Below are 109,897 nucleotides of genomic sequence, written 5' to 3' on the forward strand. Positions count from 1 at the left end.
TAGTACTTATTTTTATAGCTCTAAGTGTAGATCTATAAACACAAGGAAATATTTTAATTGTAACATAACATTTAACTATTAAGGTGAGTTCTTGTATTGAGATGTAAATTGACGAAATTATATAACAACCATATAAGTAGGCTCAATTGACCTAAATCTATTGCATTAAAATAATAATGTCAAGTCCATAATTGTCATCTGTCACGTGTCAGATTACATTTGAAACTTGAAATGTCTTTGATTACAAGAGGCTTACGTGTTTGCTATGGTTCCAGTTTGCCGGCGATTGCACTGACATCGAGTGCTACTAAATTCCGCCCCTTTTGTCGTGTATATTCAGTCACACAGAAACAAGTGCCTAAGAAAATGGCAGCAGAGAAAACGTTGCCTCAAATATTTAAGTTCGTTGATAAGAATGCGGAATGTTATAAAGCTCTTTTAAAAGAAGCAGTTGCAATTCCTTCTGTGTCATGTGATCCTAAATACCGCGATGATTGCGTACGTATGGTACATTGGATGCAGGATAAATTAAAGGAAGTCGGAGCATCAACAGAACTAAGAGACATTGGTTACCAAACAATAGACGGCAAACAAATAAAACTGCCCCCTGTTCTTATTGGCAGCTTGGGAAACGTATGTTTATAATTTATAGTATCAAATAATCAATGCGTTTATTCTATTCATTGTATTATAACTATCCTGAATATTTCAAGGATCCCGCAAAAAACACTATTTGTGTCTATGGACATTTGGATGTCCAACCAGCCCTTAAATCCGATGGTTGGGAATCTGACCCATTTGACCTGCAAGAAAGAAATGGTAAACTTTATGGGCGAGGATCTACTGATGACAAGGGGCCAGTTTTGGGCTGGCTACATGCTATCAATGCATACAAAGGCATTGGTGATGAGGTATGTATATATATTACTAGATATAAATGATGATAAAATCAATTAACAATATATTTATCAACAGCTGCCAGTTAATCTAAAATTCATATTTGAATGTATGGAAGAATCTGGATCTGAAGGCCTTGATGAATTGCTAATGGAAAAATTAAAACCAGAAGGTTTCTTTGATACTGTTGATTATGTGTGCATATCTGATAATTACTGGTTGGGCACTACAAAACCTTGTATTACATATGGCTTGAGAGGAATTAGTTATTATTTCCTCGAGGTTGAATGTGCCAAAATGGATCTACATAGTGGTGTTTACGGGGGCACGGTACATGAAGGTATTTTTAAAATTTTCTTACTTGATATTCTCTTATCGTCATCATTAATAATAAAATCTTATTTAAGCTTAGACAATTTTATTCTGATTACATATCAGAATAAGGCTAAGGAGTATTATTTTCAAGGGACTAAAATCAATTACAGTTTTTAATATTCACTTCATCGTTATATATCTCAATTTACATAGATTACAGCAATCATTATGTGATAAGTAATACATTACAGTTGGAAACAAACTCAAATATAGAATGTAATGCATCAGTCTTTCCTTTATTAGGTGATATGTTTATTCATTGATAACAATAATTATTTTTATATAAGTTACTCATTGAATTATATACATACATATAGTCATACAAGTCATATTTGTATGAACAGTTGTTAAACTAATAAAATGTAACAAAGAAACATGAAAGTACAATTCTGTTAATCATTATTTCAAGTACTAAATATATAATAGCTGTTACACCAAGTTTAACGTACATTGAACATTAATGATGAATGATTTTATTGAGTCTATATATAATATTTCTCAACATAGGGGCTATATTGTTTTTAATCTAACTGCTAGACCTGAAGATAAATGCATTCAAACAAACAAACTTATCAGCTTTATATGTATATTAGTATAAGCTGTTTGGCTTGTGCCTTTGTTTCTTTAAATATAATAGATAGATATATACTTGACTATCACCAAGAACTATTTAATTTGTTGGAATGAAAAGTATAAGAAGGTGCAAGGAATTTAGCCTTTGGGTAAAATATCACTGCAAAGCTGCATCCAAATATGTTCATGGTTTTTGTGCACATTATCAATGCTTTATTTTATATGTTTTGAATAGACCTTATGAGAGATTTTATAAATGGTGACTCCCTGTCTCTGAATATATTGTTTTAAATTGATTTGATTATTCTACTATACATAATAATATTAAATTTTTAGCAATGTCGGATTTAATTTATTTAATGAACACATTAGTTGACAAAGATGGCAAGATCCTCATTACTGATATCTATAAGTCTGTTGCTCCATTGGTTGAAAGTGAAAAGAAGTTATACAACTCAATTGACTTTGATCCTGAGGCATACAGGTTTGTGTAATTAATAGTTTTAATTCAATTAAGATTAGATTAAAAAAGAGGTATAATGGAACTGCGTCTGATTTGATGTTCAATGATAATGGAAAATATATTTAAATATAGTCTTGATTGAGTTTCAATCACTGCGGCTCAAAGACTAGCCAACAGCATAGGATATATTATTGTAGTGCACAAGTGTGTGCACAAACACAGGTACAGTTATATTTGATGGGATGGCAATTCGCAACGGAAGAGAGATGCAATGGATTTACTTTAAACTTCTTCATAACTCTGGACTGGTATGGAAAGCTTAACAGATCAGAGACCTGTCAGGACAATTAATAGGGCAAGGTCTGTAGCTGTACAGCTAACCATTCAAATATCATGATAAAAATAGCGATTTTTTTCCGTGTGGATTATAAATTTCAATATTTTTCTAAGTGGAGATTAATTAAATAAAATATATAATGAAAAACATTCCATTTCATTGACCCCGTAGGAATGTGTTAGCAACAAAATAAGATAAGCTATCTATAAGTTACACAAAATTACTTAATCACCTGATATTATATCATAATGCACCAAGATTTAGTGATAGTTATATCTAAAAATTCAAGCAAGTGGAACTCTGTACACGTGACTGAAGTAAAACTATTTTACGCGAGAAGCGTTTCATACAATTGTTACATATTTTACGTTGCACACATAATCGATCATGAAATTTTTCGCGCCCAAAAATATTATGATGTATTTTGCAACATACGTTAAAAAATACAAGAATTTTGTATGTCTTTCAGAAAGTCAATTGAGGCTTATAAACTAGCACATAACGGTGTTAAGGAACAGCTTTTGATGCATCGCTGGAGATATCCCAGTTTATCACTCCATGGAATTGAAGGTATGAATGGATAAGAAGATGTATTGTTATTTTATATTATTATTAATATATCAATCGTAATATATTTAAGACTATTCCAGTAAAATATACATATTTGGGTGCCGGAAAACCATTCCTGGGTACATCATAGAGTTTAGGCCATTTCAAAATGCTAACAAATACTACCGAACGCATTTCGGGCCATTACAGATTTCTTTTTCAGCTTGCGTCAGAAAATGCATAAAATATATTTATATTCTTAATGAAAACATATTTATTACTTAAGAATTTTACAATATCGAATTTTAAAAATTATTATCTATAGAATTTATAGGCGATAAAAAAGTTATGTTACTGGTTCTACACAACGATAAGGATAAAAAACAATAAAATTGGCAGCTTGTGATGAGTTTGAAATTCGAATACAAGGTCAATTTAATTGAACTCAATGATGAAATATGAATTAAGTTATTGAATTCGGTTTCTTTTTAAATAACGAATATATGAAAACCTATTTTCTATTCATTGCAGAAATATGTACTCGGGTATGTACTTTTTTTTCAGGAATCGTAAGTTGTTTTTTTTTCGTACCATTTTGAATATAACGAAGTAAATGTGAGTGCTTCTACATAAATTTGGTTCATGTAACCTTAAATGTAAATTCAGTTCATCGTTATTAATTCACAATATACTAAATAAAATTAAGCGTATATTCTGGGCAATCCTAGTAAGAGCAAGCTGTTTTTTTTTTCAAAATGACTGTTTGCTATTGGCCCAAACGGCCTTGACAGCGTCAACGGCGGTGGGCGAATCTTAAAAGTACTTAGCTGAATGTTGGAAGCCTACTTAAGGGTTGATAATATGCTCGTCCTATTGGCCTTCTATGAGGCCGAACCTCGGCTTAAGACACTGTCGACGTCAGGAGGGAAAGAAAATCTCTCGCACTAATGATGACATTATATGAAATATGTTGAGCCGATTCTAACCGCAGGACGAGACAATTGACAATATTTACTATTTTAAATTTTCATTCCCAACAATGACCAAATTAAATACATTTATCAGATAATTATTTATAAAAAATAGCTTTTTCATATTTGTTTTATAATGTAATCATCGTAAAAATGTTGCTTACGCATTATAAATCCCCGTGAAAACATAATGCGGTTGTCATACGGAGTACTGTTAGCATAAAACGGAACACATGAAGATTTATCATCTAGTCTCAAAGTCTTGATACTACTATTACTAAATTAATTCATGTATTTTATTGTTTCTCATTAATGTTATATATCACTCTAATTGTAGTTTTTATAACACATTTAAACAATTTAATTTGGAAACAATTACTTATTTCCTGCGCTATTTTTTTTTCAGGAGCTGCATTCCAGCCCGGAGCAAAGACAGTTATTCCAGGAAAAGTAATTGGCAAATTCTCTATTCGTATTGTACCGAACCAGGAACCGGAAGAGGTTGAGCAGCTTGTATTTGACTATATCAACAAAAAGGTAAAAGTTAATAATAATAAGTTTTATTCTTGATTAATACATTTATTTTAGCCAAATCGTCTGACTGATAAAGTTTTTTTTTTAAGATAAGACACGAGAGAAATTGCAGCGTTCAAAATAACTACGCCAATAAAACTTATGTCATCTTATAGCTTAACCCTTTAACCGCCCGACTTCATATCTGTTGGCGTGCCCCCAGCGCCCGGCACAGTGAATCGAAACACACAATACAATTTTCTAAAAATAATGTTAGTAATTCTTCTAACTTTGGACATTATTTTTAAGACTTCTAATTAAGAGGCTAAAGTGTATTAAACTGTAAACGATTACTTAGTTAACTATTTACCTAATGTAAACATATTTTTGATAGAATACAGCGTAATTAAATAAAAAAGCTGATAAAACGATCAGTGTTATTTTGGTCGTAAATATACGACTCAGGCGAAATGGGCCCGAAAATATTTGTCGGATTAATTCGACCTAGGCGGTTAAAGGGTTAAAACAATACCCCACATTTCAATAAGCAATATTCAACTTACAATTAATAAAACAATATAGTAAATTGTTATAATAACTATATATACAAATACAAACAATGATTGAATAAAAGCAACAGTAAATATTAAATATTAATACGACGGTTTTAATAGAATATTATAACCTTATTGATATAATAATGATTCGAGTAAACTCATATCTGATTAATAACTCTTGTTATGTTATGTCACGTTATGTATTTTATCACCTCGCGTTCGTAGCAATCCCCAGACAGGGCCAAATTTAATCTATAGGAGGCCCTGGGCAAATAAGGGTCCCGGGGCCCCTGTATAGATAAGAGTCGGTAGCAAGCAACATTCTAAAAAATATTTCATTTTTGTCCCGAAATACAAATGTTAGTATTTAGTTTACCCTTGATATGTTTTTCAGCTTCGTATGATAATGAGATAATTATTCAACGTCATTGCTGCATTTCATCCCATTTTATGTGTTTTAATAGTTGGAAAATTCAATTTCTTTTAATCAAGAAATTTAGAAACATGATACGTACTAATATTGCATAAGTTTGGAGCTTGAAATATTATTGTAAATCGTACTGCAAATCAATTATTTTGTCATTGAATGAAATATTTTGAATTGAATTGAGTACTAATAATGCGTAGCATGAAACGGCGGCTACAAATAATGATTATATTGAAAGGAGACCGGGGCCACCTTCGATCGTGGGGCACTGGGCACTTGCCCATTGTGCCCAAACGAGAAGACGTTTTTTTCTTATTTATTTTTATATAATAATCCTTGTTTATTATTAAACAAATGAAAATAAAGGTGAACCTTAAAACAAAAACTTACAATACCGTTACATGTCTTTTTAATTATTTAATATGGTTTAAATCCTAAAGATGATAATATAAGATGATTTAATGAATGAAACAAACCCCATGGTTCGATTCCTTTCTGTACCAAACATGATAATTAAACTGTTCGGTGTCATCAGTGGGCAGAGCGCGGGTCTCCCAACAAGATGCGCATCACGGCGCAGAGTGGTCGTGCGTGGACCGAGAACCCCGACCACCCTCACTACCAGGCTGCCGCACGCGCCACCAAGCTCATCTACCAGGTCAGTGCTATGACTTCCTCTGTGTCATTTAAAGCTTTGTGCTATAAGTCTTTCCCGCCTTAATAACTTTAGATAAATCACAATGATATGAAATGTCGCTTCTCTCTGAAACATTTACAATTAGTATTCATGTTAAATTGTATTGAATAAATAATTGTTGAATATACAAAGCAAAAAGATATGCGTTGAAAATGATTATAGTTTTTTTTATGCCGGTGTTTCGTTATCATTGCAAAATTTTATTTAAAAAATAGGGTTTTTGAAGTTGAAGACAACCTTCCATTTTATCTGTATTTCGAAATACGTTAATATGAAAAAATTAAGACACGAAAATGAAGTAAAAACATTAAAGACATTTAAACAGACTTCTACTCATAACTTGGCAACTATTGTATCAAGTTATACTGATTGATACACTGGGTCACTACATAAATAGTTAACGTATTGGTTCTTATTCATTTCTTAAATAAATTATAAAAAGCATTATTATTATAATTTAGACGGATCCCGACATGTCGCGTGAGGGCGGCTCCATCCCGGTGACGATCACGCTGCAGGAGGCCAGCTCGCGCAACGTGCTGCTGCTGCCCATGGGCGCTGGAGACGACATGGCGCACTCGCAGAACGAGAAACTCAATGTGCGGAACTACATCGAGGGCGTGAGTACAAAATTAATATCTTAAAATCTAAATCTACTGAAAATATATTGTATTGTTTATAATAATCTTTGTCACGAGAAGATAGTCTGTAATATGATTATTTAACAGTTTGCGTTCTGTACCAATTTGTTTTATCCAGATAAAATGATTGCATATCTGTGTGTAAGGCAGATTCACAGATATCGTATCCTCCAAAACTAGTTACGATTGGAATTTTCGGTAATGGCACTTTTTTCTGTTTGATTAAATGCTGTTAACCTTACTAGCGTCATCGGCGAGAGGCGAGTACTGGACTCGTGTATTCAAATTGAACGCAATGGCCCCTATTATCATTTTTATATTTACATACAGTTAAATTCCTTATTTTTTGTTAATAATGAGTAATCTAATGGACTCTGGCCAAATATATCAGTTTATGTATATATTTTGGTCTTTGTATTATCGAGAATTAATTAAAACTTTACCTTATTATTGTAATGAATATGAATGCATACACTAACATTTGTCATTTCTACCTTCACTGAATACATACAATGTATTTACATTCAAATTTGAATGTAATTACATAAATACTGTTTTTATATACCTACTATTTTTATTCACTGCCTCGTTGGTCTAGTGGCTTGATATAAGGCTACAGACCTGGAAGTCCTGGGTTCAATTCCCAGGTCGGGCCAATAAAAAGTTATTGGGTTTTTCTGTCAGAAAATTCTCAGTAGCAGCCCGGAGTCTGGAAGTTGGAAGTGTGTATACTCCCGTGCCTCGGAAAGCACGTAAAGCCGTTGGTCCTGCGCCTGAACTCTTTCCGGTCGTGTCGGATTGCCGTCCCATCGGATTATGAGAGTTAGGGAATAGAGAGTGCACTTGTGTTTGCGCACACACTTGTGCACTATAATATCTCCTGCGTAGTTGGCTAATCTCTCTTGAGATTGGCCGCCGTGGCCGAAATCGGTCTGGAGGACATTATTATTATTATTATTCATATAAATGTTTTTAATTCCAGATCAAACTTTTTGCTGCTTACTTGTACGAAGTCGGAAATCTTCCAAAGTAATTTAAGAGATGAAAATGTTCGTCTTACATTGTACTGAAGTCGGTGAACACTTAAATGTAAACAACGTGTTTTCGTCTTTAATATTTTTATGATTATTGTTGTATTAATTTAGTATCAGATTACATATACAATGGCGGTTTTAACTGTTTACAGCGAAATGTTTTTAACATTCCTTACAAAGTACAATAAATTCTATTCGTATTTTTCAAACGGAATGCGGAGTGCCTTATTTATCAGCATAATATAAGGATATAAGGAACGTATGCTGCTTTCAATTTACATATGATTGAATTACAGTTGATATTTGAAAGTTGACATAAATATTTCATAATGAAAGCGAGCATTTCAGCTTCGTTTTCAAGAGGCTTTATGAATAATTCGGTCAAGTGACCATTGGTATGTGTTTTTATATTATTTGCATAATATTTTTATGATTTTCGCTTTACATAGTTAAGAACCTCGTATTTTTTATATTATTTTATTCTGCATAATAAAGTTTATTAATTTTGATATGGTATTTTATTTCTTTATATTATATATGAACTCTTATGAGAACATATTATTGAATGTTATATAAATTTAATAATATTTGTTTATTAGGATTTTTTTTTTATATTCGCCGGGAGGGCAAATGACTACTCCACCTGATGGTAATTGGTAGTAGAGTCCAAATGCGACGACGGCCAGTACAGACGGGAAAAACGTTCTGCACTAGCCGCCTTCGCCTTGCCGGCCCGCAAGATGCCTCTTCACGCCTCGTTTGAAGGAACCCGGGTTGTAAAAGGAGGGGAACACGTAAGCTGGTAAGGAATTCCATTTTTTAGGAGTGCGACAAAGAAAGGAGTTGCCAAATTTCTTTGTTCGCGATGGAATTGATGTCACAGTTAGGCGGTGACGTCGAGAACCAGCTCGCGTGGACTTTAGAAGGAAGGGGGAAGCAGGAATTAGAGAGAATAATTCCTCAGAGCACTCGTCGTGATACAGTCGATAGAAATTATCAGAAATTGGTCAATACACAAGTGTTTCTTAGTATAACCTTATTTAACATACTACAATGGAGTACTCATATTATCAGGAAAAAAGACTAACAATAAGTCGCCTCATAATCATATTATAAATAAGGCTTGAAAAGTTTTAAATGCCTATTTTAATTTTTGATATACGACATTTTTCTGAGTAAAGTTATTGCAATAATCACATGTTTTTTATAAAGTTACCTCTATAAGCCTTTTTATATTGAACCAATATTATCCATGAACATGAAACAAAATATATTTCAAGACTTAGATCGTTGTTAAAAAAAAAAGATTTTATCGGCGTCTCAGCACGACACTATCGTATATCGATATTTCGCTTAACTTGATAAAATTATCGATATTGCAAATATCTTGCCTCCTTATTCACGACATAGCTCTTCAACTCCGCTTGGAGTAATAATGTTCTGTACTCGTTAACACACTGCTTAAAGGATTATATTAGCTACGACTGGAAACTCCGTCACCATACTCAATCAATAAAATCTTGGTCCAATGATTTCCATTTTTTTTTAACTTTGATAATTTTTTGCACCTGAAAAATTTCAAATTTAATGAGACATTAAATAATGCCTTAGTATCGATTCCCATCCCTGGGATTTTTATAGCAGAGGCATCAATGAAGTTTCATTAAAATGACATAAGTGCAATAATGGCCAACACTTCGGCTGAATATAGACTTTTCATGAAAATATTTTATTTTTCTTTATAACACACGGATCCTAATATAACATTTCTTATGATAAATAGCTAACATTAATTACTACATACATTGTTCACGATTACGCGACGTTGATATATGGCAAGTTTTCAGGGAAATACCGAATAAGTAGAACAACTTTTATCTATAAGTTTAGTAAATTGCATATCTACATTCTACGTTGTTATTTCTAAAACATTTTGCTGTTCTCAGAAACAATATAAATAATTCATTATGTAAGTACGCTAATAAAATAAGGATACAGGATGTTTTATGTTTATTTTTATAACTGGGAACAGTAATTTTCCATTAACAAAACAATTGAATTGTTATTACATTATTTAATTGTTTTTATTAATTATGAAATAAATAATGAAATTGTAAATAATCGAAATTAATTAAAATATAGTTCTAATGACCGTACCGTAACCGTAACAGCCTGTGAATGTCCCACTGCTGGGCTAAAGGCCTCCGCACCTCTTTTTGAGGAGAATGTTCTAAAGAATCGATAGTCAAAAGAAATGTAATTTTTGACGTTTCTAATTTTTTTATGTTTTAAAACTTCTACTTATACTCATTTAAAGTATCTATATACCAAATTATAATATTAATGATAGATCAAGAATAGCTTGCTAAATATACATGATAATTAGAATAAAAAAGATGTCATTCTAGATTCCGCGTTGCCGTTGGAGTTTTTTGTCTTATTTTAACGTCGTCTATGAACATTTATCTGAATTAAAACATACAGGAAAATGAGCTCATATTTAATATACATTCTTCAATAATAACGTAAAACATTTTTAACTTTGTTTATATTACTTGTTTCATTTCAGAGTTAGGTATATATGTTGTCTTAAACTTAAGTTCGTTTATTGACGTATATATGTTGTTATCAAACCGGTCGCACCAACAGTGGCATCGTTAGTCGTTTCCCTAAAACACAAAGCACTTTTAAATACGTATATAGATAATAGGATGTTATTGTTATTGTTTCCTTCGGTATATATATAATAATAACTACAAGTCTTTAGTCTTGTTTGTTTATTAATTAATGTAGTGTAGTGGGTAGGGTCTACCTCATAAAAAGCTTCTGTCAATTTCATCTCTAATCAAAGATATTAAGATGAACATATAGATAATTTAATACTTTTTACTGATAATCAATATGGTAGTAGCTTGCTAATAAATCACAAGGTCATGGATTCAAGCTCCAAGTTTAGACAGTAAAAGTTATTAGTTTTTTTTCAACAATTTTCAGTAGCAGTCCGGAATAAAGAAGTTGACAGTGGCACTCTTGTGCTTTGAAAAGCTAGGAAGCTAAGAAGTCCTTTCCGATCTCGATTCGGTGTTGTTATATTTCCTGTGAATACTATTTACTCGTATTCGTACTATTGTGCCTGTGAATACATTTGCACTATAATATCTCATGCCCAGTTGGCTAGTCTCTAAAAATAGTTGCCATATTCATGGCAACATTTTTCTTAGACTCGGCTTATACTCGTACCTGCATTTTAAAAAGCTGGTTGCTTTAATGTTATAATTGAATAAAAATCGCTATAAGGGTTAAAACAAAAAACTACGATATGGCACGATTTTAATTCGAAACAAAGCGGCGACGCGCGAATTGCCACTACCATAGTTCGGGTAAACATATTTACATCACCTACAAATTAATTTGCGTCGTGCGTACTTGTGCAGTTCTATAATGTATTGTATTTCGGGTATAATCACAGATGTGGTTGAAGAACGAAAATTAAAATTAATGATAAATAAATAAATAGATAAATTACATGATTTCACATTATTTTAATCATAAACTCCATTATTGCTAATAACTCAAAAATTGTGCATCGTACGGATAAAAAAATACGAATATTTTTGTAGAAAAGTATATTTTTACTAGCTTTAATTTTAACCTTTTTTCTTTAGAAACATTTTTATATATATTGTTGTTGTTCTTAAAATTTTCACATAGATGTTTATCAAGATGGCGGCAAACACTCGTTCTTATTCTATTTTGGATTTACGGTATAAATATATATACACTTAGGAAACGTTTTAATCCTCCACATCCTTCGCCCATAATGTGATAGTTAAAATAAATAACATTAGCTTAATAGGTATCATTTTATTGCGTTAAAAATCGTCAATATTATTTAGCAGTAACAGTTTAATAGCATCTCTAGTAATTACAATGAGGTCGCTGTTAATCTAAAGTCTGTGATAAGAGAGCTAACAATAGATCAATCACGCGAATATCGCGGACTTTCTAACTTTTCTAAGTGAATGTCAGCGTTCCACTAACACTAAGGTCAGAAATATAAGACGATCTGCACTTCAATCTTATGGTATGCGAAATTAATATTACCGAACATAGTTTTAAACTTATATTATTTAAATAAACTAAAGTTTACGGTTAGTTAAATTCAATTTAAAATTTATTTATTAAACTAGTCGCTTAATATAAACTAACTAACCTTTTAACCGTTTAAAAAAAAAACCTGAGATAAAAAGTTTGACCAAGAAAGTACTAAACAAAAACAGATTGACAAAATATAATCATTTTGGACTTACCTATTAACTTAATCTATTTTACTGTTAGATACTAAGTATTGTTTACATTATAACTACCGTACTTTCACGTCTAGTTAATTCAATCGTTTTTTGCTTAGATTGAGTCGCGATGACCTACTAGTTTGAATATGTAGAGCATCAGGGGTTCGAAATTCGTTCTCGATTATTTTTCAAGCTATTCATTTATTAAGACAACAAGGCAATACGATTAAAGAAAACCTGCTGTTAAGCACATACAAAACTGTCTACCCACTTACCTACTTATATTTTGCTACTAACAACCACTTCTAATACTTATGTATTGCACATGAGACATATGTATATAAAGACAAAGTGGTGTTAAGCTGTACACTTTTTGAACTTTTGCTATTAAATTTTAAACACAAATCTTAGTTTTTACCATATTCAAATCTATATGCCACTTGTAAAAACATGAGTCACGTATTTAAAGAAAAACGTTAATCGCTCGTATTTTTTTATCTATAGTACTTACCTAATATATGATAACTGCAGTTAAGTTTAAGTTTTACTGATTTTCTATATATTTGGAGCTTGTCCTTTTTTATATCTTTAATGTTTGTATGATAAATTATAATACTTATTCTTTTCTGGCTTAGTATTGGAAGCATCCGAGAGACTTAATATGAAATATAGATACTTAAATATTTTAAAGATACGTTTCCGTTATATGGTTTTTCCTCAAATAACAATGAAACCGGGTCAAAAGGTTTTGTTCAGTTTAAATTATATAAAGTAAACAAGATGATTTTAATAAAGCGATATATTGTGCGTATGCGAGAATTTTAAATATGCATACTTGTTCTTTCTTCGTTATTATCTTTTTCTTGCAATGTCTGATAATATAAATAATTTGTTTCAGCTGTTCAGTTCTGTTGTCATTGGAACCAGCGCAGCGCAGTTGACTCAAACATGAGCAATACCAGTTTACCAACACTAATAAAAGAGAATAGCGGCTGGCCCTCATTTAGTCTGCCTCAGAGTCCCAGTCAAACGAGACGTTAATTTTGCGCGAGGATAATTTATATCATAAAATCTAATCCCAGATCGAATAAGAAACTAACAGCCCTGTGGATTAACATTTCAGAAGATAATTTAGTTACTTCTTTTATGGAATTATTAATTTATACTTAATACAATTCAAACGACGTACACAGAACGGTGAGTCCAGTTTTTTTTAATTTTATGCAAATGTTTATTGAGTTTCTTCATACTAAGTGTCTTGAATATGAGATTATAAAAATAATTTAAATTAATCCGGTAAATAGTTGTCAATCGAAATATATAAGGAAAAAACATTCATACATACAGTAATTTTGTCTGCGTTTTCGCTATCAGAATGTGTCACTTGAGCCTTATTGAAGTAATGATTAATTTAAGATAACCTACCATACAATAACACTGATAGTTCTTATATTATTATTTACTTACAATATTATTTATTTCTGTTTTTTTTTTTGCTGGTAACCGTGTAAACCGCTTTCTAATTCACTTTGACGAATTATACCGTGGTTAAGTATTTCAACATATTACCTATTAGAGATATTGTACATTACATTTTGGTTGTAAATTTAATACAACCAAAATGTAATCTTTAAAACACAAATGTTTTAGTTTGATAATAGATACCAGATTTAGTTACGGGCGTAATAACGTAATAGAGTTACGTTACAGTAAATAACAGTATTTTTCTACGAAATATGTATGTTAAATGTAGGAGTGGAGACTGTGCCGTAACAATATCCCCGCTTGATATTTTACACCTTCAATCTTGTAGGTATTAGCTGCACTAACAATAGTTGATTGATGTTTACTATAGATAACTTCATCTTAACTATTACGCATACGATGGGTTACTAGTTTTAGAGATAATACAATTACGAAGTACATTTTTATTTATACAAGTTATAAATAAATCAATCTGATATCATCTTTAATCGACAAACAAATGATTTGTTTTGAATCATCTATAATGTTTGAAATTTGTTGTTGTGGTTAGTCTACCAAACAAGTCTTAAGATTATTTCTTAAAAAATCCATAATAACCAAGTTGTATGGAATTGAGTATGTTGACCATTATTTGATCTTGGCTTAGTTAAAAAGTTATAAATTATACCATGTAATCATTCAATGGACGGGAAAAAAAGTGGATATTTAGTACGTTTTCGGAATTCACGATTTTTCTTTTTTTATTATGTAATTAATAACAGACATCTTTGCCTATTTACGTTTTTTTTGTATACTGCCTTGGTCTTTATATAATTAGATAGATTTACGAGTTATTCCCCTTTCTATGACGCGATATGCACAAATTCCTGTTATACCTCTTTGTTCGGCTATTTTATGGGATGTACTCTCCCGTTCTCTTTTAGCTTGGATTCTTGGATTTTCCAAATACAGATGCTCTTGAGGGGCTCATTGCGGCAGTTTTTATGCGTTTTAGTATTAATAATAAAATCTTGTACTTTCTTCTTCCATTAATCCAAAGTCATTGTCATCATCATCCACGTTAATGACTCTAGATGCCAGTGTCTCATCTACATTAACCTTCCCCATGTTTATTCGATGAGTACTCGACATGCTTTGGCAAATTGTGTCAGCTTTTTCGGTTGAAAAGTGTGATTACTTTATATCTTAACTGCACTACTTTACTGAATTGATGAGTGAACTTAATTTCCCCAAGCTTCTCTTAGGTCTTCACTCATTTCATGGTCTGGAGCTGCTTTGTTTATGAGTATTAAGCTGATAGACCAGGTAAGCTTGTTACACTTCTATAATTACTGACGACGCTAAAGTTAATACCGAGTTTCTTATGTGTTATAATGATAAGGATTAAAGTCCATATTACTTAATAAAGTTAATGTAAGTTCAACAAGTTTTTCAGGCGATTGGTCTTTGTAAATATTTCATAAACGCTGTGTTATTAATACACGAAACGTCTTGAAATACGTTAATCTTATTATGTTAAGCTTTCTATAAATATAATTTTAAAAATTGATATTTCGAAATAACGTTAATCAATTCGGGCTCCTGAAATAAAGGTAAATCTAGTTTAGGAGTCAGTCTCTAATTGTATTGTTACCATGAAAGATTATTTATTATTATTATTAATTCATTTACAAGTCCTATCCTCCTCAACTACTCAACACTTTTCTTAGTACGAGTACTACGAGCAAGCCTTATTAACATTGGTTCTGATTGGCACAGAATTGTTTGATATATTATTATATTTTTTTATGGCTGTACTTGGCCATTATAATTATGATTACCTACATATATTTCCATAGGTTGTTATTATACACAATTTTTATGATAACGAATAAAGATAATGATAATGAGAGAAAATACAGATAAAATAATTGTAGTTATTATTTCTACATTAGTATACTTACAACTAAATTTTTTTAAATCGACATTTTAAAAATATATATTTGGTAATGTATTTTTTTAATTTATTTTCGATAGAAATATTATTTTTTATTGCATTATTTGGTGACATTGGAATATTATTATATAATTCACAATGGTTAAAGCCAAAGCTTAGTAAAGTAATGTTAAGTCAAATAATCATATTTTAGGAGCAAATATTCAAATTATTGTGCCGTTGTCTGTGAACAATTGTCAAATAGGTCTGAATACAATAAACCGATTTGTTTTTTGCTATATAATGTGATAAACTATATATTTTTTATTGCTATTAATACTTGTTTTAAATAAAAAAAATTACGAAACAAAGATTGCCATTGATGCGGTGTCAATAACATAGACCGAACCTAATTGTGAATCTGTCGGCGTATTGTCCATGGCATCGCTCTTATGCAAGTATTACAAAAACGCCCGGACTCAATAGCGTGCGTAAGCTGAACAAGAGTCTTGTATGTTTCTACCAAATTTAAAGTAAAAGCTTATGGCGTCAGTATAGTGCCTAGTGTAGTAAATAAAATATTAACCTAATCAGGTTAAAATTGACATTATGTTATTTTTTTATTATTTAAAAAAGTATCGTTTCTTTTACACAGGAAATTAGTCAAGTGCAAGTTATTATTGTACCATCAGTGTTTCATATAGAAAACATACCTATAAATTTTCAGTAGCCAATCGTATTATCTCTCTCTATACTCGTTTTTTTATATTTATCTAGTATCATATGTGTACCTTCACAATATAAAATATTTTCCTATGTTCTTGCCAGTTTTATATTTACTAAATCACAATACCTACATATAAACAACAGTTAATTTGTAACGCAGCAGCCATAATATGATTTTTTTGAAAGTGTTACCGCAATCAATGATTTACAACCCGTCATCAGCGTTTCGGGGTAAGTAGGTGAAGTATTTTAAAGAAATAATTTTATTAGTAAGGAAAATAAAAACTACCAAAGGAAGCAATTATCAAATATCGTTTTAGGCACTTTGGCTTTTAAGATAAATCTTCTTAGTGCCATTATTATACTAAAGTCTAATTCGCGTGGAAAGAAGCCGGATGATAACAGTTGAAGTCATAATTATAACTAATAATAAATATTTGTAGTACATATTGTAACTATTAATAAATGAGCAACAACATAATACCTATATCTACGTTAGTTTATTATGAATTGAAAAACAAAGTTTATTTTATGAGTTTTGTGAAGAATAAATTTTACTTAAAAAAGAAAACCACAAAGCTTTATTTTTCTTCGATGCGAAATAGCTAATACAGAATATAGGTAATCTTTTTTTTAGTTATGATAGAATATTATTAGTATTGACACGCTTTGTGGTCCGGTTGTTGAGTAACAAATGTGCCGATGACGTGTTGACTTTCTCCGCGCGCTGATCTGCAACACGAAGGGAAATACGTGCATTATGAAGCTATTGTCCAAAGATAATTGGGATTCCCTGTTTATATTAAAGACTAATTGTAACACTTAAAATGTCCTCCTTTTAATTCTTCTATATCCGTTGGAAGATATATGAATATTCAAAATAATGAAACATCCTTTTACTATTATAGTCTACCGGACTTATATACATGTTATCTATATAAAGGTATGCGAAGGTGAAAATAATTTGCAATATATAAAAGATTTTTTAAGTGATTTGATCTAGAACAATAAATATTTTTATAACAATAATTCAACTCTAACAATTTTGCGATTTAATTTTATTCAGTTTAATACTTTTTATATTATTTATCATCAATGACATCTTTCCGGAAAAAATACTAGTATTTATCTAATAAAATAAAATCACAGCGTGTTCGTTTGAACAATAATCAATTTTGTACGCTTAATGACGCAACGATACACAGTGGTGGGACCTAGTAGTATGAAAGTAGCAGGATCATTCTCGACTCTCTTGGGCTTGTATCATCCATTCGTAACTCAAACTAAACGCTTATTTAGAGAGAAAATAGTTATATTAGTAATTTCTTTTAAAAAGGCATCAACAGTATTATCGTCTTTTTATTTTTGTAAATAAAATATTATAATAACCATTGTTTTCATGGTCTGTGTGTCATTATCGCACGTAAATTTCCAATATAAATATAAATCGACATAGCAATTCATTAATTAAAATCTCATACGTAAAATGTACACGACTCAGATGGGATTTCCCATATAATGCTCAGGGTTAACGCGACCGTGGCGTTGCCAATCGTATCGTGACAAATTCTTCTACAAATGCACCGTAAAGGTTAATTGTGACGTTTTGTAATGTTATTGTTATTTATTTCGTAAAAAGATTAGGGTTTTTCATATTTAATCTTGATTAGAAGTCCAAATTATACCTTATGCAAGGAGTGGGAACGTCAATAGTTAAAAGGGTCACACTCGAATCAGCGACGTTAAAACTTAAAGCGACAGTAGCGAAACGTTTTAATATATACATAATTTAATTATAGGATTCAGTTATCTTTACTCCGCTCCCCTCTCGCATTGTGACACGACATCACGAGAAAGTGACTACGAAATGTTAAAGACAATGAATGAAGTCTGTTATTCGAATTCAACACCGAAAAAATATTTTAACATTATCAAATTTTTTATTATTATTGTAGAATATAACTAGGTAGGTGCTATTTTGTCAAACATTTAAAGAAATTGCTGTTAATAAAATTTAATATTTTATTGATGTATATTATTAATATTATAAAATATCCTTTATTTATTTAAAAAAAAACAATACGTATTTTATTATAGAGAGCGTGTGCGGCGTACTTAAGATTATAAAAACGAAATATAGATATAATAAATGATTATTTATAGAAAACATATTGTGGTATTAACTCTTTGGAGTTACTTAGCTAGAATATCAATATTTTCATACGAGCGAATGTACATAAAGATAAAGAAAAACAAGATTTCTATATATTCTCAAACTTACGAGTATCTTGTAGTTTACATCATTATAAAAAATGCTGTTTTCAATAACACAATTCTTAGGAGATTTTGTTTATTAATGGTTTTATATGTAATTTGATTTCATATATAATTCGTAAAAATATAGTAAGTAATTGTATACATATAACCTATATAGGTACCTATATAGGTAGTAATTGTATACATATAACCTATATAGGTCAGGTTCGCCCTCTACGATTCATGAAATCGGTTTATAAAAGTGAGGGAATAGAGAGCACACCTACATTTGCGAACACTATTGCTGTGTGCATTATGCAATTTGTCCCACGCATTAGTCTCGAGAATGGCCGTGAGAGTGGCCGAAATTGGTCAGGGGGACATATTATATTTTATTTTATTTACACTACACACTGCACTAAATATTCAATATAAAATCTATTGTTTCAGAACCAAGATGATGAAATTAGGCGTATTGCTTTTCGCTCTATCAACATCTGTAAACAGTCAATGTTTTTACAAAGATGATTCTGCTAAGAAACCTGACCCAGCCGCTCGTTCAAGCTTATACAAAAATCAATTGGAATTCACATTGAATCTTTTCAATACGATAAACAATGCTGTTCCTGATGACAATATTTTCTTTTCACCATTTTCGGTGTATCACGCATTACTTCTGGGTTACTTCGCCGCCGGTGGACAAACAGAGAAATCCTTAAAAGAGTCTTTGCGGATATCAGATACACTGGTAAATTATTGTATTTTTATTTTATACGAACATATTTTTTAGGCTTAGTTACAATTTTTTCTTGATAAAGTACCAAAAATATTGTTTTTTTTATGTGTTAAATTAATTTTATAATTGAACAAAAAGAAATGTAAGTGTATAAATGTTTGCTTATGCTTTAATTTACAGGACAAGGTGAACTTGCTGATGGCATACAAAGTTGACAAGCGGGCGCGCGCGTTTAACAACAACAGCGACAGCTACGAGTTCACGAACGCTAACAAGATGTTTGTCGACAAAGAACTTCACTTACGTCAGTGCTTGCTTGACCTACTTGGCGAAGAACTCGAGGCTCTGGTAATAAAAACTTAAACAAATTTCTTTTTTTTTCAATTAAATTCTTATATGTAATTACTAGATGTTTTTTAAATTTATACTTCGTCTACACTAACTATGCAACTCGGTTTTACTAGTTACACGACTGCCCAAAAAAGTGTGAAATATTTTCAGGGTCAATGTTTGTATGTATGTGAGTTATATGAGTTTGAACATATTTAAATGTATAGGGTATCAATAGAATCCTTACATATTTCCGTGTAACACTGGCTATAAATTTATTCACTCAGTTGAAATTGATAGATAGTTGAAAACGATATCATTTTAAATTAGGGATTATATATTATAACTGTTTTAAATATTAGTTGACATTTATTTATTAACAAGTTCGTATTTCCGTACGGGATATATGTACAAAATTAATTGTGTATACATAGTTATTATTTACTATGTAGTAGACTATGGTTCTTAGCTGTAGAAATCCGAATCGGAATGAGATAAAAAATCATTTATAATCTGAAGTGCTTGTATAAGTCCACTTGAATTACGTGTATTTCTATTTTCTTAATTAATATATAAGTATCTACGCAAGTAACTACGCAAGTTATTCTTACAACATAGCTCAAGGTATTAGCTGAGTTAACAAAGCTGTGTTCTAGTTCATTATGTGACAAAATTCTTTAAATAGTGATAATTTTACCTCATAGGCTACAGTAAGTCGACTGCAGATAAATTAACAATTTACATAATTTTTTAATTCAAATCAAATTTCTTCATCATACGATACCTTTTGTGATTTCGAATTGAACACGTATCCGTAGCTTGTCTAGCGATCTAAAAGTTTCAATTCTTGGCCTATTGACATTCCCACTTCTAGCTTTGCTAGCTAAGTGTTATGTTAGTACTAAATAATGTTCTTATTTAAAAAGCACTGGGATTTACAACAAGTAAGTCACTCGATGGTAAAAGGAAGAATTATAATATATTAATATATTATAGGCAAGATATTAGCTCTTTAAGAAACATAAACTTATTACTTAAGTATTTAACATGTCACTTCATCAAAGACAAGATGGAAAACAACAGAAATTTGTTCTACTAGAATAGAATCTATCTAAACGAATTCTAAGTGCGCTTATAAATAATATATACTTAACAAAACGAAAAGTTAAAAATGTATTTAGTCTCATTATTCTAGTTCGCACCTTAAATTATGTTCGTATACATATATACTATATAATGTCCTTATTAAATAAATAAACAAAGTTACCACAAAATGTATACCACATTAAAATACTATAAAATGTAACAAATAAACAAACGTGTGTTGCATTGATGAATATTTTATTCGTGCATTTTCAACCGCAATGTAATCACATGACTGAGTATGGGCTGTTGAAGGATAAACGCGTCTTTTTTATAAGTCCAGCATTTGTCCTTTAAGTTAAATTTATTCCAACAAATGCCAAATTTAAGTCGTATTCTACACTTGTATGTATTTAGTAGAGTAGAATTATTTAACATATTCACGTTGTATTATTTACAGAACTTCCGCAAAAACCCTGAACAGTCCCGCCAGCATATAAACAATTGGGTGTCTCAAATTACCAAGAACAACATCAAGGACTTGATTCCTGTAGATGGCATCACGGACACCACGAAACTTGTTCTAGCTAACGCTGCCTATTTCAAAGGCGTTTGGGCATATAAATTCCCAGCAGAGAGGACGAAGAAACAAGTGTTTTTCGTGTCTGAAACTCGTCAGACCCTAGTACCTTTTATGAGGCAGAAAGGGATATTCCATTACAGTAATCATTTTTTTTAATAATCATGAGTAATTAGACAAAACTTTACCCTTTTTTACTATTTCGTTATTTTTTGCATACAATTAAAAGTGAATGATAACTGCCTTTTTATTGCCTATAAAATATAAACATTCTAGTTTTTTTTTTAGTTTTTTCATATTAAAGATATTAAATTGCTATACTGATTATAAGTGCGGAAAATAAGCTATTTTTGTGGTGGTATTAAGAAAGGAAGTTAAATCTTTCCGACATAAACATAAATTAAATGAGGAATTTTTGGGCCATTTTATTAATGATTATTTTTATTTGCAGCGGTTAGCGATGACCTCGGTGCGCAGATTCTGGAGCTGCCGTACAAAGGCAACGATATCAGCATGTACATCCTACTCCCTCCATACTCAATGAAGGAAGGTTAGTAAAAAAATCACATAATATAAATAGACGTTATAGTTTTTTAAGAATTTTAGTATAATCTAACTTCTTATCTAGTTAAAGTTTCACATGATATATTTATTATATAGTGCTTGTTAAAGATTTATTTTTTATTCAGAAGACCGAATATCCGTTAAATATTCGATATTCGGCAAGTTTGTCAAATATTGGTAGTCGATTAAAATGCCGTACATTCTTTCGAATAAACAATATAAAAGTTGAATATATGTTCGTTTGACGTGTGACAGTATTGTATTTCTATTAACTTTCGCCTCGTCTCTTTCGTGATTTTTTAACCTATATATGTTTTTATTAAATTACTACAATACGTCTATAGTTACATATAGATCAAGTTAGTATAAAGCATGTATAAAAATGTAATCATGTTTCCGGTTCGGTTTTTACCAGATACTCGATCATATTTTCGTCTTCGGTAAAACCCGTATTTCACCCATTATAATTTTTTTATTATATTGGCTAGGCAGACTGGTAAGTCTGTCGTCTGATGATAAGTGGTTACTACTGCCTATAGACTATTGGGAACTAAAATGTTACGTCCCTTGTGCTTGTATACTGGTTCACTCACTCTTCAAAAAGTCCTTTCACTAAGTAAAGCATTATTGGTTTATATCAAAATTAAATTGAATTTTCAGCTATGAGTAAAAAAGTACTATAAAGTTTATTATAAAGTTGAAATTCGACAAAAATGCAAAGTGAACATAATTTGTTTGTTCGTAGGAGTGACGAATATAATCGCTAACTTGACCCCGGAGCGTCTCTCGGCCGTGGTGGAGGAAAGTTACATGGGCCGAGAGGTGGTCGTCGAAATACCTAAATTCACCATCGAGAGGAATCTGCCCCTGAGACCGGTAAGTGCCCGTATTTTATATATAATTATTTTATTTGTATTTTTTAAATTAACGATTGCAGTGAGCGATGACTTTTTTTTAATTGATGATTACTAGAATGAGGTTATTGATTAACCTAATAATTGTTTATTGTCTGATTATTACGTTGTCTTACACCGAAGACTAGTTCGTGCAATCGTGTTTGTGTGGGTAAATAATGTCTCATTTCACGGTCATGGTTTCGATCGCTTGACAAATATTTGTATGGGTTCTCGTGTTTGTCGTGATCTGATTTAAGTGTTCGATTTGTGTACTTCGTCAGACCTTCAAAATATAATTTTGTAATAGTAATTGGAGTAAGTTTAAGTAAAATAATCTATGCTATAAAGATAATTTAAATAATATACTTTAAAAACAACATTATGATTATTTAAATTAAAATGATAAATATTATAAGCAGGCATTAGGAATATATTAAAATAGACGCGGGTTTATATAAGACATTTTAATTATATCAGTTAATTTTTTTTTCTGTTTTATACATTCTCAATTATTATTATATATTACTAAACGTGACTTGCTAATTTGTAAATCGATACAATGATTAATTACTATACATATGTGGAATATAAAAGTAAAATGATTGATATAATCGTTATTCATATATCATACGATTATTTTATTGTATTAATTAGTGTTTAGTATAAATTATATTTATTGCAATAAATTCTCGTATAAAATATTATTATACTAACAGGTTAGGTTATTATATATATATATATATATATATATATATATATATATATATATATATATATATATAATACCAAATCCTACAAAGCGCGATTGTGTAACCAATATTCGAAGTTCAGCGACTAATTAACTTTTATGAATATTATAATTAATATGCATAGAATTTAATTAGTCGCTGAATTGAAACATAGCTTTATTTATATTAAAAAAACTTATTAAAATATAAAACGAAAAAAATTAAACCGATAAGGAGTTAGTACAAGATAAAAATCTTTAAATATATTCTGCTCTGAATGATTTCACTCATAATTTTATGTTCAAATCGAGCTCATCGGTGAATTACACTGGTGGTAGAGCTTTGTGCAAGTTCGTCTGGGTAGGTACCATCCACTCATCAGATATTCTACCGCAAAACAGCAGTACTTGTTATTTTTGTGTTCCGGTTTGAAGGGTGAGTGAGCCAGTGAAATTACAGGCGAAAGAGACATAACATCTTAGTTCCCAAGGTTGGTGGCGTATTGGTGATGGCCAATGTCTTTCTGCGTTGGTGACCTCTTACCATCGGGTGGCCTTTATGCTCGTCCGCCTTCCTATTTTATATAAAAAAAAATTAAAACATCGTGAGGAGATCTCGAAATCGAAATGTTGTCGATGTTGTGTGTTGTCGATTATACATCGCAATAAGCCTATATTTTTATCGTTCTTTAAATTTACAACATAGAATGAGACAAATATCTTGCAAAAGCAAATACTGTTTTATCTATTCATGATTACATATTATTTCTCAATATTAAATAAGTATATTATAAATATATTTATAAAATAACTACTTACTTTGAAAGATAAAATCAATACGTTTAAATAACAATTGAAAATATTTAATTTATAAATCATGATCGCGTGGAATCGTGGTAAGAACGCTTATTAAAAATCTTTATGAAGTATCAACAACTCTACAAATTATTAAATCAATGTTAGTTTAACAATTGATTTCTTAATATAACGTTTATTTGTTGGATACCTATAATTTCATTTATTATCATATTTGTAAAATCTATACTATTAAAAGAGAAGAACTTTTCATTAAAAAAAATTTCAATAATTTAATTCAAATAACTGTACATAAAACCTATCCCAAAAATGCAGCGTGTTTCTGAGCAGGTTTTAATATATAATATAATTATATAAGTAGCTACGTTTCACAGTTTCAATCGTTTAGACTATTGACGTGACAGGAGTGAATTTCATGTTGATAAGGGAGAGTAGTCAGTTAGGAGCAATATAAAAATTACTCATTAATTAGTAAGTTGTGAGTCAACATCGTACGTACATCGTTTACTGGTGGTAGAGCTTTGTGCAAGCTCGTCTGAGTAGGTACCACCCACTCATCTGATATTCTACCGCAAAACAGCAGTACTTGGTATTGTTGTGTTCCAGTTTGAAGGGTGAGTGAGCCAGTGTAATTACAGGCACAAGGGACATAACATCTTAGTTGATAATCTTAGGTGATGTAAGCGATGGTTAACATTTCTTACAATGCCAATGTCTAAGGGCGTTTGGTGACCACTTACCATCAGGTGGCCCATATGCTCGTCCGCCTTCCTATTCTATAAAAATAAAGTAAACGCATGTGCACTCTCTATTTCTATACTATCATATCAATCCGAAGTACAGAGAGAACTGTTACATTACGTATGCTTAGGTTAGGGTTTATTTCATTACTAAATTCTAATTATTTAACTTACAGATCCTAAGCACGATGGGCGTTGGTGAACTGTTTAACTCATCGGCCGACTTCAGCACGCTGTCTGAAGATCAAGGCATTGTTTTCGACGACGCCGTTCACAAAGCCAAAATTCAGGTCGATGAGGAAGGTGAGTTCGGATTTTGTTTATATAATATGTTATAAACTTAATAAAAGTCTTTTTAAAAATATGATTTTATTGAATTTACATATTTAAATAATGTGTGTGCAAAACTTCAGCTCAATCGTTTGTAAGAATTAATCCACACATAAAGTTTATGTTAAGTAAAAACTTTCTAGAATGTATGTGTTCTTGAATATAAATCAAAATATACAAATTATTATTTTCGCTGTATAATTTTCAAAAATGTATCGATTTAATAACAACAAACACACTTACCAGGTATTTTCATAAACGTTAAACAAGTATTTTTGTACATTACTAATTTTTGTTATGTGATTAATAATAATAATTACAAAACAATATTAATTGCGAAAATTCGTTTAATTTTACGTGAACGTAATTAATACATATATATTTTCACCATTGTTTCTACTACTTCTTTTGTAATGTATATTTATACAAATATTAATTATAGAAATTAATAGATATAGCTCTAAAAACTTGGGTATTAATAAAACATGGCTGGCGTTTTCAGTTTAAGCGATATACCGTTTTAAAGGAAATTTTTATCAAACGTTCCTTACATCGCCACTGTGCCGCCAACCTTGGGAAGTAAGATGTTATGTCCCTTGTGTCTGTAGTTGAACTGGCTCACTCACCCTTCAATTTGGAACACATAACATTGAGTATAGCTGTTCGGCGGTAGAATATATGATGAGTGGGTGAAGTAAAGTGCTTATTAGCCGTGTTAAGTGGTTCGTGCAAATAAACTCCTGCTTTATTCTAGAATAATATTTACAGGTACGGTAGCGGCGGCTGCAACCGCCATCTTCGGGTTCCGATCGTCGCGGCCAGCCGAGCCGAGCGTTTTCATCGCCAACTTCCCCTTTGTGTACATCATCTATGAGCGACCCACCAACTCCGTGCTCTTCATGGGTGTCTATCGGGACCCTAAGAAGTAAACTTAACATAGCTGGGTGATGGTGACACATAAGTTCTATCTTAGTCCCAATTTGATACTAAATTCGATGTCGCTAGATATATTTGTACTTCTTAACAAAAAAAAGTTTAAAAACAACTATTTTTTGCTAGTTCTTTTGATGTCTGAGTCATTTTATCTCGAGCTAATGTCTTTAGCCTTATTTTTATCTCCATTTTCAAGGTTTTAAGTTTTCCGCATTTAAGAATTCACAATTTCGACTTTAATGATAATTTATATATAGCTGAGATGTACTTTATGAAGCTGAATTTTGGAGAAATGTTTAGAAGTTTTTAGCAGTGACGTTACCTGTTCCCGAGTTTAATAAATATTCGTTACTTGTAAGAGTAATATCGATAATAATTTATTTATTTTGTATGAAATTGGATTTATTGGCGATCGAAATTCTGTTGTTTTTGTTAATAACGTAAAATTATGTTTTATTTGTCTACTTTTAAATATATTATAGTAAAGGTAGTTTTTAGTGTAATAAATTATTATAACGCGATGATTATAAACTAGACAATACGTTAAAAACTAAAATAAATGACATTTTATTTTTTTACGCACGCTATTTTTTTTTCTTTCAAATCCCCATTGAAACCGTAAACTTCAATGCAAATACTATTTATATGTATATCACATACCATACATTATACTTTAATTCGTAATTTAATTGTATATAACCGGAATACTTAAAAGAAAAGTCTGTATGACTATAATTCGAAAGCTATTGAAAAAAATTATCTAATTTTGTTGCTATATTTATTACATTTTAAAATAAATATTCGAAATTTAAATATCCGCCTACCGGTACCAGAACAGGTTTAGTCGGATTAGAATTATAATTGCATCAATGAGATTAAACGAATTCTATGTCCGCTCTGACTGTCTTATTTTTAAATATATAAAATAAAATAACATATTCGCTTTTTAATCTATTTATAAATCTTTATAATTTATACAATATATATATAGTCTATACTTCTGACAATAACTTTTAACTTTTATTTCTGACAATAACTTCTAAAAAGAGTCTTCTAAAGAGAGTATATATATATATATATATATATATATATATATATATATATATATATATATATATATATATGGACTCTTTTTAGAAGTTATTGTCAGAAATTTGACAACGACGATTTTAGATTAATGTGCTGTACCGACTCAAGGGAGATTAATGGGCGGGACATATAACAGTGGACAAGTGTGTGCACATGTGCACTCTCTATTCACTCACTTATGTTCATAATGGATGGGACATCAAACCGACAAGACCGGAAACAGTTCAGGCGCAGGTCTAACGGCTTTACGTGCTTTTCGAGGCACGGGAGTATACACGCTTCTAACCTTCAGACTCCGGGTTGCTACTGAGAATCTTCTACAGAAAAACTCACTAACTTTTCATCAGCCTTACGAGGGATTTGAACCTAGGACCTCGGGCTCTGTAGCCTTATATTTAACCACTAGACTAAAGAGGCAGTCGTCTGGTCTAACGGTTGGCATGTATAATAAGTCTTTTGTTAAAATAATTTAAAATTATATGTACTTAATTTTGTGAACACTTTGTAGTAATCTATCGTAAAGGATAGAGGCGTACTATGTACATCAATCTACTAAATGTAGATAAGTATTAATATACATACAAGTTAAATACTCATTAAAATAAAATAAAAAAACCCAAGTCAATGAATGAGAAACTAAATAGCCTTTCGTAAAAATTTACAAGGTAATTAACTTAACAAGTCTTTAGTTAGTTACTAAGTCAGAGCAATCAGTTTCCTAAAACACCATTAGCTGCGTTGTATGCGAAAAGCGATAATCATTCATCATTTGCATGCTTTTAAAAATATGTACATTTAACCGGAGCTGACCTTACTAATAATACTGATTACATAGTGGAAAATCTCTTGCTATAAAATTGACGACCCATCACATTTAGAAAGTTTGCGTGCTTCATAATAATCACAAACGTCTTTAGATATTTTAACAAGCATTCGTAAGTTTATATATCTTATGGATGCAGTGTGCGTGGCTCGATTCATTTGTCCAGTGTATTTGTTATTTACATTTACTGCCTTCGTAAGGAGATAAATACAAATGAAGGTTCCGTTTCCGTTAGCTTTCCTGCATTACGCGCTGTGCATTTAAGTTACAAATATTTTTTGATGCCTTTATAAATCTCAAATCTGAATCAGTATTAACAAGCAACGCTGTCTCCATTTATTATAAACATCTAAGTTCTAATATTACGTGATATAAAGAAGTTGTTACCAATTAAAGAGCTTACACCTGACCTTAACACCTATAATTAATTGATTGAACTAATGTGTTGCGTTAGCTCTTAGAGAATAAAGCAACATTTGAATTATGATTTTTTGCGCCAAGTTGGCATAGCTATACATCTTTAAAAGAATGTGTGATTTATATCTACATCCATGTATAAATATTTAAAGTGAAAGATATTATTTGCTAATATCTGGATAGACAGATCCTGACATTAGCGTTCCGATAATTCGATTAGTTCGGTTTAAAACACACACAAACCTTCTTTGAAACACACAAACGTTTTTCCTAACCTTAATATTGTAAAATTTTTAACTCTTTATGTGATCCTGTTGTAAACGCGTATACATTGTCCCAACCAAAGAATATCTGTCGACGAAAATTACTAACCAATCTATTTAAATTAGTTGGTATATACATAAACACAATAAATTAAATTAAATAGTTAACTTATATAAATTGAAATTAAGTTAAATTAACTAAAATTAAATAGTATCTATCTAATTATGTAGTATTACATGCAAATTAGTATGTAACTTTAACTCACTAGCAGAATAGAATAACATAGAACAACTTCGTTGCAAATCAGAAGGAAAATAAAACAGGTAGAAATCAAACACGTTTTTTGAGTTTTCATTCATTTATCTTTCTTATTATAAAGACACACTCCTTATAATCATTAATAAATTCAGACCAGGAAATGTAAAATGTGATAATAACGTAACAGTATATATACCCAACCTAATGATTATCCCTTTCTGTCAGCAAATGAATTACTGATAATTTTTCCAATTAGTCTAGGGAAATTAAACTGATACTACCAGCTATCTGATTAAGATGACTCTTGAAAATGTCACCTTAAGTGTCTAATAACTTGATTATTTACATAAATCAGTGTTGACACATTAAATTAACATGATGCTTCTTCAGTGACTTTAGGTAACATAATAATTTAATTTTAATTGAACAAAAGTAAGAGAACCGGTTGTGAAACTTTAGTCTAGTCGTACAATTTGAATGAAAGTTAATTTACATTTTATTACATTTAACAAATTAAATACTTGTTAAAAGTTTACGTTTTTGTATTTACTCACTTATGGCGAAGATATGGAATAAGCTTGAGGCTTGAAACAATGAGTGGAAAGCGGTTACTTACATAGGTAAATCCATCGGAAGCGTTGTCGATAGCATCGCTCTGCCCACAATGGAGCTAATTACGACGTGTGGACGCCGCGGCCGGAACACCACCGAAACAATGCCCGCCCGCACCGGAGACCTGCTATCTGTCTTTATATGCGCCTTTTGTTCACTTGTCTTACTTTTATCACAATAGGATTAAGCGAATTATTTATACCATCCACATACTAGTGTGTTATAGCGATACATAGCTGTATAATTTAGCGTTATTATATCTATATACATTTTGCTTAATACATATCTAACTACAATAAAGAGATTATTTTATTCCGCTAATGGTAAGAAAATTACTTTCATATACATATATATATATATATATTTTGCAGCTTACTAAAGCGTTTTATCTCAATACTATACGATATATATTCTTATACATGACAATACTAGTCTCAAATAGCCACTAGCTAATTAACAAAATGTAATAAATGCATTAATAAATTTCATGCAAAATCAGTTTTGCTAAAATATATTTCGTATGCTGATCACGCATTTATTATTAAATAGTTCTAACTTTCACTCTATTTTTAAATTATAAAGTCTATTAATACTGCTAACAAATTATGTAACACGATAAAAAATATATATTTAAAATCTTAGAGACCAAATGACTTAAGTATTTAAAATCGTTTTGATGTTAACAAATTGTGGTGGTCTTTAATTCATTTTTCAAAGTGCAAAGTAAAAATGAACTAGTCTCTACTTTTAAAATAAGTCAGACCTCGAGTCTTTGTTATTCTAGTATTTATAAAATAATTAAGAATTATGAAGTGGCCTGAGAACGTGTGTTGTATTTAGTTATTCATCTTTATGTGGTTTATGGTAGAGGTCTCTAGATAAATATCGTAGTATACGGAACTACGCTGCGAGCTTAAATGTCAAGATAAAGCGACAATTATTCTTGGTTATTTTACATACATATATCGTTTTAATGATTCATTTAATTTATTTTATTTACATTAAAAGTAATAAGTTACACTTGACAGTGATATGTACTACGTATCTTTTTTATTATATGATAGTTCTCCTAGGTGGTAGAGTTTGTGCAGACCTATCAGAATAGTTAACCTCTCACAATTTTTGTTTTTTTTTTTTTTTAAAGAGAAAGTTAGCCAATGTATTTACAGGCATAAGGTTTGTATATACTTTTTGGAGTATCAGAGTCACCATGGGTGAAGGTGACCATATACTGATGACCAATTTGGTCTTTCAACCAATTTGTGCCTTCCAAAAATAAATAAAAAAAAAGTTTTTAAGAATAAAAGGAAAATAAAACATGTTTTATTATATTATAAAAACATTTTATTAGCAAACTTAAGTAGGAAAGTAAAAAATATAAGAAATTTAATACAAAACTGTAAATGTGTAAAAATTATGGTAGCTACAAATTTCTTTACGTTACATATAGAGCTTATATTGATACTGATATGGATGACCAGATTTAAGCGAACAATCAAATAGACAAATACTTTAATTTAATGTGAACCTTTTGCACTCTTTATTATTTTAAAATATGTCATGAATCGATTATATATTTGTAATAATTCTGTAATAAACTGATAATTCTTATAAATAAATCAATACATGAACAATCAAATCCTATATGTATGAGATAGATACTGAATGCAAAAGATAGACACGTACAAATTAAATAAGCATTGGAAGACCATAATAAATTTTTTCAGCTTCAACTTTAAAGCCGTATCACATCCGCTGTTGGTGGCAGCCAACCCAATGATCTCTCGTTGTTTATGGAAGTACCCTAAACTGTATCTTAAGCCAACTGTGATACGCCCAAGAGCCTTAACTTCGCGAAAGTACAATTTTCACTGCATTACCTTGCAACTGACACTGTATCAATAGATATACATTAGTAAAAATCACAGCTCGGGTTAATCGAAATATAATTAACTTTTGTATTCCCATTTTCGTCTTAACCGTAATTCTATAAATAAATAATAAAATTATTGTACAGGACGGCTTCAGTTTAACGATGAAGTGAAACGTCATAATTTAGCAATCCACGTATTGAGCAACAATGAAAATTCCAAATAAATAATAATATATTTACAAGGTGTCGGCAACTTCCTAAACAATCACTCCATTACACTTCCACGACGTCCTCGAATTAAAATTTCTATATTAAAATTAAATTACTCTTATTTCGATCAATAATAATAGAAATCTTATAAACAAAGAATTATTAATAAAATATAATAATCAACTCAGGAACAAATGCAATAATAATCGATTAAATTGAAAAAAAATCCTTTTCGAATAAGTATTCAAAAACCAACATAAATTAATATATTACACGAATATATTAACAACCATTTATGCAATCGCATATTATATTAAGGTAGCCATAGTTTCTTATATCTAATTGGTAAATCTCTCAAATATTTCTTAATGCTTATAATATAATATCTATAAATTCGCTAACATTTCAAATATCGTCTAATGAGATACAAGAGAATAATTTTAACGTCACAAATTAGTTCCCCTACTTTTTAACCTGTAGTTTAAACATACATATATACAAATAATGAGTATTGTTAAAGGAATTCTCTAAAGTTCTTAAAACTATTTTATAATATAAAACAGACAATATATATTTATCATGCACTAATTCCTTTTAAATTAAAACATATCCAGAGCAATATGAAATTAAATATTTAAAGTAGTAAGTAAAGATTAAGTCGTAAGAGTATATTGTTTTACATAAATGTTTTCGAAAACTTCCAGTATCTTATTGTTATATAGATCAGCCAGTCCCATCAAACATGTTTATAAAGCCTACATTTTAGTCATCAAAAACGTTTCCATTAAAATCACTCTTCAATACAAGTCCTGCAAACGACTTATAAATAATTATAATGTTTGTCGTAAAATAGTCTTTAAGTTACATAGAAACATTAAAGGCAGTGTTCCGTTACTTATAAAATAAGACGAGCTTTATCGGAATTTACTTGGCAAGAAAATAGACTCGTACACCGAAGTAATTAAGTCTACTATAAGTAATCTATTATTTCAAAATAACGTATTCTATTATTTTAATGTACAAAACGAAAAACGAGTTGAGAATTTAATGAGTATTTAAAGGTTTATTTTTGTGATACAATTTTAATTAAACGTTACTTCTGTGGTGATCACTTAATATAATACTGAAATTGTGACTCTGTATCGATACAATAGTATAAAAAAATATTTATAAGTTTATAAGCTGCACAATTTGACCACCCGGACGTCGAGTTTCTTCCGCGTCGCCACATAAAGTCTGATTATCTTAAATGTAGCCCGTGACTGGTAGTAAGACTAATATCAGTTTATGTTACAAAAAACAGTAGGAAAAATCGACTTACGAGTATTATTATTTTTTGTATTTTATTGAATTATATTCAAGGATTAGAAATTAATTTTATATATAAATATGAATATCGGACACACTGAGTTATAATTATATATTTATTTTTATACAGTACAAATATTTAGAACAATAATAATTGAATAACAAATCTAGGTAATATGATAAGGCTAGAGCAGTTTGACGCCGCTGCGATACACAATTACTGCAATGTCACGACACGATAGATACCTATTATAAAAGACCCACGTTTCCTGTTAAAGAGGTCGTTCAGATTTTTATTAAATTTTTCTGCATAATATGCATCTAATCTCTTAATAAACGATTCATTTTATAATGATTTTGAGGTGGTTTATTAATTATTATTTATAAAATATTCATATGTGTGATTGAGAAAGTTGCATTCTATTAAAAACTGTTAATTAAAAAGTATTTAACAGTTATTATTATAAACGGTTTATGAATTAAAAATTGTTTTAAAGAAATAAAAACATAAACTGAATTTCTTGTTATTTATAATAGGTACTCTTATAAATAGTAGGGCGCGGTGCTGCACGAAAGGAACAAAGAAAGACCAATTTGTTAGACGAGAAAGGGAGCACCATTTTAAAGACAGCGATTGAATCACTTGTATTTGAAATTTATAGCAATCTGGGTGCGATCAGGCCTCTCTCAATATCGGGCGAGAGATTTAATTTCAGGAATGAGTTACCCTTCACTGTACTTTCCGAGCCATGTAATCGATATTTAATTTACAACAAAAGAAGATTACCAAATTGATAAATGTCGCGAGTAACGCTTTATAAAATCATATAATTCATTGTAAATAAACTATAATATAAATAGGTATAAAAAATAATGTCTAAAGATAAAGCGTTGCAATTCACGATTCAGTATGAGGAAAAAATGACTAAACTGAGAGCAAGGTAGTATAGAGATACGATAGTCGAGCGGTGAAAGATAGTTGGTACTGAATGTTCGTTCTTTTACTTTGTTTTTTTTATTATTATTTTTTAGAAAGTTTGGTCGGTCGCGCCGTCGGAGAAATTATAGTGCGGGCAGTCTATTGGTAATCCTAAATTTGCTCATCATTGTTGGTTATTTATTTGATTACTTTAAAGTATTATCTATCAAAAAAATACATTACAAATATATATAATTATAAACAGTTCATGGACAGTTTTATGATATCAGGAACCGAACGAGTATTGAGTGCATATAGAAAGCCTATGTGATGATTTGCAATCTATATAATATGACTTATTTAAATGGAATGTATAGTGTAAACAATATTGTATTTAAAAACACTTACTTGTACATGTATAATAGCTAAAACTAGCTAAAGCTAAGAGTAATCGGTAACGGGCGGAATTACATACAAATTAACAAGCATGATATCGGCTGAGAATCTTTACGTAATATTCTTGCCTTAAATGTTTAAATTATTAATTTATTTAGCACCTTACCAAATTCATCTGTGATATTTCAGCCTTTAAGTGTCTGATTTAAAAATACACTCGCTATCAGTCATTTAGTTCAATTGACTATAAATGTGAACGGAAACATTAAAATGGGATGAGCGGTTACCGCTGTTTGGTGGGTTTGGAGGCGCCATTAGCAGCGGCGTTTTTCTGTGCGATATGAGTCTGATAGTGTTTTGCGAGATGCGCCTTTTGTCGAAAGCTTTTTCCACAGAGAGAACATGTGAAAGGTTTTTCGCCTGTATGTGTCCTTACGTGTACATTGACAGAGTACTTATCCTTAAATCCTTTCGAACATATGGAACAGTAATGTAAAGATCTCTCCTTTCTAACTCCGTTCGACGTTGATGTTGCAGGTTGCACAGCTGTACCTGACTGCACTTGAGTTGATGGTGGCGAAGTCTTGTTTGGAGGTCTTTTACTGTATTTTTTGCCAACAGGTTTTGTGCTCGAGACGGTTGGCGAAGTTGTAACTATTTGTAAGCGTTGAGGTAACTGGACTTCTCCCGCCGGAATCATAGTTACTAATTCGCCGTTTACGTGGTGAATATTGTACACGTTGCGCGTCGGGTCAATTGGTTCAACGGTACAGAATGGTTGAACTGACTCACCCAATTCTGTGGCTATTCGTTTTAACTTCTCGTAATCATCTGGATAACTAGTATCAAGCTGTGAAAGAATAATGTCGTCGACACTTTGTGTTGAAGTAGGATTCTCTCCGTTAGCAACAACAGTTGCAGAAGGTTCTTCTAGCAGTATAGATATATTGACATTGCCGTTTGGTGGACCTATTGCCATTAATAATTCAGCTTCCGTGTCTTTATTATCTTGATACATTGATGGTACATCGGCTTTATTGTTATTGTTTATAATGACCCTTTTTAGTTCTGTTTCTGCGTCAAGTTTGGTAACAGTATTTTTTTGTATTGTACTATATCTTATAAAAGCTTTTCCTTGTAAAGCGCTTCGCAGTAAAGATTCATTTGATTCCGTGTTCTGATCAGTCAATTTCCAATCATTATTATTGTTATTATATTCAACTTCTAGCAAAGTTGGCGCTCCAATTATAGTACTGTGCGTTGAATCATCTTTTTTATCATTACTTCGAAATTCATTTTCATCATAACTGAAAGGTTCCACTTTTACTAAATTCCTTGTACTTAATTCTACGTTTGGATGCTCAGAGTCACCATCTTCATAGTTAAAACTTTCTACTTTTGGTAGAATATTTGAGTTAAGTGCGTCTTGACTGAAATCGTTAGGAAATCCATTCATATTTAATATCGTTTCAAGATCTAATGAAGAGTTTTGTTCCAAATCAGTGGGACTTGACATTGAAACATCTTCTTCTTTTCCCCAATTATATGTACGATTCGTACTTGTTTCGTTAATATCTTGATTAAGGACAGTTAGTGTATATATTTGCCCGTCAGTATTATTACTAATTAATTTATTTGAAATAGCTGTATCGGTACATGTGTGTGCCCCATTCATTTCGTTATCTTGATTCCAATAAAATTTGTTGAGATCTTCCAACATAGCAGTCTCTAACCGATCTCTGTCCCTGTCGACATTCCATATAGAATCAAAACTTTGAAGCGGATTAGAGCTAGTTGCAGTTGTCATGCTGTTGCTTGGCGATGATTGCACGTTCGTTACACTTAACAGATTATTGTTATTTTGTTCCTTAGGCTCTTCCGACAACAGAGGGTTTGATCTTGAATCAGGTGATTCCATGAATACATTAACTGATCGCATTTGTTGCTTATATTGCGCGTCAGTTATTTCATTCGAAGTCACAAAATCAAAAAAATCTGATTTTGACAATTCTGGTGCAGTGGCCGTCATGACTACCGTTTCAAAAATTAAACCGAGAACGATGACTCGGTATGGGTTTTTATCCAATACAATTACATTAAGCAATCACTTGCTGTGTTTCGTTTATTTTTGTACTAAAGTAAGTAAATCTAAGTTTAAGTAAGTGAGTTATATTTAACCCGATATGACTTGTACTTTTATTGGCAGCGCTAGCGCGTCGGTAACTAACAGGGTTTATAGACTCGGCTTGGGGTGCTACTCAAAAGTGCCCAGTGGACCCAAATAAACAGGCGGACCAATGGAATGTGCAAACTTAATCCGAACGTTCCTTTTTCCCATTATTCACCCCAAACCCGTGCACTGCTCGTGAAAGATTTAATTCATCACATTCACAGAACGGGTAGTAACATATTTAACAATATCCATTATCATGGTGAAATCCGGTGAAGTCCAAGATGTTTATATATCTGAAAAGAAAGAAAAGAAAAAATTAATTTTTTGGCCAATACCAGAATTCGAACATGATTAAAATATTACACGAGTTCATATTGACAATATTAAAATAATAATAAATCGTATCTCAATGTTTAATTAATAAGCTAGTCGGTTCTTGTGTTTAGATCCTGTATGAAACCAGGGCGAGCGAGTCACGCGCGGTGCCTACTAGGCATCACGTAACGCCTTCGCCCGCGCCGCGGCTCTTGGCGAGCACTATTATGAATAAAAGAAACAAAAATATTGACCATGTGTACATCTTTATAAAGTTTTGAAGTAAGAAATTTTGCGGTTTATTATTCTAATTGTTAGCTAAGCGATTGCTACATTCTGTATTTTACTTGACTTTTCCTTATTTTGAGTCAATTTTTCGAGTAATATTGTAGCTTCAAAAGACAAAGTTTTTATCTTCTATTTACGATACGTGAGTTAATTTATCTAAATACAGATATTTTCCCGTTATTTATATTTTTTTTTTTAAATAGAAGTTATATTTATTATTTTTAATTTATTCAAAAAATCACGTATTGAAATTATAAGCGCATACATGATTACACGTAAAATGAGAAAGGTCTGTCAAACGACACGATGAATTGGAGCAAGCCCGCGAACCGAAACAAGTCGTATAATATTACATCTGTTAACTGATCCAATTATACTTCATAATTTATATATATGCGAATATTGTAAACTTATTATTAAATCTTTATGGAACGAAATATTTACGGCTTCACTTACTGAGTTATTTAAACAATATAAATAATTAATTTTGAATAAAGAAAAAAACAAATCAAGAGGAGCAGACGTTTGTCCAGCGATGGGATATTTACATGTTGTTACTTTATATACTTTAACGTATAAATAATTACAAAGATATGTTAAAAATTTATTAGCTGTTCTTTTAAAATAAATTAAACATAAGTATTATTGTATGTACTGTTTGAATAGCCAATAAAATTTAAAGACATTTTAACAAGGAAGAGAGAAATAGATGTTTTCAGCCAATATAATATCGTAAGATGCCTCAACAGTCAACATCATACAGCGATGTCGGGTCCATGTTCCTATGTTATTATTTATCATTTGACCCCATGCTCTTTACTAGATGAAATTACTATCCACGGTTAATTATCGCTCGTTGTCGCAACTTCAATTTACTACAAATAGTGCTTAATATATTTTTGTTATCCGCTAAGCTTGCTACATAGTAAGAGAAGTGAGTAAATTTATATAATGAGGATCGTAAATTAATCTATATACTCGTTTACATTACATTGGGTTAAAGCTCGTAAAATTCTGAATTCAATCAGTAGTTTACGTCATTGCTTCACAAAGCTATTTAAAACTAAATAGTGTACTGCGTTACGACTTAGAAGCTAAGATATTTGCTCATACGAGAAATGCCATATAAAATTTATTAAGTATAAATATCATTGTCTTCAATACATAAATAACAATCCTTGGTATTAAAATATTACAATACTATGAGAAAATAAGATTCATAGTTTAGATTGTTTTTTTGTCGAAAGCTTAAAAGAGATACACGTACATTAACTGATCGCATTTGTTGCTTATATTGCGAGTCAGTTATTTCATTCGAAGTCACAAAATAAAATAAAAAAACTGATTTTGACAATTCTGGTGCAGTGGCCGTCATGACTACCGTTTTAAAAATTAAACCGAGAACGATTACCCGGTATGGGTTTTTATCCAATACAATTACATTAAGCAATCACTTATTTATACAGTTAATTGTCTCGTAACCTTTGTCTTACATTAAACTAACAAGCAGATAAAAATATTTTATACATATTAAGTTTAATCTCGTAATCATTACAGGTTGGTACTTATGCTAACAGTTATAGTTTTATGAAGTTTAAAATTAAATTACATACTAACTTTAATAGTATTGTAGAAATTAATTCGTTACTAAAACTTATATACATTTTGTTAAAGTTATAAATAAAACTATAAATACAGTCGTATATATATAATTAAATTACAAACCATGTATTAGATGGAAAAGCCATAAATCTTTGCAATGAACATTAAGCTACTTGTAAGTTCATTGTACATACAGGAGTAATTTTCCTAACTCTGCTATTAAATCAAGCTATAAATAGATTAGTATGTTCAATTTCATGATTATTATATTTTATTTTTCGTTCTGCATTCTTCCTATTGCCAACTAATCTCTGCTAAACGTGACTCTAGTGCTTGACACAGTAGAGGCATTTGTTCAGCAGAGCAGCATAAACGGACTATAACTGTTATCTTATTGTATATACTTTAATTTTTTTTTCTAATTATTATGTTAAAAAAATATCTCGTTATGGTATTTTTTTAAACGCAAGGGATGACAGTTTGATGCCTACTTCTGCGCATGTGGGTTAACGAGCATTTCGCCACCGCTCCACCGTCGCCACGCTGCACCTCAAACACAAGAAATTGGATCACGACACAATCGTTTTGTTATGCCATAATCGATATGAAAATATCACCATAATGACAATGCTTCTCGTTTCCATTTTACGATTTTCGTCGATGATGATGATAATTATTGTACGTTACGAAACGAATTAAAAAAAACGGTTTGGTTATGTGTCAACGCACAACAAAATATTTTTATTTTTTTAAAGTGAAACTTCGCTATATGTTTTAAAATAACAAAATCAAGGTCTATTTTGAATGCAACGGTTATGTGTAACAGAAATGAAACGATTCTGATGCAAACTGGTTTTACTTCGGTCACGTGTAATGTTGAAAATAAAATATTTTTTGGAAAAAATAAAAGACTACCGGAATGAGTTCGATACAGATTTTTAAAACCTATTTGCTAAAAATATAATTTATCAAATGTCAATCAGTCTGCGTGCGTTTTACTTTTAATTCATTGGTTAAAAAAATGCTGATAGGTAATAAAACACAATGCAAGGTATAATGCTATCGGTCAAAATAATATTTATTTTTTTGACCGATAGCATTTATTAGCCAAGGAAAGATAAAGGTTAACAGAGGATAATCGAACAGTTTTATATCCAACGTTCACGCAACGATCCACGACCCTTCTGATCGTTTATATTTAAATTAAATTACCAATTATATTTTAATAATCTCGATTTAATTATATAAGTCTATGCTTTGAAAAGTTTTTACAATGACAAATATTTTACCTACTTATTAGACACCAATGAATGTATAAAAACAATAGAACTTAGGTGCCCACAAATTCCTCTCTGTTTGACCTTTTAGCCATCACAAAAACTCAAATATATCGATACTAACATTAAAAGAAATCAGGAACAAAAAAATATATTTTATAATGTTCAACTTATTTATGTATCTTAATTTTAATAGCAAGGTAAATAATATTTACGACATTTTGTAGATTATATAAGTTTTATATATTCTTAATTATTATGTAATTTTAAAACTATTTACAATTAAAATATATTATTATTTAAGACCGTTAAATTAATGATACCGTATCATGTTATCAAACATAACTTCTCAAGTGTAATCAAAGCCGTAAACGAGTAACATGACTCCAATGAGCTTGTACGTAAATTTAACTATAACTTTAACAACCTAGTTTGTTATAAATTATCTCACAATCTCACTATAAACAAAATACTTGGCAAACTATTGGTAAATTAGGAACGCGGGGTATATCTTATCTTAATTAACATTGAGCCGTAACCTCAATCTTAACTACAATACTCCAATTTATCTTCAAAAGTGATCGAATGATGTCTACAAATTGTATTGTATTTATTTACTGCAAAAATAAGCAACAATTAATGGTATAATCTCGATGGAAGCGATAGTGTCGCCTGCGCGCGGTTGTGGGCTCACTGCGGACGGTGATTTCCAGCCACGATACGCTCTCGACGACAATGCGACGGTTTTAATTGGCGCTCTTACATAGACATGTCTTGCATCGAATTGAGAAGCTGTTCGTTTTCGAAAACGGGACATCGAAGTACACGCGCAGGTGCGCCACGAAGAGCGTGATTGGCAAGTAAATTTTCAGTTGTCACTGTGATTTATGTAAGAGTCACAGTTTACCAGTATTTATTTGAGTTATTAAGCACCTATTGCGCTATAACAAATGCAATATCGTATTGAATATTTAAATACGCGTTCTGGAATAATTTAAAACTATATGTTTATTTCAGAAAGAACATTAAAGTTGGTTATTTATAAACTAAAAAATGTAATTGATAACATAAATAGTTCCAGTGATCCATGAATAACAAGCGAATAGTGTACTCGTACTAAAATGGAACGCTGGCGCATACCAGAACGTCATCACGTCAGTCGAGATCGGCCACACTTGGGCGTGCTGCTCACCTCTGACATTTCAATGAAGATGACCGTTTGCTTGCTAAACTTTGATCTTTCTTTTACACGTGTTTCTTACGATTTTATGTCAATTGTTATGTTTTAAAGTTCAATAGCAGTAAAAGTGAAACGATGAAGAAGATTTCATTATGCGTCATTTCGATAAATATATGACGACGAAGTATTTCGAAAGAATTGAATTTTATTTGTCATTATCTTAAATTGGTGCGAACCTAAATAAAACAGTCGCAAGAACCTGTGAAAGTCTCAGAAATAAAAATATAGTTTTTTAAATCGTGCTGATAACTTAACAATGAGACTAACTTGTCTTTATAAATTACAATTAACGCCCTATTTGAAATGAAAAATTATTTTTGCATTCAAAATAGGATTTAGATGATAATCTAGAACCAATATTAATATCGTAATATAGCTTAAATACTATTTAGTAATTTGTATCAGTTTGTTTATCAAATTACGAGTCACTTTAAGAAGCAAGATAGCATTTAGGTTTCGTACATACGGTATAATTAGCGTAGCTAACACAGTAAGTTTCATTGCTTCTACCAATGTAAGAACAGGGTAGTTTGGTGCGACAGCGCAAGGATGTACAATCAATTCCAGTCCTTAATGTCTTTTGCGGATTACTTACGCGATCGTTCGGTAACTGGAGTGCGTCGAATTCTGACGTAAAATATGGTTGAGTACATTTAACAGTATCGCTGCTCGAGTTTCCCACGCGGCTAGCGGCTTGTCTGCTACTGGCATTCAATGACTACACTTCTATGTATGTATGTATCTACATAAATGAATATCATACTATGCCTCGTTATACGTACTTCCTTTGATATTTACGACATTACATTATTACAAGTTATAACTTAATTTACTGAACTGTTTATTTTATAGCACTTCAAAGAAAATATTTTATATTGCTTCTAAGTATCGGAAACATATATTTACATACATATATTACTTATCAAAAGGTTCACACTAAAACTTCAACATCTATAATTTCAAATTGTGGTAGGTCGCTTGTTGATACAGGTCAGAAACGGTAAATTTGCAGCTTCTTATGAAATATCTATATAGTACGATTAGACCGATAAGGATCAATCACGATGCTGTGTCGAAAAGTCAAGATTGTCCTACATTGCAGGTGCACTTACAAAAAAGAGAAACTACGCCGTTGCGGTGTTGGAAAGAAAATCTTATTATCGACATAAGGGGCGATATTCGAGACGGCTGCCTGCTCCAGTTACAGAAAACGCTCCCCCGATTTGGATCCGGTTTGCTCTTGTTTCGTGCGAACCTGCCTTCACTCTCTTAGTGTTTAATCACTGTTATTTGGTATACCCTTATTACACTTATACAATATCGATATGTAATTCGAAATTCGATATTGTAGGGATATTTTCGAATTTCACCAGTTACTTTATTTTTGGTTAAAGGACAGTTTGTTCCCTTCCCTATCTTATAACAATGACGATTAAAATATATAGAATTATGGATTATATTTTATGACGAAGTCAATCGAGAAAAACATCGTTAGAGCTTTTTAGAAATAAATTATATTATAATATGAATATTTATTTTTTAATGAATATTTGATAGAGGACCTCCCATTTTGATCAATTAAAGCAAATCAAGCTACTTTTTGATAGATGTTTGATATGTTCCTTACGCCAATAGTAACAATAACCCGTTGATCCTTTAAAACGAATCACAACTATTGAAAGTATTGTCTGGAACTTATCTTATAACCCAACTACCAAACAATATAAAAACTATCAATCACTAAAATGATTAGAATGTTACTTTAAATAAAGATCAATTGTTTTTAATTAAATACTTATTTGTTTCTTTATCTCTGAGAATGTTTTTTAAGGGTCATTTTCATTTGTATTAGGGTCAGTACGAAATAAAAAAGTTGCACATTTTATTACAGTTTTACATGAAACATTACCTGTTGCATCAAGGACATTAGTACTTTCAACAAAAACACTTGACTCGTTTACAGCTACGGCTTCTCAAAACTTCCGCGTTAATGTAACATTAATTTAAAGTGCACATACGGTTCCAAAGAATTTTTTAATGTCTGTACACCATCAAAAGCGTATTAAGTTTAGGAATCAATTATATAAATGAATTTACGAAAGTGTGTACATTTCTGACGATTTTCTAAATCAATTTTTTCCTTAAATATTTAGCGCTATAATACAAACATACTATTCATTTTTAAATTATCAAAATACAGATAATAAGCATTTCAACGCCGAAAATGTTGGCAAGTATTGTTCAATCAAACATTCAAAAGTATTCACTATAGAAATTCACTTAACTGGTCAATTACAATCAAATGGACAAAGCGATGTAAAGACCGCTCAACACCAAAAAAAATATTATTTACAAAACATAATTTATGACTCGGCATAAATGAGCTAGGAATACGAGGCTATGACACGAATGTCAATTTATTATGAAGATAAAAGTATTTCTAATTGCTAGTTAGCTTGTAATTGTGATGAGTTGTTTAGCAAATTATAAATACAGAAGCAAATTGGCATCAAGCATTGACAGGTGAGAAGATCAATGCATAATTATGATGCGGTTAAAGATAAAACAAAAGTGAAAGTGTTAACGTGCAAATGTTTACAACTAGCTGACAAATTTTTAATTGCTTTGGTAATCTTAAAGATGATTACGTTACTTAAAAATTTCATAGCTGGTAACCGTTTCTTGTTTTAATGAGACGACAACGATTTCAATATAATTATTGAATTTTAAAACGGAATTACCATTTTGGGATTAATTTGAATTTAACAGTCCATTTTGTTATTTTAAAACACTTAACATGCTTCTACATAAAAACCAATTAAAGTGTAATCCAACTAAAATCATAAAGAGGTACGTTTTGTTTGTTGTTGTTTCATCCGAATTCAAATACTAAGAATGCGATTTACGGACATAATGCTAAGTATGGCCATATTAAACATATATATTTTTTTTTTTTTATAGAATAGGAAGGTGGACGAGCATATGGGCCACCTGATGGTAAGTGGTCACCAAACGCTCTTAGACATTGGCATTGTAAGAAATGTCAACCATCGCTTATAGCCAATGCGCCACCAACCTTGGGAACTAAGATTTTATGTCCCTTGTGCCTGTAATTACACTGGCTCACTCACCCTTCAAACCGGAACGCAACAATATCAAGTATTGCTGTTTTGCGGTAGAATATCTGATGAGTGGGTGGTACCTACCCAGACGAGCTTGCACAAAGCCCTACCACCAGTAAAGCCCTACCACCAGTAAATAGATATAGAGTTTGAATAATAATTATAGATACATTAATGAGTAATAGTAAGAGATTTAACTTTTCAGACAAAATATTTAATATGGGATATTACAAGTATTCATTTTATACGGTGTATTTTAGAATAATAATAAAACAATATATCTCCTAACACCTTAAACATTTATATGAAGGCATTCCTTTAAAATGTACGTTTTCTCACCACCCTGTTAAATTATAGGATAAAAAATTGAAAGCAGTTATTGAATTTTCAAAACTTTATAGTTTTACAATAAATAGGTTTGTTATATAAATTTATTGCTATCTGATATCTTTAAAGCGACTGATTTAAGCTCGATTAATGTAAATAAGCAAAGTGTAGAGAAACTACGTGTAGAGAATAATAGAAACTATGGAGATTTCTTTTTTTTTTTCAAACTCTGTATTTAATATTATTGTTCTATTTTTTTTATTTTTTTTTTCATTGTTCTATTTTTATTAACAATGTCTAACTATATTAAAAAAAAAAACGGATGTACAGATGTATAATCCAAGATATCGCTTATAAGGATTGACCATTAGAAAGACCGAAAAAAGTCCCTAAATAAAATTGGTAGACAACGTATTTGAAGCATATTTTAAAATTAAAAAAATGCCGTTAATTACATCATTTGAAAATGAGCAATATGTTATAAAAAAATTAAAATATCAAGTTCAAGCATAAAACATTTTACACACACACATAGTTTATTATTAATAATTTATTATACTAATATTAGCATATTTATAGTTAGTTAATTATAAAACTATAATATAAATGTATTTATAGTCGTACAAGACAAGCGGATCAACAAATAAATACCGACAATGACTTATTTTAAAGACTGTTGAAGTATTTAGACAATTTAACTTCAAGGTAATAGTTTAATTTAATATAAAATATGTTATTATTCATCATCAGTGTTTGTGAATAATTCTAAGTTTACACAAAAGCAAGCTTTATTATTATATACGACCATAATAACTAATCAAATACAGTACTTTTGTTAAGAAAATTGCTTCGCCTAATAATTTTCAAGTCGTGATCTCACACCATCAGCTTATTTCGCCATTAAGAGTTTGTCCTTATTTATAGGTATTATCTCGTCTATCGGTCGGTGATATTTCGTAACACAGCAGTTTAGTACCATTTGCATATTCCGTGATGGTGTCGATGTTGTGCCGGCCTTATAGGAACTTACTGTATACCCCATCAACAAATTGAAATTTTAATGCTGCAATACATTGCAAGTGACACCCACAGAATATTAAAATCGAAACTATTAAATAAATTATGTTACTTTGCGTAAATGTAGAACTAAATAAAGTTAAGTAAATATTATTGAAAATATAGGTTCCTATTATTGAACACGTAGAATGAAGAAACGAAACATATGTTTAACTTTTAACAACTTTTTGCAATAATAATGATATGGACATTTGAAGATTGCGTTCGATTTTACAATTCAATAATTTTCATAGCTTAGGATGCTAGGATGATCCAGATTCATGTATCCTTTCACTGAGAACCTTGAGATGGAAACAGCTCGACGGCTGACCATTACCGATGCACCGCTTTTAATGTCTCAGCAAACGATTAACATAGATCGGTACCAAAAGATATACTGCATTCAGCCGCTAACATCTCGTGTTCTAATTGTATTTTATTCGCTTATGTTTACATTCTATTTCTAAATAACGGTAAATGTTATAATTCGTTCCATTTACGTAAATGTAATAATAAACTACAACAGAGTCCATTGTTCCCTAAACATACTACTCTTGTACGTAATGAATTATGTGGCATATTTACGGATTACATTAATTAGGATTTGTGCACGTTTGGATATTGGTATCTAAATTCTATATATTTTATACATATATCAAAATTGGCACCTGTTAGGTATTACAATTTATTACATTCAATTTATTTTGAAGTAGAAACAAATTAATGTTTGTTAAAATTGCAAAATTTTCTTTAGTTCTTTTTTTTAAATTTCTTAATATAAAGACAATATGTAAAGACAATAAAATAAAAGGATAATGATTAAAATAATTTTTTTTATGTTTGCTATAAGTACAAAGAAAACATGTGAATTGAATTTTATATTTCATATTCAAAACGCAAGTTAAAATGTTTTAAAAATATGAGTATTGTCTCTAAAGGGGTTTTTCAGCTTACAGCGGTTTTGGTGGAACTCTTACGATACCATATCGAATTTCCAACTAGATTTAAATAAGGTTGATGTAAGTATAGTCTATCATGGATAATTGCCAAATCAATCTCTCTTATTATTAAATTGGTTTTTCTTTCGTGACCAAGGTAACATATACAACCGTAGCTTTTCTTCATGGGAAATCCTATAGAATCATTTACGTAGCAATGTTATTAAATTTAGTCATCTATATTTCGTTCTTGGAAAATCCAAAGTATTCTATCCATTCGAACCTTTCCTTATTTTTTTCATTACTGCGGGTTTTTCGAGTCAGTCAGTGAAAAAATGCCCGACAATTATTCGTGTTACCTTTAAAATATTTTTGATCAATTTAAATTCAATTATAAAAAATACTTGTAACATGTTTATTAGCCAATATAACTAATTGTTCATAGTCTTATTAACAATGCTTTTGAAACGTTAAAATCATAGGGTACCTATGAGGCGAGTATAGATTGTAAATGATTAATATGTGTCCTTTGGTAATTGTAATATAATAGTTCCTAAAAGTGTATAGTATACACTTTTAGGAATCAAACACTCTCTGCGCAAAAGTTAACGGTGACTGTCGTTACTATTAAGTGTTCTAAAAAAATCATAAGTGCTTAACTTACATTTATTTATTATTATATGGTTTACGGTTTGAAGTTGCACGCCCTAGGGCAACATAAAATGACAGATCATCGCCACATTGAGCAATGAATTCCGTATTAACGATGCGCCTACCAAATCCGGTATTACCCAGCGTCTGTTCGCAATTTAAATCAATAAACGAGATGATTATTCTCATCGACAATGGTGCCTTTAATTGCCTTCTGTTTTTTCTTTTACATATTAATAAGTGGGTTGTAATGAATGATAACAATAAATATTCTCTTTAAATGCATTCAACCAATTTGTGAGCCGCTGACGTAAAACGATTCTTTTTTTTTAAAGAATTAAGTATGTAGAGATATTACATTTCCTTTTGTAACAAGCTAAAAATAAATGCTTTACTTCAAACTATCACAGAAATATTAAAAGCTTATTAGCTTCGGTTCAAAATAATTCAAAAGTATCACACTTTTTAAATCACGACATCTTTTAAAACAAAGTCGCTTCATCGCGTCTGTTTGTTTGAATGGGCTTTATTATACACGTGCGAAACCTTATTTTTCGATGATAATACATTTATTATACAAATATTGATAAAATATATTAATATGAGTTTTATGCGACAATAATATTTAATATATATATATATATATATATATTAATTAAATATAATGATTAAATAAAATCACCTGTTATATAATATATTTCATTTAAAATTATATTTTTTTATTCAATTTAAAATAATTTTTTTATTAAAATGAATTAAAACTATACGATATACTTAACTATAATGAGCTATAAATTATTATAACGTATATTTTGTTAAAATTTAATGCTAAAAGTGATTATCTTAAAAACACATATTTAAATAAATTAACATACTAGTTCAGATTAAAAATCATATTACAATAAGCAAAGAGGTCACAGAAAATGAGATCTAGAATGGTATATTATTATTACCACAAATGTAGCATAATTTTTATTAGAAATGGTAACTAAATTTAATTAATTTCAAATAAGCATTCTACATAATACTTAACTAAAATATTATATAATAAAAGGATAAATATTCAAGCAATAATCAATAATGAGGCAGATTTTTAATAAAATTTAACATAATTTAAATGTACTAATACAAAAATGCTGACAGCCAAGACATAATATATTTGATCACAGGGTATCTAAAATACAAAAAAAACTAGATTCGAAAACAAATTCATACCGTATTATTTTGTTCACATAGCAATAATTTCATGTCAAAATGAAATATATAGATTTAACTTTATCGAAATAGGAGAGGATTATAAAATTATTGTTTGTTTATGTAACTGTAGTTTACATTAGCAGAAATATTTAAATTAATATCTCAGATAGGAACAATATATACCTTATTTTATAAATATTACAAACGTGCAAAATCTAAGAAAATATAACGGCTATTTTGATAGGAATGTAATATTTTAAAACCTATTTTACATAATATAATGTTTAATTTTGGTTTTATTTTTTGAAATAATTAATTTTTATGTTTAAGAGCTCGCGTTTATTGCGGTTACAGAATGTCAATTTTCGTTTGTCTGCAACACTTAAAATCGTGTTCGGTAATATAGTCAAATTACAATTAATACAAGACTTGGTATTGAGAAACCGGTATGTCATATAAATCGAAGGTTTAAAACTTTTTCTGAAGGTAATTACACCAAGTATAAAGTGAAAACATTGTATTTATAAACTTTCCTTTAAGTGCTCCAAATATTGATATTTAATTTTAACTGGTGCAAACCGAGACCGACAGCTCAGTATTAAGTGTTTCGTACGATCAAGATTATACGTGAAAACTATATGAGTGGGTGAACTTAATATGCTTGTCAGGCAACGTGTAAGATAGCGCTCGGTAGCTGTCTGTTTGTTTGGTATTCGTTAAAAGTAGACGTAGGTTAAATATTCAAAAATATGTAAGCGGTATATGATGGTTTTAGGTGACCAGGAAGGTCATTCTTGACATTTGAACACTAAACTTCGAAATTGCGATTTTAAATTGGTTATATAACATTGTAAAGCTATTTATTGACTATAATACTCGCAAAATCATAAAATAATTTTTCATTACTTTGTGCAATTTATCACTTTCGTCTTTAGCCCAGTTCTAAGTGTTACTTACAGTTTTAGTTTTATTTCTTTAACCAAACGAATGCTGCACTAGCCTTTTTTTCTTTTTTTTTTAATTATATTTACTTCTTTCAATGTTGTATAATTTAACACGACGAGAAATTATTCTTGAAATAATGAATTTCTAATGCATCTTTAAGCGTTTTAGCAACACCGTAGATTATGATAATTCCGTGTATAATAACGATGCTTTCCCTGGAAATCAAGTTGATACGATGCGTGCGAGGTCGAAGCGTTGTGTACGACACGTCCATTACTAACGCTTCGATATTAACATTTGCAACCTCGAGTTAATATATCTCATGATTTATGGTATCCTAGTAATATAATTGCTATAGCTCCGTTGTTTAATAACGAACACTACTAATAAATGGATAAATTCGCCATGAAATTATATATATGAGAGTTACTATACGCTATTAAAAGTTTATGATCATGGGGCGGTAGATTGAAAGTTGATTCTTTGAAAATAATTGATTTTATTTGGATTTAAACTGTGCTAATTATAATTAGTTTTATTCAAAACAATTAAAACATATAAATATAATTGAAAAATCTGAATAAATGATATATAACGCTTTATAGGAATGACGTGTAATGTTATACTTCAATGATTTTAAAATAAACTTCATGTTGGTTCACAAAGAAATTTGAACGGGCACACAGTTCAGTCATAGTTACGTTGATGCATTACGATAAATTAGATACGGCTGGAACCAATCTCGACCCATAATCGGTTTTACGAAACACATCGCGTCTCCCCGAGTCGTTACAACGTCAGACAGCGCCAAATATGTTTGCACGGCCCCACATCAATGTTGCCGTCGTATTAGTTATGTGAAAGTTATAATCACATACTTAAACAGTAAATTGCTTTGGTGTAATTAGTCTGGTACTGATTTAATTTCTCCGAAGATTCTTACAATAACAAACATAAACGTGAAAAAGTTATATAAATGTATCAGTAATAGTCGTGCTTAAGTGAGAATACAGAGAGCCCTAACTTTCATATTTTTACTGTCAATAAAGATCAACATTGAGATAAAAGTCGCTCTTTATTTGAAATGTTCGTTATTTCGACAATTATATGTTGTTTTGTTTTATGTTGTTAGATATAATTTTTATAATTTGTGAATCATTTTAATTTCATTCCATTTTGTACTCATATACCATCTGGTATTTTATAAAAAAGAAGTTTTTTTTAGGTAGCTTCTCTTTCTAGCTAGAGCTTTGTTTCAATTTCTCTATATCCATTGCGGAGTATTTTTAAATCTACTACTCAAGAAGAGGAGGCCTTAGCTCAGTAATGGAGCATATACAGACTGTTAGAAAACAAATTCCAGAATAAATCATAATCATATACAGAAGCGATAGGTCTCTTTCAGTATTGAGCTTTATTATTTTTACCGTACACACGAAAGCACGTTCGAATTAGGAAAACATACACACAAAAAAGAGTATTAGGTTATTAGTAGATTTTGTGTCAACTGTACTTCTAATGAAAATTAGTGTACTCGTTTTATTATTACTTCTTAAAACACAGACATATGAAGGCAGATAAATCTGACCATCTAAAATGCATTAAAGTAAAATTGATATAAAATGAAATTCTAAAAAAAAGGCCGTTTGAAAACAGTCCTACGTAGGACTATTATATGCATCGAGAAAAACTCTGATAGCATTCTTGCCACCATTTCACGCGAATTAAATAGTACCTATTCTTAATTTTGACCTGTAAAATATTTTTAGTTATCCCTCAATACAATTAAGTCATTTACGAAGAAAACGATTTGTTTTTTTTTATACGTACTATACAAGTCTATACTTATTAAGGCTGTACACGATAAGTAAGTTGTGATAAGTGATCGACGACCAACAAATGATAGATTGCGAGACAAGACGAGATCTTTTATCAGATAAGTGAACCTCGTAAAAATAAGTTTCCCCGTCGGTATTTCACTTATGATTTATTTTAAAGACTAAAACGAAGATTGAACGTTGTGTTACTGACTGTGATATATCTCTTATAGAGCTCTGTTATTATAAAATTAAATATCTGGTTAGATATTGTTTACTATAATAGTTAAACTAAATTCCTGTTATATTTTATATAAGGAACTTTAAATTCATAATAATAAAGTATATTTTTAATCAAACAAGAACTACAAAACAATAATACCATAGATTCGCGAAGAAACGCAATAAGTATTCGTATGTTTGAAATGTATAATAAATGAAATTATATTTAAAGAGAAAAAATATAATCAATAATAAATAGGAGCTTAATTTTATTTGAGTGCATTATTTATAATTTTTTGTCGCGGTCCGGAAGAGATAGATAAGAAACATTACAAACAAAAATTACTCATAACATTAAAAAAACACCACTGAAGCTAGTTTTTGAATGACTCAAAGGTCATATAGTCATTTAAATATTTATATTCCATCGAGCGTGTTACTAAAAATGCTACTTATAAATATTCAATTGACGTTGTCACGATATTTAACATTAATATAACGTTTGGCTGTTGATCTCGCGAGCTATCTATTCTATTGAACGCGTGCACGCAGGCAATGGGGAATCCGTAAGCCAAATAGCTTAACTGGAAAATCGATCTCAATCGCTTTTTTAACGTTACACGAAATTGGTTGTCGTAAAAACTTTAAGGTCACTTAATCGGTATATATGTAGTTTGTGCAAAAAGTTAAACAGGATTTCATAGTAAATCCGCATAACAAAGACGTGGTTCAAAGCCAAGTTTGTGGGCAAAAAATGTCGTGTCGTTGTCATTGGCATCTCACCCGCTCGTCCGGTGTACCTCGTGTAAATGTGATAATATTGTAACTTAAACAAATCAACCTTGTTACAATATATTTAAATATAAATAAGGAACGGCTTACTATCCGTTACTTTTTTTTATAGAATAGGAAGGTGGACGAACATATGGGCCACCTGCGCCACCAACCTTGGGAACTAACATGTTATTGTGCCTGGAATTACACTGGCTCACTCACCCTTCGAACCGAACACAACAATACCAATTACTGCTGTTTTGCAGTAGAATACCTGATGAGTGGATGGTACCTACCCATACGAGCTTGCAGAAAACTCTGCCACCAGTAGACTTAGCAGTACAAATAACTTTAAAATCTATTTTAAAGTTTTTTGTTTTGACAAACATTCTAATGTTTTCTATCTCACAAAAAATAACAAAAATAGAGCTTGATTTAATCAACGATTTAAGTGTTTTAGTTCGTTCCTTTTACACTTTAACATTATTTTTACTAAAAGCATACAATACATTATGTTTGTAATTTCATCAAAATTAAGAAATAAAGTAAAATTAATCAGTAATTCTCTAAGATAATAGTTAATTTTCACTTTTATTTTCCTACACATGATGCACAATATACAAAACTGAACGTTTTTATCCGTAAACAATAAAAGTAGCAAACAAATCATAGTTGAGAATATACCCGGTATTGCATTAATTCAAAACATTATATTAATATGAAGGCGATTCGGCCACATATCATGATGTAGTGCAGTACACGGAATCCTCTGTGTAAACAATGGAATCGGACAGCGCGTTGAAGTCTTTGTGCTCTTGAAGCACAACGCCGATACGATAAGAAATTTTACCACATTAAACACAAAGGTTTTAGTGCTACGAAAATGTGCAAAATATCTTCCACTGAATATTTTTAGTAGTTTAGACTTTCAAACGTTATCTTTAGGTTAATATATGAACTTTATTTAAATAGTCAAACTGCAAACAAACATTATAAAACCATTTTCATTGGTGCTCCAGTTAAGCGATAGGACAAATTAATTATACTGATAATACCTGGAAACACGCATGAATCGAAGGTAGTTCCGGGTCGGTTGACGTCCGGCAAACCTTCAATATTTCCGAGCAAAACAGTTGAATCTAGCGGTCGCGGGGTAAGGGGACGAGAGGTAACCAGAGGGGAGTAGGGGGGAAGTCCGCGGCGTGCGAGCACGCCGCGAGGTCGCTGTCTTTTTACTCGCATTACCTCCTGACATTCGATCTTAATGGAGTTGCCTTATTGAAATTTAAGCGCAACAAGTACCGAGGTAATGGAATAAAATTAGGTTATCGTACCAAGAAAACGGTCCTCGAGTGGCCATCTTTAAACTCACGACGGCCCAATAAGAATCCGAAACATTCGACGTTTAGTCGGCGCTTTGTAAAATATATTCGTCTCGCTCGCAGCGTCAAGTATTTCTGCCGCGAGAGAGAAGTAGATATAGAATGTTCACCTATCGACGAATAGTCATTGTTCTTGGTCGTAATGGAACAAAATAAAGACAGAGCAGCGGTATTCGTGATTGTGAGACAAAACTATCGATATAGAGGTGCATGAGCGAGACAGAAACTAAGGTTTTTGGGTCGATGTCCGGACGAAGGAACTTAAAATTGGATTTTCTGAAGAATAACGTTTTATTTAACACATGTCAATCATAATTGACCGATGTTTTGGTAGCTGTTTGTTGAAAAACGGAATTACCTTTATATAATTTTCTACATTCCATATAAATGCTATAAGGTTGCAGGTATTAATTTAATAATGCAATTTTATAAAAGTGAGAATACTAATAAAATTACCGTAGTTGCTGTGTAATAAAGTTTCTCATCAACTTATATATCATATATCCTTGTGAATTATTATAAGGTAATTCCAGTTATAAATGTTTAAACCTAGGGCAACACTGTTTTTCTAATTAAATTTATGTTTGTAAATAGAGTTTTAGTTAACATTTACGTGTAGGCATATGAATGTCTATTTATATATAGGCATTATACGTTAATTATTAGTATTATCTGATAATATTTTATACATTCAATATTTTTTTAAACGTATACCGCTTATAACTTAGTTTTTGTTGGAAGGGTCAACGTTCTTAAGGACTTTTTTTTTGTTTTCGGAATTTGAACCTCGATTCCCGTAAACAATAAAGCTGTGTCCACACTTTCATCGGTCGTTTAATATTCATTTATGCTTGTGATTTTATATTATTTGTTCTATAACCATCATTAATATTTTATAGTACTGGAAAAAATAAATAAAATAGATACGAATCTACTGGTTAGTGATTCACTTCAAAGATTATAGTAGAATATGATAAATCTATTAATATTATGATTACGCACATATGTTCGAGATAATACATAAAGTATTTTCCATTTTATTACGTTTATATTTCAAAATGTGGAGATTGGTACATACAGTATTTATTTTAATTTATTTGTCATATCAACATTTCGATATGAATAATTATAGCGTTAGGTAAAATCTTTGAATATTTTAATTGGTACTAGAAAATTTTCCAGATTATTTTTCTATAATAAAATATATTTGTGAATAATTTTATGCTTTAATTTTTTATCGAATTTGAGTATTTTATCATTGTTATAAAAACAAAATAATATTAGTAATATATCAAAAAAATCAAGAAATGTACATATATACGTATGTATGTGTGAGGCCTAATATCCAAATCCCACTAATGTAGCGGGACGTCTTCCTCCCAGAAGGCGCGTCCCGTAGACCGTTACGCGGGCGTCCTTGGCTGAGTTCTCTCTCGGCTTGCCGCAGCAGGTCGCTCTCAACCCGTTCTGTGCTATTGTTGCTCTGCACACGTGTGTAGTATTAATACATAACAGGGTTGAATATTCAGCTTATTTATATTTATTAATATATTTTGGTTTACTATGTTTACTGATATAATAGGCCTCCCATTTTTCCTGGAAGGTAGGTGAACCGTTACGCGGGTGTCCTTGGCTGAGTTCTTTCTCAGCTGGCGGCAGGTTGTTCTCAACCCGTTCTGCGCTGTTACCGCCTCCGTACACGTATGTTAAGGTATTGGTGATATATGTTAGGGCTGACTATTAAAAGAGACGTTATTTGTTTTATATTTTTGTTCATTTGCTTAATTAATAAATCTCTCAATATAATAATATTAATAAAATTGTAACGATATTAGTATAAAAATTAAATTTTAAATTATATTTGATATTAAATTCGTACTAATTATAATAGGTTTTAAAATACTTTATGAACCAATTCATATATTATTGGAGAAATGTTTTGATAACCCTAGCTTTGTGTTTATGTGTGCGTCACACTCACGCTATCGCAAGCCTCGTGTGCGTGTATTGAATTAGTCCTAACGGATATTACGGAATTTTGTTAGATAAATGCCGCAAATATAGACTAGCAAGAAATACACTGGTCGTGTATTGAATATCTCACGCTTTACTTTGCTTACAGTAACTACTACGATGCTAATAATAAAATAATAATGATAATATAAAATCATATGTTTTGGTATTCTTAACATAGAGTATCATGTAGTTTATCTATGTATACAGTGTACATAACACATTTACCGATATGTAACTGAAATAACTACAAGTAATCAATATTCGTTAGTATCAAGATATCGTGTTTCGTATATACAGTGTTTGAATAAACAAATGTGATAATTATCGTAACATGCAAATAATATAGAAATAATAATAAAATATTATCAAAAGCAAAATTGGTAGATTTTCCGTGTCAAAGACTTTTTTATAACTTTATTATCATGTCCATTAAAATTATATTTATATAAAAAAAAAACTTATTTGTACGTGATAGTTTAACACATTAAATACAAAATGGTCGCATTAAATATATACATTTCAAATAACACACATAATGTATTATATTTATAAGCAAAATAAGTCCATTATAAATTAAACAGCTATGTAAAATAACACCATCTAATATAAATACCACATTAAAATAAATTGAAGGTGCAATCATATTTTTTAAGATTGAATATTCGACGCAAGAACGAAGGAATTTCGGATGAATTATTGTCTCAATAACATTTGATATTGAATTCGTTTATTACGCTTTATTGAGGCTGTAATGACATTTGTTACAATACTCGACCTTGTGACTTAGATCTTTGTTAACAATCGGTTCACGTGTTCAACGTATAGCAATTACGAAATTGTATCACTGAGGTCAGGAAAAAAAACAGTACCACAGATAATGAAAAAATGTATCCTTAATTATTTGACAACCGATACAGTAGGCTAAAAACAAAGACAGATATTTAATATGAGTGCTTTAGTTTTGTTTTGTAAACGATACTATCGGCAAAGAAAAACATCGCACGGAAATCTGCATAGGAAGTCATTCTGTTATATGTATAGCCTCTACCTAACAGTAGGACATTAACAGTTCGCTACTTTCACTTTTTAACGAGTTGTCGTACTTTTTGGTTGTTTTTATTATTTTAAAGCTCTTAATACGATGCGTATTAACAGTGCATTATCGGTTTCGTAAGCGGCAAGGACGAACGTCGATCGACTCATGATTGCAGCAATCGCTCGAATAGGAGCTTATTTTACTAGCGAACTATTCGACTCCGTCCACGACACAAATAAAAAATATTCTAATCGGATACAATAACTTTTCACTAATATGATAAATTACTTTAGAATTTTATATCTAGCTAGTGTTTAACTTATAGTTGATTGATAGTTTTATACTACTTTGACTAAATCAATAATTTTTTTTCTTTAACCTTAAAACTAATAAAATATTATAAAATACTCGAAACATTTATAAAATAAGGATAGATACCTCGACCTATGACCAAGCAAGCAACGCACGTGTCAAACACATTAATATATGAGTTGTATTAATTAATAACACAATTTTTATAAAGTGATAAAAGGTAATATAATATATGTATTCAATCCCAAATATCTTGCCTAACCCAAAGACCGTGTATACAAGCCGTGAATCAGATTAATCTACCTCAGTAGTAATAGGCTTGCTTGTGTTGTGTACACAGACAGGGACAGCGATGTGGACAAGGGTACGAGTGTTGGTGTAGATCGTAGTGTGCGTGTACTCACACATTGCTGTGAGGTTCAACGTACCAGTTGCCACTCCACGAGTTCCTTGTTCCACTTTACAAACACTGTGTTATTAACAAAGTTTCCGAATTAGAAAAAAAATCCAGTAAAGATCCCATACTATTTTAATCATAGATAATCATTGCAACATTTTAATATGTTTAAATGAACCAATATTATTTTAAGTTTTCTTCTCGCTGGGTGTTACGGGATCAAGAGTCAATAATTTTATTTATACTGCTTTGGCACTTTTTGCTAATACATTAAATAGTTAAAACAATTACAAAATAAATGTATGTAAATGTTTTTATGAAGTAAGGTATAGCAAGAGTACTTACTATATAAAAGGTATATTTTAATACAAAATTGTATTTATATTATTATTTATATAAACAAAAAACATAGTGTTATTCTTTGTGATTAATAAAGTACATCCAGACGCTGACAATTATGATTGTTTGTGTGTTTAAAATTGTACGAAATAAACACTTACACATATGCATATATTTTTTCTTATAACCCACGAACGAATTTCGCATATACTCACCAAATACAAATAATTGAAATAAATTACATTCTCTTTATTATTGATAGTCTGACTTTATAAGATATAATAATACTTTTACAAATAATAAAAAATATTGGTTGTCAAACATGAACGACTCTTTAAATTTACCACATCTTCATATATGACAATTTAACAAAAATAATTTATTTTTATTTTGATAATAGTTTATATTCTTATCTTATTAAAAAATAACATAATTGTTTGTCAATGTCGTTAACCCGTTACAGTGTACGACTTCATTTAAATAGCGTAAAAAATCATATATTATTTCGACATAAATGTCAACCGATGTTAGTATTTAGTACAAAAGACATCAACGAGCCTGCTATGCTTTGTATTCATCGCTGTGATTAGTAAATCACAAATGCATATATTTTGTAAGCTTATAATTGCGGTTTTCTATTTAGTAAATAAATTGCATTACACATATTATGAAAAATATATTTAATTAAAAAATAAACCATAAATACACCTTTTACAGACACATGTTTTTAACGCTATTATTGAAAAAAAAATAAAAAAAAAACCTAATGACATGAGTTTTTTAGTAGATAAATTATATACCGAAATAAAAATAACAATAAGAAAATTCTAGACTAAATTTGATTTAAAATAATTACCTTGCAATATAAACATTCTTTTCTCATTACTAAATGTACACAATTGTGATTCAATTGACCGATGGCCTCGTTGCAAATGCAGTAATAAATTGATTTTATAATCTGTAATTATATCTTATATAATTAATTAACAGTACTTCCTTTATTAAATAAAATAATAGACGACATTTTGAAGATAAAATATTTAAAATAAGACAGTTATTTTCAAAAAACGCTATTGTGGTTTTTCTACTGAAATTGATAGTAAAAATATTATTACTATATTTTCTTGTTCGTATGCACGAAAAAGCTGTAATCGAACTTAGTTACGATATTTAACTTTTTTATTTTGCGAACTCTGATATAGTTTTGGCTTTGGCATTTGAAATATATCATACATACCCTTCATTTATAATAAAGTGTTCATTAGTAACGACGTAATTAAATATCAACATGCAGTACAAAATAAAGAAAATAAAATGAAAGGTCGTACGCAAAAATCTGTGAATAAAAATATAGTCTGAATTAACAAGAAATACTAAAATGTTAGACAATCTTCGATTTTAATATATACATATAAAATTATGTTATTCTTCATATTAAGCATTAATTATTAACGTGAGGCGTAAGCAATTAACAAAATAGTAAAAAAGATAAAACATTTCTAGTTTGATTACATCACATAATTAATCAATAAATTGCTAAATAAACTCTAACTTTATTAATTATTTCACACTTTTAGCGCTAATTAGGTGCATAATTATAACTTGCCCTTAAATGGATATAAATGCAATAAAAATGTTACAGTTCATTTATCGTTATTTATCGTTATCGTTATTTTCTATAATACTCTGAAATTTAATAGACACATTGATATAATGACAAAAAATTGCTACAAAATATTAGAGTTTGTTATCAAATGGTATTGTAAAGATTTCCGCAAAAATTCATATAAACAAAACCTTAGTAAGGGGCTGCCTTGAATATTGTAGTATTATCTAAAACCCACATTATGAAATTTACAAGAAAAACATAACAACATAACAAAAAAAAGAACAAATCCAGAAGAGATTTCTCTGGCATCTTTGCTACTGTGAAAAACTTACTTAGCAACTACCGAGGTACTATGACAGTTTAAAGTACTACAAATTGGATACATTGACGATACGTAGAAGTGTATTGGATATATATTTTCTTCATGGTGTGGTTAACGCTAAAATCGATTGCTCACAATTAATTTCTATATTAAGAATAAACGTCCCATCAGAGTCCTCTCGAGTTAATAAGTACATTCCTTTCTACACTTACAAGACCAAGTCTAACTTGGGTTTATACTCCCCCATTAATAGATTAGTCTTTATAACTCATTAAACAATAAGTCAGATGTCAATATATTTTCAAATAAGCTTGTAACATTTGAGACTCTTATGTTAAACTATTTAAGGTGTTCATTGTTGGCTAATAACAACTAATCTCAGTTTTATTAATGTTGGTCTTTTTTTTGTTATTATATAGTCTTTAGTAGTATTGTAATATTAATGCCACTTGTACTTCATTTTGTACTTCCAAATTGTGTGAAATTCATTTTTACTTTATTTATCTTTTCTTTCATTATTATTTAAGATGCTTAGTGTCATTTTTGCATGTTCATACCCATAAGTATGGCAACTTTTACCCTTAGACCTATTAGTTTGTAAACTCTTAATTTGTAATTATTACTGTATGCCATGGTGGTGATCCTAAATAAATAAATAGTTATTATATATCATCACTTAAATTGATACGAAATTACCGATCATCATTTCGGAAATCACAAAGAAATTGACTTTCTATTTGTTACTCAATCATTTTACTAAATCGCATTACGCCAACTGTCAAAATCTCACGCTTTAATGCCGGATGTGCTACAACTGTCATGTATGATTATTTATTAAGGGTTTTACTAGTTTTAAATGTTTATTGTCAGAATGATGTGCTGATACAAGCGGTATAGGTGATTAAGCGTTTTTTTAAGTTTCGCAATTGTTGCAGTCAAAAAATATTTTATCATGAGCCGTGGTTGATGTTACCGGTTTGATTAATTGTATGACCTATCATTGATCACTATTTTATTTCTTATCTCTTTTTAGTATCCGTAACGGTTCCGTTATTTACTTTTTAAATGATTAAATATTTATAAGTAAATGAAATAAAGTGTTTTGATGTATTTCCATTTCTTATTGAGACCAAACCGATAAAAATCAAATAAAGTCTTTCCAATGTGGTTAAATCGTAGCTTTGACACGGAATATCGGCGCCAAAAAATGCAAATTAAAAACCAACAACTTATTCTGAACACCGTGGGTGTCATTGCAGTAAAAAAACAATTCACAAAGTTTTATAAACAATAAAATGCCAGACTAAAAAAAAATATTTTGATACATTTTGTGTTTCTGAAAACAACATAAATACTGGCTATAAGTTATGACATAAAAGTGCAATTAAATGACTTGTCACATAAAATAAAACACGTTAGACATGTTGAGTTTTATTTTATAACCTCTTGACTAGCGTGTGCAAGGCCTAAAAGTTAGTGGGTGTAGTGCAATGTGACACGGAAGTGTTGCGAACCAGTTTCTCAGCAGAATTCGACTGGTAATTTATGATTACAAAGCACTATAGATGAATATTTTGTATCTTGAAACATTTTTTTTAAATATAATTGACCTAAATATATGTATTAATTCGACATTTATCAAATTTATGATATACACAAAAGAAGCTAAGCCGAACTAGTTTATCAACGTCGACGTTATGAATGTATTGTATGAATAACGAATTAACATTTATTAAATTTTCCTACTTAAATAAATCCTTCAGCGATAATTATAATTATACCTGAGTTTATTTGTTCTTTTATTAATCATTATTAATAAAATAAAACACATAAAATTAGGCGAGGAAATAAATCGTACTTGGTATCGATTAAATTACAATACAGGAGGAAATAGCTTGCCATGCGAATATTTCTCTATCAATGTAATGCTAACTAAACTTGATCAAACCTTTCCAACTATTACACAGACGTTGATGACTATAGCAAACCGCTAGATGCCCTTGGCTTCCAAGTATCCAAGATTGAAATCACGGTCGGTGCATAGCTTAAATATTTAAATTATAAAAATATCTTTATACCTACTTTTTGTAGCAAAGCTATATGACATTAATAAGTCTCGTTCATATATTTTATCCTTTATAAACATGTCTGTCATAAGAACAGATTCGGTAAATAGATCACTGTCTAAATTAATTAATATACATTTTATATAATCTTACTTGTAGTTAAGTAGTAATCTTATTTATACTTAGTAGCTAAGTAGTTAGACTTATACTGATTCTAAAACCTAAAAATTAAATCAAAAATTCATTTTATGAATTCTATAATAATATAAGCCATTTGTGAGCTTAAATTTAAATTTCCAAGTACTTATTCGAAATTGGAGATACAATCAACATTTAAAGCCGTCCAATTAAATTTTTAAGTATGATTTTAAATTGTTCAAGTAGTCTCCATTTATTTTGTATGTATATAAACATACATACAACAAAATAGTAAGTGAATATATATAAAAAAGAAATACACATAATTTTTAGAAAGCGTTTATGGACGTCTTCTTAAAATGGAACACTTTTTTTACATAAAAAAATGATTTGATACTATTCGTGTACATATGCAGCCATGGGTGGCCCAAACGCCTTGTCGACGTGTCAATCACGAAAAGCAAAAAAACGGTCAAGTTGCTTTTTCTGGTGTTTCACTTTACATAACACGATATTTGCTTGATTCTTCTAAATGAACTTTCAATATATATATACTATATAATTTACAATAGCAGTGTCACTAGGGTCAATTCAATTTCAAATGCATTTTTTTATTTAAGATAGCTGTTAATTTATTAATAAAATTCAAACCTTATGTTTACTACCGCAGGTTGTGCTAGAGCTATATATATAATCAAAAAAAAGTATAAATCCTAATCACAAAAGGATGAATCTTACTTATGTGTTTAATAATTTTCTATTTAAGGATAAACTATCTATAAATGTAAACTAGATACTTAATAATTAAGGATAGCTTTCAACAATGTTAGCAGCTATTTTAATGATCACTTTCATACATGGATGTAATCGCGACGCGGACGACACGACGTCAGTTCACGGATAATGACTACAAATGGTAGATACAGCATTGCAAGTGTTGCATTCGTTAATCAATTAACATAGGGAAATTAAGAATGGCAGGAAGATATTTTAATTGATTTTATTTTAATTAAGATTCTCATTTCACATATTATAAATTTAGAGCACGTTATGTATAGTTTATAGATTTCTTACTAAAAGGTTTACTTTAAATTGTTAATATCTAATTTACAGTTTATACGGCTACCGTTTAACTTGCAAATTTATGTCTTGAGTAAATATCTAAATGTTAAGAAGGCTATTCGCGCACTTGATGGAAACTGGTGCAAAGCGAAGTGGTGCAAACCGCAGAACCAGTCCTGCGACAGGAAGCGGCCTCGAGACCCGCCTCCCCCCGCGCGCCCACCGCCTCACTTGCACTACGCTCCCCACTCCACTCGGCCCCCTCGGCCACCTCGCCTCTCTACTACCAGCCGCTGCGGGGCCACCTGATCCAGACAAAGCGTGTCCTTCGTGTCATTCTCGTGACGCATACAAGTGCATTGCACTAATAATAAGTCCGTTCCATGTCCGGTAACAAATATAGTACTATTCTGTTAAAAGTAAAGACATCAGATTTGTATCACAGTAATAGCTATCATACCGATACCAGTTATATGGACTACCGGTATACATGTTAATCAAGTTCTGAGACCGTATCATCATCAATCAGCACTCCATAAGAAACTAATGCTTAGACATTTACAACTTTGCTTATTTATTGTGGTGATTTATATTGCAAGTTAAGGTTTATTCGGTTTAGACCCTTTCGACTTTATTTTTAACGCTTAAATGTCACTTGGCAACTATGTTGTGTATATATGTATATTAACTATGAAGATATATGTGAGAAATAATATTTAGCATTGATAAGCTATTATTTTATTTATAGTGCCGTAATAAACTTATTTGCAAGCTTAAGTCAGCAATTACTACGATTAGTGTGAAACAACCTTTATTAAATGGTATTTCTTACAATAAAATCGTGACTAAACTATATCTAGATAGAAACGTAAAGCGAATTGTTATATAGAGAGTAAAAGAACAATGTTGGCAAAGAGCACGCGGTCGGGAAGCACGATAGCGAACGACAATCGAACAAAGCAGGACTGCGTCACAGGCGAGCTTGCGAGTCTCATCGGGCCGCCCAAAGAAACGATATCATAGAAAGTAGAGCAACTCATTTATTTATTCAGTGCAGATGCGGGTGCGAGCGAGACGGAGTCGCGAAACTGGCTCATTAAAATAAAAATCCGATTTAAGAGTGCAACTCGCGCGGAGCGAAATAAAAGTTTCCGACGAAATTTGCTCGAGTTATTCCAAAAAAGGTGCACGAAACGCCTCCGCTACGAGATGTCGAGATACAAGTGCGAAGAGAAACCGACCGCAATAGCCTCAACTACATGCGCAGCCTCACGACCGAGTGCTTTCGATCGTGGACATGTTACACTATAATGCTTTACGGCTATAATTACCGATCCTATGCGCAAGCGCATTGGCGCATACGTCGATAATTTCTAGAGACGCACTCTCGTATCAGAAATCACTAATGCCACTAATGCTAGAGCAGGTTCTTTCTTTTCCGCATTAATCTCTACTTCTGTTTTCACTGTACGAAGCGAGCCATTGTCTGAACATTACGCAGCTACAGCATTGCATTATCGGCACGATAAAAGGCAACTCTATAATCATCGTCGCGAGTCACGAGATCCGCACGCGCATTTGCTATGTAAATAACACCACACAACATTCCACAGTCACCGTTGTCTATTTTAATGGAAGTTATTTAGAAAAATAATATTCAATAAACTATGTTTTATACGAATTTAAGCATAAATCATAAAATTGATTACACATTATTTACTATCTTGATTCTTGTTACATATGTATTATGTTGTGTCCTTAATTATTTATGGGTTTTTAGTACGTAGCTAGTAATTATAAAAGATAATGACCGTGCGTCCGATATTTGCAGAGTAATACACGTCAATTATTTAACACGCGAAATTAACCAAAATCAAAAAGCGTCGCTGCCTTTCACCTCGCGGGTCCTTTCTAGCGTTTAATGTCTGAATAAATTTTATGATTTACCGACTTACGAGAGCAATACAACGTAATGGTCCATAAAAATGATTTCCAACAGAAATGTATTCACCTCAATTATATTTGGGAATTACTTTTTACTTATAATTTTATAGTAGGCTGTAAACTGGTGTGTTTAAAACAATCAATGATACTCTTATTCGCCATTCACATGACCTAGATTAAGGTGATCAACAATTTGAATCAATTGTATATGTATATTTTCGGGTCACAGATTTATTTTTTGTATCTGTATATTTCCTTATAATTAAATATATATAAAATAAAATAAATATAATATATAATATAAAACATATACAATCAATAACACTAAACACAGTTTATATTATATTCAGTTTATTTGATTGTATAACATCATTATGAATGTAGTTATTATTTAACAAACTATTTAGGATACTTTTATATAATAGCAATCGATAAATTCACCGTTAATCTTAAAGAGGATACAGTTTATGTAACATAACTTGAAATTGAAAAGATGCAAAACGGATTCTTGTGAAGATAATATCTACAATTGAGTTCTCACAGATTGGAATGATAACAACGTTCTAATTTGGATATAAAAGAAGTGCAATTGAGTATTAGAAAGTGTTAATGAATCGTGACCTCACTATACGATAAAACAATAATGCTGCTTGTTGGTAAAGCGGATAGCTTATAATGTTTGAAACACCAAGGTCCTAGGTTCAAAACTCATATCGGTTAAAAATAATAAAATGTTATTGTGTTAATAAGTTGGTACTACATTTTCGTGTCTTGGAAAACTCACAAACAAAACTTAACGTTTTATCGGAGTTTCAATTAAAATATAATAATGTTATTTACTGTCAACCTTTTTAATAAATGGTCTTCAGAAATTACGTACAGTTTTATTTAATTCAAAATTTGTTACGAAAATATTGCATGAATACTTATCTAACCACATATGCGGCTAATCTCAAAGGCTAGTGAATAGTAAGATCGAGTCGTCAAGTCCATCATGTAGAGAAACGATGCACTGAGATCACTTTTTATTTATTTATTTCACTTTCTGATACATAAATAAAGTTTCAACCCACAATCTATCTCGTATAGAAACTACGCTTAAGTGACAAGCATAACTTAAACATTGATGTTCTCATAATCATCAATATAAAGGCAATAAATAAAAAATGTTGTTTTTTAAATTTAAAAATAGTTATAACAGCCAATTAAGAAAATTAAATTAAAATATTAAAATTAAATTAAAATTAAAATATTTACTTATTTTCATAAAATTCCACAATTCATTATCCAAAGATAACTAAGGAAAAATAGTAAAAGTAAATGCTAGTTACTCTACTGTATGTTTACTTAATTATGAGAAATTATAATTTTTTTACAGAGCAGAACAGAACAGCCTGTTAATGTCCCACTGCTGGGCTAAGGCCTCCTCTCCCTTTTTTGGGAGAAGGTTTAGAGCTTATTCTACCACGCTGCTCCAATGCGGGTTGGTAGAATACACATTTCATTTACGGTATTATTATTACGAAATTTTTTACGGTAAATCCAAATTAACCCATATCGAAGGATGCAAACTTAAATCCACCAACCCGTACTGGTAAAGCCAGGCGGATTCATTAAAACGTTCTCTTTAGATGAGGGAAGGATTTGCCTAACAGTAGGATATTTACGGATTTTTGCTAATTTTGCTGTTATTTATTATTTTCTAAATGTTATGTTGAATCGCATATTGAATCGGAAAAAAGTATGAACAGTCAAATACCTCGAAATATGTAATTTTTTAACAATGACAATGCGACCTCATCGTGACGGAGGTGACCAAGACCATCAGCAACACGGTACTTTTATATTGTGTTATTGGAAACAGTAAATAGTTTTAATTGTAATTAAAATAATTAATAAAAAATTAAATCAACTTCCCTTGTCCTATTAATATACGAACGAGTTTATTATTATTTTAAATAGTGCCTTTATTATTTCCTTTTATAAAAAAAAGATTTCGTACTTGTTTTTCTGTAATATTCCCAGTTATTTCCAAAGAAGCAAACTAAAACTCGTAATAATCCTATAAATAAATTAAATGGTCTTGCAAACAACATACGTTTTATACAAATTAGTTAACAGCTAATACCTATATTTAATTTATTAACTACCAGAAGTAAATAAAAACTTGATTATTGATTCAATCAATATATTATTGTAAATCGTATTTACAAAAATAAATATTAAATAAAATGTATTCACAAAAGATCACGCAACAAATATTCCAAAATTCATTAAAATTTATATAAATATATTATATTTGACTTTATTTATGTTTCTGAAAATTAGAAAAGGTGTCAAATATTTCACAAAGGGCCAGCGAAACTACAACCACACCCCTGCACGGCTGAAGTTTCTATTCGAGTTGAAATTAAATGTCACTGTAATTGCTATATGCATATATTCAAGTGCTCAGATGACTCACACCGCAAACTGTTTTTGTAACATCTTTAAAAAGTATTTTTGAGTCAGATTGAAGTGTTTGTCCAACCGAAAGTACCTTTTCTATAAGTCTAGACTATAGTTATTTCGATAGAAGTGAAACTCAGTAGTTTAACGTTTTGTACGTACGTACAGTGTGTATGTGGGTGTATAAATTCTTTGCAAGAAATATGAACTGATAAATTATATATGAGAATCTTTACAAAACGTTATCAGATCTGAATAATATTGTATTAAATAGATTGATAGGTATAGCATGGTAAATATTTAAATGTTGAAAATGTATTCGTTTTGAGGCTACATCCTTTTAAAGAAACAAAGCACATCAATTCACGTTGACAAAGGTATAAAATGTACGAAGGCAGAGATAATGCTGCGAGCATCAAGTGAGAACTAGATCTGGTCACGGAGCTCGTGCGGTATAAATATTATTAACATTGTCCTGGGTCCGGCTCGTTGCATAATCGCTACCGGTACCTGTCATTACATAGTATTTCTTGGTACTACAGTGACTTTAATTATATAGAATTATTCATTTATATTATACTATTATACGCAAAAACTATTTTGATATACATTTTAAACCCATTTTGTGATAGAAACATGTTTACCCATGTGACTGACAAGTTATAAGGAATTCTAACTATGGCATATTATTTAGTTTTTATAAAGTTAATTTTAGCTGATATATATAATAAATTCCTGCAAGCTCGTTTCCAGTAAAAATAATTAAATAATTAATCACTTCTCTAATGAAAACAGTGGACGTATTTGGCTGAGTTATACCAGTTTTTTGTCTCTGAAATAACATTATATATTCATTTATTAGATCAGAACTTATACTACCATGTCTCCAATTTATAACTCGCGACTTTAGTTTATTCCAAAAATGGATATAATTTATGTGCATTATTGTGATTTCGAATTGGATTTCATAACAATTAATCAGTAAAACGCTATACTTACGTTTTTAGCACATCTTGTATTTAGGCATAATTATATAAGAATATAAAAAATAGTAGTAGTAATACTGTGGAAAGATGATAAATTAATTGACTTTAATTATGTACAGTGTTATGTAATGGCTACCTAAATAATAATTTATTGTGTACCTGTGAAATACTTCCTGATTTCAAGCGACATGCGAGCAATATTAACTCTGGTTTGCTCTTTGGCATCATAACTCATATCTCGAGGCAGTTTATAACACCACATTCCAACTAAATGGCCAATGCTGCAATTAATACATGTAATCACAGTGTAAACGTTGGCGTTGCATTAGAAAACTAGCTAACTATATTGCTATTCACGTAAAAACAGTGTACCAACTTACAACTACAAATTATGTTTTTTTTTGCAGCCTACTCGTATTTTTTATTTTGCAGAGAAATATTTTTAGTACAAATATTATGTTAAGCCGAATCAATAGCATTTATTTAGACCTAAATATCGGCGTTAAAGTATAGTTATATTCTTACACCTTAATTTTAATTCTGCTTGGTGTAAACAATGACTTATAGAGTAAAAAAATATAATAATAATAAAATAACTTTATTCACTAAAAACGAAACAAAGACAAAATTAAGGTACAAAACCATAAAAAAAAATGTAAACAATATGTTCAACATATTGTTCGCATAGAACGATGCAATGTAAAAATATACAATAACATATGCATTTAAAAAATCTAATACAAAATTTTTTAGAAGCGGAGGTTTGCACACAAACCGCAACCGGATGTGCCCTCGCCAGATGTACAATCACACTAACGCAAACTCTCACGAATTTTTCTCCCAACGCTTTCACATCTTCCACTAATTATTATCCACTTTATCGGGCATCTTCAATTTGATTTACGTCTAGCTCTTACACAGCTCAATACACTTAGTACACTTTTTCTTTTCGGCAAAGTAATATACGTTGATGTTGACAGTACTATACGCCAGTACGCACCGACCTGCTTACGGCAACTTATTACTGAACCTACAAATGGCAGTCACTAATTAGGAACCGACAGACAGATAGACGCTGTCTGCTATCTCGTTATTTAATTAACGTCTATACTAATGACATTTTTAGGTTCAAATGCAGTATTTAATAGAAATAGACTCATCGCTCGTTAAGTAATATTTCACACTTAGAAAGTTAACCTTTAAGCTGATACTTAGAAGATAAGTTATCCATAAACTGTTGTGTATTACAAAATAAATTAATACCAAGTAGGAATCGTAAATGTCTATGTCAACTTTAAATATGTATGGAATCTCAAAAAGCTCTCTTGTTTATTGACTACACTTGTTAAGAATTGTTACTTCTTTAAAATTGTACGAAAAATTATTTTGCATGAAGCAATCGGCAGGTTTCTACGCAATGCAACAAAAATTCATAACGTCACACCATCACTACTTTGTGAGTACCGTAACCGCTGGGATATATATAATTACATTTATTGATATCTATGTTAATTACAAATAAAAAATATAAAAAAAAATAATTTTTTTTCAACCTCGAATTTTATGCTACATTTTTAACAACCGTACTCAGTAAGGGCGCGCCGATTTCGATTCTGAGAATACTCGAATATTATGATCAAGACGTGAAATCTTAAACCGTTAAGTATTTTAAATGGAAATTAACGCAACTTTTAATTACTCGATTACGGATATTGAAAGGCAATATTTTAATTTTAACAACATTAGGGCAAATTTTGTATAGATTGTGTTTCTGATTACGGGCGCGGCTAATGGAATGATGCACCGATAATGTGAGTCGTGAGCGGCGTCGATGAAAGTAGTTTTGCGCGTCGCTATGGCCGCTGACCCAAAGCTTCCTGCACCGCCTTGAGCATCACAACCAGCAATTCAGGCTTTAATTTTTTACACAAGAAAAAGATTTATTTCATTTCTAGCGAGAATCTTCTCGTCTAATGATAGCTGTGAGTTAATTTATCTGTACCGCCCATAAAGTTTGAGGTTGTTAGCTAAGCTCGCATTACGTTGTGTCGTATGTATTATATTTATAAATATTATAATACTCAATAAAACTACTTTAAATAACTTACACATCAATTTAACGATGATTATTTTAATCAAATAGTTTTTATTATTTAGTTATGCGTTATTTTTTATATAATCGACATATCATATGAAAAGATATTAAGTTGATTAATAGCAATGTTATCATAAACATTGAAAATATATATTTAGACATTGGTATATTGATGACTTGTTTGACTATCAAATTGAATAGCAAACTAATTATGATTAACACCCGTCTAAACTGAAAACAAGTTGCATGAACAAGTGTAAATAATATTTTATTCATTATCTCCGTCACAATAAGCATAGCAAACAAATTATAACTCGAGGTCAAATGGTCAATCAATAATGATGATGCATTGACAGGTGACGGCAACGCTGAAGAAAGTGTGCACAAATCAGCGCGCGCTTAATTGACGGACCGAAAACGAAATGTACGAACATATTATATTCAATTTGAAAAATAAGAGTGGTTAATATAATCGACCACTTTAATTGGTTTGATTCGAGTTCATTGTTACGTGGGGCTCATGATTTTATCTGTTGTTCTTTACTCGGGTTCGAGATGCGTGTGATGCAAACGAACACTAACCGTAATACGGCGTTGATGGCATGCCACCACTGCGCCACGCAGCCTCGCTCTGAGTCACGAGAGTTGGCTCGACGCTCAAGTCACGTCAAACGATCGTGATGTGTCTAGATAATAGCACAAGTACTGCTCCATTTGCATGATCTATGGCCAATCATGTTGATTTGTCATGTGTGTATTCAGACTTTCCATTTCTGCGACATCGTTTTTATAAGCCTATAAAATAAAGTAGGTTCCCCTTAATATTTACAAGAAAAGACATTTGCCCAACTTTGTTATAACCGTATTACCACATTACTGTAAAACATATAATCTTACTCCGTATTTTTGGTATAGTTATGCCGCATTATGGAACAGAACACCGTAATAATACTAAAAATACGTATAATTTATGCAAACTATGTGTATTCTCTTATTAAATGGACTATCATATTAAACATTCATCGGCTTAAAGTTTAAAGTTAAATGATAAAAAATCGAATCTTGATTTTTTTAAACTGGTAATATTTTATATAAAGAACATAAAAATTTACACGTTGCTCCAAAACACTTATAGCACAAAATTACTTAAAAAATAAAACAACTTATGCTATAAGCTTATTGTTGGCTAAGATATAACATTATTTCAAAACGAAGGTATCTACATTAAGATTGACCCAATAAAATCACGGTTTATAACTGTTTGATTGAAGAAAGCATCGCAAGAAATAGGCACTTGACCAACATTTTTTTTAAATATCAAATCAAATACATATATAATCAATGAAGATAAAACCAAACACTTCACCATCAACGCGTAATAGCACATCACTCTCGGAGTGGCTTTACATTTATTTTGACTGAGATGAATATTATTGATACAAAAAAGAAACTGTAAGTTCTTAAGAAAATTACATATTACTAAACAAAATGTCATGCATTTTAGACATATGTAAAAAAATATCCTTAAATTGTGGTTAAATGTTGTAAACAGAAGTTCTTTGCTTTAATACTAAAAAAATAATAATACTAAATTGGTTTTTAATATTTTGTCTACACCTATCATAAGAAAAAATGCCTCGAAAAATAGAAGCCACTATAAAACAAAAGCGAGCGTTTAATTCTAATGTTGGGCGATCGTTATAGTGCGATAATATAGTAAGTCAGACGTGGGTGCTGCCTCCGAACACCGAACCGGATCTAAATCTAAGATAAATCATGTCCGGACCGAAACGAGCTCACCGATCGGACCTCGCGCTACACCTTTCCTGTATTACTCGAGATACTACAAGAACTAATGTCTTAGAACACTGGAATAAACTCACAAAACAAACTTTGCTGACTCATTGAAGTTAACTGATTGTGATAATGGGTCGTTTAATAGATAATTCTATATCCGTATGCAAAGTGAAATAACTTTAGATATAAATATAAATTTTGTATGTTCACATTAATAAAACAAACGTGCTATTAAAAGTACTTTATTTATAATTTAGAATCAATCTATTTTATTTCAGAAGAACGAAACATTCAATAGATGCTTTGTAAGGTTTATTCTTGAATTTCCTTTGATATACGAAACAAGTTGAAATATCCGCGCGCTGTAAAGCAAAAGCCGCTCACCAAAACCGACACAATTTATATTCTCAAATTTGGTTATCTAAATTGTCTGTTACTTATTATTACGTGCATGGCCCAGTCATATTACCTTTTGTTATCCTGTTAAGTTATACGACTCAAAGTGAATACGAATCTCGTCGTTATAATCCTGATGATTAATATAAATTTAACATCCAAAATTTAGTTTTTTTTTATACTATAATTTACAATTCGAATTAATTTTCATATATAAAAAGTTATAAAAAGCATTCTTGGTTTTTTATAGAGTTATCGATTATGTTCAGAAGAAGTTTCATTTTTTATTCAATTTCTAAAACAAAAGGCGTAGGAGTTTAATATGAATATATTATAAAAGCCATTTAATAATCAATTTCATTTATGCTTCGATCAATACTGAGTTAATAGCATATTTGAAATACATAGTGTGAAATCCAATGTATTAATATTCTATTCATAATTGTAGCTTGGCTAGTCAGGTTATGTTAACGAATCGTGAGCAACACCAAAAGATTGCATTTAAATCTTTCGGCGTTTTCTCGTCGAATAGAAACTAAATGAATGAAAAAGGGATTTGTAGTGACATCGTGTGCTGTAGACACAGTTAAAAATGATGTATCGTTCTTCGCGAAGTAAGTGTAAGTATGTACCAAAGCGTGGTTTTAAATAGGTAAGTGACCCTTACGGCTCTCAACGTGCAGAGCAATGTAGCCGTCACGCGGTTCGACGGCGGTGCGTCGCGACCGCCGTGTCGTCGCCGCCGCGAACGCGGAGCGGCCACTGCACTCACTTCGATTTCACTTTTATTAGCAATCTACTTAATTGGATACCACTGTTGCGGTTTTATTCATTCTGCAGATTCATCTCAGAAATATTTCGGCAAAGTACAACGCAGTTAAAGTCATTTGAACATTGGCATATAGATAATTAGACGTTTTTACTATTACAAAATTATAACGTAGCAGTTTCATTTTTCTTTGTTATTACCGTACTGCACTTTGATTATATTCAAACAGTTATACTCATAATCTATTACTGTACATATTTCATAATAATTTTATTTTTGTTTTCGTTAAGTAGGTAAAGTTCCTCCCGGTGGGCTATCATGGAGAACTCATTGCTATTCAACAAGCGGATTCATGTATGTTATATATTATCGTATTGCAAGTACAGTCTTGATTTTACTAATTTGACTCATTAACAACGCACATTTCAAACTATAAGACTGGGTGTCTTATGGTTGGGTGTTTGTAAGAGACATTTGTAATGTAAAGCGTAATATTATAATAGGATAGGATTTACAATCTTAATAAACCTTTAACATTTGATTAATCAAAGTGTAGCATTCAAATTAACGACATTCGTAATGTCACTGTTATTAATTAATTTTACATACGTTAAAATTGCTATGTTTACATATAAATACTATAAAATTACGAGTATAAAAGAATAGGCTATAAATAATAATAAGGAAATTAATATAAAATATATCCATATCAGTACTTCCAACGAGCAAATATTTATCTGAATAAGTCTCCGTGACAAATGTTCCGGCTCTACGCTAAATGTTGAAGGTCAATCGAACAACTGGAAAAGTACACAGTGAATAAAGTTTATACCTAAATCTGTGATCGTAATCCCACGCTCGAGAGACCGATTAAAGAAATAATCAAGTTTTTATTAAACTCTAGTAAACATTCTACACTACACAATGCGTTAGCATCGAGCGCTAACAAAATATTGCTGCTACACATTACCTTTATTGGTTATTTTTTTAATTACTATTTTAAATTATATATTTGAAAACTAGATTTATTTTCTTATAAGGTTTTAATTTTTATCATTGCTTTATTTGACATTTTCTTGTCTTGAGGACTATAAGAAAACAATTTGCCTGTTTGATATTTATGCTATGATTGTTTTTAAAAATCGAACTGCACTATTAAATTACTAATAAATATTATTTTTATTTTATTTTAATAGTATATTTATTCATTAAAAAACGAAACTACAGTGCACTTGCGTACGTAAACTCGTTTTAGATTAATTTATATCAATGAGAATAAAATGAAGTTATGATAAAAATATCCGAATAATTAAATATTTCTGCTGCCATCAAATATACAAAGGTTTGCAATCAAATAAGATAAAACAAATGGGATTATCGTTTCATGAATGGCTAACATTATCCAGAATAGCAATTAATAAACAATTTGTGTTGTAGTTTTACAAAATACTATAACTAATTTTTTTTTTGAAAATTTAACAGTAATTACTATTTTAAATTATAACATCGATATATCTGATATATTTTATAAATATAATTGTAATTATATGAAAAAATTAATAAATATGGATTAAAAATAAATTATATGTAAACTTTATCAAGACGATACTGATTCAAGATTGTAATATTTAGACACAATTTATTCGTGAGTAATGTACATTTTTTCGATCAATTTCCGCATCGAAGTATCATTGAAGGACGTTTGGTTGTTAGAAACTAATTTTATTACTTCAAATTATATTGTCGTTTTTATTTTATGGCTGTTATTGCTATATGTTCTTATTATAGGTTTAGATATTGATGGTAGGACTTTGAGCAGCCTGCCTATGTACTCCCGTCTCCCAGCACTGTAAATTCGGCAGGTAATATGCCGCCAAACTACAATACTTTGGCTATTCGTTATACAGAAGGGTATTTAAAACTAATTTGCTCAACAAAATACCACTTATGAGCTTGCATACTTATAATCAGATTGCAAAAAAAAAAAAAAATTATTTCTTCCGTAAACGAATTAAGTAAAACAACACTATCTTGTGTTATTATAATCTACACTATCGCAGAATTGTCCTGTAATTATATTTGTAAGTTTTTTAAGACCTAGAGATTGTCAGTGAAGGCATTTGTTCATTGGATTGTTATTGTCTATTCGCGAAAGTGGCTTAACAACAGATTACCCATTTACTCATGTAGTTGTATAAAATAAAAAAAGATGAACTTCAAAGCATGTAAGTGAGAGTAATAAAGTATATTTAGGTATATTAATTTCTCCAACAAATCAATCAATGGAAGTTAACTAAGAGATATAATAAACGGAACTATTTTTAAATGTACGTTCATAGAGCTTTCACTTATACTCAATCACTGAATATTTCAACAAGAAACCAGTTCTTAATTCGACTAGTTAGTATATCTGCCATGGTTCTCAAAATTTTCAAACCGTATAAATTTATTATACACACAGTCTTATCGGGTCTCCTACCCGATAAGACTGTGTGTATAATCAAATATTTGTAAAAAAAAATATTAAAATTTACATAAATTCAATATTCTTATATGTATATGTACGTCAATGAATAGAAATGACACATGAAAAGTTGTCGGGGGTATTAATAATAATAATAATAAAATAGAAACCGAATATTGAAATATTTTACGTCATGAGTAAGAATAAGTCACCGAAATTAATTTTTATATTTCTTGTATTTTATTTTAGCTTTCAAAATCAGTCAAATAAAATATACTTTGCATAAAATGCAGTGACAGCTAATATTCATTTGTTAATCATAACTCTATCACGCTAATAGCTAAGTTTATTGATTGCACAACTCTTTCTGGTAGTAAATTTAGAAGTAACGTATAATGTCTGATTAATTATTAAGTATTAGGAATTACGTATAATGTATGTGTTAATGTATTTCTTCACATGACTTCATAAAAAACAAAATTGTGCGAAGATCTGTTTTCGATTTGTTGGTTTGCATATTTCGTTACTAGATTATATATAAATATATTTTTAACATTATAATTTTGCCATTCACCAACCAAACCAACTACACAACACTTAGAAAAAGGGTAAAATTTTGAATTACGCGAACATTACGAATTGTTATAATTCGACAAAAAATCTTACTAATAAAAGCGTGGATGCGAAAATCATGGAAATTGAAATAATATATATTACATTTTTCTGGACCAGATAGCTCAGGACGCTATAACAAAACGTTGAAATAAAGGAGCTTTCAGCTGAAAAGTACAAGTAAATGACAATTTTTATTACAAGTGTTTTTATATCAAGTAGTTACTACATCAATTTTCAACTTCACGTAATCTGTCCGTTTGAAATGATATTATTACCAGCTCTCCGGACTCCAAGACAAATAAACTGGATAATAAACATAAAAAGGGTGTTGTATTATGTGTTTTTCATAATTATATATTGTGAAGTTATCAAAATAAATACACATATAAATAAATATATATATATATATATATATATATATATATATATATATATATATATATATATATATATATATATATATAATATAAAATGATTACGAAGTATATATATATATATATATATATATATATATATATATACTTCGTAATCATTTTATATATCGACGAAAACAATGCGACGTGCAGTCAGATATGTATTGAGGATTTGATTTGTTTACGTTTTCATCTTCGCCTTTATCGCTCATCATTATTCTCGTTTATGCAATACTTTTATCATAAACAATTGTATCGGATATAAGTGGCTTGGATTCGATATACACTAAAAAATACTGACAAATATACACGAAATATTGAAAATTTTAAACCTTTAATCTAATACATTCCCGACATAATGTCGCGATGGTCTTTGATAATATTTTATATGTACTTGTAGATAATGGATGAAATATAAAACAAGGTTGTGTCGATTTACTCAATATTTTATGCAAAATTTTAATTTATAATTACCCTATACCATTCGGTCATTTTTAAAAAAGCCGAGCCAACTTCACTCGCGATATATGACAACAACAGATAATGATATCAACAACATGAATATGATATACAATGACCAAAGTCTTCCGACGAACCTTTTTTATTTTGTGTCTATGGCATCATTTCTTTCAATTTGGGAGTGTCACAACTTCCTAGTTTTGGGCTGCTACTACTTAAACTGTCAATTTCAATTGCCTAAGTCGGAATTCAAATTTGGAACCTCATGATATGTACTTACAAACTAGCTATCAAACCAAGATGCCTGATAAGTTTGAACATTATAAAGAAACGAAAACCATATATTTAAAAAAAAAAAGATTTTCTATCAATATAATATCACACTGAAACTTAGATTTTTGAAAAGGCCATCTGTTGAACGTGGCAAATATTAGAAGTAACATTCGCAAGTATTCTGTATTACTTTATGTCCTTAATTATTTTAAAAACATTTTATATAGGCCATGCCATTAAGGCAATAGAACACAAGCGTTAGAAAGCGTTTCATAAGCGCTTCCAAACAAGTATCTAGTAAAAAACAATTATCCTATAGATACTAAGTATAAAATGTAGTTGTACCGAATACATGTTAATTTGTTGCGGAATCCGAGAGCAATAACCGACTGTGGTGCTAGCGGTATTCGGCGGTTTCTTTGGCTCTAATATTCGATAAAAACAGCCGAGCTGTGTGTGTGCATGTGTGCGTATGCATAGCCAAAAAATGTTTGCATGTTGTTTTAAGAATATTTCGACATATTAAAGCTTAATGTGGATATTAGTCACGCCAGTGACCAGGCTTGCAATATTTTTAACGAACATGAGATTTTATGTTTCACTTTATATATATATATATATATATATAATTCTATTTTAAGCATATCACTATCAACAATATGTTTTTTTAAATGTACGTTTATAGTGCAAATTGTAGTTCTTATACCTAATACTAATTATATTGGCGCCAAATTAAAACATGCTTTCATCTATCGCGACAGATAACATCAAAATTAAAGTTATTAAGATTGGGATGTACGAATAAATTTCTCTTGCAAAGAGAAAAGAGGACGGAAACAATTTGGTCGTAGGTGATTTAAAGGAAGTTAAATGTAGGCCATATTTCCTATTCAAAAATTAAAGACAGGATATCGTTAAAGCAATTCGTCTCGCTTCTTGCTATCAAATGTCAATATGTCATTACTAATTTAAGTATATTTAATAGTTTCATAAAGTTAAACCGTGTGTGAATATCTCTTTAAACCATAAGAGATAAATCTTTTTAATTACATAGCCGGTATCATAATGAATGGGTTTCAAGTAATCAATCATAAATCAATTTATATCCATAATCATTTAATGAATACTCATGTAAAAGATGTACTGTTTTCACTTAAGGTCAAAGTTTATGCATTGTGCTGTTACAAGGACTAACAATTTCTACGCAGGAGTACGTCGCGGTCGGGTGCGCACCAACCTTCCGCCTAGCGTCTGCGCCCGCAAGGGTCAAGGCAGCCGGTCATTTCACTCCGATTTAACTATTTATCCACACCAATTACAGTTTTTAGTGACCTGAATTTGTGGAAAATTTTGTCGTCTACTTAAAAAAGTAGGTAAATTAAACGCAATTAATCGTGAACCAAGCACGATATTAGCTTTAGTAAAAAATATTTTTATCGTAGACAAGTCACAATGGCATAAAAACTTTTTTGAATTTAAATTTGACAAATTGAATTTAAATGATCATTATTTGAATTAATTCAACTTTTTTATTAAGATATTTGAGAACATTTTGAAGATTCAGTGGCTTAGTCGTGATAAGGTAACCAATGACTTACTTTTCCATTTATAACACTACTATGATTTTATAATTCGAAAAAAATTGTTGCTGCAATGAAGTATGAGACATCTTATATCTATTTAATAGCAATACTTTGAGATTCTCAACGAGCCGCAGCAGGACCGTGGGACAAACGCGAGCCTTTGTACGGAGCACTGTTACGTAAAGCGAGCATGGTTCCACCGCATCGGCTCATGCTCATAGGGTAATAGATATTATTGCACGCCGCGAGTTCGAACAATGCAAGTTACGCCCCTACCGCGCCCGCTGACTTTAATGGCATCTCTCTACTGCCATAGGCGAATTCTTGGTAATGTTGCTGAAATGCACACTACAATATTGTACGCAGCTAAGTTAGATAAGCAGTCATATGTCACGATTGAATTTGTGTTTTCATTGGGCCTTTACATAATTTATTTGATTAATTTTATTGCATATTGATATTGATATTCTTGTGGTCAATCATATATTTGCTTGTTACTCATTCTATGAAACACTATAGGACGTTATTTTATTAATAAATTGATATCTTCCACAATGTAACAAATATTACAAACCTAAAAAATAAACTCATCTAAATAGTATCCTTACTAATAATACAATTTTAAAAAGATAGATTTATGTTAAATGTTATTTTACATAAAAACATTTTATAAGATTTTATGGAATCATAGGACGAAAACGGCACGCGTTGAAGTCTTTGTCTTTACAAATGAATACTGAAATTATATATTGATTATCTGGGCGTGTTGCCTAGACGACGGCAATAAATTCAATAATTACACGATTACAGGAATGTTTTATAATAAAAATAGTTAATACTTCTTGCAAATGTCACCAAACAATGAATGTACCTATATAGCGCAGTGAGGATTTATAAATCACTGATATTAAATGCTTTATTACTTCCATATAGCATTATTGCATTTATTATAACAAAAATGCTTGTATGAACTGATGTTGAACGGATTAAAAAGCATAAATATGCAACAGTTACCTACTCAGTTAATAGCTAACTTCACGTCATCGAGGCATTTAAGTCCTACGCCTACAGGCAGATATCTCTGCGGAGAATTGAATCAGAATTGTTAACTAATAACAGCTAAATCTTCGATAGAATAATAAATATACTTTTTTAGAGAAGCAGTTAATAGTTTTAAATAATATTTTATTCATGATATAAAAAATCAAAACTTATGTAAATACCATTACAAATTGTTGCGCATTACATATTAATGTGTCATTGTCACGGCAATGACACAAAACTAATAAAATAAATGCCTGTTATTTACATTAATTTAAGCACAATTTCTAATTTACCAAGCTGTTATAGTTTTGTAATTTTATACAATAGTTCATTTATTATAAAAATGTATACTTAATTATATTATACACGAAAACGATAAAAAAAACTGTCCGAAATCGTAATTGCCTGCACTCAAAAAAATTATAACCTACAGGGTCAAAAGAAAAAAATATAATGGGCGAACTACTTCTTATGTTTACGAAACAGACGGCATACATTTTTTTGTAGCAAATGTTTATATTTTACTACGAATTTACATCAAAAATTTGACTTCCAAGAAAAAATTATAACTTCTAATGCTATTCTGCTAAGGCTTTTTCTCTCGTTGTATCATAATTTAGTCCATCTCCTTTTTTTAATGACACATATATCAATTTATGTTTTGTCATTTATTATATTTGTATCTCTCCTTATCCATAATTTGTATTAATGTTTTTTTAATATGCCTACATGTTTTTATTACAAGGCAGCATCACAATTTAAATTATAGATTATTCATATGCAATATAAATATAATTGCATTAGACGTCGTAGAATCCAGACGACTTAATTATTTAAACTTAACATTAATGTAATAATGTTAATATTTTAATATGTTTATTTTTTACTTCAGTATTTTAGGCCAATATTAATTGATCTGTCTATTGTGTTGATATTGGCAGAATAATACTAACTGAACTCTGTAAAAAAGTATTCAAACCTATACATGTGACGGATAAAGCCTGACAACGCAGAGTTTGGGAAACTCTGATAGCTAATTGGGCGAAAATATTTATTATTTTATTCTTTACATCACTATATTACGAAGGATATACTTTAGTTTTAAAAGAAGATAACATTTATTGTTACAATGGAAAATTTGCAAATAGTACTAGTTAGAAAGTAAACAAAATACTTAATTGAAAAAGTAAGGCTTTTGTTTAACGTCAAATTTACTCTCAATCAAAATAATAATAAAATACATGTACTAATAAAGTTTTTTCATAAATCAAATAGAAATTAGTGGTTGTTTAATAATATATTTAACAATTTATATTTTAAATCCATACTTAAATGTATCTTTTCTCCATCTCTATCTTTTGCGAGCAAGGTAATATCTTAAACAAGACTCAATAGATTTTCATTATATATATACAATGAAAATAATAGTTCATTATATTAAATAAAATCAGAGACTTTCATTTAGGTATTCAAATTTTACTGTTATAGTACCTATTTATTATAGCTAATTTGGTAAAAGTAGTATTTTAACTTTCATTCGAACTTCAGTTTTAAAATTATTAACAATATTATATAAAAAGAGGTTTTTTACAAATGTCAACATTTCCCTTTTTTATTTCAACTTTATAATTACTTAATTTACAATATTGTGAAAGAACAAAGAGCTGTTATTATTTATTATTTCAATAAGAAAATATAATATTAGGCTTTCGAGGTTTGCAAACTTAGTACGAGCAACAGGCGTATTACATGTTAGATTTGTAGGAATTTAGATCACGATATCTTTTAATTGACCTGTACTTTTTACATTAACCTAATAAACAATTTTTAGACATGAAATTCTTTACGTCTTACTTTTTATCTATGAATTGTATAATGCAAATGTTAAAAGTATAAACAAAATCGTGATAAATATAATGATTTTATTAGTATTACAACTTTTATATAAATCAATACCGATGTAATTTCTACGTGCGTTGTGTTCGCAAGCGCACAATAAATAGAGCATATTTTTTTATTTGTAAAAGAAATAATGAAATCGACAAAAAAGTTTCTTTGAAACGTTAATTTCCCCGTTCGAGTTAAAAACAAATAAGGCAATTATCAACCTGAAATAGGCATGAATCATTTCCTTGATGTCTTGTTTCGATAAAGGAATCATAATTAAATAAGAAAATTCTAAACTAGATAACTTAGCACAGATAAATTTGTCTCCTTACTATAACAATTTGTAATTTCATTAAATATTTACATTTGATAATTTTAATACGCTTAAAAATTAGATAACCGTCTTTAAATAACTTATTTATTAGAGAAATAGAATTTGTTTAAAAACCAAAAACACAATCGTCAAAACCCTGAGTATTTATTCAGTCAATGACTTTTCTTCGTATCGATACGTAAGCATAGGATTATGAGCGTACATAGAATACTAACAAGCAACTAAACATTATCCCTCCCATAAATTACAAAATTAACACAAATTAATTTAAAGCTATTACAAAAATGTAAAAATAATTCAAATACATACACAATTATATGTATGTTAGAATGTCAAAATCATTGCCGAAAACGCGGAAAGAATGATTGCCAAACGTGCGTTGCAACTTATTTAATAGCTGTATAAAATTCCAAAGTGTAGAGATAATATAGCCACATGGCATAAAGTAAAACAAGTTTTTGTTCTACTAAACGTATTTATTATCTTCAAGCCTTAATAACTAGTTTTGTACTGTGGTTTTGTAGACGACGAAATATTTATAGTTAAGCACTATATTATTTAAACTGATTTTCTTGTGATTTAAAAAAGTATATATTTGCTATATTTTTCGTTAATAAAACTTGTAGAACGGTGTTCGCATAAATTTACAAAGTAGAGACAAAAGTATTATACTTTTTTTAGAATTTTATATATATAAAATGTTTATGTATTGATACGCCATATTAGGTTAGAATAGTTTGTTAAATACTAAGACATAGAAAGTTAACAGTTATTGTTTTATCATCATATCATCAAGCCTAATAATATTGAGATATACATTAATATTGAGATTAGTCACGACTGACTCTACCAAGTTACGTGTAAGCGACAGATTTATTAAGACAGTTACTATGAAATATATGTATAGAACAATGTTTAACGAAAAACTTACCTTCTTCAATATAAAGGCGATCCAATAAAGAACCAGAATTGGGATTAGCACTTCAGTGTAATAAGCACGAGTAGTAGTAGCACTTCGTCTCTAAGTTAGAGAACAAGACATGTAGTTATTAGTCCATAAACACCCCTTGGAGTACACAAAGCTTAAAATAGTAAAGTCCTGGGTAAAGTCCAGGAAGGCAAGGGTGGTGGTGGCTTGGAAGTTGCGAAGGCCGGGCTACGGGGTGCCGGCGGCGCGCGGGTGACGGTCGAGCGTCCGGCCGCACAACGCGCCTTGCAACGGTAAACTAGCAGGCCGCGCCAACACAGCCTCTCCCTCACTTGTATGAGTGCCTCCAACCTCCCTCCAAACAAATAGTACCGTACGCCGCACTTCTGTCTTGGTAACTTTTATTATACTTTTATTAGTGTTGCCGTCTGCGCCTGTGTGTTCTATTACACCAACACATACGTAGCCGCGACCCGATAAAGTCGTGTGGGTGTCGGAGTTGGTAAAGTACCTATGCGTGCTTTGATCTTACGATTCGGTATGCACGGCCGCGCTGCCGCACGTAGTATCGAGGCTTTATTTTACTTCTATAATATCTAGTCAATAATTTAAGTTTGGTGTTTGTGCAATAACACACGTCTCACAGCGCGATCTACAACTAGGCCAGAACCGGTCTAAACTTAGCTGTAACTACGTATCTTCGCTATATTTTTTGGTTATTATTTTGTCTCGTATACCTCGTTCATTATTTAAATCAACCTTTTGTTTAACAACCTTCACCTACCGAAATTAGATCACGTACACAGATATTCCAATAAGGTCATGAATCATGATATAACATTCTGATGAACCACGTCTATTCACCGCTATTATACTAGCCTATTGACAACTAAGGTTATCCTAGAGATCCAGATAATTGCAAGTCATGTTTTGCAACTTTAAAACTTGTGGTAGTAAGTCACGACTGTTTACTTTCTTAATATTCAAATATAAATTATCTACTAAAGTCGAATGGCATATTTTTTTATTTTCTTCCGTTGTTAATCAGTTTTTCAAAATTCTGATAAGAAAAAACTTTTAAAACATACGCGAGTATCAAATTTATTATATAGGCCAAAGTAGATAGGATTATCTTAGCTTTGTCCGTTGTCAGTTGAATTACATCAAACAGTAGTTATTGGTTCGTTCACGTTATGTTTAATATGAGTGTAATTATCAGATAACTCGGTTCAAACGTCGCTCAATTTTATTACAAATCAAAACCAAAATAAAGTATTTATTCCGGTAGGTTTGCACATGCAAATTTGTATCGTCAATCAACAAGTTTAAATTATATGAAAAGATACCACAACCGTATCGGAATGTAGCTTCTACTGAAAAGAACCGGAAAGAAACTTAGTAGTTTACAGCCAGTACTTTTACAGCCATAAAATTGCATATATGATATACTCATAATTGTTAAGTAAACTAAACATCCTGCTTTTTTGAAATATAAACGATTTTACTGTGAGTCATATTATATCATAAATTAATGGAATTGTGTTATTGACTTTTCTGTAGACATTTTAACGAACTACAAATCCCTCATACAAAGTTTTTGCGTATCGCAATATAAGTATCGCATATTAGCAGTGTTCGTTTCAAAAGCGCCTGAACAAACCAACCAACAGACATATTATGTAGCCTATGTTCGTCCTTATACTATAAAATACAATAACATGATATATATAGGCCTCTGCATCTTTGACAGATGATTTAAGCAGCATCGCGAAGGCACTTGCGTTCATGACTAAAGAATGAATAACATGAATGAATATGAATAACATGATAAAAGTTCCATATCACCTAAATTAGTAGTTTTTGCATGAAGCCGAAAAAGTACTACTCATTGAAATATTGTCAAAATCTAGCCTTTTTCTCATTTATCTGTGATCAGCGCAGTCTTCTGTTAATCGGGGCTAGCTCCATGGAAAATAATTAGTAGTCTTTCATGGTTAGCCGCCCGTCTCATGACAAAGTCCCACTGCTGGGCATAGGCAATTTTCTCTTGTCCTCACGAGGAGAAAGTTTGGAGCTCATTCCACCCCGCTGCTTTAATGCTAATTGGTAGATACACGTGCGACAGAATTTCATCTGACACAGGTTTCTACACGATGTTTTCTTGTGTTTTTTTTTTGCTGGTAAATTGGTTCCCGCTACTGTATGGTTTGTTGAGGCGCTTACGACGATTAAGGCTTCCCTTAGTTATCCCTCAAAAATTCCCTTAGTCCACGATTTAAAATAGATACATATATAGAAAGCTTATATTTTTACAAAATACTACTTACCACACAACTACAACTAAAATAAAAATTTAAATTTCATAAACTAATAAATATGAAAAAATATTTACTTACCACTTGTAATTAATTATATTTATATATTAAATTACCAACAAAAGCTATATACAATGTTTATTACTGTGAAATTTAGATCAACAAATCACTTAAGCAAATTTATGAAACCACTGGAGATTCGAAGATCTCTACTAGACATGAAATTGCTTTATAAAGTATTTAATGAAAAAATCGATGACGATAAATTGTTGAGTAGATTTAATATTAATGTTCCTAGAAGACATTCTCGCTACCCATGTCCGTTCTTTAAAATTGTCCGCACTCAAACCAAACTTGAACAGAGTGCTCCAATATCGCGAATATCGCGAGAATATAATTATTGTGTAAAAAACACAGTAACACTAGACATTGGTTGTGATGGGCTCTCATCGTTCATGAAAAAATGTGTTGTTTCTTTTAGTATAAACTGTTAATTTGTTTAAAAAATTAATTAGTTACTACCTTTTGTTTCGGTTTTTGATTTTGTTCTTTATTTAAATATTTTTATTTTCTGTTTTTATTTTATTTTTGATTCGTATATTTTGTAATTGTGTTTGTGAATGATGTGTTCTCCTGTAATTGGTCGTGCATAGTTAGTTTTAAGTTAATGTAAATAGTGATTTGAATGTGTGTTTTGTAAAACTGTTGGAGATCCAAATAAATAAATAAATTGCTCTTTGAAAATAATATAGGTACTCATAGACATATACGTCAACTATAAGAAAATGTACATTTTAATATTTATATAACATATTCTATACATAAAAACCAAACAAAATAACAAAAAGAAAAATAAAACAATGATTAATTTTGCAAGAGCCGATGGCTTAGTGGACCGAGTACTTCAATTTGAGCGAAGGTCGCCAGTTTAACCGCGATGAAGAAAATGTCGAGAAACTGGCTTATGTTGGAAGAATTTTAAGACTAATGTATTTTGAGTATTTGTCAATTTAAAGTGGTAAATTAAGATTTGTATTCTTCTTTTCAATAGGAAAAAAAAAATTTAACAATAGTGGAAAATTTATAGATTGCAACTATTTTTAACAATATTCACTTTAATAAAATACTGCAATGATAATTGTTATATATTGGTATAAATTAATGTAGTGGAATATGTCATATCATCGATCACCTAGACTAGATCATGATACATATAAAATACCTAAAGGTATTATTTACTATAACATTTTTCAAACAAACTATACTTAATTTTGTGTAGATATCGATGATATGATATAACTTTATAGTTGTAGTAGAAAGTTATGTTTAAATATACATAAACATTTTTTAAAACTGTGTTTCGACCACAACTTCGTTACTTATAAATTCATTATTGCGTATACAAAGAATAGGTAACTTTAACTATTTATCAATAAATGAAACATTTTATATACCTTCCCTCTGTGACACTACGCTGATGATACAAAGCAAAATTGCCATGCTGGGAATTGACGTTCGGTGCAACCTCAATCCAGGGATTACATCGAGGTTGTTATCAAAACAGCCTCACGGAAACTCGGGGTTCTAATCAAAGTCACGCCACAACTACTGCACATATTATACAAAACGCAGGTGCAATCTTGCGTTGAATATTGGTCGCACCTTTGGGATGGCTCCGCTAAGTACCTACTGGAGGCCTTGGATCGGTTACAACGACATGCGATTCACATTGTTGGCGACGTAAACGTCGCAAACACCCTTGAGAGCCTTGCAATTGATTCGAGAGATAGCAGTGCTAAGCGCTTTCTGTCGAATGTATCACGGCGAATGCTCTGAGAGATTATTCTCCCTCCTTCCTGCTTCCCCTTTCCTTCACAAGTCTATGCGTGCTGGCTCTGTATGTCATCGCTTAACTGTGACATCAATTCCATCGCGCACGAAAATTTTGACAACTCTTTTCTTTGTCGCACCACTAAAAAATTGAATCCTTTACCACCACACGTCCTTTCCTCTTACAACCTGGGTTCCTTCAAACGATACGTGAAGAGGCATCTTGCGGACCGGCAAGGCGGGGGTGGTTAATGCAGAACATTCTTCCCGACTGTACTGGCCGTCGTCGCGTTTGGACTTCACTACCGCTTAGCATCGGGTGGATTGAAATATACTAAATAATAAGCTAAGACTCTTATAACAATTATATATCATACATTTCATCAGTTCCAAATATTGCCTAATTTTGTAATATTACAAGATTATTATTTATTAGGAATTGATAATTGTGATGTTAATATAAATAAATTATTTATTTATTTTTCAGCATTACTAAAAAAATAACGAATTAATAATTACAAAACTTATAAATATTGTCTGTTGTATAAAAAGTGTTTGTTTTTTTATTATATATTCTTAACAATCTTCGACCGAATGTATCAGTTCCTTGTGCCGGAATATATTTAAAAAAAGAACATTGCGTCATCGCCCGTCATAGAAGCAGAATATTGTTTTTGGCGCGAAGTTTTTTTTTTTTATAGAATAGAAAGGCAGACGAGCATACGGGCCACCTGATGGTAAGTGGTTACTAACGCCCATAGACATTGGCATTGTAAGAAATGTTAACCATTGCTTACATCACCAATGCGCCACCAACTACTAACTAAGATGTTATGTCCCTTGTGCCTGTAATTACACTGGCTCACTCACCCTTCAAACCGAAACACAACAATACCAAGTACTGCTGTTTTGCGGTAGAATATCTAATGAAAGCTCTACCACCAATAAAGTTTGGGTGCTTTGAACAAACAATTACCTAAATTGCCATTTTTAGTTGGTTTTGTTAGCATTTAAAGTAATTAATGATTGTTTTGTTTGTTATTTGTGTATTTTTTATAAAGTCAAATACTTATTTATGTATTCTTTTTAAAAAAAAGTCATTTTCACTTCTGGTTTGTAAGAATATATTATTTCATATTTTATTTTAAATTAAAAAGTATTTTTTCAGAAAATATCGTAAGTTTTCTATAGTCTACGTTTCATAAAATATTTTTTTGTATAATCTATAGTAGGAATTGTAATAAAAATAGTAGATTGTGATTTCATCTACTGGCATCCCTGCCGGGTGTGTGTGCGGCATATAAATTGTGTATCTGTAATTTACTGTAATTTTAATTGTAAACAATGTCTTTTATAAACCATTCATACGTGAAATAATAAAATCCGGGCAGTTTTTATCCCAATGTTCTAATTTAAGGGTTCTTATTTACTTTTTGTATTGATGTAAGGTTCTCGTGCTTTGTCTTCGTGTGTGACAATATACTCAAAATGGCGCATCAACTGGCACCGTCTGTAAATTGTTCATTGGACGACATTGACCTCAGTGCGCTTAAGGTAAACTTTTGAACTTTAACACTTTTGGCCATCTCTATAAAAGTCTGTAAAAAGGCTAGTCTTCATTAAAAATATATATATCAGGGAGCAATGATCTCACAGGGCGTGAATCATAGTTAGGGTTCAATAAGGATTATAATTAGCTTTTATCTATACATTCCTTGTGAATGTTTGATTTCAGGACCCGGCTGGTATATTTGAACTTATAGAAGTTGTGGGCAATGGCACCTATGGGCAAGTATATAAGGTATGTATGTTAATCTCAATAAATTGATTATTTACTAATATAATGACTACAATTCCCAGATTTATCTGACCTATAAATATAAATCAGTTAAATACATAAGTATCCTCGATAAATTGAACCTTAATGATGAAAATTATGTTACATTTATACTTTGAACTTTACAATTTAAGAGGAGCTATTAGTGTCAATGAACAGAATTAATTTTCATCTGCCAGCCTTCAATAAAACTGACATATCCTTAAATAACTATACACTGACTGAAATATACCTACTAAGTAAATTAAAATATCATCTATGTTAATATTTAGAATTAGTTTTATTGTAATCTGGTATTACTGAAAGTTACAAATTACATAGTAGTTTTAAAATCATTAAGTATTAACTTAACAATAGTGTAATCAAGTACTGCTGATATCAGTTTAGATACTGATTATGATAATGAGTTGAAAAATTTCCTTTCACTTATTTCTTATAACAAATAAAAATTAAAATGTTACTACTTTAAAAATTCATTATACATACTTAGTATATTTATTTAGTATTATCATTATGTTTCTTTCAACTGGTATTGTAATTTTTATAGTGTATTTCATTTTATGCACAAATATTATAGGGTCGACACACAAAAACTGGACAGCTTGCTGCCATCAAAGTTATGGATGTCACACAGGATGAAGAGGAAGAGATAAAACTTGAGATCAATGTCCTCAAAAAGTATTCTAATCACCGCAACATTGCAACTTATTATGGTGCATTTATTAAAAAGAGTCCTCCTGGAAAGGATGATCAACTTTGGCTGGTTATGGAGTATTGTGGTGCTGGTAAGTAGAAAATAAACTAAAAATAAAAAAATACCTATTTTCAATTTTAGGGTATTAAAAAATGGATTTTTGATAAATTAATTTTAATGGACGCAATTATGTAAAGTAGTTTTATTTAGTAACCATAATCTCATCTAATTGAGTCAATGATAATTATCATGCTCATTGAAACAGCTTGGAGTAATACAGAGGCAGTTCAGTTTTTATTGCTTTTAATTATATGATGTGGTTAACAACCTCTAACTAAACTAATAAGAGATCTTTTTAACGCCTACTGGATACAATTAGTTACATCATGACTTATATTTTCTTTTAATGTTTGATAATAACTAAATAAAAACTTTACTATTTTTCCTTGAACAATTAGCAATATTTGACTTATTTGTTTAAATTAAAAAAATATATATTCTATATAAATAATTGATTTCATTTAAGGGTTGAATTTAGTTATTTTCCAAGTAAGATTTACGCATTTAGATATAAATCAGTTCAGAATTCTTCACTTATAACAAAATCTACTGACATTAGGTCTTGAGATTTTTGCATAAAATGTGTATGTGACCAATTTAAACTTAATTATTTTTTAATTTACGTTCACTTTAATAAAAAAGGGTTTGTCATTTTAGGATCTGTGACAGACTTAGTCAAATCTACCAAGGGGCAGTCATTGAAAGAAGAATGGATTTCATATATTTGTAGAGAAATCCTAAGAGGTCTCAGCTATTTGCACTCCAATAAGGTGATACACCGTGATATAAAGGGACAGAATGTACTACTCACTGACAATGCTGAAGTCAAGCTTGGTAAGTAAAATTTATACCTTTTACGTTGAATTGAACAATTACTAAACACTGATGTTGCTAAGTTAAAAAACAAAAGTATGAGTAAATAAAAACAAGTAACAAATACTTGGACACACTTTATTTCATTTATTGGAAAATATATAGCATAATATAATACAAAACATTTGATAAAAAAATAAGATTTACATAGCCAACTAAGTTTCCACTTTTACATTGAAACATGGAGTGAACTTAATAAAAACAGTAACTTAAAAGGCAAAACGATAAAAATATTAATGACAAATAGAGCTTTTAAAGATTTCTACAAACTTAAATAGAATTTCATTAAAATTTTAGCTATAAAATTTATTATAGTTAACACATGCTAATTTCTTATATGGCTGTGATTAAAATTAACAGTGTAACAAACATTTTGTGTAACTTCACATAATACAAAGCTCTCTTGTGTATCACTTTATCTTTTATCGTCAAACTGAGTATTGCTGCTAATTTGTTTACATCATATATGAACATAATATATATAGGATTGAGCTCAGAACATTTAGTCACACAATAATATACCAGTTACTGTGTGACTACTTGATTATAGAATAGTAATTTAAAAATATATTAACTATACACATATCATATTTTAGTTTTATGTGGAATTGTAATATTGAACTAATTGAATGGTGATTTCTACCATCAATTTAATTGTTATATGTTGCCTGCTAACAGTTTAGAATTACATCAAAAATGTTAAATGTTGTTCTTTTACATTTTGCCATTAAAATTTATTATGGCATTTAATATGACAAAAGTATCATTAGAATTAATAATTATTTTGCATTTAATCCATCAGCCATCAAACAACTCTTCTACTAGGGAATATATAGGTATTGTAATAATTTAAAATTCTGATTTGTTATGAAAATTGGTATATTATTTTTACGCAAATTCAAAAAAGGTGGAGAGCTTTGTGCAAACTCGCCTGGGTAGGTACCACCCACACATCAGATATTCTACCGCAAAACAGTAGTACTTGGTATTGTTGTGTTCCTGTTTGAAGGGTGAGTGAGCCAGTGTAATTACAGGCACAAGGGACATAACATCTTAGTTCCGAAGGTTGGTGGTGCATTGGTGATGTAAGCGATGGTTAACATTTCTTACAATGCCAATGTCTATGGGCGTTGGTGACCACTTACCATCAGGTAGCCCATATGCTCGTTCGCCTTTCTATTCTATAAAAAAAAGGTTCTTAACATGTTTATATATATATACATATATATAGGTATATTTATCTTTATATATGTTCAGATATTTCTTCTTGGTATGTACGAATTTTAGTTCTTTTTGCAATGAGTTCTCCATATAGCTCCAAGAAGAAATTGAAATGGGACCTCAATTTTATTGATACTGACTGGGAGTTGTAAAGTTTTTATTTTTAGCATTCATGGATATTTTTGTATTAAGTTTATTTTTGTGTCTAATAAATAACCAATTTAATAAAAAAAAGTTTTTTTGTAGTTGACTTTGGGGTATCTGCACAACTCGATAGGACGATTGGCAGGAGAAATACATTCATCGGTACTCCGTATTGGATGGCGCCGGAAGTGATCGCATGTGACGAGAACCCCGAGGCCACGTACGATAATCGCTCTGACCTCTGGTCTCTCGGTATCACTGCACTTGAGATGGCTGAGAGTCAACCACCTCTATGCGATCTTCATCCTATGAGAGCTCTTTTCCTCATTCCACGGTGGTTATTTTTAATTTATTGCTTTACATTAATTTTATAATATTTGATTGATATAATTAGTAAAATTTAATATTTTCATATAATTGATAAGATATTTGCAAATACAGAAACTTGATAATATTTATATTTATAACATGTTATGTGAGATTGAATTGTGACAGTATAATTTTTTTTTTTTTAGAAACCCACCACCTCGCTTAAAGTCAAAGAAGTGGGCTAAAAAATTTCATAGTTTTATTGAGACTGTACTAGTAAAAGACTATCATCAGCGTCCTTACACTGAGCAACTTCTCAAGCATTCATTCATTAGGTGAGTATTAAAGCAAATAGGAAAAAAAAAACAATAAACATTGCTCTGAATAATGTGATATTTACTTATATATATTATATCTGCATATATTTATTATTCATTTTAATTTGTTGAAAAAGATAATATATTGTGAAGTTTTTTTTAATAAAACTTTCATTTTATGCTAAATTATTTATATTAGAAAGTTAAAATTATCTGAAAATAATAAAATGGGAAGTATGAACATGTTTTTAATGAAACTAATATAACATGATCCAGACAAGCACATGACTTGAGTATGAGGCTTAAAAATTAAATTTGTCTTTATTTTTTTTCCTTTATCTCATAAATTGGCTATGAAAGGAACATTGTAAGGAAACTTGGACTCTTTCCAAGAAAATCTCAGTCATTTATGGTTGCCGATATGCAATAGAGCGGGCGCGAATTTGACAAAGTATCAAAATCGATGGAGGATTTTTGATAATGGTAATATTTTTCACAGAGATCAACCGACAGAGAGACAGGTAAGGATACAACTGAAAGACCACATAGACAGATGCAAGAAGAGAAAGCAGGACAATTCCGTGCGGGAGGACTACAAGTACTCGGGCTCGGAGGGGGAGGAGGAGGACAACGCGGTGGCGGGCGAGCCCTCGTCCATCGTGCACAACGCCGCCGCGCACCAGGGCGGCGACACGCTGCGCAGGAACTTCCAGCAGATTCAGGAGGGACGGTCGGTGTCGCCGAGACCTGCATCATATGCGTTATCATTCATTTTCAATTAACTTACATTTAAAAAAAAAAGGAACTAGGTTCACCTGTGGATAAGAAATGAGAACTCCATAATAAACGATAATTTCAGAGAAAATATTAAGGTTAGATGAATATATCTCTATACGAGCAGAAACTATACGATCTATGTGACAACTCATTGTATAATTGTAAAATTTCCTTATAATATTTTACCATACATCCTTAACTTTGTGTATTTTTTAGAGCTGCTGCAGAAGCGCAGCAACCCCAACCGCCGCCTAAACGCAACAGCAAACGTGAAGAACGTGAAGAGATACCAGGTAGATGTCAAACTCTCAATATAAGACTATTTATGCCATATTAACCCTGAAGTCACTTATATCATTTTGTGTTTTTTTTAACAATAGCTGATTCCAATGGCAGGACAAATAATATTGTTAAATAAATCTTGTATATATATATATGCATATTCCGTGCGATTGTGATAAATGCACAAACAATAGCTACGCTATATAATGTATATAATTCTAATGTATATAATGTATCTTTAATCTTAAAACGAAAATGATGGTGACTTTTATACATATCAATACAGAAAGTCTTACTACTTACAAGAGTAAAACTGAAAACATTTTCTTCTATCTCATTGTTTTCGATTTTTTTTTATTAAATGTATCTAATATATTTCAAAATAAATATTTTAAAATTATATGTGAAAATAAAAAAAGCATCATTCGTTACTGGATCATTTATTAATGAAACGAATGAATTAACACCATTTTACTCTCACTAGCTAAAATCAAGAGATCATGTTCAAAGTCACAGTTGTTTATTTACATTTTCTGCTTCGATTGGAGTAGACTTCATTGTGTTTTGTATTCTTAATGTTAATGCGACAAAATACAGTATACGTTTACTTTTGTTTTCTTACTCTACAATAGAACCTGGCCCGCCAGCACGGCCATCCATTCCACAAAGACTGATTGTTGTGCCAGACCCACAAGCACAACAGCCAAATAGATATAGGTAATTATGATAATAATGTTCATTATTATATATATTTATTTTAGTTACGCGGTTCGAAAATAATCAACCGAATGTTTTATAATTTTCCGAAATATTTATTGGCATTATATTGGCAAACCAGTTATTACAAATGAAGTTACCGTCCACAAGTGATAACAGTAGAATTACCTCTTGCGCGCAGGCCCCTGCCGCCGACGCCGAAGTCGTCGGGCTCGTCCAACAGCTCGGGCTCCAACAACGGCACCCCGCCCGCGGGCGGCCCGCAGCCCCCGCAGCGCGGCTCGCATCACATTTTCAAGCCCATGGTACGGACTCTCTCAGTACCCCATTTATCCGATTTTTTTTATCTGTTATTCGTCTATTTCAGTATTTATGTAAAATGATTTTGAGTACTTTAGTTAGTAAATAAAATCTTCAATTGAAGAAGTCTTAAGTTAATGCTGCCTGCCAAATTATTCTTATCAACTAATATATTCATTGTTCTTTTATTAAAAAAAAAATCTTACTAAAAATCCCATTGTCAATCATAATGCTTTTAGAAATTAAACAAAAATCTTCTTGAAAATGTATGTATAATTTGTTGGTATATAGATTTTATTTTTGCTTTTGCGGCATATTATTGAGTTTTTTAATGTTTTTATTTTTACCAAAGTTTTATTCTGTATAATTTAATTAGAAAATATCATTTGAGCAGTGTAATCAGAAGATGAAGGAAATATGGATTTTAACATGAAATAAAATCATAAACCAAATATAATGCATGTTCTTTCGCCTTTTTATCATATTTGTGAAATTTTTATTTTATTAGCTTGTGTTTTTGTTTTCATGTCACGCTGTTTTTCTTTGCACATCCGATAAATTGACTGCAGCTTCCACCTCGAAGGCCAGAGGTAGGTTTATATTTGCCGCTTTGATTAAATTATAAAATTTTAAATAAAACCGATAATGAGTTTTCTATGATGGATTTTCAGGATTTGGATAAGTTAGCAGCGCAGCTAAACGAGCTCGGTGTAGTTTCGGGCAGTGAACCACCAAATCGACCTCCGCGGGCACCCACTAACGGCCAAGGTAAGTTTTATATAAAACTTAAACATCAAAACAATAACTATGCGTGAAAACATTAATATTGCTAATGAAGGCGCACGCAGAAGTATACTTATATGATCATATATTTTTCACATCTTCTGACATCCAATTGTAAGAAGCTATTAATAATATTTTCGATATTTTGTTTGATTATATGTAATAATCAAATCTGAATAAAATATGTAACAAAAACATTAAACAATTATTAAATGAAATATAAAATAAAAGCAATGAATGAAATGTCACGAAATGTATGCGTTGTGTGGCGGCAGGGCCGGCCGTGGAGCGCGCGGCGCCCGAGCCGCCCTTCGAGGAGTCGGACAGCGACAGCGAGGCGGAGGACAGCGGCGGCCGCGTGCGCAACGACGGCACGCTGCTGGCCAGCGACCCGCCCAAGCCGCTGTGAGCACCTCGCCACTGTGTTTTCGGTTACACTTACGATCACTCATAGGCTAAAACTTATCATTCGTCGTGTTATACGAACTAAAAGGCCATCGCGCCGATATGGAACGGAGGTATCGAAAGTTTCTTCGAAGTCAAGGAAGCGGTAGAAGTACAATTTTCATCGATGTCATTTTTTCGCTTTGAACGTCAATTTTTATTTATCTCCGACGTAAACATTATTTAATATTCATCGTAGATCACGTAGCAAACGACTAATCACACATTTTCCTTCCTTTATTTTATGTTGCGCATTATTTTATTTTCGCCCTCCATCTGTCTCCCTTTGGTTCGCTCCCCTTTGTTTCGGTTGGCTCGTCAGTCCCGAGTTCTGCTACAGGCCGGGCCTGAGCGCGGTGTCGGAGGACGGCTGCGGCGGCTGCGCGCCCACGCGCCCGCTGCCGCCCACGCCCGACGACGACGACCCGCACGCCGACCGCACGCTCGTCAAGCGGGTGAGTCTCGTCTCGCCTCCTTCGCTCGAACATCCTGGTGTTTTGTGTTAACAATTTGCATACTAGATTAAGTCGGTCGAAAATGGAAATGTTTTTTTATGCTTGCATACATATATCGTTTACAGTCCTAGTTGCTTATTGTAATACATACGTAAGTCGAGTGATGTACATGTACGAGTACAGTATGACAAAGCAACATTTTCGTTTTGGACCACGAGGATCAAACAGTAACGGTTTGTATATGATCAATGTGTTATGTTAATTTTTGCAATATCTTATCGTTTTAGTTTGAATAATATATATGGCTTGGTCTCTTTTAATATTTGACCATGAATATTCTCACCTAACGTGTGAGTGTTAGCCTTAGTGATGGTGGGGTCGTATATTTACTATATCTCACGCCAAAGTAAGATTGGTGAGCGATTACGAATACCATTAGAATTGTATAATACATATCTTTGATCTCTTTATTCATGTGCACTTTTTATACTGAACATGTTCGGAAAACATCAGAGGGAGAATGAAAACGATAAAAGGCAATCGGACATCGATGAAGCCGTTCTGCTCAAGGATTGGGACTTTGCCAGATTTTTCCCTTCGAAAAATACTGACGCCAAAGAAGAAAAGAATGATCCGACAAAGGAGTCCGAACTTAAACGCGCGCAACTCCAACGTCAGTCTCGTATTGAAATGGAGGATGCGTGGGTTAAATACAAAGCTATTGCGACACCACCCTCCCGGCACAAACAATTATTCCAAAAACCGGTCGATAAAACTACTCAGGAAAAGTTATCTGACATTCTTAAGTACAAGAAGGAGCAAGACGCAGAACTGAACACCCCAAACAGGTTCTTCAGAGGATTCAGAAGAGAGAACTCTGACTTATTCCCGCTGTCCAGCACACGACACTCCGCTATTTATTATCCGAAACATGAAGCTCAAATTGGAGCCAGTAAACAACTAAGATCTAGCGGAATATTCAACCACTCGCGTAAACAATCCAACAAACCTCAGACATCAGGGGAACCGATTCTGACAGACTTTATTAAAATGAACGACAGTTTGAAGAGGGCCCAAAGAAACCACTCAAAGATGTGCGATAATAAATCCCCAGAGAAGAAAGTTAACGCAAACAACCCCATAGACGCTCTAAAGAGTGTCGCGGTTCTCATCAGACAGGAGAATGAAAGACATAGTACGAGTCGCCAGAGCAGCGTCAATAGCGACTCGCCGGCCACCAGTATCTGTTTCACGAGCAGCGCCTCGTTCGAGAAGGGCACGCTCGATCTCACCGCCGACGCGCTGCAGAGCGGCGACTCCAACGCCAACAGCGTTGTTAAACCGCGTCGAGAAAAGACGGAGTCTGATATTATATTCAGAAGGAATTCTCAATTAAACCGGCACACAGACATTATATCGAGTGGGCAGGAAGCGGTAATCGCACAGGATCAGGTAATTCACACTGCTCGGGATAGTTTGATTAATATATTTTTACTTACGTTTGGTATGAGGGTTCTAATCTATGATTATCTAACATAGTTGTATTGAACTAACCTGTCGATGCTGTATTGTATCATAAAGTCTCCTACGTGATTGTGTAGCTATCGGTGTGGACTGTGGTGGATCGAATGACTTGTGTGGGAATGGTTGAACTGAAAGCGTTTTAAATTAATATTTATACTAAATATATATATATGAATGTTTATAATGGTTTGTTCAAAAATATTATAGTATTTACCATTTATTTGCTCACACGTCTTACATTTTGGCGTGACAGATTATTTTAAGTATCTGTTATAGTAGTACAGCTTAATATGAAATGTAGGTACATTGACTGTAGTAAAATACTCAATGGTTAAATAGATAACTATTCGTATGTCGATAAATAGTAGTACTAGTTTCTTCAGACTAAACTAACTAACATTGGTATTTGTACTCACAAACTAATAAATAATCTACATCTGTGCGCGAATACCGACTTCCTGCCAAGATACGCAAAGCGTCCTCAGTCGATGAATTAAGTAAATTGTGCCATACACAGTTCAAATTTAACAATATCAGGAATGACCGCCTAACGACTTCTCACCGAAGCTGACAAGAATATTCAACGTCTGTTTTGTGAATGTGTTTTTTTTTTTTTTTTTTTGTTAAATGCATGTTTTTACCGCTGCCGTGTTTGTGTTTGTCACGCTATGCTGTTGCAACGTTAAAACAATAACTAGCATATACTCGGACACCGTGACACTAGCCTAGCGTAGTTGTATTTGGAAATAAAAATGTTGTTAATAAATCTTGTAATTATAATAAATCAGTAATTTATAGAATAATATAATATTGTACGTTAAAAGCTAATGTCGCGGTGTCATTAACACTCGTAAGTATAACATTGGGTTTCACCAATTATATTTTTAACACATTTAATGGCGAAGTTGATAGTGTTATACAATTGTTTTATTTTTTTGAAACAACGTATAACGTTTCCTACTTCCATTTACGTCAATACGTAAACCAACAAAACTTAGATATAATTAATCCACTATCAGACTTACAGAAATCTCCAACTGAGTGTAAGCAATTCAATATTAAACAAATAGCGCTGTGCAAGAAATTTAAACATGTAGCAAAATTGTATAGTGTTATTAAAATAATCAATTATGAGTATCTAATTACAGCCATCGTCATTTTATTTCATTTGATTTGTTATGATTCAGTAAAATGTATACAGAAGTGGTACTTGTGTTATAGTTGTTAAGCCGAGATGGCCTAGTGGTAAGAACGCGTGAATCTTTACCGATGATCGTGGGTTCAAACCCGGGCAAGCACCACTGAATTTTCATGTGCTTAATTTGTGATTATAATTCATCTCGTGCTTAACGGTGAAAGAAAACATTGTAAGAAAACCTGCATGTGTCTAATTTCATTGAAATTCTGCCACATGTGTATTCTACCAACCTGCATTGGAGCAGCGTGGTGGAATAAGCTCCAAACCTTCTCCTCAAAAGGGAGAGGAGGCCTTAGCCCAGCAGTGAGACATTAACAGGCTTACTGTACTGTTACTGTGTTAGAGTTCTATAGACAATCTCATGACAAAAAAATAAATTACCCCAATATGAAGGTAATAAGAGAGCATAACTGAATCTCAGAATACAAAATAATCTGCATTTGAAGTAATAGGCATTACCGACATCTATAAGTCTTGTTGCATCATAGTAGTTACAAAGTAATGCCCTAAGCAGTATTATAAACTTTTATTAAAATCATTGTTAGACATTTTTATTTACTATAAAATGATATTTTTATATAGTTGGAGATTTCGAAAGTTAATATAAAATTTTACTCGAAATTATTGTTGGCCTAACTATTTACTGCTTATAATATTAAATAACTTTCCTATTTAAAAACATGTTGATAAAAATATTGCACACAAATATAATGTAATAAATAATTATTACGAAATTATATACTTAAATATAATAATCACGTTAAAATCCTAACATGAAATACTAATAAGTTACGTGATGCGAATTTGAAATGCATCCAGGGTCGCTCGAGTGGCAACAACGAAGGCAATGGGTCCCGTACCAGCTCCGTACTGCCCGACCTGCTGAGCCAGGCGGGCCAGCCCACGACTCCACCTCGCCTCGACAAATCTACTAGCGAAGAGGTAACATCTCCAAACCGTCCGACCATGCTATTTGTACACTTACATACATATATGTATATCTAGCGTACCATCATAAAATAGCCTCATGATAATAAAATTACTGCCTAAAAGTTAAAACCCTTATATAGAGGCAAATATAATATTAGTTTATTGCGGACATTTATGCCAATTCACTACTTGGAACAGATACCCATTTCGTAAAATCTGTGCTTTATGTTAAAGTTTTTGTGTGTAACATCTCGCGATTTTCATGTATATTTATGATACGGGGCTCCCAACATTATTTCTTAAGAGGTGCTTGCTTAACAAGAATTAACATTGACGAAATATCGCTAATTTAAAAAAAATATTATTATACCATAAAACTAACCTCAAAAATAAGTTTTAGTCAAGTTTATACTAAATATATATATTTTAATTTAATTATAAATTTCAAAAATACATAAGTGTTAGGAGTCCCTGTCCTAGCAACTTGTGGTGCCAAGCTTTTAGTATATAGTATTAATGTGATAATGGTTGTCAATCATGCAAACACCCTGGAGCTACGGTCCGCGACCGGTTTGCAGACTGCTGTTATCACTACGTAAGTACGAACCGTATAGCAACAAGAATGCTTCATACAGCATATCATAGAATGTTGTTAAAATAAACATCTCACTTCTTCTCTATGTATGCATACTATAGAAAGCTTCCATGTGTATTCATCTGCTAAATCATGTCTTTAGCCTTGAAGGTAGTTGGATGAAATATTGAACCAGCTTAATAACCGCAAGAGCAGTTTTACGATGGGCCCTAGTCGATGAATTAGTCTGACCTATCTAGAAAAAATATATTACTTAAAGTATGAGCACATTAAAATATAAATAAAAAGATAAAGCTTTTAATAGAGCAGTTATCCACATGTATTATTGAAATAAAAAATGTTTAATTATTTGAAAAAGATGTTAAAATTTTCTAAGAAACAACCTCCATCCTTTCAGATTCTTTTCCGATCATACTGAATGCTATAAAATCATAATGAATGTTACAACATCAAAATAATGTTAAGTGTAAACCTATTACTTAATTACATTTTATCTGAATAATTTATTTCATTGCCTGCTACACATATATACCCCGATATTCTGATTTGTCAAATGAGTTTTGTAGATAATAGCAACGCTGCAAATAACTTTCCGATCATTTTGAGATGATAACTAATAAATGGGAGGTGGTTTTTCTGACTAACCAGACTAGAAAAAAAATTACGGATGTAAAAACAAAATTAAAAAAAATATATGTAAATTTCAAGAAAACAAATCCATTATTAACTTTATTTATTTAATTGTTAATTCAATGTGTTTTCTTTTCCAGTATAGGCAAGCCATTGCAGGAGGCACACCTGCTCCTCACCATCATCACCACCCGCTCCCATCCTCTGTCCAGTCTACACCTTCGAAATCTTTCGTATCGGGTGCCGCTTCTCCTCATCCTCTTCAGCATTCTCCCTCGAACTCGTCTGTGGGCTCCCATCAACAGTTCCTCCCCTTGCAACAGAAGCAGCGTTCGTTCCTCACGTTCGGCTTCGGCGCGGGATCGACGGGTAGTGGCGGTACGGGTGGATCGGGCAACGCTTCCCGTCGCGAGAGCCACGTCAACGTCAACGTTACGCCTACTGGCCACGATCTGTCATCCGATACGCCAGAAATACGTAAATACAAGAAGAGATTCAATTCAGAGATTCTATGCGCAGCGCTTTGGGGTAAGTTCCAAAGTATAATCACATTATGTCGTATCATAAATCTCGTTGAATTTTTTTATTAAAATTGCTTGTATCTACTACAGGAGTCAATCTGCTAATTGGAACAGAAAATGGTTTAATGTTGCTCGATCGTTCTGGTCAAGGAAAAGTATATCAATTGATCTCAAGACGCCGCTTCCAACAAATGGAAGTGTTAGAAGGACAAAATATTCTTATAACTGTATCTGGAAAGAAGAATCGCGTACGCGTGTATTATTTGAGCTGGTTGAAATCAAAGATTTTGCGCACTGATGGCTTAAGTGATGTCAGTACTTTAATAATTTTTATTAAAACGTTCGTAACATTTAAAATATTTTCATTATTTTTATTTTTTAGCAAGTCGAAAGGAGAAATGGTTGGATAAACGTGGGAGAATTACAGGGTGCAGTACACTTCCGCATAGTCAAGTATGAGCGGATCAAGTTCCTCGTGATTGCTCTTAAAGATTCTATCGAGATTTACGCGTGGGCTCCTAAACCATATCACAAATTTATGGCCTTTAAAAGTTTTGGAGAATTGCAACATAGGTATAATATACATTCTATAAATTATACTTTCTAAATCTTAGTATATATCCAGAACTGCATATAATAGTAACTGTTACATGGGATCAATATTTTTTTTTATAGAAAATACCTAGTTACTTTGATGAATATGTCTTAAGTTGCTAATTTAGTTTGTACAAATTAAAAATTATTTGCAGGCCTTTATTAGTTGATTTAACTATTGAGGAAGGTACAAGACTGAAAGTAATCTATGGTTCAGCGGATGGCTTCCATGCTGTTGATCTCGATACCGCTAGTGTATATGACATTTATATTCCGAAACATGTAAGTTATATAACATTTAATAAATCTAGTGTCAGTAGGGTGTGGTCGTAATTATCATTTTTTTATTTGGCCGAAACTCACGCAAGATTTTATTCAACAGCCAAAAAAATCTCTTAACCCTTGAGTATGATCTTTCGAACGATTTCATTCTCCCTAATATAATGTGAAATAAAAAATAAATTTCATTGCAGACCCAAGGAGCGATAATTCCACATTGTATTGTTCCATTGCCTAATTCTAATGGAGTGCAGCTACTGTTATGTTATGACAATGAAGGTGTCTACGTCAACACTTATGGTAGAGTTAGCAAAAATATAGTGTTGCAGGTATGTAACCTAGTAATTTAAATATAATATAAAAATATACATAGTTTTGTATTAACTAATTATTTTAGAAGTAATGCAATTAAACATTTTTCTTAACTTTTAGTGGGGAGAAATGCCTACATCAGTAGCCTACATTGGTACTGGCCAAATAATGGGTTGGGGCAATAAAGCTATCGAAATTCGCTCTGTAGAGAGTGGACACCTTGACGGCGTGTTTATGCACAAAAAAGCCCAACGGCTTAAATTTTTATGTGAGCGCAATGACAAAGTTTTCTTCTCGTCCGCAAAGGGTGGTTCATCTTGTCAAATATATTTTATGACGCTGAATAAGCCCGGAATGGCCAATTGGTAGTGACAGGGCATAGAGGGCAAATAGACGCCCCATATCTGTGATGCGACACTGCCCTTTAGACATGCCAGTATTTTATTAAAAAATCAATCATGTGCTTTGGCCATTCAGAATTCAAAGACTTGTGATAGTAACAGATTATAATGTGCTCAAAAGACAATCCACAAAACATTACAATTTACAATTTCGTATTCGAGAATCTTATCTTTTAACAATCGTGGCATTTTGTACTGAATACTGTAATTTCAATACAAGCTACTAAGAATTATATATTATTAAGCAATAACCTATAGGATTAACGTTTTGATATTGACAACTATTCATAAGTAAGTTAATATTGCTTAGGTTTTATGTTGTAGATGTTAATTTCTGTAAGAAAATGTAATTCAAATCGAACTATCAATTCATATTATGCCATATTATATTGTTTATAATGTTAAGCTAGTTGGGTGATGATTATAATAATTGGATACATAATTATGTTCATTAACAAAAATCAATACCATGGTCATACAAATGGATATGACTATACTAATAACAAACTTACAAACTATTCAACTTTAGATGCTGTAATATACTCTTCATTCAATAAGGTTCTCTTAAGTAATCGGCACTTAGTCAAGTCACTGTGTATGTAATTATCACACCAAACTGCAATAATTTTATTAATGGATAAATCCTAAAAATTTGGTACTATTTATTATTTATTTGTTATGTACTATATTATTTACATGTATAAAGATGTAACTGTGCATATTGAAAATTATATATTTGATGACTTTTTATTTGAAATACCTTAGTCCAATAAAATACAAAATATAATGTTTTTTCTTATTTATTGCTATATTCCATTATTTGTCTGATAATCTGCTCAACCTCTATTTTTACCTACAAGATTATGTGTATTATTTCTGGAACTATAATACAATATAACAAAACTACTTTTAACAGTCCATAGCTACAATATAATTGCAATCAGTCTCAAGTTTCATAATAAACTTTTTCTACTGGTAAATATTATAAATAAATAAAACTATTCCTATTTATTAAACCCTTTGTATTAATACAGTACTACACTGTAGGGTTCCAAATAAAGTAAAACAACTGTTACAATATCAATGTGGATACTTATTGATTTTAAATTAAAAAAACTGATCCTTGTAATATGATGACCATGTAATGGTTGCCCAATGCCACTGCACCTAAAAATGTGTACACCAGTGATGAGAGTTGTCAAAATTACTAGAATTATAATCTTAAGTTTGATAACATAGTAACTAAAATGTTCTTTGATAAACTATTTAATTTGCAATGATGGACAGTTTATTTGCAACCATAGAAATATTTTTTTAATAGTGTAAAGAACAATTGAAGATAAGTGGAAGTGAAACATGTCATACAAAACGCTTTAATTACACCAGTCTAAATATGATTGAAGGTGATATGTACATATTTTTTTATTTGAAAAGAGGTTATTTAAAAGCTACATTTCTATAACAAATGAATACATATTAATACAACTTACTAGGTGCACTTTCATAAAAGTTCCATATCCTATCTCTTCAATTAAATTTTCAACAACATAAGACTGCCAAAATACTAAATCATACTTACAATCATCTTTTTGTTTCATGTCACCTTCATCCACTAAGTCTTCAATTATGATTAATGAAACATAATAAACATGCTGTAATGGCATCTAGTAAATTACAATTTATTATTTTAATCATATTTATTGTGTTCATGTATGCACTACTAATTCGAGCTTTGACAAAGAAATAAATTTATAAAGGGAAAATTAAAGTTAGCTTGTTGCTCATTTAGTGAGCAATGTAATTAAGTAAATCTTCATCTCCATATAGTGTCGATTTGAAACTAAGTTAGTTTGGCATTAATCAATAAAAAGAAATATTAAGCACAGTTCTATAACAATTTACAATCTTGATGGTACTAAATTCAATAATCTACTTATTGTGAAAATAATCCAGCTCTTGATAAGCCTTCACTTTCTTTATCAGTAATTGGGACTAACATTAAACCTGGCACTGGGGGTTGCATTTCTAAATCTCTTAATCTGTTAACTTTTACTTTAAGGTTACTACGAAGTTTATTTATATCTATATCTAGCTGTTTTTGATCAGATTCTAATAATGTTATTGTGCCTTCAACATTATGTTTCACAAGGACAGACCCAACAGTCACCCAACATTTCAATTGCGAAGATTTTGTAAGATCTCTTATGGCTTCTCGATTTTGATTTCTTCTTTTATCTAACATTATGATTTCTCGCTTATCATTAATTATTTCCTCGGCTAATTTTTCGACTGCAACGAGGTACTTCAAAATCTTACTTTGATCGTCCATTTCAAAACGTTTTTCAACAGGTACTGAGTAGTGAGTACTGAGTTGACTGTCAGACTGACTAGTGAATACTGTTGTGTCAATATGACAATGTCGTTTCCGATTAGTTTTTTAGCGGTTTTACATTTAGCGATTACACTTTTTAGCGATTTTACCAAGCTATAGCATTTATTAAGCGCCTTGAATGAAATTATCGTCTATTTTATTTAATATTAATGTGTTATGCTAATATTTTCATTTAATGTAAGTACTCTAATAAGAATGTTAAGCAAGCGCCTATACTACTATCACAAGCATAGGACACTTACTCAGAGAGAAAAATGATGACTTTGTCGACTTAATAAAAAATTTTTGAGGAAAATTTTCTTTAACGACCTGCGCCATCTATATTCCTCTCACTAAAACTAGGGATAGAAGTAAAGGCGGGAATTTCGAACTACAGTGCATTTTATAGATACTTTTTATTGCATTTTATGCACAAGCACTGCGTTTCTCGATAGTTACAAGATGGCCAATTTTCCTCAGCAATAATAGACATCTAAACACAATCACAATCGAGAAACACAGTTCATAAAATACTGAAAATAATCTGTACAGAGTAGTCTAATAAAACAATGATTAATACTTTACATATTTATATATTTACCATGATCATAATTATAATTTATCACATTCATTAAGGTGACATATATTATTACTAATTTTACATTAATACATGAATTTGTTCACAAATCAAGTATGTGCATGTAATGATATAATGAATCACAAATTTCAAACTAGAACACAAATTAAACATGAAAAGAAAAACGAACAATCTATACATATTTTTCTTTTTACTTGTCCCGACTGACTGATCTATTAACTAAACTTAAAATTAAACACAAAATTCTCACAGATTCACACTTAATTTCACAAAAACACAGCCACGGAGGAGCAAGCTCGACTCAACGTTATCAATGTAATCTAGAATTAAATGACTAATTTATTAGGACTGGCCGGTTGGCGTGGTTGGTAAATACTTGCTTTTCACCCCGAAGGTTATGGGTTCAAGTCTGGGTGTGATTATCTATATAAGAAGAAAAGTCAGTTGTCTGGTTTCCATAGCACAAGCTCTGCTTAATTTGGGATCAGATGGCCGTGTGTGAATAATGTCCCAGGATATTATAATATTATTAATTACAAATAAAGTTTATTTAGGAGGCATATCACAAAATTACTTTTGTCATAATTAAGTATTTACGCACGACGATGTCTCGATCGGATTCTTGAGTTTACGACATAGCCTTGTCGTTATAACTTAGCAAGCTTGATAGTTTTTATATTATTTCATATATTGTTTTACTTTTTCTTAAAATATTTTTAATGATATGATAAGCAATTCAATATATAGGGAAGGTCGGCAGATATCTCAAAATCCAATAAAATTTAATTTTTTATTTTTGTTTAATTTCAGTCTTTAAGTGTCTTATCTTTTTCACTGTGTTATTTGAGTGCGTTCAGTGATTGAGTTTATGTGTATTCGATTTGCTGCCACTTGCTATCCGCATCTTCCCTGGTGTACATTATTATAGTATTTTTTAAGCATAATCACAATCCCCATTTTAAGGAATTTACTCATATTAGGAATTTTGTAACTTACAAATTCACTCCAAATAAACATAAAGATATATGCCGACAATTGTGACAATAGCCCAAGGTTCGAACCTGAGACTTGTGTACGGCTCGTAAACGTAGCGCTATTGGTCGCTATATGGTTTTGTATTAGCTTTGTATGTTTGTTTTTTGTATTTTTAGAACGTAAGGTAAGTAAAATTATTTATTTTGATTGAGTTTGCTTATATTAAAACCATATATATAAACCATATTTCAGGAAAAATATAGATCTATTCTACATGATTTACAATAGGTAATTGCACTATACAGTTCACGCTCTTTCGTTTGGCGTGGTTTGGCGCTAAAAAATGCAGCATAAGTCCTACCACTAAAAGCGCTTGCGCAGTACTGAATTCGTTTTTCGAACGCCTAATGCATGGCATATTAGAAGTTGTTATTACGTTTTTTTAAAAGTCTTCTAATTACATATTTTTTTAAATAATTAAAAAAAAATCTTTATGAAGTAGCGTTAATTTTGATACAATTTTTTCTTAATAATAATAAGTTATTAAGGAGAATTTCACAATTATTTCGGAAGCCAAAAAACTACTTTTAGTAGTTTTTTGAATGTGATTTTTCTTAATGCTTAATTTATACAAATATCGAAATTTTCAGGCCACTAAGAAGTAAATGACTATTTAAATTATAGTATTATATCTTTTCCATTCAAATTACAACAGTATTGTTGTTCAATTTACGAACTAAAAAAATGTATTCGCGCATTTTACGTAAAACTTGCTTTCGAATTTTGACTTCATATAAATAGCTAAACCCAAATTAAGAAAACTGAGGTTGCTATGGTCTATACTAATAACTGTTCTTTAATTTTCAATAAGTTGAAAATTTCAAAGTCTTTTAGTGTTTCTGAATACGAACACCTAAGTTTACCGTTTAATGAAAAAATAACAGTTGAAATGTAATAGCGCTCTTAATACAACATAAAACAAAACGGTGTGCAAGCGACGGTAGACATTTTTCTTGTGACGTCACAACATACATTATACCCCATATCATTTTTTTTATTACTTAATAATCAATTAAATATTTCTTAATAAAATATTTTTGTTTGGATTAGAATTACATATAAAAGGTATTTTCAAGGTCAATTTACTTTAAAAATCAATTAATAAGCTCATTATTATGGATATTTTCCAGATTGTATTTTGGTGGCAACATTATATAAATGTACATATCATCTTCATATCATCGCAGTCCGCGAGCGAATTCAGTACGCGCAGGAAGGCTTGTAGTCTTTAACCATCTAAAATAAAAATATAATATTAAGCCTTCTTATAATATAGCTCTTCCCTCTCGGACCGCTTACTGAGTGCATGTGTTTATGGCTTGTTTGTGATTAAAATTGTTTGTTAAAGTTATAATTAAAAACAATAAATCCGTGCTATAAAATAGGAGTGCATAACCAATAAGAAGGTATACGTTCATCGCGGCGCCTGGTACTTTGCGCCTAGTACAATCCGCTTCGTGGCTACGATTTATAAGGCCCCGCCTACCTCTTGCGAAATCCTGCTGCCCTGGTACTTTAAATACGATTACTTTTAATTATTTATTAAAAATAAAGTTGGGTGACACTTTGTCAAGGGCATATATAGAAAAATGCCAATTGAACACTCCCCTCCGAAAACACCTACTCCTATGTTACAGCATTCTCAATCATCTCCGGATATAACCGGAGATTCCAATGTAACCATGAGGTCACAGAGACTAAAGCGTAAACAGGGAGATGACTTGGAATATTTTCTGAGCAAATTTAAAAATTGTAATACCATAATTTTGAACCCTAATGCTTATCTTAAAATATTGCAACAGAACATCAGAAGCGTAAATAAAAACTTTGACAGCTTAAATGTCCTACTATCGAGATTCAATTTCAACATTGACATAATTA

At 31.0% G+C, this 109,897-nt stretch overlaps 5 protein-coding genes across 11 annotated transcripts; 3 read left to right on the plus strand and 2 right to left on the minus strand.

The window, feature by feature from the left end:
* Positions 1-238: 238 nt before the first annotated feature.
* On the plus strand, positions 239-8,543 carry LOC126779909 (cytosolic non-specific dipeptidase). Its single transcript, XM_050504097.1, has 9 exons — positions 239-633; positions 714-911; positions 976-1,237; positions 2,182-2,329; positions 3,115-3,215; positions 4,572-4,702; positions 6,198-6,320; positions 6,821-6,979; positions 7,983-8,543. Exons 1-9 carry the CDS (start codon positions 367-369, stop codon positions 8,031-8,033), a joined length of 1,440 nt encoding a protein of 479 aa, XP_050360054.1. The 5' UTR covers positions 239-366; the 3' UTR covers positions 8,034-8,543.
* A 4,778-nt stretch (positions 8,544-13,321) lies between these two features.
* On the plus strand, positions 13,322-27,025 carry LOC126779924 (serine protease inhibitor 88Ea-like). Its single transcript, XM_050504123.1, has 8 exons — positions 13,322-13,523; positions 19,159-19,456; positions 19,625-19,792; positions 21,318-21,579; positions 21,889-21,987; positions 22,747-22,877; positions 25,357-25,483; positions 26,279-27,025. Exons 2-8 carry the CDS (start codon positions 19,166-19,168, stop codon positions 26,437-26,439), a joined length of 1,239 nt encoding a protein of 412 aa, XP_050360080.1. The 5' UTR covers positions 13,322-13,523; positions 19,159-19,165; the 3' UTR covers positions 26,440-27,025.
* A 4,208-nt stretch (positions 27,026-31,233) lies between these two features.
* On the minus strand, positions 31,234-83,968 carry LOC126779903 (uncharacterized). The gene is made up of 2 exons (XM_050504084.1): positions 83,674-83,968; positions 31,234-37,078 (listed from the first exon to the last, which is right to left on the minus strand). Exon 2 carries the CDS (start codon positions 36,639-36,641, stop codon positions 34,896-34,898), a length of 1,746 nt encoding a protein of 581 aa, XP_050360041.1. The 5' UTR covers positions 36,642-37,078; positions 83,674-83,968; the 3' UTR covers positions 31,234-34,895.
* A 5,122-nt stretch (positions 83,969-89,090) lies between these two features.
* Positions 89,091-104,743, plus strand: LOC126779806 (serine/threonine-protein kinase mig-15). Of its 7 annotated transcripts, none has more exons than XM_050503936.1 (22): positions 89,091-89,369; positions 89,551-89,616; positions 90,230-90,437; positions 91,064-91,240; positions 92,747-92,978; positions 93,160-93,288; positions 93,770-94,000; positions 94,264-94,340; positions 94,962-95,046; positions 95,228-95,351; positions 95,916-95,936; positions 96,018-96,114; positions 96,405-96,534; positions 96,896-97,028; positions 97,542-98,480; positions 100,570-100,692; positions 102,046-102,433; positions 102,517-102,737; positions 102,809-102,999; positions 103,176-103,302; positions 103,494-103,628; positions 103,732-104,743. In XM_050503936.1, the coding sequence occupies exons 1-22, from the start codon at positions 89,304-89,306 to the stop codon at positions 103,978-103,980; spliced, it is 4,149 nt and encodes a 1,382-aa protein (XP_050359893.1). In that variant the 5' UTR covers positions 89,091-89,303; the 3' UTR covers positions 103,981-104,743. The 7 variants fall into 7 exon arrangements, with proteins under 7 accessions (XP_050359893.1, XP_050359898.1, XP_050359895.1 ...); XM_050503941.1 differs by having other exon boundaries at positions 102,229-102,433; XM_050503938.1 differs by having other exon boundaries at positions 96,914-97,028.
* On the minus strand, positions 103,889-106,383 carry LOC126780031 (p53 and DNA damage-regulated protein 1). Its single transcript, XM_050504283.1, has 2 exons — positions 105,592-106,383; positions 103,889-105,179 (listed from the first exon to the last, which is right to left on the minus strand). Exon 1 carries the CDS (start codon positions 106,339-106,341, stop codon positions 105,946-105,948), a length of 396 nt encoding a protein of 131 aa, XP_050360240.1. The 5' UTR covers positions 106,342-106,383; the 3' UTR covers positions 103,889-105,179; positions 105,592-105,945.
* Positions 106,384-109,897: the final 3,514 nt, after the last annotated feature.

The sequence above is a fragment of the Nymphalis io genome, chromosome 2, assembly GCF_905147045.1.
Source record: "Nymphalis io chromosome 2, ilAglIoxx1.1, whole genome shotgun sequence".
NCBI lineage: Eukaryota > Metazoa > Arthropoda > Insecta > Lepidoptera > Nymphalidae > Nymphalis > Nymphalis io.

Excerpts from the sequence above, each read along its gene's own strand:
- LOC126779903 (XM_050504084.1), bottom strand. The coding sequence starts at position 36,641 with ATGACGGCCACTGCACCAGAATTGTCAAAATCAGATTTTTTTGATTTT.
- LOC126779909 (XM_050504097.1), top strand. The coding sequence starts at position 367 with ATGGCAGCAGAGAAAACGTTGCCTCAAATATTTAAGTTCGTTGATAAG. Across the intron at positions 634-713 it reads TTATTGGCAGCTTGGGAAAC|GATCCCGCAAAAAACACTAT; the intron begins GTATGTTTATAA and ends GAATATTTCAAG. Across the intron at positions 3,216-4,571 it reads ATCACTCCATGGAATTGAAG|GAGCTGCATTCCAGCCCGGA; the intron begins GTATGAATGGAT and ends TTTTTTTTTCAG.
- LOC126779924 (XM_050504123.1), top strand. The coding sequence starts at position 19,166 with ATGATGAAATTAGGCGTATTGCTTTTCGCTCTATCAACATCTGTAAAC. Across the intron at positions 21,580-21,888 it reads GAAAGGGATATTCCATTACA|CGGTTAGCGATGACCTCGGT; the intron begins GTAATCATTTTT and ends TTTTATTTGCAG. Across the intron at positions 25,484-26,278 it reads AATTCAGGTCGATGAGGAAG|GTACGGTAGCGGCGGCTGCA; the intron begins GTGAGTTCGGAT and ends TAATATTTACAG.
- LOC126780031 (XM_050504283.1), bottom strand. The coding sequence starts at position 106,341 with ATGGACGATCAAAGTAAGATTTTGAAGTACCTCGTTGCAGTCGAAAAA.
- LOC126779806 (XM_050503936.1), top strand. The coding sequence starts at position 89,304 with ATGGCGCATCAACTGGCACCGTCTGTAAATTGTTCATTGGACGACATT. Across the intron at positions 95,047-95,227 it reads CAACAGCCAAATAGATATAG|GCCCCTGCCGCCGACGCCGA; the intron begins GTAATTATGATA and ends TCTTGCGCGCAG. Across the intron at positions 103,000-103,175 it reads TTTGGAGAATTGCAACATAG|GCCTTTATTAGTTGATTTAA; the intron begins GTATAATATACA and ends AATTATTTGCAG.